The 122,352-nt window shown below is 46.2% G+C and overlaps 1 protein-coding gene and 1 pseudogene across 1 annotated transcript; one reads left to right on the forward strand and one right to left on the reverse strand.

Moving 5' to 3' along the window:
* Positions 1-22,943: 22,943 nt before the first annotated feature.
* COMMD1 (copper metabolism domain containing 1) lies at positions 22,944-113,138 on the reverse strand. The gene is made up of 3 exons (XM_056856437.1): positions 112,947-113,138; positions 85,650-85,931; positions 22,944-23,197 (listed from the first exon to the last, which is right to left on the reverse strand). Exons 1-3 carry the CDS (start codon positions 113,136-113,138, stop codon positions 23,090-23,092), a joined length of 582 nt encoding a protein of 193 aa, XP_056712415.1. The 3' UTR covers positions 22,944-23,089.
* Positions 48,110-48,492, forward strand: LOC130483626 (prefoldin subunit 6-like; annotated as a pseudogene).
* Positions 113,139-122,352: the final 9,214 nt, after the last annotated feature.

Here is a 122,352-nt window from a genome sequence, read left to right on the forward strand (position 1 = left end):
TCAGGCAGGGGTCTTTCACATCACCTACCTGCCTAGTCCCTTTTAACTGGAGATGCTGGGGATTGAACCTGGGACCTTCTGCATGCCAAGCAGATGCTCTACCACTGAGCCACAGCCCCTCCCCTTTGCATTTTACAAGAGAGAAAAAAACAACCCTGCCATTTGGTTGAGCCTGTGAAAAGATGCCAAGATAGACGTTTGTACACAAGCCTCAGTTTTTGGCTGAGCAGATTTACATTAAATTTAACTGTCCATCATTAACCTACATTTCTTTCATAGGCATTGGCTGAGTGGCAGATTAAATTGACCCGTGCTTTGAAAACCTCTTACGTACAGTTTTCCAAGTGCATTAGTACTCTACTTTGACAAGCAGGATCATCCTGGGTTCACTTTCTCTTTAATAAATGTGTTACCCTTTCACATCTAGGCTATAGTGTGGGTGTTGTTGAGACCGGAGTAAGTCTTGAATGAGCTAGAAGCAAAAGAATCTATATTTTAGGCTTGTTTGTACTTCATACTGAAGACTAAGGAGCAAATCCTAGGATCTGGATCTCGCCGCAAAAACCACCACATCACCAGCTTTTCTGACAGCCAAGAGAAATCTAGTAATCTCTGCAAGCAGGCGTTGCGTGCATGAAACAGAGCATCTCTCGGTTCAGTTCTTACAGTGGAAATCCTCATTGGGTACACTGAGGAAGTCATGTGGATGCGTTTGGGGACATGTTGACTGTTTGAAGTTAGTGATATACCCAAAAGCTTTCAGCTGCATTCTGGCTCAAAAAAACAAACTGAGACATAATAGTTCCTTGCGGGAAGGGGAGGGTGCCAACACCTACTGATTTGAGTTCCCTCTTTTGGTGGGGAGGAGCTGTGGCTCAGTGGTAGAGCATCTGCTTGGCATGCAGAAGGTCCCAGGTTCAATCCCCAGCCTATCCAGTTAAAGGGACTAGGCAAATAGGTGATGTGAAAGACCCCTGTCTGAGACCCTGGAGAGCCACTGCCGGCCTGAGTAGACAGTACTGACATTGATAGACCAAGAGTCTGATTCAGTATAAAGCAACTTCATATGTACACTTGAACTTCCTCTGGCTGTGTGGTTGGCTCCACCTCCCGTGGCAACCATTTTGGGGTTGGCTCCACCTCCTGTGGTGACCATTTTGTGGCTGCGCCACCACCCTTTGTCAGAATTCCAAAGGTGCCGATAGTATATGGCAGCTTTATGTGTTTATGTGTTCAGCGATCAATGACATTTGGATGCAGAGTGCGGAAATTAGCACAGACATACAACCAGAGTAACCAGTGGCTCTTGGCTTAGTATGATAATTCTGGGCAGGGTCGGCCTTGCTTCCAGCTGCAAAAAAATACATAGTCAGCACATGGTGTGGCTAGTACTGATTTGTGGTGCACACACTATAAAGATGATAGCGTGGGGGCACTGCCATGTACCAGGGATTCTGTATCTGTAGATGGGGAGAAGGGAAGCTAGTAACATCCTGCAATGACCTGATGAATATCATCCCCATGTCCATGCATGAGAGCATCCCTCCCCATGAGAGCCAGAGTGGTTTAGTGGTTAAGAGCGGTGGACTCTAATCTGGAGAACTGGGTTGGATTCCCCACTCCTCCACATGAGCTGTGGACTCTAATCTGGAGAACCGGGTTTGATTCCCCACTCCTCCACATGAAGCCTTGTGGGTGACCTTGGGCTAGTCACAGTTCTCTCTGAACTCTCAGACCCACCTACCTCACAAGGTGTCTGTTGTGGGGAGGGGAAGGGAAGGCGATTGTGAGACTCCTTAATGGTAGAGAAAAGGGGGATATAAAAACCAATTCTTCTCCTCCAGCAGTCCTGTGTATGAAAGAAGCAGATCATAACCAAATTAGCAGCCTAAGAGAACATATAATAGGCATGCTTGTTGGTATGTTTACTTTTGAATGATTAATAGGAAGTCTTGGACTTCTGTTTTCCTGATATTGTCAAGCACCAGAACTGAATTATACCACAACATGGAAGGATCTTTGGATTACTAAAAAAAGGTTTTTATACTGCAAAAAAAGGGGAAGAAAACACAGCTTCTAACAGTGACGTGGATGGCCTAGACGAGTCTGATCTTGTCATATCTCAGAAGCTACGCAGGGTCGGCCCTGGTCAGTACTTGGATGGGAGACCACTGAGGAAGTTCAGGGTTGCTACACAGAGGCAGGCAACGGCACACCTCCTCTGTTAATCTCTTGCCTTGAAAACCCTGGCCATTTATGCTTGGTAATTAGCAGCGCGTTCCAGGCTGAAGTGCTATGGATATTTTTTCTTCTTCACGCTGAACCGTCATTCCAGACGTCACTATGAAGCCGGCGCATACCTGCTTCGCATTTCTTAAGAGCCCCTTTAACGCATCCTTTTGTATTTGCTCCGCCCCCGCATTGAAGCATTCACTGAAGGAAGCATGCAGAATCCCAGCTGAGGCTTAGCTATGCAAACGACTATTGCTAATGACTATGCAAATGAAGGAACGAAGGAGCAGGGTGGTGGTGGAATTTGTTTGACTTTCTCCTCTTGCATCGGGACCGTGAATAGTCATTTTAAAGGGCGGGTTTTAAAAAGCAGCTTTGAGTGAGCATTAAAATTGACCTTGCATAAATGGCCCCTACTGGGTTGCCATAAGTTGGCTGCTACTTGATGGCACTTTACACACACAAACAGCTTTTGACCCGCTTGCCAATAACCTTTGAGCAATGATCTTTTATAAAGATTGGGTTATTTCCGTAAATTTGAGAGGCACAGGAGATCTTATGCTTTGTGGGTGTGATATGTACCGTCAAGTCCCTTTCAACTTATTTTTTATTTCTTATTTTATTCCATTTATATCCCGCCCTTCCCCAGCAGTCGCCAGGTGACTATGAAATTAATGACCTCCAAAATGTCCTATCGTTAACAGCCTTGCTCAGGTCTTGCAAGCTAAGGGATGTGGCTTCCTTTACTGAATCAATCAAACTCTTGTTGGTCTTCCTCTTTTCCTTCTGCCTTCGAATCCCTAGCATTATTGCACTGTAAATGCCAAGGTCGTTTTTGAAAAGGAATCCCATATCATTTAGAGTCTAGATAAAGGTTCTGTTGGTTCCTGGGAGACATGACATTGAAATTAGCTCTTCCCTCAACAGGGGTGAAGTTAGATGGCAGCCAGGTGACAGTTACCTTCTTCTGTAGCAAATAGGGTTCCCAACCCCCAGGTACTAACTGGAGATCTCCTGCTATTACAACTGATCTCCAGCCGATAGAGATCAGTTCACCTGGAGAAAGTGGCCGCTTTGGCAACTGGATATGGCACTGAAGTCCCTCCTCTCCCCAAATCCCGCCCTCCTCAGGCTCTGCCCCCAAAACCTGCCAAAGCGGCCATTGTGATCTCTATCGGCTGGAGATCAGTTGTAATAGCAGGAGATCTCCAGCTAGTACCTGGAGGTTGGCAACCCTATGCAATCGTCTTGTTTGTGTGCTTCCTGGAGGCACCTGGTTGGCCGCTGTGTGAACAGACTACGGGACTTGATGGGCCTTGGTATGATCCAGCAGGGCTTTTCTTATGTTCTTATTAGTAACCCGCTGATGTGTTTTTTTTGTGGCAGTCCACGGGATCCGTAACCCTCTCCTCCAACACCACATTTCAAAGGAATCTACTTTCTTCCTATCAGCTTTCTTCATTGTCCAGCTTTCACACCCATACCTAATAAAAACTCGGCATTACTGCTAGCATTTCTAAAAGGGTGGCTGAGCTGAGGCTGGAAAGGAATTGAATTTACTCCCCCCGCCCGCCCGCCGCCTGTTCTCAGCCAAGAGGAAAAACTTTTCTCAACGCCAGCTGCGGCTTTTGCTCAGTTCAAACCTCCAAAGGAAAATGCATTTCTCCACAGCCCGTTATAGCTATTAGCCATTAGTCCCCTCCCCGGTGAATTACAACATGGTGTCTACCTGTCTCCATTTTACAAGTAGAGACAGAAGAGAGAGATTATTTCTCTTAAGGCTATGGAGAGAAGGGATGGGCAGATAAGCAGCAGCAGTTCCTTAGACGACACCTCCATAATGTCTGTGCTCTCCCTCTCATTAGTGTGGGAGAAAACACTACACAGAAGCCATAGAAACTGGTTGGACAACAAAGCACCAGCAGTTGCTATCTGGCTATGCTTTAGATAGGGTTGCCACTAGCGGGAGGTTTTTGGGGTGGAGCCTGAGGAGGGCGGGGGTTGGGGAGGGGGGACTTCAATGCCATAGAATCCAATGGCAAAAGCAGCCATTTTCTCCAGGTGAGCTGATCTGTATCGGCTGGAGACCAGTTGTAATAGCAGGAGATCTCCAGCTAGTACCTGGAGGTTGACAACCCTAGAGGTCCATCTGACCTTATATTGAAACATATTTATTGACCTGAACACATCAATTTTTAAGATTGTTGTAGATAGATAATTTGTTAAGTTTCCTTTTTTACACTTACTGCACTTTCACTATTGTAATTGTCCAATATACGTGTTGCATTTGATTGCTTGAGCCTTGTACTATTGTTTCCTCAGCCAGACTTTTGTTAGTACCAGTGCATATTTATCTCAGCAGTACCTGGAAGTTGGCAACCCTAGCCTTGGAACCTGGATGATTTCCTCAGGGGCCACAGTCTCTGAATTCAGAGGGCCGAATTATCTGGGCCAGATTAACTTGTAACATTCCCTCCCCCACTATGGTCCCATCCTATACATACAGGGGCAGAGTGTGTAGGGGTTTCTTTGTAGATGGGAAGATCCCTTCCAAGGAGAGCGTCCAGCCCCACATATCCCTTCTTGTCCAGTGTATTATAGTGGTTAAGAGCAGTGGACTCTAATCTGGAGAACCGGGTTGGATTCCCCACTCCTCCACATGAAGCCTGCTGGGTGACCTTGTGCTAGTCACAGTTCTCTCTGAACTCTCTCAGCCCTACCTACCTCACAGGGTGTCTGTTGCGGGGAGGGGAAGGGAAGGAGATCATAAGACGGTTTGATTCTCCTTTAAAAAGGTTGAGAAAGTCGGCATATAAAAACCAACTCTTCTTCTTTTCTTCAGTCCTGGAGCAGACACTGGTCTTGGCTGGCTGCCCTCATTTTGGTTTGGTTAAAGACTGATTGGGGAGGGCCGAGAGTTGGTTTCTATATGTCGACTTTCTCTACCACTTACGGAAGAATCAAACTGGCTTACAATCTCCTTCCCTTCCCCTCCCCACAATGGACAACATTTCAAGCCAGGCAATAGATCCAAGCGACCTGGCAACCCTAACCATATAAAATGGCTGATGGAAGAATGTTAAGCCTCTCAAGCATAAATGCTCTGCGCATGTTGGGTGATTCTGAGTGAAGTAAGTAGGCAGCTACAGTGCCATAGTCTGGGACAACACCATGAAACATGGTAGAAAAAATGTTTTTCCGGTAAAGAAAATAAAGCTTGCCTTTCAGATCAGATGTAGGAGAAACCTGTACACAGCCAGTGCTCCCAAGCACAGTTAAAATGGAAAGAAATTTTCCAAGCTTCTGACACCTCCCTCTTCTGAGCATTTTCACTCTCCCAGTCTCCATGGAGAACTCTGGTCCATCAGACTCTCACACCACATAGTGCCAGGTACAGAGAAGTCTGTTTTTGTATAAATCACCTGGCTGTGAATTATTGCAAGACATTTATATGCTTGCAGGTGCGCCCAGCCTGCTCTCCAGGGCTGCGCGATTCATCAACCCCAGAGCCGCCGTGTGGAGCGAATATGGATAAATGAGCCCATGCTTTCGGAGAGGGATTTGCACAAGGGACCTACCTATTCCCATCTTTGCCCTTCTCTGCCCCAATGTTGGGGCCAGAGGCAACGCCACTGCCTTTGGACCAGAACTGTGGCGTTAGTGCGCAAATGCTGAAATGCAACAATTCTACTATTGCTCAGGCAAGCCCTGTGTGGTAAACAATATGATGTTCTGCACTGAAGGGCCCAGCCACAGATGCTTGGGGCCCACAATGCTGTACAATTGCCTACTCCAGGTCAGGAAATTCCTGGAGATTTGGGGGCAAAGCCTAGGGCGGGCAGAGTTTGCAGAGGGGAGAAACCTCTGGAGGGTATAATTAGGGTTGCCAACCTCCAGGTACTAGCTGGAGATCTCCTGCTATTTCAACTGATCTCCAGCCGATAGAGATCACTTCTCCTGGAGAAAATGGCCACTTTGGCAATTGGAGTCTGTGGCATTGAAGCCCCGCCCCAAACCCTGCCGTCTTCAGGCTCCACCCCCAAAACCTCCCGCCGGTGGCGAAGAGGGACCTGGCAACCCTAGGTATAATGCCATGTACTCCACCCTCCAAAGCAGCCATTTCCTCCAGGGGAACTGATCTCTGAGATCAGTTGCAGTTCCAGGAGATCTACAGGCCCCACCTGGAGGTTGGCAACCCTACATTGCTGTCAGTCTTATGGGGAAACAGACCCATCCTGGTTTTTTTTTTGCTGTGTGCGCCTCTTGGTCTCTCATGTTCAAAGGGCGAAGAGCTTTCGCTTGCAATTGGCGTTCAGTGATCAGGCCTTCTGCACTTTGAGCTGTTACTGCTGATATCACAGGAGGTTAGTTTCACTAGGAGGGAAAACAACCCCATCCTTCAGGCACGAGACCCTCTGCTTTGCAATTCAGCAAATCCTGTGATTCTCACGTGGCAAACCTTGAACTAGTTCATTTGCAAACCTTCCTTTGCCTGCAGCTAAACACTAACAGGATCTCTGCATCCCCCCTCCCCTCCTTTAAAAAATGACAAACACACTCGGCAGGTATTCATTAGTTAATAGCCTAACTTGCTGGTAGACATTGTTTTCCTCTCATGTATGAAGAAACCACAGCCGAAGGTCATCTGGGACTTTTGGCAGGGCAGGGACAAAAATAGATTCAGCTCTCCTGACTTTGCCCTTTGAAAAATGACAGCCTATTCCTCACAGAGAACTACAGCAAGGAACGACAGCCCCGATCCTCTCAGTTACTATAGGGATCAGTAACCCTTAAGAGGGGAGGGGACATGTCCATGGAGGAGAGGGCTATCCATGGCTACTAGTCCAAATGGATACTAGTCATGATGCATACCTATCCTCTCCAGTAGCAGAGGAGTGTGCCTATTACATTAGGTGCTGTGGAACACGGGCAGGATGGTGCTGATGCAACCATCTTGTTTGGGGGCTTCCTAGAGGCACCTGGTTGGCCTCTGTGTGAACAGACTGCTGGACTTGATGGACCACGGTCTGATCCAGCAGGGCTTTCTTTATGTTCTTATGTTCTAAGAATGGCAGCCAACTTTTTTCCAGAGTTGCACAGGTGTGAATAAGAATGATTGCTGTTTGTCTCACTCTTCTTGGGATTTTCCACTGGATCTCCTGGATCTCCTGGTGTTGCCAGCCTCCAGGTGGGGCCTGGAGATTGCATGGAATCTCCGGATGACAGAGAGTTCCCTGGGGGAAAAGAATTGGCTGCTTTGGAGGGTGGACTCTATGGTGTTAAACCCTGCTGAGGTCCCTCCCCTCCTCAAACCACACCGTGGTGTAGTGGTGTAGTGGTTAAGGGCAGTGGTTTGGAGTGGTGGACTCTAATCTGGAGAACGGGGTTTGATTCCCCACTCTTCCATATGAGCAGCGGATGCTAATCTGGTGAACTGGGTTGGTTTCCCCATTCTTCCATGTGAAGCAAGTTGGGTGACCTTGGGCTAGTCACAGCTCTCTTAGAGCTTTCTCAGCCGCACCTACCTCACAGGGTGACTGTTGTGGGGAAGGGAAGGCGATTGTAAGCTGGTTTGATTCTTCCTTAAGTAGTAGAGAATGTCGGCATATAAAAACCAACTCTTCTTCTTCTTCGGCTCCACTCACAAATCTCCAGGTATTTCCCAACCTGGAGTTGGCAACACTAGTGGGAAGACCTAATGCATTGCCATCATAATGGAATGCAAACCCCTTTACAGTGGTCATTCAAGTTTTCTTGGTAAGGCAGAGTCCTGTCTGCTGCCCCCTCCTCATCAACAGTCGTTACAGCCACTGTGAGCAAGCTGATCTTCAACCAGGAGGAGTACAAAAATCGCCAAGCCCATAATACATGAAACGTGCGCTGCCACTTTCAGTCCGTGCTGCCATTTTTCACATTGGTGGTGGTGGAAAGTGCCATCAAGTTGCAGCCGAGTTATGGGGACCCAGTAGGGTTCTTCAAGGCAAGAGACGAAAAGAGATGGTTTGCCATTGCCTGCTTCTGCATCCCAATCCTGCACTTCCTTGGTGGTCTCCCATCCAAGTGCCAACCAAGGCTGAGCCTACTTAGCTTCTGAGATCAGATGAGATCAGGCTAGCCTGGGCCATCCAGGTCAGGATTTTTTTCATGTTAGCAGATGTTTGTAAAGAAGTGCTACTGAAGAAGGTGATTTTGGGATAGAGTTGTCAACCATACTTTGGGAAATTGCTGGAGATTTTGGTATGGTGCCCGGGGAGAGAAGAGTTTGGGGCCAGGAGGGAGTTCACTGAGATGTGATGCCATTCCAGGACTTCTGTTTTTCTCGGACTCTATGGTACACCATAAAGTTGGCCATTTGAAGCAGACATTGCCTCTAGAAGAACTGATCTCTAACTGATCGCTAGTCTGGAGATCCGCTTTAATTCTAGAAGAACTCCAGGCCCCAACTGGAGATTGGTCACCCTATTTTAAGAGTAATCCTAAACAGGTCTACTCAGAATCTTAGTTGGATTTACTCAGCAGGGCTTACTCCCAGGAAAGCATTCTTAGGATTTCACTGTTTAGCTTTTTTTTTTTTTTAAAGGAATCATTCTGAGTTATGAAATTCTAAACGATAATTAATTTAAAAGGACTCCTCTCTTCAAGCTGCCATACTATGCCTTTGCTCAACAGAACTGCGTCTGTCTCCATTGGCACTTATGACAGCTCTTCTGCCAAGAGTTTCTACTAATTTATTTTCATTTATTTATTAACCACTTTCCCACCAAACGGGTGCTCAAGGCAGTACACAAATATAAACCCCCATTGTGTATAAACTAATACTAGAACACGGGGTCATCTGCTGAAGCTGGAGGGTGAGAGATTCAAAACCGATAAAAGGAAATATTTCTTTACACAACGCATAGTTAAATTGTGGAACTCCCTGCCCAGGATGTGGTGATGGCTGCCAACTTGGAAGGGTTTAAGAGGGGAGTGGACATGTTCATGGAGGAGAGGGCTATTCATGGCTACTACGTAGTTAAAATGGATACTAGTCATGATGCATGCCTATTCTCTCCATGATCAGAGGAGCATGCCGAATATATTAGGTGCTGTGAAACACAGGCAGGATGGTGCTGCTGCAGTCGTCTTGACTGTGGGCTTCCTAGAGGCACCTGGCTGACCACTGTGTGAACAGACTGCTGGACTTGATGGGCCTTGGTCTGATCCATCATGGCCTTTCTTATGTTCTTATGACCTATAGGCCCCAACTGTACACACAACATTCCTAAAACCACAACCCTTAGAAAAGGTTTCTCTTTGTGCTGGACTTGATCTTGATCAACAACGCAGAAAATTGGTTTCCCTTTTTGACCTGTGTGTGAAAAACGTCATCAAGTTGCATCCGACTTATGGCAACAGTGTGATGTGGTAGCTAAAAAGGCAAATGCAATCTTGGGCTGTATCCACAGCAGCAAAGTGTCCAGATCATGTGTAGTGATGGTATCGCTTTACTCCGGCTCTGGATAGACCTCACCTAGAGTATTGTGTTCAGTTTGGGGCACTGCAATTTAAGAAGATGTAGACAAGCTGGAACGTGTCCAGAGGACGACAAAGATGGTGAGGGGTCTGGAGACCAAGTCCTAGGAGGAAAGGTTGAAGGAGCTGGGTATGTTTAGCCTGAAGAGGAGAAGACTGAGAGGGGATATGATAACCATCTTCAAGTACTTGAAGGGCTGTCATAGAGAGGAGGGTGCTGAGTTGATTTCTGTTGCCCCAGAAGGTCGGACCAGAACCAACGGGTTGAAATTAAATCAAAAGAGTTTTGTCTAGATATTAGGAAGAATTTTCTAACAGCGATTCCTCAGTAGAACCGGCTTCCTCAGGAGGTGGTGAGCTCTCCTTCCTTGGAGATTTTTAAGCAGAGGCTAAATGGCCATCTGTCAGCAAGGCTGATTCTGTGACAGGCAGATCATGAGAGGGAGGGTACCTTGGCCATCTTCTGGGCATGGATAAGGTGTCATTGGGGGTGTGGGGGGGAGATAGTTGTGAATTTCCTGCATTGTACAGGGGGTTGGACTAGATGACCCTGGTGGTACCTTCCAACTCTATGATTCTATGAACCCTATAGGGTTTTCAAGGCAAGAGACATTCAGAGGTGGTTTGCCATTATCTGCCTCTGCATAGTGACCCCAGTCTTCCTTGGTGGTCTCCCATCCAAATACTAACCAGGGCCAACCCTACTTAGCTTTTGAGATCTGACGAGATCAGGCTAGCCTGTGCCATCCAGGCCAGGTTCCTTTTTGACCTACTTCAGAAGAAAAGAGCAAGAGTCCAGTAGCATCTTAAAGACTAACAAAAATATTTTCTGGCAGGGTATGAGCTGTGGCTCACGAAAGCTCATACCCTGCCAGAAAATATTTTGTTAGTCTTTAAGGTGCTATTGGACTCTTGCTCTTTTCTACTACTGCAGACAGACTAACACAGCTACCCACTGTGAATTATCTTCAGAAGAAAAGACCCACAAAGAAACAAAGAGAGCAAAGGGGGCTCGGAGACAAGAAGAGGTTTAGCTTTACACACACAAAACCCCCCGAAGATAGATCCAGCAACCAAATCTTGACCGCCAGCATCTTCGCGCCAGAAAAAAAAAACGTTTAAAAGTTCTCAAAAAGACAAAACACATGATAGAAAATCAGGACTGCTGAGCCGAACGCACATCCTGTTCATGCAGTCTTAATTACGTTAATGCTATTTGATTATTCAATTAGGATTGCAAGATGTCCTGTGTCTCGAGGGCGGTCGTAATACGGAGCTCTCTGGCTTGATCCATCAAACAGAACAGGCCAGTTCCGGACAACATCTCAGGGCAGCTGTGGCTGCTAATAGATCACTAATATATTTACATTTTACCCCTCCTCCATTCTACCCTCGCGATAGGCTGAGGGAGTGGGAGTGAACCAATCCTACCCGGCCTAATGGTACGCTCTAACCACTACATCACATATGGACCAAACTAGACAAGACGGCATCCTTGAGTTTGCCCCATGGGTGCACCGCCATTTTGCAGTGTGACTTCCCACCGAGAAACTCCTTTGCCCACCACGAGAGCCAGCGTGGTGCAGTGGTTAAGAGTGGTGGTTTGGAGCGGTGGACTCTGATCTGGAGAACCGGGTTTGAGTCCGCACTCCTCCACATAAGCGGCAGAGGATAATCTGGTGAACTGGATTTGTTTCCCCACTCCTACACATGAAGCCAGCTGGGTGACCTTGGGCTACTCACAGCTCTCTCAGCCCCACCTACCTCACAGGTTGTCTGTTGTGGGGAAGGGAAGGTGATTGTAAGCCAGTTTGATTGTCCCTTAAGTGGTAGAGAAAGTCGGCATATAAAAAACAACTCCTACTCCTCCTCTTCTCCTTCTCCTTTGTTTTGTGTAGCCAGTTCTTCAGCCCCAGCTGTAAATGGTGTAGATTTCAGGAGCACAGGTGTCCGCATTTGCAAATTAGCAGGACCAGCCTGCTGATCAACATTTAACTCCTTATGGCCAGAAGCCAATGGTCTGGTTGTAAAAACAGACCTTTCCAAACACTTCTGCATGAAAGATTCAAAGTCTCTCCTTTATTCACAGATAATCTAACCCCCTTTAAAAGATAACAACTCTCCTTTATTATCGTAAATTCCTGTTACTGTTTTAGCTGATGATAAACAAGCTTCGCCATAAAATCTGTAACAGTTCCTGTATTTGATCCTCATTTTCATTTAACAGACTCTTCAGTTCATCCTTAGAAAACCCCTGGCTAGTAAAAAAAAAATTTTTTTTTTCTCCCAGTAAAAGACTATTAGCCGAGGAGGGAAATTCTTCTTTGGTCTCTTGTGCTACATATGTATTATTTGTGTTATTTATTTATATTAATTTAATTTATATATATTTATAAATAGCCTTCAAGTCTCTAGTGTTCAGCTTTAAGGGATAAATTCCATCTATCTTAAGTTGTTTGGCAGATTTTAACTGAGAGGGAGATCCAGAGTACGTACGGGTGCGTTTTAAATTCCCCATATTGATAGGATAGAAAATAACCCTCACCAATTCTACCGCATGTAAAATTTCCAGTAAGGTGTACAGACCAGCCCTATTTAGCACTGAGACCTTGAGACCAGCCCTATTTAGCACTGAGACCTTGATGTTCCTGGAGGATTACAGCTTCTTATCCATGGTTTTGCTTCCCAAAATTACTAAATAACCTCCCTTGCTTGCACCAAACAACATAAGGCAGAAGAAGAAGAAGAATCAGCTACCTACGGAATCAGCTACCTAGGAAAGTGGTGAGCTCCCCCTCACTGGAAGTCTTTAAGCAGAGGCTGGACATGCATTTGTCAGGGATGCTAGACTGATCCTGCATTAAGCAGGGGGTTGGACTAGATGGCCTCTATGGCTCCTTCCAACTCTATGTTTCTATGATTCTAGGAAGAAAGGGAGTTTTGACTCTCGAAAGCTAATACCCGGAAATGGGGAGGGGCTGTGGCTCAGTGGTAGAGCTTGGCATGCAGAAGGTCCCCGGTTCAATCCCCGGTATCTCCAGTTAAAGCAGCGGTTCCCAACCTTTTTTTGACCAGGGACCACTAGGACTTTTTTGTTCGGTGCCGGGACCCCAAGGTTCAAAATAAAAATTCAGAGAATTTGAAAATAAACTTTAATCATAACTGTTAGTTAAACATTAAACTTAGAATAATATTTGAATATATATATTTTATAATAGAGAACTTTTAATTGAAAATATTAATTTATTATGGGTTTATAACTTTGTTTCGCGGACCTTAATTTAGTTATTGCGGACCCCTGGGGGTCCGCGGACCCCCGGTTGGGAACCAGTGAGTTAAAGGGACTAGGCAAGTAGGTGATGTGAAAGACCTCTGCCTGAGACCCTGGAGAGCCTCTGTCAGTATGAGTAGACAATACTTATTTGATAGACTAAGGGTCTGATTCAGTACAAGGCAGCTTCATGTGTTCAAGAGTTGGTTTTTAATACCCCGATTGTCTCTACCAAAAGGAGCCTCAAACCAGCTTACAATCACCTTCCATTCCCCTCCCCTGGCTTCATGTGGAGGAGTGGGGAAACCAACCTGGTTCACCGGATTAGAGTCCCGCCACTCATGTGGAGAAGTGGGGGACTGAACCCAGGTCACCAGACTAGAGTCTCGCCACTCTTAACCACAACGCCACGCTGACTCTCATTGCTTGTCCGATATTAAGCCTGTTCCTTATAGCAGAAGTTCTTGGAGATTAAGGCTGGCTCAAGCTGCAGCTCAGCCTTGCTGTGATCTCATTGATTCTGGCAGTTTTGTTTGGAAAAGCTCTTCTCCTCTTAAATTCAAGAATGAGACGTTTAGGAGCCAGCATCCAATGGATGACCGTGGGAAAAACCATGCCAATAATTCCTGAGCACCAGTAGCAAACTTCTAGCTGAGTGAGCCATTTGAAGTCGGGGCCAAGCTATAAATTCCCGTCAACGCTGCTGCCCTCCGCAACTTCCAGCAAAAGTGACAAGCAGATGGGTATCAGCCCCGTTGTCAGCATTTCCAAGCCCCTGCTCCATTCAACTGTCTGCCAGTTACAGGGGAGAACAAAGATGGCTGCGTCGGATATTTTAATGACGTCTCGTTGGAAGGTGCGGGTTTGTGGTGGGAAGAGATTCGGGCAAGTCCATGAAGCCGTTGGTGGACCAGCAAGCAAAAAGAGGGGAGGGATGAGGGTGTTGGCTGGCCAGACACAATTGAGCAGGGATCCCCAACCTTGCTGAACCTGGGGGCTCATTTGAAATTTTGAAGAGCCGGTAGGGGCACCACAACAAAATGGCTGCCACAGGGTGGGTGGGGCCCATCACAAAATGGCCACCATGGGGGCTGTGCCCAGTATCAAAATGTTGTGAGGTTCCACAGAACATCAGGAGCTTGTAACCCAAGCATCTTGGGAGCCAGCATGGTGTAGTGGTTCAGAGCAGTGAACCGGGTTATCTGGTGAAGTTAATCTGGTGAACTGGATTTGTTTCCCCACTCCTACACATGAAGCCAGCGGGGTGACCTTGGGCTAATCACACTCTCTCAGCCCCACCTACCTCACAGGGTGTCTATTGTGGGGAGGGGAAGGGAAGGTGATTGTAAGCCAGTTTGATTCTTCCTTAAGTGGTAGAGAAAGCTGGCATATAAAAACCAACTCTTCTTCTTCCTCCTCCTCCTCCTCTTCCTCCTATCATGGAGGCAGCGGTCTCTGAAAGGCTGATCTCTGCAGACGGAAAGGTGGTACCTTCCGGGCTCTTCTGAAGCACCTTCCGAAGCTCCACTGAGGCAGAGGAAAGACAGGCTGGGCACTTTGTTTGGATGAGAAACGTTGGGCAAGGGGCACCAAGAAACATACCGGTGGCCACCATGTTGGGGATCACTGCCACAGAAACCAGCCAAGTTCCAAGGGTGCTTCCTGGGCCTCAGTGCCTCATCTCGATCTCTTGGCTGTAGAACCAGCCATGCATGCCACTGTTTGGCACGTGTGCCAGGGCTTGCCTCCCCTGGATGCAGAAAACTCAAGCGGCTCAGCTGAATTCACAGAAGATACCTTTACATACAAATTATATTTGCAATCAGAGTCCCTGTCAGAGAAAAGATAACCGGAACATCCAAGTCACGGAAAAGAAGCAGCGAGGGAGCGGTGGACTCTGATCTGGAGAACGGGGTTTGATTCCCCACTCCTCCATATGAAGCCAGCTGGGTGACCTTGGGCTAGTCACAGCTCTCTCAGTCCCACCTACCTCACAGGGTGTCTGTTGTGGGGAGGGGAAGGGAAGGGGATTGCAAGGCGGTTTGATTCTCTCTTAAGTGGGAGGGAAAGTTGGTGTATAAAAACCAACTCTTCTTCTTCAAGGGAGGGAAAAAATTACCCACTCTTGGACTGGGAGGAATTCGTAATGAATTCATTTCCTTTCGTGTGTGTTTCACCATCCATCCTATGCTTATGTCACTTTATCCTTCCCAGGTCTGCCAAAACACAAAAGCTTCCCAGTGAGCAGCAGTGCGCTATTGTGTCTTTGTTGATACATTAACCTTTGGATGAGAGCAGCGCAGACAATTAGCGACGAGAGAAGTCAGACATGCGAGAAAGACGATCATGTAAAAAAAACAAAAACAAAGCAGCTCCCAGATCAGCCTCGGTCATACCTTCAGAGGGTAGCCGTATCGGTCTGCAGCCGAACAGCTACATCCAAGGCAAGGAGCACCCAAGAGACCAACGAGATTTTTGGGCTGTGAGCTTTCGAGAGTCAAAACCCATCCGAAGAAGGGAGCTTTGACTCTCGAAAGCTTATACCCCGAACATCTTGTTGGTCTGTAAGAAGAAGAGTTGGTTTTTAAATGCCAACTTTCTCCACCACTTAAGGAAGAATCAAAGCGGCTTACAATCACCTTCCCTTCCCCTCAACAGACACCCTGTGACGTAGGTGAGGCTGAAAGAGTGTGACTAGCCCAAGGTCACCCAGGTGGCTTCATGTGGAGGAGTGGGGAAACCAGCCCAGTTCACCAGATTAGAGTCCACCACTAATGTGGAGGAGTGGGGAATCAAACCCGATTCTCCAGATCAGACTCCACCGCTCCAAACCACCGCTCTTAACCACTACACCACACTGGCTCTCAGCGTAAGGTACTATTAGACTCAAATCTAGTTGGTCATAGCTGTTAAGTCTTTATGCAGCCCCTGGAGTAAACGTGACATGCATGTTGTTTGGGGGATTTCCCTGTTCCCAGGCAAGCCCTATCCCCCAAAAGGAGAGATGGGATCTTGTGAAAGGCTTTCTCATGGGGTGTAGGGTGACTGCTTAAGTTGACAGTGCACCAGAAGGCCTTCTGCTGTGTTATGGCTTTATTAACTGACTGGGATGGGGTGGTTCACATTTCTCCAAGGAACCAATAAGAAACCAAAGGACCAGGTAAGCAGGATGCCAAAACAGTGCCTCAATTTGCAGGGCTGCATGCCAGTTCTAAGCCAGGCTGCCCTTCCTTCCTTCCTTCCTTCCTCTCAACACATGAACACATGAAGCTGCCTTATACTGAATCAGACCCTTGGTCCATCAAAGTCAGTATTGTCTACTCAGACCGGCAGCGGTTCTCCAGGGTCTCAGGCAGAGGTCTTTCACATCACCTACTTGCCTAGTCCCTGTAACTGGAGATGCTGGGGATTGAACCTGGAACCTTCTGCATGCCAAGCAGATGCTCTACCACTGAGCCACGGCCCCTCCCCATTGCTGCATGTGGGGATCAGAGCATCTTAATCAGGTTTCATTTCCTGATCTCTCTCTAGCCCTTTTCACAAGTTACGGGGAATGTATGCAGAATCCACAAACAGCATATACTTGATTTTTCTTTATGTTGAGTAGTACTTATTACACTGGACATATGTACAGCTGAGCATGTAATTTAAACCCCAAATTCATCTCTGGTCCTCACTTTCATTTACACAGTGAACATCTGTTGGTTCTTACAAACAGGTGTAACACAAAGAAGAAGATTTTTATACCCCGCTTTTCTCTACCTTTAAGAAGTCTCACACTGGCTTAGTGTCGCCTTCCCTTCCTCTTCCAACAAAAGACGCCCTGTGAGGTAGGCGGGGCTGGGAGAGTTTGGAGAGAACTGTGATTGGCCCAAGGTCACCCAGCAGGCTTCATGTGAAGGAGTGGGGAATCGAACTGGGTTCTTCAAATAAGAGTCTGCAGCTCTGAACCACTTCACCACGCTGGCTTCTCTTTAGCACAGGGTCCCCAACACGCGCCTCTGGGCATCATGGTGCCTGTCAAGTGTTTTTAGAAAGTGTCTTGGGCCAGGTGGGTCTCCCACACAGGAGGGCTTCTGATTGGCTATTGGAAATCTGATTGGCTATGCCAATTAAAATAACATTGTTTCAGTGGCAGCTGCCCCTGCAGTGTTGGCTTTATTCTCTCTCTCACTCCTTTTCCAGTGTACTTTTTAAAACGACTCCTCACCTACACTTCCTCTGGCTGTGGTTGGTTCCACCTCCCATGTAGGGTTGCCAGGTCCCTCTTTGCCACCAGTGGGAGGTTTTTGGGGAGCAACCTGAGGAGGATGGGTTTGGAGGTGGAGGGACTTCAATGCCATAGAGTCCAATGGCCAAAATGGCCATTTTCTCCAGGTGAACTGATCTCTATCGGCTGAAGATCATTTGCAATAGCAGGAGATCTCCAGCTTGTACCTGGAGGTTGGCAACCCTACTCCCGTGGCAGCCATTTTGTGGTTGCAGCCACGTCAGAATTCCAGAGGTGCTGATAGGCTCAAAAAAGTTTGGGGGGCCTTTGCTTGAGCCCCTTCCCTTGTGGCTCTTGCCTCAGCTTCCTTCAAAGGCACCTTTCCGTGTCTCTGTCTAAGGAGATTTGTTGCTTGTTTGCAGTACCCTTGCTGCCGCTTCCGTGGTGAAGCAAGGCAATCCAACGCGTGACATTCCTACTGGCTTTCAGCCACTATTTCAGGTGGGTTGGTGTTGTGGAGCAATAACGGCAATGGTAACTCACCGCAACCTTGGCTTAAAGCCACACAGAAAGCTTCAAAGAAGAATGGGAAATGAAAGCCAGATTTCTGAAGATTCACACGCTGTACCACGCCATCTCTGAACTCATATTTGGAATTCTGAACTGACCTACAGACACACATCCAGTGGAAGGCAGAAAATTCTGTAAGGTATGGCAAAGGGGTTAAAAGAAATTAAGGAGCAGCATATTTGTGTCAAGTGATTTAATATACCCTGGAAGTGTTGGATTTTGAAAGAGGGTTTGGTAGTGGAGAATTATTCCTGCAAACAGGGCTAGAGTTTTTCCTTTTCCGCTTTGTTTTTTCACACTTAAATTACCTCCCTTTGTTTTGCGTCCTTTTGGAGACAGTGAACTTCTTAAAATATTTACCTTGGTGTAATACAGCAGTTGCCATGCTGGCCTTGAAAAACACAAGTTTCATACGACTCGTCATCGGGGCAAAACTAAATCACAGCTACGCCACACATTTTCTTTTGAGACAAACTCTCTCCTTATCTTGCGGCCCAGGCCCACAAACAGCAATGAATTGGAAACGAGAGAGACAGTGTGTTATAGTGGTCACAGTGGGTGAGATTAGGAGACCAGGTCCTAATCCCCACTCAATGCTGAAGCCCACCAGGGGACCTGGGACCAGTCATTCTCTCTCAGTCTCACCTTTGTAGGGTTGTTTCCGAGGATATAACAGAGGAGCAACATATGCTGCCCTGAACTCCTTGGAAGATGAGCAGGATAAACATCTAACTGATAAACAGATATGAATAACTTGGGATTCTTCCAAGCTTCCATGTCAAGCAGTTGGCTGAGGTGCTTGCTTAAATCAACACATGTGAGAGTACCCCAGCTTGCCATCCTAAGGAGCTCTTGGAGTGGCTCCCCACAAGCCGAGAGAGATAAGCACCCCGGCAAGCCACTTCAAGCACCAACTTGCGAAAGACAACTGTCTCATTCGACTACCGTGGGGAAGAGAGATGTCTTTCATAAGGCCCGATGTGCTCCCTGGCCCAGGATGTGGTGATGGCTGCCAACTTGGAAGGCTTGAAGAGGGGAGTGGACATGTTCATGGAGGAGAGGGCTATCCATGGCTACTAGTCAACATGGCTACTAGTCATGATGGATACCTATTCTCTCCAGGATCAGAGGAGTGTGCCTATTATATGAGATGCTGTGGAACACAGGCAGGATAATGCTGCTGCAGTTGTTTGTGGGCTTCCTAGAGGCACCTGGTTGGCCCCTGTGTGAACAGACTGCTGGACTTGATGGCCCTTGGTCTGATCCAGCATAGCCTTTCTTATGTTCTTATGTGCTCCAGTAAAACCTTCTCTCAGGATCCCCATACATGATTAAGGGCCTTGTTGGTTCACAAGGCCCATCTAGTCCACGGGTGTTGAACTACATAGTTACAAGGGCTGGATATGACATGAACATCACTTGGTTGGGCCGGGCCATGCCTTGCAAGCTCAGATCGAGATAAGTGGGGGTGGCTGCCTTAGCTGGCTCGCAGGCCGGATAAGAGCTCTCAAGGGGCCGGATTCGGCCCATGGGCCTTATGTTTGACATCCCTGATGTAGCCCAAGCATTCTGACATCAGCCAGCCGGACGGTTTCAGAAATTCAGAACAAGACTTGGCCATGATGTTGTTTGTGCCCAACGTCTTCTCTTTAGAAGAATGTGTGTGTGTGTGTAAAGTGCCGTCAAGTTGCAGCTGGCTTATGGCAACCCAATAGGGTTTTCAAGGCAAGAGACTAACAGAGGTGGTTTGCCGTTGCCTTCCTCTGAGTAGGAACCCTGGACTTCCTTGGTGGTCTCCCATCCAAGTACTAGCCAGGACCAACCCTGCTTAGCTCTGGAGCTCTGACGAGATCACGCTAGCCTGGGCCATCCAGGTCAGGTGATTTTAGTTGTAGAATCTGATTTTTGCCTGGGCTAACCAGGTCATGTTCCTTTTAGAAGAATAGGTCTTCTCATTTATGGAAAAACAGCCATGGAATGCACCTTGGATTTCTGTTTAAGCCAGTTGTTTAGAGCTATGTTTGTGTTATCTTCTCAACCATTTAATCTAAAATTGGATGTTCAGAACCGGCAAGAAGGAACCATTCATTCTGAACCTTGTGAAAGGGAATCTGTTCCAAGTTGCCACTGGAAAGGATCACTGAGCTATTCAGAACTTTGTGATTGCGACATGAAATCATCTCCTTAAAAGGCTCTCTGTTTAAACAGCCATAACTCTCCTCAGCTAAACTAAGCTATCCTCTTCTAAATATTTAACACACGCTAACACAAAAAATGCCTGGAAACAGCAGCAAAAAAAAAAGGGGGGGGGAGTTCAAGAAAGAAACTAGTGTGAACATGCATCAGAATCATCAGTCAAGTTGAAACGCTTTCACGTTTCCAGTAGTCGATCCAAAAGACAATTAGGACTTTAGGGGAAAAAATACAAGCAATAAATATCCCACTCTAAACTGCACATTGAAGCAGGGCCATGGTAATGGCTTCAGGAACTTTGTAAATATATCCTTTCCATAATCATCCACAAGTTTAAAGGGGCCCAGTCCACTAGCAGAAACAGAAGTGAAAAAATAACCCCTGCTAAAATAAAAATGCATTAGGCAAGCCAGCTGAAGTCAGAAGGATTGTCTTGCAGGCAGAGTCAAACATGCTTGGAGATTAAGATTGCATTCCTAAAACGTTTCCAGGAATTAAGCCTGACTGAATAAAACAGGAACTAGTTCTGAGTGGGCCTGTTTAGGATTGCTTCTTAAAGAGTAGGCAGAGCTTTGCCTGGTAATTTTCTACCCTGCTGGAAAAATTACCTCTACGATCGACTTAGCCCGCTGAAATGAAAGTTGGCGGGTATGTTTCCACTTGCCCGATCCGGCCACAGAATAGCACGAGCCGAAATGGTTCCTGAGTTTTTGTCATGGGTAATCTGTTAGGAAGAAGAAGAGGTAAGGTAACAGTCGCTTGGAAGCAACCCAGGAACACGAGCAAGTGGATGCATAAATCACGAGGTGGGTTCAGCCAGGGAAAAGCTGGCATATTTGAGAAAGCGCAAAGCTGAATTTTATAATAAGGCTCCGGAGGCAGCATCTAATCTTCAGACAAACCCGGGGTTGGGTGGGTTTAAAGTCTTTTAGCGCACTTAGAACTCTGCAGCAAAAAGGGAGTAAAACATTCCAGCTAATGGTCCATTTTGTCCCTGGCTGTGTTAATTTGATGCAATCGCCGGCTCCTGTGTTATCTCCTTGTAGATTTTATATTAAAGGACACTTGGATAAGCTGTTTTGGCTGAGAAAAAACTGGTCTCTGAGCCGAAGGCTCTTAAAATTTTATTGGTCAGGGTTGAGCATGGTGTAAGCAGCTAAGTTGCTGCCCTCTGCTATGAAAATACCAGCTGAGATAACATATACAGCCTTCTCTGATAACCTCTAAACCTTCCGATGTCTGATGTGGTAGGATGCATTATATATGTAGAGATATAACTTTAGGTAATGAATTAATTAATGACGTTTGTCCTGCTTCCGTATGGCTTGAGGGATGTAACATTTGACTGCCCGCCTGACAAGTAACTGGCATTAGTCAAAGAAAACAGATTAAGGGCTTGACAATGCAATTCTAAGTACAGTTACACCCTTATAAATCCATTTAAGTCAATGAATTTAGAAGGGGGTAACCCTTCTGAGGATTGCACTGTAAGTAAAATCGCCACGAAGGAAGGGGGGGTGAAGTCCATAGTCTTGTACCTGGGCTGTTTATTAGATTGCAAAAACATCACATCCAAGATGTGCGTATGAAATCAAAGTCTTGTTTTGTTTGTTTGAAAGCGACCGTGGTTTTCTGTCAAACGGCACTGCGAGGTTTTTGGACTCGATCGTGCCCTTCATAGTTTCTGATGGAACTCAGAGGCCTTAGCAGATCAACTGCTGTAAGAACAGCAGGGTTGGAAGCGGAACCTCTGGCTCCTTACAGGTTTCCTCTCGCTGCCAGGATTGCCAACTTTCTGGAAGGAGGGGCCGCCCCTCCTATTCAAATGGCAACAATGCCTATTAGCAAACGACAACTGAGTTCTTTCATTTGCACGGACTTAATGGATACCAGAAGCAGATTCATGCAGCATCAAGACACTCATTTTTATACTCAGTAGGGCTGCTGCATAAATATAAGAACATAAGAAAGGCCACACTGGATCAGACCAAGGCCCATCAAGTCCAGCAGTCTGTTCACACAGTGGCCAACCAGGTGCCTCTAGGAAACCCACAAACAAGACGACTGCAGCAGCATTGTCCTGCCTGTGTTCCAAAGCACCTAATATAATATGGCATGCTCCTCTGATCCTGGAGAGAATAGGTGCGCATCCTGACTAGTATCCATTTTTACTAGTAGCCATGGATACCCCTCTCCTCCATGAACATCCCCACTCCCCTCTTAAAGCCTTCCAAGTTGGCAGCCGTCACCACATCCTGGGGCAGGGAGTTCCACTATTTCACCATGCGTTAAAACTTTTGTGTGTGAGGGAAGTAGGGAGAGAGGGAGTGCGTAAGCCCAAAATCAAATTGTTTGTACCCATCACCAACGGAGCTATGTCATTGTCTAAATGTGGCCTTTATGCCCCAAAAAAGAAAGCTGGGACTAACTGGGAGCAACCATGCAATATGCTTACTTATGAGAAATTTTTCACTCTGATTGAGTTGGCAGAAGTACCTCTTTAGAATCTGATTACTCCAAACACTTTCCAAACACAACGGCCCTTCCTAACCGTGAATACACCCGTCCTATGGATTCCTACTGATTAAGGCACAGCGGTATTGTAGGCTCCTGTCGATATCTCCTTTGAAGCACTTTAACATCATTTTACTTCAGCTGCAGAGTTCACAGAGCTCAACCAAACAGGAAGAATCGGGCCACTTCCCCCTTGCTCAAGGGTACTCGAGGATGGCCAGGCATTTTCAGTCAAGCAAGGCGCTTTTCTGCCCCTCTCCTAGAAGAGTCCTAGCACACAGGAAAATATTCTCACGGAAAGCTGCCCCCGAGGGCAATTTTATTTTAGTTGCAATACTTCCTGCAGGCCCTTGCCTATTTATTTTAATCAAGCCCAACTGGACTGTAATGGACAGAATTAACTTTGAATATTTAAACGCATATTTTTTGCTGGGTTATCGTTAGATTTTCATTGGCTTTATTCCAATATTAGACAGATGAGGCTGTAAAGTACTTTTATAACAACCACATTGGCTGTAAAAAAAATTAATAGTCATTACTGAAGTCAACGTTGTTCCAAAATGCACAATGTTTTAGTCCAAAGGCTAGGTTGCTTGGGTCAGGGAAGTAATGCTGCCTTCAATCTCTGAAAGTTTCTTCAGCATTTGATTTAGTTTGAGCTCATCGAACTCCAGAGTCAAAAATTCAGATTCCTGGAACACAAAAAGGGAAGGAGGATGTGTTAGCTTCGGAGCATTTCTTCCCCCAGCATTAAACAAAGCAAAAGAAAAGAACAACAACTGCATAGATCAGCGGACCCCGATGTGGTGCCCGTGAGTGCCATCGCGCCCGCTGACACCTTTTCTGGTGCCCACCAAGTCTTTTTACTTTTGCCCAGCAAGGCTTCTGATCGACCACTGGAGATCTGATTGGCTGTGGAGGTGTTTTAAAGTGTTGCTTTGGCATCAGCTGCTGCCACATCACAAGGAACTGCGCTACGTTACTGAAGTCAAGCTGTGGCAATCATTTTGTGGCTGGCTCCTCCTCCTGAGGCAGCCATTTTGTTGCTGCTCCCACCATGCCGTGTCAGAATTTCACATGTGCCCGCAGGCTCAAGAAGGTAGGGGACCCCTGGCATAGATAATAAAATCTCGGGGCTGGATCCAATTAACTCTCTTCCTTCGCAAAAATGCTTTGGACTACCGTAATCTCTGGGAATAGTACAATGGGGAAATTCTATGTTGGAAGGAGGAAAAAATCCAAGTTATTTTTTTATGTTAAAGTGGAGTCATGTTAGTTAAAAAAAAAAGTAATGTGGAAACTTGAAGACTGACTGTGGGGCCATTTAGGCATGGGAGGTTTTGCCTTGGATTTGCTGCTCTCTAGGTGCACGTTTTCCCCATCCAAATTCTCAAAATTCAAAAATAAGCCCCCATGCAGAGTTTTGAGAATTTGGATGGGAAAAATGTGCAACTAGAAAGCAGCAAATCCAAGGCAAAACCTCCCATGCATAAATGGCCTGGGACACCCTTTTATAGGCTAAAGTCCTTCAACAAATGCAGGAAATAAGCCAAGCTGCTACATGTACACACTTATACGATCAGGAAAAAGATTTCGAGCTCACAGCAAATAGTTCAGTGAACGTTTTTACTCAGTGTACTGAAGCAATGGCAAAAGCAAATTCTGCATTTCTCCGACAGAACATCTCGAGAGCCTGCCTCAGATTCGGGCATGAAGCAGCAGTGCGGACTGGGGAAGCAACTATGAGCATGGGCCGCACCCATCCCCTCCCATGGCGAGTCAGTGCTCTCTTCCAATTGTGGAGCCTTGAGCTGATGCTTGAGTGGTGAGCTGATCCCGTCCATGTCAGCAAAACACAGATCCAAGAGGCAGGGAGCACCATTTACCGGTTTCTCTGCTCATCTCCCAGTTTTACTTCTGACCAGGAAGCCTTCGTAGTTTTGTGGAGTTCCTAATCATGACCCTTGAGGGCCTGGTGTGCCGACTGATTTCAATCTCTGGTTCATAGGACTGTGAGATGAAGGTGCCCGTTTTGAAGACATTTTTATTCTGGTGCTATTTTAGGAGACTCTTTCTTAATAAAGTATGTGTGTTCATGCACAGCATTTACATTTTTTTAAAAGATACGCAAAGATTTCAACTGCAGAATGGTTCAAATATATTCCTAAGTGGAGAAGACTTTCAAAGGTGCTGCAATTTTATGTTTTTGAATTACTTAGTATTTCATGCAGGGATAGAATTTATTAAAATAATGTATGGATATGGTAAGTGGACTGGGGAGGAGAATTAGGGAGCACTGCTGATTCTGGGAAATATTTGCCTAGTTTGTATACAGAAAACATTATACTTATTTAAAACATTTATTAGCTGCCTTTCTACCTTGCAGATGTCAAGGTGGCGCACCATGTAAATAAAACAACGATTATAAAAATACCCGAAGATCACAATTTAAAATCTCCAATTAGGACTGCCGATACATAAAAACTAAATTAGTAAAATGCAGTCCTAAACAAAGAGTTGGTTTTTATATGCGGACTTTCTCTACCACTTAAGGAAGAATCAAACCGGCTTACAATCACCTTCTCTTCCCCTCTCCACAACAAGTAGGTGAGGCTGAGAGAGCTCTAAGAGAGCTGTGACTAGCCCAAAGTCACCCAGCTGGCTTCATATGGACGAGTGGGGAATCAAACCCTGTTCTCCAGATCAGAGTCCACCTCTCCAAACCACCAGAGGCGGATCTACTGTGAAACTAATGAAGCTTAAGCTTCAGAGCCCCCAATCCTGGAGGGGCCCCCGAAGCAACTTTTTTTAACGAGTGAATTTCTTTACAAAATCAATGGAATTTTTTAGTGATAGAATCATAAGCCAATGGGTTGAAGTATTTAATATTGACTTTAGAACATGTTCTAATACTAGGCTGACCATACGTACCATTTTGAATGGGACAGTCCCATTTTTGTCATATTTCCTAGCCATCCCATCTTTTTAATTAAAATGTCTATTTTGTCCCATTTTGAATACACCAAGCCAGTTTTGTTGCCTCGCCCTTACCACGCAGCTTTATTTTACACTCAGAAGGAAAAGGGACAACTTTCCAGTTATGGGTGGAAGCAAAACGTGGCTGTCAAACAACACATTCCCACCCGCTGTGCTGAAGCCGCATGCCAAAAAATGCGCAAGGCTTGCCTTCCCCTCCCTTCTGGCCACCTCAGGATCATTGTGGCTAGTTTCTGAGAGTGGGTGAAAGCAAGGAGGTGAAGCCGGGTTGCAATAAAACGAATGACAGGCTAGCCGATTAGAAACAAAGGGAGAGGCTGCACAGCCCATTGAAGATAATGGGAGCCTGGATTGCCAATTGGCTTGCATGAGCTCCATTGAAATACATTACAGCACAAAAAGAGTTGCAAAGAAAATGTGGAATGGATTTTCCAGTAAGGTCCTTAAACCCAGGTACACTAATCTGGGACTGGGATGACAGCCCATGGGACTAGCACAAGTGTTCTAGGACCAGAATGACAGCCCCCAGAGTGGAATGACAGCCCCTGGGATGAGCAGAAGTGTTCTTGAACTGGATTGACAGCCCCAGGGGTGGAATGACAGCCCCTGGGACAAACAGAAGTGTTCTGGGACTGGAATGACAGCCCCCCCCCCCCCGAGTTGAATGACAGCCCCTGGGACTAGCAGAAGTGTTCTGGGACTGGATTGACAGCCCCAGGGGTGGAATACGTGGGTCACAAAATGCCTCGGCTACACCAGCAGTTTTAGTTGTGGTTTTCCACGTTAAGGTGCCTAATTCCGCTGTTACTTGAACATTCAGAATACTGTCGAAGGCTTTCACAGTCAGAGTTCATACCAAGACCATGGTCACATAGCCCGGATAACCTACACGAACCAATTCAGAATACTGTTGATCATGTTCCATGTTCTGCTTCAAATTCCTTATTGGACATAAGAAGAACATTAGAAAAGTCATGCTGGATCAGACCAAGGCCCATCAAGTCCAGCAGTCTGTTCACACAGTGGCCAACTGGGTGCCTCTAGGAAACCCAGAAACAAAATGATGCAGCAGCATTCTCCTGCCTGTGTTCCACTGCACCTAATATAATAGGCATGCTCATCTGATCCTGGAGAGAATAGGTATGCATCATGACCAGTATCCATTTTAACTAATAGCCTTGAATACCCCTTTCCTCCATGAACATGTCCACTGCCCTCTTAAAGCCTTCCAAGTTGGCAGCCATCACCACATCCTGGGGCAGGAAGTTCCACAATTTAACTGGGCATTGTGTGAAGAAATACTTCCTTTTATCAGTTTTGAAGCTCTCACCCTCCAGCTTCAGCAGATGACCCCACGACCTAGTATTATGAGAGAGGGAGAAAAGCTTCTCCCTGTCCACTCTCCCTGTACCATGCATAATTTTATAGACCTCTATCCTGTCTCCCCCTTAACTGTGTTCTTTCCAAGCCAAACAGCCCTAAATGTTTAAACTGCTTCTCATAGGGCAGTTGCTCTAGTCCCCTGATCATTTCGGTTGCTCTTTTCTGCACTTTCTCAAGCTCTGCAATATCCTTTCTTAGGTGTGGAGACCAGAACTGTACACAGGATTCCAAGTGTGGTCTCACCACAGATTTGTACAAGGGCAGCATGATATCAGCAGTGCATTAATATTTATCTTGTTGCTTTAAATTATATAAAATTATTACAATTAAATATAGGATATTTCCTATATTTTCCTAATTGCACATTATTTTTCTGAATATGGCATCCATGTACTCGTGTTCCTATTGCTGTATAGTTGGGACATATTGAGAAAACATGGTCCCAGGAGCATAAAAAATATTTTCATTTAAGCTCTTGGTTTGAGAAATATGATTAGCTAAAACAACTAAAATATAGTGAAATGTTGTATGTAGTATAAAATAACAGTATTATTTTTAAATTTCTCAATTTGATTTTACCCAGTCCCCCTCTATATCTACCTAAATTTTTGTATGGGTTCTGTCACGGAAGAAACTCAATAAGTTTGGGTAATAAAACTTTTTTTTTTATCATCTTGCTTTTTCATGATTACAGAATATTACATAACCCCTGTCCCGTTTTTGCCATCCCAATGTCCCGTTTTTGTCTCAAGGAAATATGGTCAGCCTGTCTAATACCCATTTCACATGGCCTCAAAATGTCCCTGTAATTGGTCAAATTTCAAAATTTTCTTGGGGCTTGCAGTGCTCGAACCCCCAGCTGTAAGTGCTCACTGAGCTCACCAGAATCTATTCATAGCCTACATTTTGGCAGCTGGATCCTCAAATCCTTCATTGGTGCATGGCTTAAAAATTCTATAGCTCAGCCCTTAGGCTAGAGCCAATCAGAACCATAAAAAGACATCTGAATTCTCAATTCAGGCTGCATTTGTCTAGCTTGTGCATTTTAACACCAAAAGATCAGATTTTCACCTCTTTATCCCTCTGATGACCCCCTCCCTATTATTATTATTTATTAGTTAAATTTGTAGCCCGCCCTCATTCCTGGTCAAAGCCAGGCTCAGGGTGGGTGTCATGATCCTAGGCCTCAAGTGCAGCCTACAGGCCCTAGGGAGGCCTATTTTAAAGTAGTTACCAGGCTTACATCTCCCAGGCACCCTCTGGGCCTCTTGATTGGTGGAAGAGGATTTGGAGGGAAGGCTAGGGCCAATCAGGGGTAAGGGAGTGGTGCCTAGGGAGAAGGAATAAAATGCTTTGCCTTTAAAGGGAGGGGGTTCACTCCTAGGGAGCAGGGCTGGGAAGGGGCTGCTGCAGATGGAGGGATCCCTCCTCCAGGAAGGGGTGAGATAGCCTGAGGCCTAGTGCCAGGAGAAGGCTAGGGACAGTAAAGATAGATGTGTTAGGGTTTTTATTTGTTTGATTCCCTGCCTTTACTGGTTTTGTCGTCCTATTGTGGCTTGAGTTATCATTATTATTAGACCTTTTAAATAAACTGTTTGTTACTCTGCCCTGGGTCCTCATGCCTCATTTGGTCACCTAGAAAGTATACCCTGTTGGGAGAAAAAGCAACCATGGGCAGGCAGAGTGCTCTGGGCCTTCCTGAGTTAGGCTCACACCAGAGTGGTGGCAGCTACTGAAGATCCCCATTCCTCTCTCTTACTGACAGCAGGTAACAACAATCTTAATAAAAACATATATATCTAAAATTCATAACTAATCAATAAAATTCATACAACCATTCAATACAGTTAACAAGATGGTACTCATATAATTACAGGGCCATTGGAGGTCCGGCCAAGCAGCCCAATCCTCATATCAGAAGCTCCTAGGAAAAGGAGAGGGAGGCCAGTAACGATGACCACCTGTGGTTGCCCTCAATTGTAGGCCTGGTGGAATAGCGGTTTTACAGGCCCTGCAGAACTTCTGAAGGTCCCATAGGGCCCTGATGTTACTTGGAAGAACATTCCATCAGGCTGGGGCCACGGCCTTGTTGAATGTTGCCCTATTGTTGCTGGTTGCGAAGGGGCCCCCATAACAGTTTAAGCTTCAAGGCCCCAAAAATGTAGATCCGCCACTGCAAACCACCACACCACGCTGGCTCTCTAAGACCCTCTTCCATCAGAGATAAGGTCCTGGGGACAGAGGAACGGCGTGGTCAGGCTCGCTGGTCATTCTCAGCGGCCTGTTTGATACATTTTAGAAACCGGTGGACACGGCAGCAGGCTGAGATGACAAAAGAGAGTGAAGAAGAGACCCCAGTTGCAGGGGAACACCCAGTCCTGACATTTACAAAGGATGAGAGCAGAAAAAAATAGTGTGACGGGGGGGGGGGGAATGGGACACCGGGTCATCATTGCTACCAGGATGAAGGCTGACAGATGTTTGCATCAGAAGAACACCTGCAACTGCAGACACTGCCTTTTTGGGGAAATGCCTGTTGTCAGTAAAACCCGTGATTCACAGTCTAGCCTCTGGTGGGGGGGGAACTGAAAAGGCTATTTTAGGCAGGCTTGTCAGTTCTGCTTTTCTACATTGATAAGCTCCGTCTGCTTTGGCACCGTCAAATCTGTTTCTTATCAAAACCTTCAAAAGGGATCTTTGCTGATCCGTCGAGCCGCCTGCGTTTTCCCCAGCGACTTCTGATATTACTTTGGGAAGGCAGCAGACTCCCTTGACTAAACTGTATTTTTTGGAGACCTGCTTTTTTCTGACCCGCAACTTCACCCTATTCCTTGATCCATAAAGTTGGGCAGTCAAGACTCTGCGATATGTTTTCCCCAGAATGGTCAATCTAACTGGGGATACCTGCGTACCATCTGAATTCTTTCTTTTATGTAGCTCAGTGGTCACCGATGCTGCCACCTTTCCTGGCGCCCAGCCACTGTTTTTAAAAAGTGGGTGGGGCCAGGTGGGGCTCATGCCCAGCAGGGCTTCTGATTGGTCCCTGAAGATCTGCTTGACTGTGCTTAGGGCTGAAGTTGGTTAAGGGGAGGCATGACAGAGGTCTATAAAATGATGCATGGTATGGAGAGAGTGGACAGGGAGAAGCTTTTCTCCCTCTCTCGTAATACTAGAATGCGGGGTCATCTGCTGAAGCTGGAGGGTGAGAGATTCAGAACTGATAAAAGGAAGTATTTCTTCACATAGTTAAATTTTGGGACGCCCTGCCCCAGGATGTGGTGATGGCTGCCAACTTGGAAGGCTTTAAGAGGGGAGTGGACATGTTCATGGAGGAGAGGGCTATCCATGGTTATTAGTCAAAATGGATACTAGTGAATGATGCACAGCTATTATCTCCAGGATCAGAGGAGCACGCCAAGTATATTAGGTGCTTTGGAACACAGGCAGGATAAAGCTGCTGCAGCCGTCTTGTTTGTGGGCTTCCTGGAGGCACCTGGTTGGCCACTGTGTGAACAGACTGCTGGACCTTGGTCTGATCCAGAAGGGCTTCTGTTCTTATACAGATTGAAAAAATCTGTTTCGGCTGCAGCTGCCACCACAGTGCTGGTTTTATTCTCTCTCACTCCTCCTTCCCAGTGTATTTTTTTAATTGATATTTTCAGGATACAGGAAAAGAAAAATAGGGAAATGGGGAAAGAAAAATAGGATAACATTCATTACTTTTTACAAGCGCACGGACTCTCTTTGCCATCATCATCATAAATACAATTAGAACCTAAATTTCTTTTTTATTATTTGTTTTCATTCCTGCATCAGTTCTTTAGTTCTATTTTTTGTACTTCAATTCATATTCCCCTTCGTTGTACCTGTTGCCTGATTTTATTTGTTTTCCTTTTTTACTAATCCCCCCTTTCATTATTTAACAAAATAAAACTAATCTTAATTTCCAGTGTATTATTTAAATTACCCCTCTTCTCCCCTGCCCTTGGGCTTCCTCTGTGCTTATGGTCCCGCCTCCTGTGGCAGCCATTTTATAGTTACGTCCACCACCGTGTGAGAATTTCAAAGGTACCCACAGGCTCAAAAAGGTTGGAGACCCGATACAGCTTTTCTTCCCACTCATATGCACAAAGCTTTCAATCTAAACCCAAGAACTGTGAAGAAACAACAACATCCCAGTGCGTTTTGCTTTTCTACGCAACCGGTCCAAAGCAGCTGGAGCAATCTGTTTTGCTCAGCTTGGCGAATTATGATTTAATCTTGTCACTGGAAATGTAAGAGTGCTCCAGTGTGGCGCTGATGACATTTAGAACGCTTTGATGTACTGACGATAAAATCTGTGATTGAGAGCTCGGGAAATAAAATACAAGGCACAAACATTCTGCTCCGAGCTGGGAACCCAATGTGGTCCTGAAAGGCTATTCAAGATTGAGATCAGGTTAGATTTCATAGAATAGAATAGAATCATAGAGTTGGAAGGGACCACCAGGGTCATCTAGACCAACCCCCTGCACAATGCAGGAAATTCACAACTACCTCCCCTCGTACACCCCCAGCGACCCCTACTCCATGCCAAGATGTTGGCCAAAGTGCTCTCCCTCTCATCATCTGCCTAAGGTCATAGAATCAGCATTGCTGACAGATGGCCATCTAGCCTCTGCTTAAAAACCTCCAGAGGAGGAGCGCTCACCACCTCCTGAGGAAGCGTTACACTGAGCAACCGCTCTGTTAAAAAGTTCTTCCTAATGTCTAGATGGAAACTCTTTTGATTTAATTTCAACCCGTTGGTTCTGGTCCAACCTTCTGGGGCAACAGAAAACAACTTGGCACTCTCCTCTATATGACGGCCCTTCAAGTATTTAAGGACTTCAATAACAGACAAAAGCTTTCCCCATGACAGATTGGGATTCTGTACAGACACAGTTGAGGACTGTGACTTTCTTGCGGATAACACTCGACCTAGCAGTGATCAGCACAGAGACTCATATGGTTCAAGGGTTTCAAGGCTGCTGATTTAACACACCTAACACGTAGCCGGTTTGCCATAGCCTTCTTTTGTAGGGCCTTCCTTGGAGGTCTCCTGTACACATACCAACTTAATGGAGTCCCCAGCAAGGGGCTTTCAAGGCAAGTGAGAAGCAGAAGCGGTTTGCCACTGCCTTCCTCTGCAGTCTTCCTCGGTGGTCTCCCGTCCAAGTACTGACCCTGCTTTCCCCCCCAAATCTGATGATATCAGGCTATACTATGCTGCCTCCCCCCCCCCCCAATCAGTAGGGGCAAAAGCGTGGACTCATCTGTTGAGGATCTGCTCGCCAGTTTAGTAAAAATTATGTCATAAAGTTAGGGTTACCAACCTCAAGGTACTAGCTGGAGATCTCCTGCTATTACAACTGATCTCCAACCGATAGAAATCAGTTCCCCTGGAGAAAATGGCTGCTTTGGCCATTGGACTCTATGGCATTGAAATCCCTCCCCTCTCTAAATCCCACCCTCCTCAGGCTCTGCCCCAAAAACCTCCTGCCAGTGTCAAAGAGGGATCTGGCAACCCTACGTAAAGTAGAAACATATATGGCTGACTTCTTCCCTGCAAAGTGTCTACTTTTATGACATATTTTTTACTGAACTGGAGAGGAAATACCTCAACAGATGAGAACACACTTCTTCCTGGAGATACAGAAGAAGAAAAGTTGGTTTTTATATGCCAACTTTCTTTACCACTTAAGGGAGACTCAAACCGGCTTACAATCACCTTCCCTTCCCCTCCCCACAACAGACACCCTGTAAGGTAGGTGGGGCTGAGAGAGTGAGACTAGCCCAAGGTCACCCAGCTGGCTTCATGTGTAGGAGTGGGGAAACAAATCCAGTTCACCAGATTAGCCTCCGCCGCTCATGGGGAGGAGTGGGGAATCAAACCCTGTTCTCCAGATCAGAGTCCACCGCTCCAAACCACCGCTCTTAACCACTACGCCACGCTGGCTCAGATTCTTCTCAGGGCTAGTCATCCAAATTACCGTAATGGCTTTGCCACATGAGGAGGCTGGCAATTTGTAGCTACTTTTCCCGGTGCTGCACCTGGGCTGTTGCCAGACGAGAAGTGCCAAGGATTACATTTCATTATCTATGAATGTGGAAGTTGAAAGCTGCTTTCTCTTGACCCCACCCCCCCAGCTCCCACTGGTTACTCATTACCATCCCACTTCCTCCGGCTCCCAGGACTTGAAAAAAGCGGAACTCATCTTGCTCCCTGACTGTGAAAACTGTAGTTTCTGGGTTAAAAAAAAGGCATCCCACTCTCAACGCTGGATGGTGGGAACAGAAGCTTCCGCACACTGCCAGACAATTAGGGTTGCCCGCCTCCAGGTGGTGGCTGGAGATCTCCTGCTCTAACAACTGACCTCCAGGCGATAGGGATCAGTTCCCCTGGAGAAAGTGGGCCGCTTTGAAAATTAGACTCTACGGCATTGAAGTCCCTCCCCTCCCCAAACCCCGCCCTCCTCAGGCTCCACCCCCCAAATCTCCAGGCATTTTCCAACTCGGAGCCGGTCACCCTACAGACGATCCAGAACTTCTTTTTAAAAAGAGCACACCGAAATATTGAGAGAGGAATATAAAGAGACAGTGCACAGTCATCCTTAGTTCACTAGGCAGCAAAGAGTTTCGACTTAATATTTATTTGGACATAGCCAAACCAGACTGCGGCATATGGCTTAGAAATATTTACAGGTTTCCTGGAAAGACTACTCCCCAAAAGGGGGGGGGAAATGAACTCCACCCCAAAAAAAGTACAGGGAACCTAAGGGTTGAGCTGAGAACTGGAAGAAGAGTCGGTCATTATATGCTGACTTTCTCTACCACGTAAGACAGAATCAAACCGGCTTACAATCCTCTTCCCTTCCCCTCCCCACAACAGACACCCTGTGAGGTAGGTGGGGCTGAGAGAGTGTGACTAGCCCAAGGTCACCCAGCTGGCTTCGTGTGTAGGAGTGGGGAAACAAATCCAGTTCACCAGGTTAGCCTCCGCCGCTCATGGGGAGGAGTGGGGAATCAAACCCGGTTCTCCAGATCAGAGTCCACCGCTCCAAACCACCACTCTTAACCAGTACACCACGCTGGCTCTCTAAAATTAACTAAAATTCTTAAAAAGTAATATATTCATATATTTATTAGGTCTTCCTAATAACATAGGTATGTATGTTTACCATAATGTTGGGTATCATTTTAATTTTCTGTGAGATGCCATCTCTGCAGGCAGATCTCTCAGTATGGTGGACCATTATAAATGGAATGTACCAAGGGCAGCCAGTTCCATCTATCTCAAACACACCCTCTGGGCTGACCAATATTCCAGTGGTAATTTTTTACCAAGTGGGTGTGCCTTGGTAGTGGTGTAGTGGTTAAGAGTGGTGGACTCTAATCTGCAGAACCGGGTTCGATTCCCCACCCCTCCACATGAACAGCGGACTCTAACGAGGTGAACTGGGTTTGATCCCCCACTCCTCCACATGCAGCCTGCTGGGTGACCCTGGGCTAGTCACAGTTCTCTCTGTTGTGGGGAGGGGAAGGGAAGGTGATTGTAAGCTGGTTTGATTCTCCTTAAAGGTAGAGAAAATCGGGATATAAAAACCAACTCTCCTTCTTCTCCTTGAGCTGCATTGAGAAAGAGAACTGTGTGACAGTGGATGTCATGCATTTCTGGGCCCTGTGGCAATGGGATATACAAAAGGAAAATCTGTATGCGTGGTACTGTGGAAAGATGGCAGCCCACGAAGATGCTTGGAAGCGTGGGAGCGGGACATAGGCATCAAACAAAATTATTTCCTGAACAGCACCCTCGTCCAAAGTGCCTGGAAACGACAGATGGAGATGACCTTCCCTGCCTCACCTTTTTGTGCAGGTGTATTGTGCGCTCCAGTTCTGTTTCGGATGCTGCACTCTTCCCGTCTCTGGAGAACACTGGCGGCTGTACGCATCGCTAGGCAGCAGGTGCTTTGGAATTAATCTGGCTTTTCTCTGCACTCGGAAGACAGTGTCTTGTGTTGGGAGTGAAAAGCGGCCCAGCCCTTGATATGTGTGCCTCTGGAGATTTGTTAGTTGCTTTTCAGCCAAGATTTTCCTCCCCTCTCCTTGCTGGCTTGCCTAGATATGTCGTTACAAAGCCACCTCCGCTAATATAAATGGATGGCAAAAGCAAATGCGGACTTGGACAGTGCCCTGTCCCACCCCCCCAATAAAAGACCGTGTGTGATACACAGAAGACCAAGGCAACACAGATCCATTCACAACAAGCAGTATCTTTCTGGCAAGTGTTTGATTTTGCAAATCAGTTCGGGCTGCAGAGACCCCAAGATTTCAGCGACCAAGCCAAACAAACCCTGTTGACTGCCCAGGCTGTTACTTTCAGATGAATTCTTAGAAAAGGCAGCAGTGTTATGTATCACAGGGATAATGTATTCAATGATTTACCATAAACAGATGCCTAAAATAGTACTAAACTGAGAGCCAGCATGGTGTAGCGGTTAAGAGCGGTGGTTTGGAGCAGTGGACTCTGATTTGGAGAACCGGGTTTGATTCCCCACTCCTCTGCATGAACAACAGATGCTAATCTAATGAACAAGGTTGGTTTCCCCACTCCTACACGTGAAGCCAGCTAGGTGACCTTGGGCTGGTCACAGCTCTCTTCAAGTTCTCTCAGCCCCACCTACCTCACAGGGTGTCTGTTGTGGGGAGGGGAAGGGAAGGTGATTGTAAGCCGGTTTGATTCTTAAGTGGTAGAGAAAGTCAGCATATAAAAAACAACCTTCTTCTAAAAAAATATTTTCTTTTATTTATCTAATACCCTGCTGGTCTCTCCAATGGGAGGTACCCAAAGCAGTTTAGAAGAAGAAGTTTACAACATCGTTCTCCTTTCCTCTGTTTTATTCTAACAACCACAACCCTGTGAGGTAGGTGAGCCTTAGCGAGTGACTGGCCTGAGAGCACCAAGCAAGGGTCCCTGAAGGAATGGGGATTTCAGCCCAGGGATCCCAGATCCCAGTCAGACACTCCAACCACTAAACGACTCTGCTTCTCTTGTTTGAGCTATGTGCCATGTGTGGTACCACATAAAGTCCAGATAATCTCAAATTATGAGATGGTGTGCCAAACTTCCCCCAGTCTTGTTGTTTTCATATGCACCATGGAGGAGACCATCCAATGTGGAGTTAGATTTTCCACAACTATTATACTGAAATAACAATACAAAGTGAAGGTTGTATCTCGGATTCCTCATCCAACAAAAGCAAAACAGGGGTAAAAGAATTTGATATGCAGAGTGACTTTCCTCAGTTATTTTGGAATGACTTGATTTGGGAAGGACACTCAATCTCTGAGTAATGACACAGCTGGAAGAAAGCTAGCCTTCTTTCAAGACAACTTTTTCTTTTATTCTTCTAATGTATGCTCTATCATTAAGTGTAAGGATGCATCACTGGCAACCAAGATCAAGTTAATTCATGCCATCGTATTCCCTATTACTATGTACAGGTCTGAAAGTTGGACAATGAAGAAAGCTGATAGGAAGAAAGTAGATTCCTTTGAAATGCGGTGTTGGAGGAGAGTGTTATGGGTCCTGGGGGGCGATCCCGGGGACTGCCGAAACAACAAATCAGAGGGTTATTGATAAAATCAAGCCTGAACTGACCCTAGAAGCTAAAAGGATTCAACTGAGGCGGTCGTACTTTGGTCACATCATGAGAAAGACAAGAGTCCCTGGAAAAGAACATCATGCTAGGAAAAGTTGAAGGAAGCAGGAAAAGAGGAAGATCCAACAAGAGATGGATTGACTCTATAAAGGAAGCCACAGCCCTCAATTTGCAAGACCTGAGCAAGGCTGTTAAAGATAGGATGTTTGCAGGGCACTGATTCATAGGGTCACCATGAGTCGGAAGTGACTTGAGGGCGCTTAGCACACACATACACAAGCTCTATCCTTATCATCATCATCATGTGCTGTCAAGTCGTGACCGACTTATGGTGACCCCTTGGGGGGCTTTTCAAGGCAAGAAATCAGCAGAGGTGATTTGCCGATGCCTTCCTCTGCTGCGTAGCAACCCCAGGACTTCCTTGGGTGGGTGGGGGGTCTGCCATCCAAATACTACCCAGAGCTGACCCTGCTTAGCTTCTGAGCGCTGACAAGCTTGGGGTAGTCAGAGGTATTCAGGCTGCCCAATCCTATCTTACTGGAGATTAAACAGAAAGGATTGGAGGGATTGGAGCGTGTCCAAGACCAAGGGGAAAAATATTTCCGTTTCATACAGCCCAGAAAATTTCATTTCACTGCTTTTACGATATTAACTTTCTGAAATCATTATGACCATAATTTTAGCCTTTAAATCAAAGGAGGATTATTTGCTCGCCCTCGAAAGGAAGTTAACCATCTCAGCCCCACTGTGTTTGCCGAAAGCACGGGATAAAATGAGCCTGAAGTATGTGCCTATCAAAGCAAAGATTGTAGGACAGTTTTCCTGTATGAGCCCCCTGGGAATGAATGGCAAATGGAAGAAGAGTGCAGCTGCAACCCTGAACAACTCCCATACCTTTCAAGTAATTTCACCATCACAAAAGCCACGCTGGGCCCCAAGAATGAGAGGCAAACAGCAAACGAGGCAGCTAAACAGTTCACACTCATCTGCAAACTGCTTTCTTCCTTCAGCGTTGAGGTTCTGATCAAGAAAAAAACCAAGTTCAGTGTAGACACAGATGTTATCAGAAGAAGAAGAGGAGGAGGAGGAGGAGAAGCAGCAGCAACAGCAGCAGCTATGGCTCAGTGGTAGAGAATCTGCCTGGCATGCAGAAGGTCCCTGGTTCAATCCCCGGCATCTCCAGTTAAAGGGACTAGGCAAGTAGGTGATGTGAAATTTCCTCTGTCTGAGACCCTGGGGAGCCGCTGCTGGTCTGAGTAGACAGTACTGACTTTGATGGACCGAGGGTCTGATTCAGTATAAGGCAGCTTCATGTGTTCATGAGTTGGTTTTTATATGCTGACTCTCTCTTCCACTTAAGGAAGAATCAACCCGGCTTACAATCTCCTTCCCTTCCCCTCCCCACAACAGACACCCTGTGAGGTAGGTGGGGCTGAGAGAGCTCTAAGAGAACTGTGACTAGCCCAAGGTCACCCAGCTGGCTTCATGTGTAGGAGTGGGGAAACCAACCCGGTTCACCAGATTGGCACCTGCCGCTCATGGGGAGGAGTGGGGAATCAAACCTGGTTCTCTAGATCAGAGTCCACCGCTCTAAACCACCGCTCTTAACCACTACACCACGCTGGCTCTCTTAGAACAAAGACAGCAGCAGCTCAGAGCAACCAACGCTGATTAGCCGACAAACCAGTTCTCGGGCTGCCATGCCCTGATGCAGAGTGAAAGTCCTGAAGAATCTCTTAATTGGCGAAGGGACACATAAAGGAAAGCATCACATAAACCGGAGGTGAGTTCTGTAAAACAAGCTGAGCATGCCCACGGTTCTGTTCGGTTCAGGGGTTATGTTTCCTTCAGCCCTGCAGCAGGCCTGGACTGGCTGCCGCCGCTGAATGTGGGGCTTGGCTGGGGTGGGCCCAGAGCATCCCTCCCGGCCCCCATCCAGGCAACGCCCGTTTTAATCGGGGCGTGCCCTGCTGTGTGGCCGAGCTCGGGGTGTGAAGGAGCCTGGAGGCGCAAGGACAAAGGGCTATTTACCATATATTGCAAGAATTGAGTTTATAGTATAGTATGGTAATATTATAGTGTTACAAGAAGAGCTATTGAAATACAGAAGAACTAATGCTACAAACACACAGGGCAAAACTTCCAAGGAAAGAAGCCAGGTGGAACACAATAAAGTTCCCTAACTTGACTGACTAGATTCCTTTGTGTGTGTGTGTGTGTGTGTGTGTGTGTGTGTGTGTGTAAAGTGCCATCAAGTCGCAGCAGACTTACGGTGACCCCGTAGGGTTTTCAAGGCAAGAGACGTTCAGATGTGGTTTGCCTTTGCCTGCCTCTGTGTAGCAACCCTGGACTTCCTTGGTGGTCTCCCATCCAAGTACCAACCAGGGCCAACCCTGCTTAGCTTTCGAGATTGTTCTAGGGCACGGTTTCTTAAACTTTTTCCACTTGCGACCCCTTTTCACCTGAGAAATTTTTACACAACCCCGGGTATATAGGTATATAAAATAGGTATACAAATCAAACATTTACTGATAATAAATCATAAAGAAACCTTTTACTATTGCCAAATTTTTCACTACCCCCACATTCAGTTACCTACAGTTTAAGAAGCTTTGGTCTAGACTCTAGAGAAAACTCCCCCCTTTTTTCCTCGAGTTTTAATTGTGGACTCAAATGTAAATATAAATGTTATCAAAAGATTGTTATATGAACTTATAGCATTTTTAGCCTAATTTTTGCAATGGCCTTTGGCTGTTTCCAACAAACTTGAACCTTGAACTTCTGAGCTCAGGTTAGCTTGGGCCATCCAGGCCAGGGCAGAGGTGGTTTGCCATTGCCTGCCTCTGGAGCGACCCTGGACTTCCTTGGTGGTCTCCCATCCGAGTATTAACCAGGGCCGACCCTGTTTAACTTCCGAGATCTGGCTAGCCTGGGCCATCCAGGTCAGGGCATCAAAGTACTTGTCACCGGCAGAAGGAGACAGTCCCGGAAAGCAAAGGGACCTTCGAGAGGTTTCAAGTGCCCTCTGCCCAGACTATCCTATGGGAGGGAGGCTTATGAAACTGATATTGCAAAGGTTGCTATGTACCTAGCCCTTCATGCTGCTGTTGTAAATGTGATTGTGAGAGCTTTGCAATTTCATAATAAGATATGCTACCTTCTTGGCAGAGGCTGAGGTTGTTTTCTGGGAGCAAATATGCAGCTTGACTGGCATTGAACGCAAGCAAAGCTGACATTCAGAGAAGGACGCTGTCATCTCTTTGGCTTAAAAGACACACAAACAGTTTTTCCACTTGGGAAAGTTTCAGAAGAAGAGGTCAAATTCAAGTTGCCAGGGTTTCGCCGGGTTACGGTGTCCCTTTTCCTCGTACGATCTAAACTTTAAATGGGAGCACGCCTCAAGTAGAACGTTACACAACAAGGTGTTGAAAGGAGAGGTTATCTGATCGCCTGCTGGGGCTTTATGGTTTACAGGAAACGCTACAGTGAGCACGCCCGCTACACAAAGACCAGGGCCCACTTAATGATCTTGCATTTGTGATTTTTCCATCTCATGTTTCCCTGCATTATTGAAAAAGGACGTTTTGTCATAACCACTGTGAATGGGTCCCTCTCCACGTTGCTAAGACACTATTTCATTCATAATTAATTGGCATTAGCTCGTTTTCTTAAAAGCGAGATGTTTTGATGTGGATTTTTTTTTAATTGCTAAAATATCCTTGTCCGGGGGTGGCGGCCCCATCCCTGTACTCACCTGCTCCAGAGGAGACCTCACCAGGGGGTAGTCTGGCTCGGGCACTGCTGAGGGAAAGAGTCCAAACAGTGGCGGATCTACTATGAAACGAATGAAGCTTAAGCTTCAGGGCCCTCAGTCCTAGAGGGCCCTGATGCAACTTCTGTCTTGCTGGCCTCCCTTCCCTTCCCTTCAATCATTTGCTCCTGGATTATATTGTTCACTTTCCCTCTGTATGGCTTCCCATCGTTGTTACTTATTTATGCTGCTTATAGTTGAGGGTGCCTGGTTTTTAAAGTTTAACTTATGAAATCAACTTTAATTGTAGATTATGTCTATTTTAATTGTATTTGAAGTGTTGTGAGCCGCTCAGAGCCTGACCGAGTCAGGAATGGACGGCATATAAATCCAACAAACACACAAACAAGTAATGAAATTGCTGTTGGTTGTTGGTCCCCTGTAACTGTTTTTTGGTTAACCACAGCCTTTACAACCGAGAGCCAGCATGGTATAGTACCTCCATGTGGTGTAGATTTCCCACTTCAGTACATGAAGCCAGCTGGGTGACCTTGGGCTAGTCACAGCTCTCTCAGAACTCTCTCAGCCTCACCTACCTCTGTTGTGTCTGTTGTGGGGAGGGGAAGGTGATTGTAAGCCACTTTGATTCATCCTTAAGTGGTAGGGAAAGTCAACATATAAAAAGCAACTCCTCCTCCTCTTCTTCATCATCTTTTCTCCCTACCACTTTTTCTACCACTTAAGGATTTCAGGGGTGTAGAGCTCATTTGTTACGAGAGCCAGATATGACATAAATGTCACTTGGTCGGGCTGGGCCATGCCTCACCAGTCCAGATCTGGAGTGGGGGTGGGGGTGCCTGCCTCAGCTGGCTTGCGGGCCGGATAAGAGCTCTCAAGAGGCTGAATCCGGCCCATGGGCCTTATGTTTGACACCTCTGCCCTAAAGAATAACAACATAGTTAAGGTGCCATCTATAGTATTAGTTTAGGTTGTATGGTTTTAATTATGTTTTTAAAATTTGTCTGTCTGTCTGTCTGTCTGTCTGTCTGTCTGTCTGTCTGTCTGTCTATCTATCTATCTATCTATCTATCTATCTATCTATCTATCTATCTATCTATCTATCTATCTTGTTATCAGCTGCCCTGAGCCCGACTGCGTCAGGAAGGGTGGGGACAAATCAAATGAAATAATAATAAATAATGAAAATATAACATTGACTGTGGGGAGGGCATGAGCACAACGAAGCATGCATTCCCACCAAACTGGGGCAGCTGCCATTGTGCCAGGAGGAACCAAAACGGTCGCACATTTAGAAGAGGGGCTCATCTCCGTTGCGCTACGAGGAACGGTCAAAAGCCGAAAGGAAAAGGAGACGCACACTCAGTCTCTACACCTAGCGATGCAGGTGGTTAATCCAGGATTTCAGGTCATGCGGCTTATATGACCGTGAGACGTCGCCTGTGATTCTCAAAAGCGCAGCACAGGTCAATGACTAGTTAAATCAATTTCAGCTTGGCCGGGTTTTAAACTTCAGCAGAGAGAGAGAAATCCTCAGTCTCTCGCGGGAATTATATGAAAGCGATCTGAACTGCTGACCCAAAAGAAGGAGGCAAGTGAGAGTTCAGATTGTTCTTCCTCCACTCCCATCTGTATAAATATACAACATAAACAGATTTTTAAAATGTAAAACCACTGAAATGAAAGGTGTACTCTTACCATTACATTTCATTTCCTGGTATCTGTTATGTGGGAGACAATGGTTTTCTTTTCAAGATGCAGCAGCTGGGGCTACTTTTTTTTGGGGGGGGGGGAAAGGGGATCTTTAACCCTTTCATTTCCTGTCTCTTTCCTGCTTCCCCCCACACCGTTTCTTAGACAACCAGTGGGGAAAAACAATACTTGTAATCCTTAACCTGGATGGCCCAGACTAGACTGATCTTATCAGATCTCAGAAGCTAAGCAGGGCCAACCCTAGCTAATATTTGGATGGGAAACCATCAAAGAAGTCAGAGGTTGCTATGCAGAGGCAGGCAATGGCAAACCACCTCTGATTGTCTCTTGGCTTGAAAACACTACGGGGTTGCATTAAGGCAGCTGTGCTTTGGTGGTACTTTCCTCCACCACCACCAAGCAGGGTCAGTCCGAATTAGTATTTGGATGAGAGACCACCAAGGAAGTCCAAGGTTGCTATGCAGTAGCAGGTATTGGCAAACCACCTCTGATTGTCTCTTGCCTTGAAAACCCTACGGGGTCGCCATTAGTTGGCTGCGACTTGACAGCACTTCCCACCACCACACCGGCAGTGGTAAAAGTGGCCTGGGAGTGGGAAAATGACCCTGTTTTTGGCACTTCCTCAAAGAAGTGGTAGGGTCTTGGAAGAGAACATCATGTGCTGCTTTGCCTACAGATGGCCATTTGTCACAAGGTAGTCACATGTGCAACAGACTGGGTTATTTCTGGATCAAGATCTGCTAATAATAACAATACCACCCAGGGCTCGACAGGGAGCTGGTATCTAGACAAGACTTGATGGCAATATGTATGTGTGTGTGTGAGAGAGAGAGCTCATTATGAGAAACTGCCAGAATGTTGTCTGCAGTGTCCAGCAGGAAGCACATTTCATCAGGTAAGCACATGGGAATTATAAGGGCATGATAAATTCTCCTCTCCACCAGACACTACAGAGTACTGTTCCCAAGATGCCCATGAGACTAAATGCTGCTCATGGTGAAGAAGAAAAAGAATATGCCGACCTTCTCTACCACTTAAGAGAGAATCAAACTGGCTTACAATCACCTTCCCCTCCCCACAACAGACACCCTGTGAGGTAGGTGAGGCTGAGAGAGCTGTGACTAGCCCAAGGCCACCCAACTGGCCTTATGTGTAAGAGTGGGGAAACCAATCTGGTTCACCAGATTAGCACCCGTTGCTCATGTGGAGGAGTGGGGAATCAAACCTGGTTCTCCAGATTAGAGTCCACCACTCCAAACCACCGCTCTTAACCATTATACCATGCTGCCTCACAAATATGGCCATATAGAGAGCATTGCAATAATCTAAGCAGGAGTGGGTGCTTAGTAGTAATGACTAGTATAAAGAGATCAAAAAATGGAAAACAACTGGATCCAGTCTCCCAGGAATGGAGTGATCTTTCCCAATCTCACTCCCCTTACCCAGCCGGCTCACTACAACCCATGAGACCCAAGCACTAAGGCAACCTTTCCTGCCCTTCCTCTCATTACTTGTCTAAGTTTACAGAATCAGCATTGCTGACAGATGGCCATCTAGCCTCTGCTTAAAAACCTCCAAGGAAGGAGAACCCACCATCTCCCAAGGAAGCCTGTTCCACTGAGGAACCTCTCTGTCAGGAAGTTCTTCCTAATGATTGGCCGGAAACTCTTGATTTAATTTCAACCTGTTGGTTCTGGTCCGACTCTCTGGAGCAACAGAAAACAACTCTGCACCATCCTCTATATGAAAGCCCTTCAAGCACTTGAAGATGGTTATCATATCACCCCTCAGCCTTCTCTCCAGGCTAAACACACCCAGCTCCTTCAACCTTTCCTCATAGGACTTGGTCTCCAGACCTCTCACCATCTTTGTTGTCCTCTTCTGGACATGTTTAAGCTTGTCTACATCCTTCTGAAAGTGTGGTGCCCAAAACTGAAAACAATACTCTAGGTGACATCTAACCAGAGCCAGAGTGAAGCGATACTATCACTTCACGTGATCTGGACACTATACTGCTGTTGATACAGCCCAAAATTGCATTTGCCTTTTTAGCTACCGCATTGCACTGCTGACTCATGTTCAGCGTATGGTCTACTAAGACCCGAGATCCATTTTTTGCACATAGTACTGCCAGGACAAGTCTCCCCTTTGATTTTTCCTACCTAAATGCGGAACTTCACATTTATATTTGTTAAAATTCATTTAATTTGTTTTAGCCCAATTATCCAGCCTGTCATGATCATCCTGTATCCTGGCTCTGTCTTCTACCATTATTTGCTACCCCTCCCAATTTAGTATTGTCTGCAAATTTATTAAGCATTCACTCTGTTCCTTCATCCAAATCATTTATAAAGATGCTGAATAAGAATTTAACTTTATGAGAGTTGAGTATTTTGCAGAGTACATTTTGAAGCAAAACGAAGACTAATGATGCAATTACGGCCTTCTCGGCTTTGATGGCCTCCTCTGGCACACAGGCCTTAAACTCAATTATGCTTTACACTTAATTGCCCGTGGCTTCCTTTGGCCATTTCAAAATTCATTACCTACCAATATTCCCGACTTGTGTCTTCCTGTTGTTTTGTACTGGCAACTGGGATCACCCAATTTCACCCCGTTTCGTAAGACTCGTGATGGAATCATTTCCGTGTAATGGCAAAAAGTCACCACTTATACCAACAGCTGGAGTAAGTCCAGTAGCATCCTAGAGATCAACAAGATTTTCAAGGTGTAAGCTTTTGAGAGTCAAAGCTCCCTTCATCAGACTCTCAAAAACTTAACACTCCAAAAATCGTGTAGGTCCCTAAGGTACTACTGGACTCAGATCTAGCTGTTCTACTACAGACTAACATGGTTATCCTCTGAAACACTGTACTAATAAACATAGGCTGCTCTCCGTGTCCCACTGTTCTTCCAAAAAGGGCCTGGATCCAGTAAAAGAGTTCATGGAAAGAGGTGGTGGAATGGACCTTTCCCTACCTTCCCTCCAGCAGCCTGTCGTTTTTCCCAGCATCCACTCTGAGGATTGGCAGGGCCCCACAAGCAAAATGCTCCATGGGTACATACATAATAAAAACACTTCTTAAAAACCATTAATCTCAAAAGAACTGCTTCACCAAGATCATGGAGGATAGGTCTATCAGTAGCCTCCATGTTCAGAGGCAGTCATCCTCTGAATAACAGTGCCAGGAGGCAACTTCAGGAGAAGGCCTTGGCCTCTCTGCCGTTGTTGGCCCTCCAGAGGAATTGGTTGGCCACTGTGTGAGACAGGATGTTGGACTAGATGGACTGCTGGTCTGATCCAGCAGGACTCTTCTAATGTTCTTACGAAGGCCTCGGCCTCTTTGCCCTGTTGCTGGACCTCCAGAGGGACTGGTTGGCCATCGGGTGAGATAGGATGCTGGACTAGATGGACCACTGGTCTGATCCAGCAGGGCTCTTCTTGTGTTTTTATGAAGGCCTTGGCCTCTCTGCCCTGTTGCTGGACCTCCAGGGGAATTGTTTGGCCACTGTGTGAGACAGGATGCTGGGCTGGATGGACCATTGGTCTGATCCAGCAGGACTCTAATGACACTTCTGTGACCTCCTCCGCTGGACTTAACCCCGGGGTAGCGTAGGCATTTCCTCTCTCCTTCATTTTATCCTCACAACACACCTGGGAGGAAGGTCAGTCTGACTGGCCCAAGGTCACCCAGTGAGCAGGGGTGAGAACCTCGGTCTCCGCAGGCCTAGACCGACTCTCCAGCCATTATATAATGCCATCTGCCACTCCATCTATTCCATCTGCTCGTTTCCTGCACTGGCTGTCCTGGGATGCCCCCAAGGTTCCACAAGCAAGGCGAAAAGCTTTTAGTCCGACGCTAAAAGCATAATCCTTTCTGGCGCAGAGAGGCAGAATGAATAAAACGCCAAAATCTTCCATCCGATGCCGTAAGTGCAAAGAATGCCCCCGATGCCCTCTTGGACTGGATGGGCCAGATAAAGGCTATAAAGCGTGTTGCAGAGTACAGCTATGCATTCATGACCACTTGTGTGAAAGACTTGCCCCTTAAGCATTTCCCCCCACCCTGGCTGTGGGCACAAGTTCAAAGGTGCTGCATTTCTCATCCCCCACCCCAAATATGAAGAAGAAGAAGAGTTGGTTTTTATATGCCGACTTTCTCTATCACTTAAGGGAGACTCAAACCTGCTTACAATCACCTTCCCTTCCCCACAACAGACACCCTTTGAGGTAGGTAGGGCTGAGAGCTGTGACTAGCCCAAGGTCACCCAGCTGGCTTCATGTGGAGGAGCGGGGAAACAAATCCAGGTCCCCAGATTAGCCTCAGCCGCTCTTGTGGAGGAGTGGGGAATCAAACCCGGTTCTCCAAATCAGAGCCCACCACTCCAAACCACTGCTCTTAACCACTACACCACCCTGGGGTGTGATGTGATATTACCCAGGACTGCTGAAAGCCATCACAGCTCCAGTTGGGTACCCCACCCCTCAGTGCCTCGGGGCCCCAGAGTAACCAGAGCTTGTGGAATTTCGCTTCCCCCTCATGACTGGTAGCTGGTAGCTATTCCAGAACAATTCACTTTGGAGTGCCAAATTGTGATTTTATACATGCAAAGGAAACAATACTATCCTAGGAGGAATGCCTGCTGGTTCATGTTTTATGCTACTTTCACCTGCCTGAGGTAGAAGAAAAAGAAAAATGATAACTGAGGAGTCAACAGTTCACCTCTCAGCTACAAACAAACTGTGTGCTTGCGGGGAAATGGCCTTTGCCAATCTCTGCATGGTGTGTGTCACTTTTAAATTATTTCGCACAGCATTATAGCATCATACCAGAGAAAACAGTCTGATCACCTGCTTTTTCTAATAACCGCCATTTGACAACATATTAGTAACTGTTGTTGTTTACCAAAAAACCTCGTAAGAACATTAAAAAAGCCCTGCTGGATCAGACCAAGGACCATCAAGTCCAGCAGTCTGTTCACACAGTGGGCAAACAGGGGCCTCCAGGAAGCCCACAAACAAGATGACTGCAGCAGCACCATCCTGCCTGTGTTTCACAGCACCTGATATAATGGGCATGCTCCTCTGATCCTGGAGAGAATAGGTATGCATCATGACTAGCATCCATTTTGACTATTAGCCATGGATAGCCCTCTCCTCCATGAACATGTCCAGTCCCCTCTTAAAGCTTTCCAAGTTGGTAGCCATCACCACATCCTGGGGCGGGGAGCTCCACAATTTAACTATGTGTTGTGTGAGACTTCCTTTTATCAGTTTTGAATCTCTCACCCTCCAGCATGCTCATCTGATCCTGGAGAGAATAGGTATGCACCATGACTAGCACCCAGTGAAAGTTTGGATCTCGTCCAGAAAAAACACACTTTTTTCTTTGTGACCTAAATAATCTGACTTTTCTAATGATCGTCATTTTACAACACATTAGTAACTGTTGTTACTTACTAAAAAAGCTCACCCCAAATTTCATCCCAGTTTGGATCTCCTCCAGAAAGGGGGGGGGGAACCTTTTGTTTATGACATAAATGTATAAAAATTTTATATTCCTTTTTGATATTTTACACAAGGTGGGACATAATGTTACTCTGTCCAACGGCAGGTTCCTTTTGCTATTGTTGGCAATATTTACTGATTTCTCTCCAGACGCCAAAAATAGGCGTTGGAGTTAGACAAGGATATCTTTTGTTTAGGGAATGTTGTCAGTAGTCATCTGTGTCTTTAAAGCCAGCAGCATAAGTTCAACATTGTGCGTAGGAATGCAAATACGCCACTGCCAATCAAATGAGTCTTCATAAGCAGGCAAGCCCTGTTGGCAACAGACAAAAGGCAAGCGCTTTTAAGGATCTGGAGAGCCGACTCCTCTTTAGATAACAAACAGTTCATTAAACGGATACAACTGTTTCTTCTGGCAGAGCAGTGATTCCTTGACCTGTCTCTTAATTACGTCTCTCAAGGTTGTCTTGGCTTTTGTTCTTGCTTGGCAAGTTTTTTAAAATTGAAAATATACATGGAGGGACGGTGCTCGCTTGTGGAGGAGGTGGGGGGGGGGCGATGGCGGAGGCGGTGCAGAAGAAGCTCCAGGGGGAGCTGGAGAAGTACCAGCAGCTGCAGAAAGACCTCAGTAAAAATGCATGACCTCCCGGCAGAAACTGGAGGCTCAGTTGACTGAGAACAACATTGTGAAGGAGGAATTGGACCTCCTGGACTCGCCTAACTCCGTCTACAAGCTGACTGGGCCTGTGCTGGTGAAGCAGGACATGGAAGAGGCGAAGGCCACTGTGGGGAAATGGCTGGACTACATCACGGGGGAGATCGAGCGGTACGACGTGCAGGATGCAGGAAGACGAGAATAAGTCGGAGCAGCAGCAGGAGGGGCTGGCGCGGCTGCAGCAGAAGTTCCAGAAGGCCCAGGGGGCCGTCAAGGCCTGAGTGCTTGTCCAGACCACCCACCCCCCAACCAGGACTGTGCCAAGTGGAGGGGGGGGAGGTGGAGCTCTATGTTACGCTGTAGATGTTAGTATGCTGTCTGTCTGAAATAAAAGTCAGGTCCAGTCTCAAAAAAAAAAAAAAAGAAACAAAAAAATAAAAAAATACATGGAGATGCTGAAAAATAAAGGGGCCCACCGTTCACAGGGCCTCTACCGCCAGATAGGCAAGACAAGAGTTATATAAACGTGTGCACTTTGAGACTCGTCAATACAGGGTAAAAAAATGATCATAGCAAGGAAGCAAACGGGAGAACTCCTTTTAACCATTACTACAAGGTTTAGTGGCCCTGACCTGGAAGAGGAGTTGGATTTATATGCCGACTCTCTACCTTTTAAGGAGAACCAACCCATTTTACAATCTCCTTCCCTTCCTCTCCCCACAACAGACACCTTGTGAGGTAGGTGGGGCTGAGAGAGTTCAGACCGAACTGTGACTAGCCCAAGGTCACCCAGCTGGCTTCAAGTGGAGGAGTGGGGAAACCAACCCAATTCACCAGATTAGAGTCCGCCGCTGATGTGGAGGAGTGGAGAAACAAACCCAGTTCTCCAGATTAGTGTCCGCCGCTCTTAACCACTACACCATGCTGGCTCTCTGGATGGGCTAGGCTAGCCCGATCTCGTCAGATCTCAAAAGCTAAGCATGGTTGACCCTATTCAGTACTTAGATGGGATACTACCAAGGAAGTCCAGGGTTGCTACATAGAGGCGGGTGATGGCAAACCACTTCTGAACATCTCTTGCCTTGAACAACCTTCAGGGTTGCCATAAGGCAGCTGCAACTGGACGGCACTTTCCATCACCACAAGGTTTGGTAGGAGGGAAGGAGGCATGGTATAGCCTGATCTCGTCAGTTCTCAGAAGCTAAGAAGGGTTGGTGCTTGGATGGGAGACCACCAAGGAAGGCTCTGAAGGGAAGTCACTGGCAAACCACCTCTGCTTCTCACTTGCCTCGAAAGCCCTTGCTGGGTCGTCATAAGGCAGTTGTGATTTGATGACATTTACATATGTATATATATATAATCTAAGGGAGGGAAGGCAACATGGTTTAGCCCAATCTCGACCGATCTTGGAAGCAAAGCAGGGTCGGTACACCAACAGGAAAGACAGTGCAGATGAAGACAACGGCAAACCACCTCTGCTTCTCACTTGCCTTGAAAGCCCCTTGCTGGAGTTGCTGTAAATCTGTTGCAACTTGGTGGCACATAAAAGGTTTAGTCCAGCACTGGTAACTGGGTAACCAGAGAAATATGATGGAGAATATGGGAAGTCCCTCTGCACTGGAGGAAAAAAAGTGTGTTCAGTTTTCTCAATTAGAACCCCAAAGTCTCATACCAACAGAGTAAAGTAGGACCCTCACCATTCACCAGGGCTTTGTTAAATTGTGGAACTCCCTGCCCCAGGATGTGGTGATGGCTGCCAACTTGGAAGGCTTGAAGAGGGAGTGGATATGTTCATGGAGGAGAGGGCTATCCATGGCTACTAGTACAAATGGATACTAGTCATGATGCATACCTATCCTCTCCAGGATCAGAGAAGCGTGCCTATATTAGGTGCTGTGGAACACAGGCAGGATAAATGCTGCTGCCGACGTCTTGTTTGGGGGCTTCCTAGAGGCACCTGGTTGGCCACTGTGTGAACCGACTGCTGGACTTAATGGGCCTTGGGTGTGATCCAGCAGGGCATTTCTTATGTATGTTCTTAAACTGGAATGGCCCCTGCCCAGGCTAGCCCGATCTCATCAGATGTATAAAGATTACGATGGCAATGTGGTGGGAATAAAAATAGTCAGGAACTTGCAAAGGGTTGTGAAATTGCCTAGATTAGAGGGGAAGTTGATTCTGATCTGGTTAATTTTGGATGTTGTATTTATGAAGAAATACCGTATATACCCATGTATAAGCCGACCCGCGTATAAGCCGAGGTGCCTAATTTCTCCCCAAAAATGGGGAAAAATTAGGCACCCGCGTATAAGCCGAGGTCGGCTTATAACCCCCCCCCCCCCCCGCAGGCTTAACTGACAGGGTTCTCCAGTGGTGAGGGTCCGGCGGCGGCGCGGCCCGGGGGGCCTGGGCAGCCTTCCTGCGGCTGCAGGAGGCTGCCCCAGGCCGCTCCCGGCAGGAGGAAGTGGCAGCGAGGCCCAGGGGGACCCGGAGCAGCCTTCCTGCGGCTGCAGGAGGCTGCCCAAGGCCCCTCCCGGCCAGGAAAAATGGCGGCGGGGGCCGGGGCAGCCTTCCTGCGGCTGCAGGAGGCTGCCCAAGGCCCCTCCCGGCCGGGAAAAATGGCGGCGGGGGCCGGGGCAGCCTTCCTGCGGCTGCAGGAGGCTGCCCAAGGCCCCTCCCGGCGGCAGGAAGCGGCACGGGCTGGCGACGGCGGCGGCAAGTTTCCCCCCTCCCTCCTCCCTCCCTCCCCCCGTATTGACCCGCGTATAAGCCGAGGCCGGCTTTTTCAGCCCATTTTTGGGGCAGAAAAACTCGGCTTATACGCGAGTATGTACGGTATGTCCTGGGTAATAACTCAGGATGGGCACTTTCAAATGTGCCTCCAACAGTCGCACCAAAACCAACCCTGGCCTTTGTTCTGGTTGCAGTGCTAGGAATTAGTTTTGACCCTTCCCAAAGCAACCTACAAAAACAAGACTAATCCTAATCTATGGCAGAATTTTTTTTGGGGGGAGTAATATGCAATCTATGGGCAACGACAACTATCACCTGATTACAGAACAAAGGGTTGCTGTTTTCTTGTACCCCCCCCCCCCCGTTTGCTTTCCTGGCCATCTGCCATCTCTGCATTGGCTTGGTTTCTTTCCCGTCAACATCTAACGGCATTAGAGTGAATAAGATTATCAACTGTAGACACTGATATCTTTATACAGCAAATACCAGATACAGTTCTGTTTTTGGACTGTGTGTGTGTGTGTGTGTGTGTGTGTTAAGTGCCGTCAAGTTGCTTCCGACTCAATGTCCTCCAAAACATCCTATCTTTAACAGCCTTGCTCAGGTCTTGCAAATCGAGGGTCGTGGCTTCCTTTATAGAGTCAGCCCATCTCTTTTTTTTTTTTAACAATTTTTTATTATTTTTATAATAAAACATAAACACAAAGAAAACAAAAAACAAAAAAACAAAAAAAATAATACATATAAAAAGAAAAGAAAAATACATGTTCAGCGCACTACTTATCCACTAATACAATATTCAATTCACTAAATTCCATCGTGCCCTGAATCCAAATCCCCCCCCACCACAGTGCCCTTCACCATTGGACTTCCGATGGAGTGTTATGACATTACAAAATAAAATATCTATAATTATATCATATTTAAAATCATATTATACTATAGTTCGTTAACTATACTTTTAAAATCCGTTTTTGCCACTTTATCCCAATATGCGGTGGCCTTTGACCATGTAGATTTAAATTCCTCCATATCTTTACCATGTAAAGAAGCTGTGATTTTGGCCATCCGCATATACATCCATAATTTTTCTCTCCACTCTTTAATTGAAGGTTTATTTGTTTGCTTCCATTTTTTTGCAATTATAATTCTTGCTGCAGCAAAACTATATTGACATATGACTCTATCACCTTTATCTAAATCTTTTTTTGAAATACCCAATAAGCAAAAGGCGGGATCTCTCTTGATTATTAATTTAATCAGATTATTAGTTTCATTCAAAACTAATCTCCAAAACCTCCTTATTTTTTTACAAAACCACCAAACATGCATAAATGTACCTATTTCCATACCACATTTCCAACATAAAGCTTCATCTTCTTTCTTCATTTTACTTAACAATACTGGGGTTATATGCCATCTATAAAACATTTTATACAAATTCTCTCTTATTTCATTTGAAATGGTAAACTTAAATTCCTTTTTCCATAAGTTTTCCCATATTTCCAAATCTATATTATAACCTAAATCTCTCATCCATTTCAACATCACCGGCTTAATCCTTTCTTGTTCTAAATTTATTTCTATAAGTAATTTATATACCCTCCCTATCAATCCTTTATTGCCCTTAGATAGTATAATCTCAAATTTCGATTTGGTTTGATTAAAACCCAACTTGTTATCTTTATTAAAAACATCTCTTAATTTATAATACATAAACCAGTCTTTAATCTGAAGTTCTTCTTTTAATTTCAATACCCATGTACCATCTTTATATTCTATCATTTCTCTATAATTATTACCATCCAAATTTAAATGTATACCCCTTCTCAAAAATGCTTCTACAGGATTAATCCAGCCGGGGACAGTCAGCCCATCTCTTGTTGGGTCTTCCTCTTTTCCTGCTGCCTTCGACTTCTCCTAGCATGACTGTCTTTTCCAGGGACTCTTGTCTCCTCATAATGTGACCAAAGTACGACAGCCTCAGTTTTGGGCTGTCTTTTGGACTGCCCCTCCAAAAGGCAGAGGTTTTATCTTCACACTATGACAAACCAAAAGTCAGGAACACATTTTTTCTCTCGTTGCCCGAAATGACAACATATAGATCTTGCTTCTGCTATCTGTGCTGGAGTTACAGATGTAAAGCTGTCGTCCACAAGTTACCAAACTAAGGGACAATCCCCCGAGTTAAATACCCTAGATTTTCATGAGAGATTTAATGACAAGCTTAACTGTCCCATTGAAGTGAAAAGACTTAGAGCGTTCTGCTTTGGCTGCACTGTGTCCAAGTGCATATTTTTATCTATTTCTTTATTTACTTCATTTATACACTGCCTTTCTCTCTAGCGGGGACGCAAAGAGGCTGACATGGGGAACCAAAGACCCAGTTGGGGACCTAAAGAGGCTGACATGGTTCTCTAATCCTTAATTTTATATTCTAATCCTTGATTTTATATTCACAGCAACCCTGTGAGTAGGTTGGCCAAGTCCCTCTTGGCAACCGGTGGGAGGTTTTAGGGGTGCAGCCTGAGGAGGGTGGGGTTTGGGGAGGGGAGGGACTTCAATGCCATAGAGTCCAATGGCCAAAGTGGCCATTTTCACCAGGTGAACTGATCTCTATCAGCAAGAGATCAGTTATAACAGCAGGAGATCTCCAGCTAGTACGTGGAGGCTGGCAACCCTACCTGTGAGTTAGGTTAGGCTGAGAGCGGATGACTGGCCCATGATCACCCAGCAAGCCTTCATGGCAGAGAGGGAATTCAAACCTGGGTTAAGTACTTATCTACACAGTCATGTAAGGTATGGAGCAGCCATCTTGAAATCTTCCTTCATAGCATTGTGCCTACCCCCAGTCATTTGGATCCATCTGAAAGCTGCACATTTTTTTGAGTTAATGGGGGTTACCGCACTTGTATTCCCAGCGATGTATTAAGAGTTTGAAAACGTTATAAAAAATACTGTTCGCACTTGGTTTGGCCCCTTTAGCTGTGAAGACGTCTTCCAACCATTTATAAGCCGTGGTATCCAAAAACCCTTTTAAAGCAATGTTTTTTATAACATTTTCAAACTCTTAATACATTGCTGGGAATACAAACTGCGGTGACCCCCAATGACAAGTACCGGTAATAAGCCTCAGAAAGCATAACTGGAGAACCCTTTGGGCAGACACAGCTTACGTACCTAGTATCGTGTGACATTAGTTTGCCATTTATTAAGAAAGGATATTCAAGGAGACCGTTTCAAACATGAATAACAAGAGTTACTAGCTTCTTGGGGGTCAGACTGTTTTAAAGCTCTTTTAATGTTATTTTAATGTTTTGTATGATAGATTGTGATGGCCACAAACAATAAACTTTAACCGTATCAGAATAACGAGAGCTAATGCATCGAATGTACTATGAAGTCACTGGATATTGCTGGCTGATTGGGGCTCTTAAACTAATTTGGATGTCCAAAACGATGGAGGCTTTTTGAGGCTGACAGAGAAATGCTGCAAAGCCCACACAGAAAATGGCTCGCTGGTTTCCCGCTGGGAGAAACTAGCTTCACAGCATCATGCAGGGCTGGCTGCCTTCATGAACATTTGTGCATATCTCACAATGCCCAGAGGCTCGCAGCAAGCCTGAGTAACCACAGCGGGCATGGAGGATTGTTCGTCTTTTTCTCCTGCATGGAAGAAAATGGTGCTGCAGCCCCCTACAAATAAAGTTTCCTACCCAGGTACTTTGAAAAATAGGCATGTTTTTGTTTTTAAAGGTGGGATGATGAGAGCTCCAGTGCAAGAAACAGGAAGGGTCTGAAAAGCCTACAAAGAGTAGAGTTGAGCTGGATCTTAAAAGAAGATTAAGACATTAGGAAGAACTTTCTAACAGATCGGTTCCTCAGTGGAACAGGCTTCCTCAGGAGGTGGTGAGCTCTCCTTCCCTAGAGGTTTTTAAACAGAGGCTAGATGACCATCTGTCAGCAATGCTGATTCTATGACCTTAGGCAGATGATGAGAGGGAGGGCACCTTGGCCATCTTCTGGGCATGGAGTAGGGGTCACTGGGGGTGTGGGGGGCAGGTAGTTGTGAATTTCCTGCATTGTGCAGGGGGTTGATGGCACTTGACACACACTGCTAAAACCTGACCTGGATGGCCCAGGCTAGTCAGATCTCAGAAGGTAAGCGGGGATCGACCCTGGTTACTACTTGGATGGGAGACCATCAAGGAAGTCCAGGGTTGCTATGCAGAGGCTGGCAATGGCAAACCACCTCTGAACGTCTTTTGCCTTGAAAACCCCAAAAGGTTGCCATAAGTCCACTGCAACTTGACAGTACTTTTCACCACCAGCGATTTATATAAATATGTTTGCAAGATGTCTTCCAAAGGGGGAGATCTGTACGGATATAAGGCAAAAGACGCACTATGTCTGGATGGCCAAGTGCTAGCCCCAACTTCCCTTCCTCAATGGGGATGGGCTGTGGCTCAGTGGTAGAGCATCTGCTTGGCATGTAGAAGGTCCCTGGTTCAATCCCCGGCATCTCCAGTTCAAGGGACTGGGCAAGTAGGTGATGTGAAAGACTTCTACCTGAGACCCTGGAGAGCTGCTGCCGGTCTGAGTAGACAATACTGACTTTGGTGGACCAAGGGTCTGATTCAGTATAAGGCAGCTTCATGTGTGTTCAATGGGCTTTTACCTCACCTTTTTCCCTGGCTCCGCCCCACCTTCCCAAGTCCTACAACAGTTCTCAGCCATGTCTCCTGGTGATAGCCATGTTGTTTGTTGCTCGCCCCTCTTTATGCTCATAATTATTTTTGATACTACGTTTCCAGGTCTGCTCTGCGTGGCAAACGAGACCCTTTCCTTAGGGTTAAATATAGTTGGTCGCTAAGCATTCAAATAGGTCTGGAGATGGTGTGGGCCGGGTAATGACCACCACTGTCAGAAAGACACCGATACCTCCCTAAAGAAGAAGACAGGACTCTTCATCTTTGAGGTCCTTGGGGGAACGGACAGTTTGGGAAGGAGCTCTCTTTCAGAGAGACATTTGCAGCCTCTCCATTACATTACCCTTCCCTCCCGCTCGACTTTCCGGAGATACTGCCTGTCCTCTCCAGCAAAACAGGTTTCAAAGCGAAGGCAGATCGACAGACACTTGGGACATTATTGTTGAAGGAAGTGACACTTTTAGCATTTATAGAGAGTGGTTAGACCATTCCAAGTGCTTTCACATTAATTGGTCCCAAAGGAGGAATAAGGCTAACAGACAATGGCTTACCTATGGAGGCCCAGTGAATTCACAGCCAACGGGAGATTTGAGCTGACAGGCTTTGGAAAAGGAGCAATCAGCTGTACAACAAAAAAAAAAGAGCATCCCAACTGCACTTAGAATTGGGACAGTGAAAAAAAGGTGGCTGGGTGTTCCATTAAAACTGCATTAAAGGCACTGGGAATTTATTGACGTACAGGCCCATGTAAACGCTTGGGGTGGGTCCTACTTCCCCCTCATCCTGTGTGTGTTAAGGGCTGTCAAGTTGCTTCCGACTCATGACGACCCTATGAATCAATGTCCTCCAAAACGTCCTATCCTTAACAGCCTTGTTCAGGTCTTGCAGACTAAGGGCTGTGGCTTCCTTTATAGAGTCCATCCATCTCTAGTTGGGTCTTCCTCTTTTCCTGCTGCCTTCAACTTTTCCTAGCATAATTGTCTTTTCCAGTGATTCTTGTCTTCTCATAATGTGACCAAAGTACAATAGCCTCAGTTTAATCAACAACAAATCATTTATTGCAATCAAAAGACCAGTTCAACACAGACTTTAAAATTCTACAACATTCAGTTTTCCCCACTTAAAATGTACAAATACACTATTATTTAAAATTCACGCCCATCATAACAAACAGATATTAATTCTAAAAAGACTGCCTAACAAGATCATAAGTCCCTATCCTGTTCTGAAGTAAAAGTATGACTCAATTGGCCTTTCTGATGATACACCCATCTGCAAGACCTGGCCACCTGTTTTGTCATCTCTGGTGGGGCATCGAAAAAGAAATTTGCTCTGTTTCAATAAAACCTGTACTATCCTCTAAAAGGGGGCACCTCAGTTTAGTCATTTTAGCTTCTAGGGTCAGTTCAGGCTTGATTTGATCTATAATCCTCTGATTTTTTTTAGCAGTCCATGGCATCCATAACATTCACCTCCAACACCACATTTCAAAGGACCCCCCTATCCTACCACTCCACTAAGCAAAGTTTGTTCGTTTATTAATTAAAATATTTATACACCTTTTCTTTCCAATCTAAGGAGCCTTCTTCCAAATTGACTGGCTCTTCTGTCGGAGGAACGGCCACTTAAGATGGAGGAAGGCTACCTAGAAGATGGTTGGATCCACCTGGGTATTTAGTATCTTTTTAAGATCACAGATGTACTAAAAAAAATTAATTGTCTTGATGGAAGATGGCTATGGAAAAACCCAGAAACACTTTAGTGAAGACAGTTCTGTCTGACGTATTCCTGACCGTGCTATTTCCTAGCTCTCTTTAGAAAGAACAAACCTGCTTCAATCCTGCGGAGACACGTGAGTGGGCAGATTCCTCAGTCACACTTGTGCCGAGTATCACAGCAGACAGAAGGCCTTGGGGGTCCACCCACACGGATCCTGTTGTGTTTTGCTCACGGCCCTCGCTTTGTTTTTATTAAACACCTAATTCATAATTTGTTGCAGGAATTAAACTGGGGCTACACATACAATGCTTACATTACGATATCGCTCTGCTCAGGCTTCAAACAGAATCTGTCCAAACAACACCCTGAAGCACCAAGTCAAAAAGGGAACCTTCCCACAGCGAGCTGTCATGCAAAATACAGTACTGTAGACAGCACACAGAGGTGAGATTAGACAATGCTTTCCTACATATTCACGCAACCCCAATAAACGCCTTTTTCTCCACACTGCAGGCATTCGTCCCCCAGCCACATGTACACTAAGCCACATATAAATGACAAACAGGCTCAAGAAAGCTACGGCTTGGCATGATGCCTGAACTGGCAAACCTGAGTCAGAATTAGGGTGGGCGGCCTGGGTACTGCAAACGGCGGGAGCTTTCAGGGAGTGGAACACTTGCAAAACAGTGTCATGACGTCACGGCTACAAAGCAATGCTCAGGAATTCCTCAAATCGACTTGCGGAATTCCTAGAGCATCACGGTGTGGCCATGTCATCACTTCTGGTGAAGATGGTGCGACTCATGCGACACTGTCCCACCCCCATTTCCCCCTGGATAGGGTTGCCAGCTCCGGGTTGGGAAATACCTGGATATTTTGGGGGCAGAGCCTGAGGAGGGCGGGGTTTGGGGAGGGGAGGGACTTCAATGCCATAGAGTCCAATTGCCAAAGCGGACATTTTCTCCAGGGGAACAGATCTCTATTGGCTGGAGATCAGTTGTAATAGCGGGAGCTCTCCAGCCACCACCTGGAGGTTGGCGACCCTATATCTGGGTAAGATGCATGAAGTGTTACATTCGGTAGAGACATATTTATTTATTCATGCATTTACTTTATTTATATCCTGCCTTTCTCCCCAATGGGGACCCAAAGCATCGTTCTCCTCTCCTCCATTTTATCCTCACAACAACCCTGCGATGTAGGCGAGGCTGAGAGTGTGGGGCTGGCCCAAGGACCCCCAGGAAGCTTCCATGGCAGTGGGGATTCGAACCTGGGTCTCCCAGATCCTAGTCTGAGACTTTAACTACTACACCATGCTGGCTCATAAAACAAACCTGTGTGTCTGAGCAGGGGCGTGAACCCTGAATCCTCAGGTTAAAAGTCTAATGCTCTACTGACTAAGCTACCCAGGCCCACACAGATATGTATATAGCCCCCCCCACTCTTCAAACAATACAAGGAAGAAGAAGAGCTGGTTTTTATATGCCAGCTTTCTCTACCACTTAAGGGAGACTCAAACCGGCTTACTATCACCTTCCCTTCCCCTCCCCACAACAGACACCCTGTGAGATAGGTGGGGCTGAGAGAGCTCTAAGAGAACTGTGACTAGCCCAAGGTCACCTAGCTGGCTTCGTGTGGAGGAGTGGGGAAACAAATCCAGTTCACCAGATTAGCCTCCGCCGCTCATGTGGAGGAGTGGGGAATCAAACCCGGTTCTCCAGATCAGGGGAAATACTGCAAAGAGAGATCAAAAAGCCCCATTTCCCAGGAGAAAGTGTGTGATATTAGTAGTGGTTAGGAGCAATGGACTCTAATCTGGAGAACCGGGTTTGTTTCCCTACTCCTCCACATGAAGCCAGCTGGGTGAGCTTGGGTCAGTCACAGTTGTCTCAGATTATTTAGGGATAAAAAGCATATCGAGCATACCAATGAATTAGGTTCCTATTATGGCTGAATGCTTTAGAGGAAACTGCAACAAATGATCGGAATTATAGTATTGTTTTCAAATTTAAAGGGGGGGGAGTGTCTACCCACGAAGTCCCGGCAAAGTAACAATGGACATTTTCCTAAAAGGAAATTATTTTAAAAGCAAAAATCCTGCTACGCTTTTTTCCATCGACTAACTGAAATCATGAAATCAATGCACTAAATATGTTGTTTTGCATGCTCTGCCCTTCAAATGGACTTTGACCATTGCACCTCTTCCTTGCGTTATGAAAAAGTAGAATTTCCAATCCTTTTTTACTACGTTATCCAAAATTTTGCACAGTTCTTTTTATTATCAAGCAGCATACCAAAAACTGTAGCCAGCTTATCTTACATCAGATAAAACCAATTTGAATGTTTTCATCTGTAAGCTTTTTCCTTGAAATCATAAAATCAGTAAGGGCAGATCTTTTTCTACCATCTCTGCAATGTATACAACTGAGTCAGTGTTGCCATTTCAACCATTTCCCATATTGCGGCAATCTATTTTCCATATTGTGGTAATCATCCTAACCAGACGCATACAAATAGCTCGCCTAATGATCAGTTCCCCGCTTGTGACCAGACCTTAATTTTGTATACAGTTTAAATCGGCAAAAGGAATGGCTGAAAGCAAATGAAAGAATGCGTTGCATACATACAAATGATCAGAAACAGGAGATTCATGCTTCAAACAATGATGTTTAAACTGATAAAACTCAGCCATTCTTCATGGTATCCTCTGAAATTTGGCCCTGTTGTTCCACTCTCTACATCAAATTTCATAAATAGGAATAATCATCTTGAGTTCCTGTGATGCCTCCCTGGCTAGGGGCCCAATCTCCCTATGGATGTACCATGGTGTATCCACATGGTAACACATGAACACACATGAAGCTGCCTTATACTGAATCAGACCCTTGGTCCATCAAAGTCAGTATTGTCTACCCAGACCGGCAGCAGCTCTCCAGGGTCTCAGGCAAAGGTCTTTCACATCACCTACTTGCCTAGTCCCTTGAACTGGAGATGCCGGGGATTGAACCTGGGACCTTCTGCATGCCAAGCAGATGCTCTACTACTGAGCCACACGGTAACAGACAAGTCACGGCTCAACAGATGCTGGGGTCGCCTGTTTTTATCGATTAACTCAGTTCCAAGGTTGAAAGCTGCCCTGCAGCCTGGCTGGTTTGCCTCTGATTACTCCCGCCTGCTTTCACCAATCTTCTTAGGCCCACTTCCCCCGCTGATGCTCTTGGTAGCTCCTAGCTCAGGCCACCTCATCTTCTGGTAGAGTTAATGCTGGCAGTTGCTAGGCCATCTGAGCCTGGCCCGCTGCTAGTTGTAGCCTCTTGGCCAGGAATGCCACTTTCCCTGTCCAGGGGAGTCTGGAGTCTCTACCCACTGCAGAGAACACAGGCCAGGCCGGCTAGGGATGAAATCCTACTGATCCTGGAGAAGGAAATGTAAATAAGGGGAGCGCGGTGGAGAGGTCCATGATGAGTTTGTTAAATGCCGTGGGAGGGGCCGTGGCTCGAGCCGTGGCTCAGTGGTAGAGCATCTGCTTGGCATGCAGAAGGTCCCAGGTTCAATCCCCGGCCTCTCCGGTTAAAGGGACCAGGCAAGTAGGTGATGTGAAAGACCTCAGCCTGAGACCCTGGAGAGCAGCTGTCAGTCTGAGTAGACAATACTGACTTTGATGGACCAAGGGTCTGATTCAGTATAAGGCAGTGTTCATGTGTACTCTCCTTCCCAGTTCCAAGCAGGTCCTGTCCAGGTACTCTACATCCACCTCCTTCAGCTGGGCCCTTTTTATCCTTCTCCTGAACCTGCCCAGTTCCTGCTGCCCTGCACCTACTCTTGAGTGAGTCTTTTCTCAGGAGGAGGAGGAGGAGAAGGAGGAAGAAGAAGAAAAGGAGGAGTTGGTTTTTATATGCTGACTATCTCTACCACTTAAGGAAGAATCAAACCGGCTTACAATCACCTTCCCTTCCCCTCCCCACAACAGACACCCTGTGAGGTAGGTGGGACTGAGAGAGCTGTGACTAGCCCAAGGTCCCCCCAGCAGGCTTCATGTGGAGGAGTGGGAAACCACCCCGGTTCACCGGATTCAAGTTCGCCGCTCTTAACCACTACACCACACTGGCTCTCCGTTCACTCCCTACGCAAACTTTTTAATCTGTTTGTTTATTTATCTGCCTGTTCTTCTTGTTAGCCTCTTTTCTCCTTAGAATATTTAAATTGATGTACAAAATGAAAAGCACCATAAATAAACACGAATTAGAAAAAAGGGTTCTAAGCCACAAAAGCCAGAAACTGAGGTTAAATCTCAGCGCAAACAACAGCAACATTCTCTACAATGTCTTTTGTATGTATACCCTGCCGTTCTCTGCTGTGGGGATCAAAGCAGCTTGCGTCATTCTCCTGACCTCCTTTTTATCCTCACAACAACCCTGTTATCACATTGCCCAGTGGTTGCTGCCACGCCTGGCCCCAATGAGTCCTACCTCAAAAGTCAAAACAGCCCTGCACTGCAGCAGCCTTCTGCATACCATGTCTCCTAATATAGCACCAATTCCTACAGAAAGTCAAATGTCAGGCCGAGAAAGTAAGAATGCCGAATAAGCAAGTATATTTTTCAAAATGAAATATTCCTGTATTTATTGAATTGCTGCAGGTCAAAATTCATGCTGCTAGTTTAGAAACACTCAAGCGAGTCTCTGCAGAGATAGGGTACAGAGATGGGGAGGGGCTGTGGCTCAGTGGTAGAGCATCTGCTTGGCATGCAGAAGGTCCCAGGTTCAATCCCCGGCCTCTCCAGTTCAAGGGACTAGGCAAGTAGGTGATGTGAAAGACATTTGCCTGAGACCCTGGAGAGCTGCTGCCGGTCTGGGTAGACAATACTGACTTTGATGGACCAAGGGTCTGATTCGGTATAAGGCAGCTTCATGTGTGTTCATGTGTGGTCCTAAGGCTAAAGGGGACTTCTGCACAGAGGGGGGGGGGGGAGAGATAAGACACACTTTGCTGCTGTTGTTTACCATGAGCACAAACTCAGTAGAGCATTTTGATGCTTACTATCCTGTATCTGGTCTCTCACAAACAAGTCTGCACCCCAGGGTCTCAGTAACTTAACAACTTCTTTATTCAGTCATTTTACATTCCTTCTGCAGAGAGATGAAGACTCTTATCACCCCCCTTGGTATACTAAGAAATTAGTCTTAAGGGGTTACCGCACTTGTATTCCCAGCGATGTTTTAAGAGTTTGAAAATGTTATAAAAAATACTGTTTGCACTTTCTATGTATTCCCACCGATGTATTAAGAGTTTGAAAACGTTATAAAAAATACTGTTCACACTTTGTTTGGCCCCTTTAGCTGTGAAGATGTCTTCCAACCATTTATAAGCCGTGGTATCCAAAAACCCTTTTAAACGATGTTTTTTACAACATTTTCAAACTCTTAATACATCACTGGGAATACAAAGTGCGGTAGCTCCCTCAGTGAGAATGGTGTGCAGGGTTCAGCTCTCTATGGCCTGTATATGTGCTATATGAGAGGACAAGACAGACATGGCACTCATTGTACTGAGATTGTCAGGGGGAACTTTGTATTGGCTGCTGTCCGTAGGAACCAACCTGGGCTCCTGCTAATGGGAAAATGAGAGCTTGTATGGATGATCGAGGTCTTCACGCCTCCTGTGTATGGGAAATGTGTGCAACACCTCCAGTTCATCTTATTTATGCAAATTCCCCAAGAAGGGAATATCCATTTCTTTAGTGTTAATTAATAAGTGTTTGCTATTTTTGGTATAGGGATAGATTTGTATTGGGTGCTTCATTTTTTTAAAAATTTTTTTTGTCTTTTTGCAGACTCCAAGATGGAGACAACTCTGTGTTTTCTTACTTCTCCAGATAAAGCCAAATTTGAAGAACTTGATCTTTCCTGCCTACACTGGTTAGATTTAGAAAATCTGGAAATGGAGCTAATAGAATTTCAAGAAAGCTCTATCTGGAAAAATAAATTCTGCGTGAAACACTTGAGAAGATCGAAGGGATGACAAAGGACAGCACAGTTAGTTCTGAAAATGAAATCCTTAAAGTGTGGAATTCTCTGCCAAATAATTTTAAGTCAATGAAAGCACTTGGGATTGCTTTCCTGACTTTGTTTGGATCATCTTATGCTTGTGAGCAGCTGTTTTCAGCTTTGAATTACCGTATATACCTGTGTATAAGCCGACCCGCGTATAAGCTGAGGTGCCTAATTTCTCCCCCAAAATGGGGAAAAATTAGGCACCCGCGTATAAGCCGAGGGTCGGCTTATAACCCCTCCCCCCCCAAGACTTACCTTCTGGGCTCCTGGCGGCGGGAAGCGTCGGATCCGGCGGGGGCGGCGGAGCGCCCTCCCCGCGGCCGCAGAGGGCCTCTAGAGGCCTCTCCCGGCCGGGAGAAGGCGGCGGGGGCGGCGGAGCGCCCTCCCCGCGGCCGCAGAGGGCCTCTAGAGGCCTCTCCCGGCCAGGAGAAGGTGGCGGGGGCGGCGGAGCGCCCTCCCCGCGGCCGCAGAGGGCCTCTAGAGGCCTCTCCCGGCCGGGAGAAGGCGGCGGGGGCGGCGGAGCGCCCTCCCCGCGGCCGCAGCAGGCCTCTAGAGGCCTCTCCCGGCCGGGAGAAGGCGGCGGGGGGCGGCGGAGCGCCCTCCCCACGGCCGCAGCAGGCCTCTAGAGGCCTCTCCCGGCCGGGAGAAGGCGGCGGGGGCGGCGGAGCGCCCTCCCCGCGGCCGCAGCGGGCCTCTAGAGGCCTCTCCCGGCCGGGAGAAGGCGGCGGGGGCGGCGGAGCGCCCTCCCCGCGGCCGTAGAGGGCCTCTAGAGGCCTCTCCCGGCCGGGAGAAGGTGGCGGGGGCTGCGGAGCGCCCTCCCCGCGCCCGCAGCAGGCCTCTAGAGGCCTCTCCCGGCCGGGAGCGCCCTCCCCGCGGCCGCAGAGGGCCTCTAGAGGCCTCTCCCGGCCGGGAGAAGGCGGCGGGGGCGGCGGAGCGCCCTCCCCGCGGCCGCAGCGGGCCTCTAGAGGCCTCTCCCGGCCGGGAGAAGGCGGCGGGGGCGGCGGAGCGCCCTCCCCGCGGCCGCAGAGGGCCTCTAGAGGCCTCTCCCGGCCGGGAGAAGGTGGCGGGGGCGGCGGAGCGCCCTCCCCGCGCCCGCAGCAGGCCTCTAGAGGCCTCTCCCGGCCGGGAGCGCCCTCCCCGCGGCCGCAGAGGGCCTCTAGAGGCCTCTCCCGGCCGGGAGAAGGTGGCGGGGGCGGCGGAGCGCCCTCCCTGCGGCCGCAGGGGGGCTCTGGAGGCCGCTCCCGGCCTGGAAAAGATGGCGGTGGTAAGTTCCCCCCTCCCTCCTCCTTCCCCCCTCTACCGTATTGACCCGCGTATAAGCCGATGCCGGCTTTTTCAGCCCTTTTTTTGGGCTGAAAAACTCGGCTTATACGCGAGTATATACGGTATATCAAATCTGACACCAGAAACAGACTAACAGATGACCTGAGTGCTGCATGTGTTGCTCTCAAACTTACAAAGTATGAGCCAAGGGTAGAAAAATTATCAGAATGCACACAACAGCAAAAATCACATTAATTGTTCAAAAGCATGCCAAATGCAAACTTTTACCTTTCAATAAAAAGTTGTTTGTATCATTGAAAGCTCTGTTATTGTGTTTGTCTTTTAAGGCATAAGATGTTAATGTATGAGTTTTTTTTCTAAACTAAAACCTCAGTATTCAGGTTAAATTGCCATGTTGGCACTTTGTGATAAATAAGTGGGTTTGGGGTTGCAGTTTGGGCACTCGGTCTCTAAAAGGTTCGCCATCACTGCCCTACAGGGTCACCATAAGTCACCTGTGACTTGACAGCAAATTTTTTTTAAAAGGCAAGAAATCGGAAGATTTCTTCCAGGAACAACAAAGGAAGCCAGTGCTGGAAACAGTCCTGAACATATGCTGCCCTCCCAGTTGGTGGGTTTCCTGGAGGAATCTGCTGCAAGCAGAACACTGAACAGGCTCTCCTTTAGGATCTGAATATTCTCCTACTGACTGCAGCTGGCATATTTTTAATGAGTTCATAAGGAGTCTATGAAAGCAAGAGAGGGTGTTCCTTCAAATATTTGTACAGATTTATTTCCAAGCATTTTCCAAACGAGAACTCCCCACCCATCAGTTCCTCAATTGCTTGACATCTTGCATCATTAATGCCGACACTCCCCAAGATATGAAGCACCAGGCACGGAGCCCCATCCTTGTGATGGGGCTTTTCAGCTCTCGTAAGAACATAAGAAAAGCCATGCTGGATCAGACCAAGGTCTGTCAAGGCCAGCAGTCTGTTCACACCGTATTTGTTGGACTTCACGTAGTCCCAAGAAGAACTGAATGACACTGGAATTGGCTCCGTGGCTTCTTACTTGATTGGGATGGGGTCAAACATTAACATCTTCTTAATCAGCTCTACTTGTGGTGGTGTTGTCCAGGACTTTTTTAAACTCGAGCGAAGCAACTAAAGGCGTAGAAGTGGATCCTTAAAGGGGGGGGGAGTTTGTGTGAGCTGATGTGTGTGTGTGTGTGTGTTTCCCCTTTGGCGCGTCCCACAATCCAAGCCTGGGATCAGGGCAAGGAGCTCTTGGGCCGCCTCCCTCGTGCACCGAATTCTGTCAGGCGCCTCATATCTCTCTCTCTCCAGAACTTGTATGCAGTCATGTGAAGGATCTTGTGCTTAAGTATCCCAAGATAACGGCATTTCTCTGTCACTTTTCTCCTTTTTTCTCCCATGACCACACGGGCACTCACAACAGCTACAGGAGTCTTTTGAGATTGATCCAAAATTACATTAGTGGAGGAGTGACCCAAACTCTGAAGCCAAGCAACTAGCATTTCGCCCTGGGAAGGGCGATTTATTGATCCCATTTAGTAAGACCTTTTCTTGAGGTGCGCAAGCATTTGTTCTTATCAGCAGGCTTTACAAGTACCATTTATTAAAGCTCTCCAATTGCAATACGTGCGTCAGCGGTTCAATAATTTATCCTACAATACAGGCGATTTATTTATACATTCGTTCCATTTGTATCCTGTCTTCCATGCCTAGTACTAACTCATGGGAACTTGCAGTATGAAACACAATGATAACATTAGATTAAAAACTCTTTTTTTTTTAAAGGTCCTGTTAGGATCTGGCTTGCCCAGTTCCTGTGTTTCTTAGGACCTGCTGTAACCATTAGAAAACAGAAACAATGCCATCAAGAGGACATCCCTCCTCTCATCCTTCATGCACTGATCAAAGCCTTAGGAACCAAGATGGCCTTGGATGGAACCGCTTCCATCCAGTGAAAGAGACTCTGCTTGGCATGCAGAAGGTCACTGGCTCAATAACTGGTACGGGTAGAGTATCCGTTATCCGGACATCCCATATCCGGACTGATCCGAAAACCGGACCTGTCAAGCCGGCACACAGGCAGATCCGTGCTTCCAATGTTTCCTCTGACCTAAAAAAATAAAATACAGTGTATGCTGCATCGTAGGTGGAGACTGAAAGCCTGCCGTTGTTAGTTTGTTTGTTGTTGCTCTTGTTTAACAGTTGATACATGTATTCTGGTGAGATAGTTACACAATTGCTTTCTGAGAGCCAGCATGGTGTAGTGGCTAAGAGCAGTGGTTTGGAGTGGTGGACTCTAATCTGGAGAACCGAGCTTGATTCCCCACTCCTCCACATGAGCGGAGGAGGCTAATCTGGTGAACCGGGTTTGTTTCCCCACTCCTCCACATGAAGCCAGAACTGCACACATTACTCCAGGAGTGGCCTGACTGAAGCTATAGGGGACTGTCTGGGACCTTAATGCATGCCAAGCAGATGCACTACCACTGAGCCATAGCCCCTCCCTTACCTGAGATCATCACCTGAACTTTGACAGTCTTAGGTGATTTGGGACTGTTGGAGGGTATGATTAGTTTAACATGGGGATGTCTGACTGTTGCGCTGTGACATTGTTACAACCAATGGGTTAAAATTAAATCAAAAGACATTCCATCTAGACATTAGGAAGAACTTTCTAACAGTTAGAGCGGTTCCTCAGTGGAACAGGCTTCCTTGGGAGGTGGTAAGTGATCCTTCTCTGGATGTTTTTAAGAAGAGGCTAGATGGCCAACTGTCAGCAATGCTCATTCTGACCTTAGGCAGATGATGAGAGGGAGGGCATCTTGGCCACCTTCTGGGCATGGAGTAGGGGTCACGGGGTGTGTGGGGGAGGTAGTTGTGAAATTCCTGCATTGTGCAGGAGGTTGGACTAGATGACCCTGGTGGTCCCTTCCAACTCTATGATTCTATGACTGTCCTGTATAAAGGTTATGTGAGTACATGTGGAATGTTACAAGTACTGTGATTCTTAGTAGAGAACTCCACTTCCAATAAGTTTCCTGTAATGTTTATTCTGCCTGTTAGTGCTCAGATGTGGCCCAACCAAAGACGGCCAGTAGTGAGTCACGAGTTCCTAATATCAGCGGTCTCTGATTTCTAGTTAGATTTGCACTTGAGACGCCAGAATAAACAGCTGCTGGTGGAACTTGCAACTAAAGATTTCCTGTAGCTGGAACGTTGTTTGGAACGGTGAGGGGATTAGTCGTCGAATTCCACTGAAATTAACTGCGCGACCGAAAATCCCATCCTACCGTGTTTGAAACGCTTTCTTTCCGAATGTTTCTTGCTATACAAGTTTCACGGTTGTCGCTTGGAAAGGATCAACTCCAGAGAAAGGAGGAAAGACAACTACCAGCAAAAATCAGCTACTTTTATATACAAAAGAATTGACACAAACAAAAAGTCGTACTCACAATAGCTCAGTTCTTTAGATTTTTCCTCAAAAGGCATCCAATTTAAGTCAAAATGAAACAAAACCAGCCATTTGTCAAGGCAGATCAAAACATTATGCCTCATCTTGTCATAAACATGTTTGTCTTCCAGAATGATATTAAATAAGCAAAACGTTAACAAGGGCAAATACGATGAATACGCTCAGTAGTCTGTTGATCGTAAAACATATCAATGGGGTAGCCCATGTCAGTATGATCTTTAAGCAAGCGTGGGTACACAAGGTTGGGTGGAAAAGATAAAATAATGTAAGAGAATTTTTTTTAATTTTAAGGCGCTAAATCAGAATTAAAAACATTAAAAATGATAAAACATGGCACAATGGCATCTCATAAGGTTGATAGAATTGAACCACACGCCATAAGCGTTTCGGCCCACAGGCCTTCCTCAGTGGTCAAATAAAACCCATATAATGCACACACTAGTATTTACAAATATATCAAAATATACAGACAACTATATACTAGCCCAGGCATGTATATGTGTTGGGTGTATCATAAATTTCAAATTACAAAACCCTCTAGTTGGAGTGCCTGCAATTTGTTCTACACTGGGCTGTATTGGACTTCCATTCAGAATGTTTGTGCAAGTTTGTGAAAGCAGTACATTTACCAGTTATTCTTCAGGATGCCACAAAACTACCTTTTTGTACTCCCTGCCCTGTCTACTAACTGCCTCCTCCTCCAACAGTTTAACACTGTTGTCTTATCAGACTGTCAAACCAGTTTAACACTGTTGTCTTATCAGACTGTCAAATGGCAAATCCATCTTTTCACATCAGCTGCTAAAATTCAGAGATAGGTCATTTTAGTTCCCAACTTGGGGAAAGAGAGTTTCATCACCCATCTATTCCCAGGCTTACTGTAGGATCCTGACTAAATCTTCTGTATTTTACCACAGAGCATCTTTGGTACCACCAGCCACCACAGTCCATTGCCCACCCACCCATACTTCTAAGGCAGGGACTCAGTCAGAGAAATTACTTTGGAGGGTAGATTTTGGGAGAAAGAGTATTAATCCGACTCCCTTATGCAAGATCACACATGAGGCTGCCTTAAACTGAATCAGATCCTAGGTCCATCAAGGTCAGTATTGTCTACTAAGACTGGTAGCAGCTCTCTGGGAGCCAGCGTGGTATAGTGGTGACGAGCAGTGGTTAGAAGCAGTGGACTCTGATCTGGAGAACCGGGTTTGATTCCCCACTCCGACACATGAGCGGCGGACGCTAATCTGGCGAACTGGATTTGTTTCCCCACTCCGACACATGAAGCCAGCTGGGTGACCTTGGGCTAGTCACAGCTCTCTTAGAGCTCTCTCAGCCTCACCTACCTCACAGGGTGTTTTAAAATAAAGGTATAGATTATCACAGAACTAATATAATAGAAAACATCATTCTATAAAGCGTGGGTAATTTTCAGTAGAACTATATATTAATTTCAAAGCCAAGCATAAGTAGTCAATTTCATTATTTCACTGCTAGAGGATGTAGTGATGGCCACAAGCAGAGACAGCTTCAAAAGCTGGCTTCATGTGTAGGAGTGGGGAAAACCAACCCCATTCACCAGATTAGAGTCTGCCGTTCATGTGGAGGAGTGGGGAATCAAACCCGGTTTTTTCAGATTAGAGTCCACCGCTCTTAACCAGACAGATTCATGGAGGACAGGTCTAGCCGTGGCTACTAGCCACGGTGCCTAAAAGAAACCTCCACATACAGAGACAGTAAAGTCCTGAATACCAGTGCCAGGATACAACATCAGAGGAAGGCCTCAGGATCTATGCCCTGTTGTTGGATCTTCAGAGGAACTGGTTGGCCACCGTGTGAGACAGGATGCTCTCCACTGGTCTGATCCAGCAGGGCTCTTCTGATGTTCTTATGAAGGCCTCGGCCTCTATGCCCTGTTGTTGGCCCTCCAGAGGAACTGGTTGGCCACTGTGTGAGGCAGGATGCCTCTGGTCTGATCTAGCAGGGCTCTTTTTATGTTCTTAGCATTTGCCAGATACTTTCCTATCAGAGTGGGATGCTGGTACTCCTTCAGTTTAGAATGACCACAAAATGACTTTGTAGCAAGTTCCTGATTATGCTTTTCCACTTTATGCAGCAACACAATGATATAAGAGGCTTTAGTAAAGACCACTTGCTTCAATGCATGTACGGTAAGTTTTTTATTTGGCAAAGGGAATACAAATCTGTACTTAACCAAATTATAGGGTACAAAGGCTTACAAATTACAAACTGTCTATTAAAACAGTATCTTTTTGAGACAGAGAATGACAGGAAAATCTGACTAAGAATGAGGCCAGAATCTTAACCTATAATTAAAACCTCTTCTAGGAACACTGGTCATAAGCTCAAAACCACCTCGTCACATTAAGCAACATCCTCACAGAAAATTCCCCCAAATCCTTAAAGCCAAAGGATCATTGTGTTTAAAGAATGCATACCTTGCCCATCCACTTAAAATATCACATGCTACCTTGGAGACTTTTTATATTTAAAAATCACGACCACTAAAATGACATGTATGGAACCAACAACAGCCAACAAAAACACAGAACGAGTTGCAGGAGCTGCAAGAAGAACGGGAAAAAAATTGTCAAAAGTTTGATCTAGCCTATCACTAAATCAAGGGAGGGCAGAATTTATGTTCTTGGGCACTACTTAATTTAGCTTAATGTATGTTCTTGGGCACTACTTGGGTACCAGCATGGTGCTGTGGTTAAAAGCGGTGGTTTGGAGTGGTGGAGTCTGATCTGGAGAACGGGGTTTGATTTCCCACTCCTCCACGTGAGCGGCTGAGGCAAATCTGGTGAACCGGGTTGGTTTCCCCACTCCCCCACATGAAGCCAGCTGGGTGATCTTGGGTTAGTCACACTCTCTCAGCCCCACCTACCTCACAGGGTGCCTGTTGTGGGAAGGGGAAGGGAAGGTAATTGTAAGCTGGTTTGATTCTCCCTTAAGTGGTAGAGAAAGTCAGAATATAAAAAACAACTCTTCTTCTCCTTTTTCCCAAGGGTCCTGGGAAGCTACCAGTCACAAAAAGGTGGCTTGTTGGCTGGAGGCAGCCACAGGATAGTGGACTGGTGGGTGGATCCACTCACAAAATGGCACCTTGTACAAAAGTTACAGAATTTCAGAGCAGTTCCGCGGGGAACGAGAGTGCTGGTTGTGGGGTCAGCAGGGGAGCCGAAAGGACCCCCGAGATGGGACGCTCGAGAGGTAGGAGCCTCCTCCCTTTCTGCAGAGAAGGCAAAAAAGGATTCCAGCAAAGTACTTGGGATGCCCAGCAACGGGATGCTCCAGTGTGGGAAGAACACCCCCAAGGGGAGAGATCTGAGGGAATTCTTCCCCCTATGACCCCCCCAGGAACAGTTTTTTCAGGAGAAATAGGTAGAGATTTCCACTCACGGTTCTTTGGATCCAACCCAGAACACCTATCCAAGGGATGTCACATTCAGAAGATTCTAATAATGGAAGTCATCCCTTCAGACAAACCCCTCTGAGTTTACCTCAGTGAGGCCGGCACCATTATACACTTAAGGACCACTGTTTCAACACTGCTTTCTATCAATGTGCTCGGGACAGTAATTAGGCAGACAGATCAACAATTTCCTGGACCGTTTCCCCCCCTGCCCAATTCTTAAACTGGTGCTACGCTGGTCATTTTCAGGTCCTCTAAAAATTGGAGGCTGATGGTTCATAGTTCAGGAATTTCAAGAGAACAATATTTGGCACTGATGACACCTTATTTTTGAATTTGTCCAAAAATTTAATTTGATTCATCACCGTGGAAGGCTCTCACCCACTCTTATTCCAAATATTATTTGGGATTGCCTGGCAATAAGGCAACCAAACTCTTCAGTCAGTTATAAAAATTGTTCTGCTTTCAATTGCCTCTTTGTGTGTGTGTGTGGCGGTACTCACTTGTACTGAGTTACCATTTTTGAGGGCCCTCTTGAGGGTGGAATTGGTGGAAATCAGTGCAACCTGACAAAAAAAATCTGGGCTGCAGAACAGGAGAGCCAATGTGGTGTAGTGGTTAAGGTGCCAAACTAGGACCTGGGGAATCTAGGTTCAAATCCTCACTCACACCACGGAAGCTTGCTGGGTGACCTTGGCCAGTCACACACTCTCAGCCTTGAACATGGCTAGTTTTTGGATGGGAGACTTCCAAGGAACACGAGGGTCGTGACGCCGAGGCAGGCAATGGCAAACCACCTCTGTACGTCTCTCGGCTTGAAAATCCTACGGGGTCGCCATAAGTCAGCTGTGACTTGACAGCAAAAAAACAACAACAAAACAAAACCATATGCAAGTTCCCGTCCCCTGAAATCATGTAGGGAAGAACAATTTGGTAATCTAATGCCTAACAAAATCTTCCTGCTCAAGCTCTTGGCGAATTGGGCATCTCAGTTTCTTCACCCTTTTATTTTCCTTAAATGATGAACGTCAGTGGTTCTCAATATTTCCTCCCTCTCCCCCTCCCAAAGCATACAAAATCCTCATCAGGCTGTTTGGGGAGGAGGTAGGCATATATTTTTGTTTGGGTTATTTTGCAGTCATATACTTTCTGTGCACTTTGGGAAAGAACCCCCTAGTATTTGGGGTGGGGGTTAGCCCCGATCTTGCCGCTCCAATCAGAGCTGCTCTGAAATAAAAGCAAAGGTGAATCCTTTGCCTGGAGAAGACTTCCGTGTTGATGAAGAAAGTATGGACACAGAGCGATAGGTCGAGCAATATTGTTATTTTGATTAGCAATATTGTTATTTTGATTCATTTAAAATATTTATTAGCCGCCTTTCTTCCCTATGGAGCTCAAGGCAGCTTATAACATAGGAAACACACATAAAATCCACTAAAAAACCAAATTTAAAATCACAGTTTAGGATTGCGAGAAAATTAATCAAATGGTGTGCTAAATAAAACTGTCTTCAACTGCCTCCTAAAGATAGAAAGCGAGGAGGCCAGGCACACCTCAATGGGGAGGCTGTTCTATCATTGTGGGGCTGCCATAGAAAAGGCCGTCCCTTGCGTACCCATCAAACGAGCATCTTTGGTTGATGGGACCGTCAGAAGAGCCTTTCCCTGTGAGCTTAATTCCGGGGCAGGAACATACGGGAGAAGACGGTCCTTCAGATGCTCTGGTCCCAAGCCATCTACGGCTTTAAACACTGGTAAGTAATTGCATTTCTGGGAGATGCCTCAATTGGGCTCGGGAGCGGACAGGTAGCTTTGTTGCAAGCTCTGTTTCAGATTTCTGCTTGGTTTCCAATTTCTGCAATCCAAACCCTCTTGCCCTGTTTGCTGGATGTCTCAACTTGTTGACTGTATTGACTTACACTGTGTAATCTGCATCTAGTCTCAGTGACAGAGGTGGACTATAATTAAGTAAATAAACAGCAACAGATTTCTGGTTATTTCCTCACTCAACTGTGCTGTTAAGGAAGTACAGAGAGGCGGCAGCGGGCTTCGATGTTTTCAGCGGTGACGAGGAGGAAAACCTGACAAATATGACGGACAGAAAAGAATTCTCTTCCACTCCTCTTGACTTTGCCCACTAAAGCAGTGTTTCCCAACCTGTGAGCCGGGACCCAAACGTTGGTCACGAACTAGGGATGCCAACCTCCAGGTACTAGCAGGCGATCTCCTGCTATTACAACTGATCTCCAGCAGATAGAGATCAGTTCCCCTGGAAAAAATGGCCGCTTTGCCCATTGGACTCCGTGACATTGAAGTCCCTCCCCTCTCCAAACCCCACCCTCCTCAGGCTTCGCCCCCCAAAACTCCCACCGGTGGCAAAGAGGGACCTGGCAACCCTATCACGAACTTTGAAAGTGGGTCGCCGGCTGGCCTTCCCTAATGGCCACCCTGCCCTTTTCATTGCTCTCTTTTGCATTTTGGAAACAAGAACTGACCCTGGAAACAGTACCTTCCATGTTATACATTAGCTGGTACTTTTTTTCTTCATTGCATAAATATATTGATCAAGTAAAACGTGTCCTGATGGTTACTAGAGTGAGTTTCTTAGAATCTTAGGGGGGGATTAGAGGGAGTGATGGAGAAGGAGAGGGTGGGCAAAGGCTGGGTATGTTGGAATGCCATTTGCTTGGGGTTCATAATAGGGGCAGCAGAGCCCTTTGAACGATGTGCATTGGTTTCTTCAAAACACCTGGTTAGCCACTGCAGAAAATGATAATCTAGAAAAGCTTTGGAATTCTTCCTCATTGCGTAACTTAAATAAATATGGAAACGGCTTGCAAAAAGACTGGCAGATCTATCTAATGACTCAGTAAAGGAACAAAAGGTAGAGCACTCTGAGAAGATCTTAACCGGCATACAGGAGAGACAGTGCTTCAAATATATAGGTCCTCGGTTGGATAAGGCTTTATAGATAATCATGCAGCATCTTGGACCCTGATCTGGAGAAGCGGGTTTGATTCCCCGCTCCTCCACATGAGCGGCGGAGGCTAATCTGGTGAACTGGATTGGTTTCCCCACTCCTCCACGTGAAGCCAGCTGGGTGACCTTGGGCTACTCACACTCTCTTAGCCCCACCTACCTCATAGGGTGTCTGTTGTAGGGGGGGGAGGGAAGGTGAGTGTAAGCCGGTCTGATTCTCCCTTAAGTGGTAGAGAAAGTTGGCATATAAAAACCAACTCTTCTTCTTCTTCTTGAACTGAACCCAGAAATATATGAGTAATAAGTTAATTTAAAAAAAAAAAAAAAACAAGGGTGATTCAGTCGCACCACAGGCTCTGGTCAGGGACAAGAAGCTGCGTTCTGTACCAACGGAAGGTTCTGGACCATCGTTAAGATGCGTGGGAGTCACCTGCAGGTTTCATTGCAGTGTTGGAGTGGCGACTTTCTGAAGCAGCAGCACACTGAAGTGGTGGTGAAGCTGCTGAACTGAGATGGAGATCCAGTGCAGGTGTGGTGCATGTATATGGAGGGCAAGAGAGGCATCCAATGGGACACAAGTGGGAACAGGCATGAGAAAGCAGGAGGGAGGGAACAAATGAAGAACAGACCTTAAGTAGTTGTGAGAACCATTAACTGGCTCTAGATAGTTATCGTATCACTGAGAGGTGATATGATAACCATCTTCAAGTACTTGAAGGGCTGTCATATAGAGGAGGGTGCTGAGTTGTTTTCTGTTGCCCCAGAAGCTCGGACCAGAACCAACAGGTTGAAATTAAATCAAAAGAGTTTAGGAAGAACTTTTTAACAGTTACAGCAATTCCTCAGTGGAACAGTCTTCCTTGGGCGGTGGTGAGCTCTCCTTTCCTGGATGGCCATCTGTCAGCAATCCTTAGGCAGATCATGAGAGGGAGGGCCTCTTGGCCATCTTCTGGGCATGGAGTAGGGGTCACTGGGTGTGTGTGTGTGGGAGGTAGTTATGAATTTCCTGCATTGTTCAGGGGGTTAGACTAGATGACCCTGGTGGTCCCTTCCAACTCTATGATTCTATGTACATGGGCAGCAGACGTCACTACATACGTACCACATGCCTTTGTACCCAAGTGGTATGGAATGCTTTTTGGCATGCTTCTTTTTGAGCACTTGACTAGTTGACATTTGAAAAAAGGGACAGACTTAACTGACCTTTCTTGAAGGATCCATTCATCAGCATCATCAGCATCCTGAGTTAGGTATCTATGTGTGATCCTCATTTTCAGGCACAGGAATGTCTCACAGGAGCATCTCCATCTCTCTAATTTTAGAAAGTAGTAAATATATACTGCCCTGACCTGGATAGTCCCAGGCTAGCCTGATCTCTTCAGATCTCAGAAGCTAAGCAGGGTCAGCCCTGGCTAATATTTGGTTGGGAGACCTCCAGGAATACCAGGGTCGTGACGTGGAGGTAGGCAATGGCAAACCACCTCCGAATGTCTCTTGCCTTGAAACCCCTATGGGGTCGCCATAAGTCAGTTGCGACTTGACGGCAAATACACACACACTGCCCTGACCTGGGTGGCCCAGACTATCCTGATCTCGTCAGATATAGAAGCTAAGCAGGGTCTGCCCTGGTTGGCACTTGTATGGGAGACCACCAAGGAAATCCAGGGGTGCGATGCAGAGGTTGGCAATGGTAAACCACCTCTGCTTGTCTCTTGCCTTGAAAACCATGTGGGTTGCCATAAGTCAGTTACAACTTGACGGCACTTTCCACCATCACCCAATTTATACTTTCTTGCCACTGGGGGGGAGGTAGTTGTAAATTTCCTGCATTGTGCAGGGGGTTGGACTAGATGACCCTGGTGGTCCCTTCCAACTCTATGATTCTATTATTCTATCTGAAGTAAAATCTACTTAATATATAAAGAGATGCTTCCTAGAGGCTGCTCCACAAATATGGAATTTCCTTCCTTGTAAAGTCTCCTTAACTAGTGGGCTGAAAGTCCAGATGTGGCAGTTATGAACACAGCTGTTCATAACCATTTAGGCTGTAATAAATCACTATGGAATAACAAGGTCCCAGGGTGTAAGGTTTAGCCTCTCAGATAACACTTCTCGTTGTTTTTGAAATGAAATGGGCAGAGCAATCCTGATTGGGGGGGGGGGAGGCAAATGGCCTTTGGAGCTGGCATGACCCCAGCGCCAACATTAGTGCCACTTGCGCTGGCCAAGTGGACACTAACGCCAGCGCAGAGCAACTTACGCCGGCTCTGGGGAGAACCACGGCAGCGTGAGGCTCAGACACCAGCACTGCCTCCCTGCCAGCATTTCCCTAGTATGAGGGCTTGTGCCGGTGCTGAAGGAGGCATTTCTGGGGTGTTCCCTAAGTCCTTTTGCTCCAGGAATGCCCCCTTTTGCAGGTGCGTACTTGCATCTGCAAAACTTGTGGCGTGGCTCTATGAAGCCCAATGGAGGAGTTAACAGGGCTGGCGCGGCTATGCTGTCCCTGGGGCGCTCCCTAACTACTCCCCCTTCAGGATTGCTCAGTGATTCTTATCTATTATTGGCAGTCTTGCCAGAGGACTAAACTAATCACCTGGCAACAGAGAATAATTGTGTAATCTGTGTCAATAATTGTGTAAATTGTGTAAATAATTGTGTTGAAGAGCTGCACCCATGGGGCAGATGGAGGAGAATCACAACCACTGGAAAAGAGGATCAGAAATCCTCCTAGAACAGTAACTCCTCATCCCTTCTAGTGCCTCAGAAAACATTTTTTTAAAAAAATTCCATAGATTCTTAGTTCCCCTAAAAAAAGTTATCGCTCAGCAAGGAAGAAAACAACAAAATATGTTCTTCTAAATTAACACACACATGACATTTGTAACATCGCTTTGGTATCCCACCTAATCTTGGAATGTCGGCAATTAACATTCACCGAAGTTATTTGACAAGTGCATACTAGCTCTGCCACAGTGGAATTTCACTGGAATGCGTTTGTTTGGTGACAAACCCCAGCAACATGTAGGTACTTCAAGTACAGCTCTCAAACTTCTTCCTTTTTTTGCTGTCAAGTTACAGCTGACCTATGGCGACCCTGTAGGGTTTTCAAGGCAAGAGAGGTTGGAAATGGTCTGCTATTGCCTGCATTTGCATCACGCTCCTGGTATTCCTCGGAGGTCTCCCATCCAAATACTTGCCAGGGTTGAGGCTGAGAGTATGTGACTGGCCCAAGGTCACCCAGCAAGTTTCCATGGCAGGGTGGAGAATCGAACCTGGGCTTCCCACACTTTAACCACTGCACCACATTGGCTCTCTAACTACCAGAAAGAAAAACAAATACTCATTCCAGTACAGGAAGGATGAACAATAATAAAAAAATTCTTTTTATTCTTGATCTTTTCAGGAATATTAGGACAATGGATTTTATAAGGATCCTTTAATAAGGATACAGCATGCACTCAACTCCACAGAGCTGTATTCATATGTCACAAGCTCCAACCAAAAGTGAAATTGGTGCCCAAATGCATGTCTCACTCTTCCTGCCTAACCCCCCTCCCCACATGGCATGTGACCAAGAATTCCGGGGTTAGCCTGGGCCATCGGCTGGCCTGGGTCACCCACGTCAGGGCAGAGATGGTTTGCCATTGCCTGCCTCTGCGAAGCAACCATGGACTTCCTTGGTGGTCTCCCAGCCAAGTACTAATCAGGGCTGACCCTGCTTAGCTTCCAAGATTTAATGACACCAAGCTAGCCTTGACTATCCAGGACTTTCTTGGTGGTCTCCCATCCAAGTACTAAATAGGGCCGACCCTGATTAGCTTCCAAGATCTAATGATCTTGGGCCACCTACGTCAGGGCAGAGGTGGTTTGCCATTGCCTGCCTCTGCGTAGCAACCCTGGATTTCCTTGGTGGTCTCCCATCCCAGTACTAATCAAGGCTGACCCTGCTTAGCTTGAGATCTGATGGGATCAGGCTAGCCTGATGTATCTAGGGTAAGGTAGAGATGAGCAGAGGTGGTTGACATTGCCTGCCTCTCTGTAATAAACCCTATACTTCCTTGGAGGTCCCCCATCCAAGTCCTAATCAGGGCTGGCCCTGCTTAGCTTCCGAGATCTGACAAGATCAGGTGAGTCAGGGCCATGAATTCAGGGGCCCAAAATGGGGAGGGAGAAGAACAAAAAAGATGTTTCGGACATATGACCGTTAAGGCCTTTTGAAAGCTTTCTGTGTTGAGCTTGTCTGCAAAAAGAAAGTGGTGCTGGGGTCAGGTTGCACCCTCAGTCTTTTGGGAAGCAGCAACAAAAAACAGAAGCATCTAACTGAAAATGAAGAAGCCAGAAGTTGATCAAATGTCTCTAGAACCAAAATGAACAGCCAGGGCCTTTAAAAGGCTGGCGTGGGGGATGGGGGGAAGAATGGTAGTACCGGAGAGTATGTGGCATTTACAGGAACAGGAAATACTGTTTAAGAGTAGCAGGACTCCAATAATAAAAATAACACAATTCCAAGTGTTTCTCTTAAGTACCAGAACATACTTGGTTCACGGTTACAGATTTCCAAGTAGCACTGGAAGATGTAGAAGAATTCAACCTTGAATGAAACGCTAAGCCCTATTTAAGCACTTAAGCTTCTTAAAGGAGCAACTATTTTCTCTTCAGGGAACACCTCTTTTTGATGAGATGCTGCCAAAGGCCTTTTATGCGCGGCTGTTTCCCTTGAGATCACCCCCACGACTACTTTCAGGGCTCTGTTTTGATTATGCATGCATTTTCTGACCTCCAGAGGTCGCCTCGCTCTCCCAATGTGTTTCCACGCATTTCCCCTGTGTTTTCTGGATGTGTTTAGCCAGTATCCAGAAAATGCAGGGGAAATGCGCAGGGAGATGCACGTGCAATCAAAACAAAGCCCCAAAGTAGTCAGGGGGTTGACCAATGTTTTAACTTGGAATAAGGTAGCTTCGAATTTTTCAGGCCAAGCCCACGAACAGTCGAGGCACTTCATAAGCAAGTGACCGCTGGCCTAATTCATTTGAATGTATTTTGTAGTTCCTCCCATCCCTGCTATTCCAATAAGAGACAACCAATTTAAAAATTAAAACACAGCTCAATATTTCTGGTTTGAGCTGCGTAAGAGCATTTTCAGGGGTTACTGGATATGAACATGATGTATTGCAATGATGATCTGTCTAGCTTTATTATTTTACTTAAGGCCAGATTTGTCAAGCTACTGCAGCTTCTATCAAATCTAACATGACAGAGAAGTCAGCTTGGTAGGAATCTTCTGAGACAAATGTACTTGAAAAAAATAAAGAAAATAAAGAAAGAAGCAAAAAGCGCACAGCAAAGAAGACTATGTCTGTTTAATTCAAATATTTCCTCACAGGGTTTTTTTTTCACTCTCTTGAAAGGGACTCTCCTTTTTCCTAATTGATAGCTAAATGGAATCTCAACACCAATCATTCATCCCTCACACTGTTGATCTTTGACTGACTCCACAAGTTGCTCATACAACAATCACCAGCCAGTCTTAAAGGGGGTTGACTTGAATGACAATTGAGCCCATGGCAAAGACAGACAGACAGACAGACGGATGGATGTGGACGGACGGGCAGGCAGGCAGGACGATATAGATACAGATATAGATAAATACATCTCGATCTGCTTGTGGTGAAGCAACCAAACCACTGTCAAGTCAGGATCCATTCACCCTATTCAAAGGCAAACTTTGGAAGAACTACATTAGAAATACCGAGCAACCAGCCTTCCCCAACCTGCTGAGATGTTTGAAAAAGGATAAAAGGTGGAAGGGATGGGGAATTACAGGAGGGTAAAGAGGATGGAGATGAGAAGAACTGAGAAGCTGACATGGTGGGAAGAAATTAGGACTGACTAAGAAATTAAGAAACAGCGAGGAGAAGAAGCAACTGGAGTGGCTGTTTATTCTAGGACAAAGGTCTTCAGCCTGTAGGTCACAGAGCCCCACCCGTTGGGTCAGAAGCCCCTATAGAGCTGCATTCTTCTGCTACATTTTGGAAAGACCTGTTGCTAGGTGCACCAAGGGGCTAGCCATGACTCCGGGCTCTCTTTGCAAGCACACTAAGAGAAGCAGAGAGTCACTCAGAGGCAGGTTTCTTTTCCACACAGGTGAGTTCAGAGATCCTTGTAAATAAATCGGGGGGGGGGGGAGAGAAACCCATGGATGTATTTGTGTATATAATTGTAAACAGAAAAGTATACGTATTAGAACAAATTTAAGGTTTTTATATGTATTAGAAAGCTGAACAATCATGCAAATTCAGGGTTTGTAAAGCTAACCAATTAGAGAAGAAAGGGGGGGAAACAGAGGTGTCGTATCGGTCCCTTAGCCTGGTTAGAGAAGAACCAGCCAGACAGCAGGGAGAAGAAAGGATTCCCAGGTTACTCAGGGTCGGGTAGCGTAGTTAGGCCTTAGGTGCTTGCTTCCCAAGTAAAAGAACAACTTGTTTCTCCTCAAAACCAAACCACTGGTATTCTTTAATATTTAACACCAACTTGATAAGAACAATAGAAAAATGCAGATCTGAGTATGGGAGAACTGTCTTTGTTCTTATTCTGAATTCACCTGGACTTCCAGCCTTCTGAGGCCTTTTCTGCCAGCATTCTGAGAGGGGGGATTTTTTCTTTCCCAGAGGTTTCGATGTAGCGGCTCCTTCCGTGGACTGCCTTGAGACTGGCTGTTGCCTAGCTCTCTCCACAGCTATTCAGCTCTCCCTGGTCTACAGCTAGGGTTGCCAGCACCAGGTTGGGAAATAGCTGGAGATTTTGGGGGTGGAGCCTGAGGAGGACGGGGTTTGGGGAAAGGAGGCACTTCAGTGGGGTATAGAGCCATAGAGTCCACCTTCCAAAGCAGCCATTTTCTCCAGGGGAACTGACTGCTGTTGCCTGGAGATCAGTTGTAATAGTGGGAGATCACTAGCTATCATAGGATTGCCAGCGCCAGGTTGGGAAATACCTGGAGATTTTGGGGTGGAGCCTGTGGAGGGTGGGGTTTGGAGAGGGCAGGGACTTCATTGCCATAGAATCCAATGGCCAAAGTGGTCCAGTGGCCAAAGCACAGGAGGCGGAGCAAGCCACAAAATGATTCCCACAGCTTAACTTCCGTAACATAGTGCAGGTCAAAATATTGTCGAAGGCTTTCACGGTCAGAGTTCATTGGTTCTTGTAGGTTATCCGGGTTGTGTAACCGTGGAAAGAAAATACCAAGACCACGGTTACACAGCCCGGATAACCTACAAGAACCAATAGTGCAGGTCCTTGTGCTGTGGTGGCACCTGCTGCCAAACCAGAGTTTTTAAATATCTGCACAGCCAGTCAAACCTCCAGTAGTCAATCAGAAGCAATTCTGGGTAAAAGCCCTACCTGGCCCCACCGACTTCCTAAAAATATTTGGTGGGTGCCAGAAAAGGTTTTGGTGGGTGCCATGGTACCCACAGGCACCATGTTGGGGACCCCTGCCCCAGACACTTTTCTCTTGTCTGGAAGTGACCAGCTAGGAGAAAAATGCCAGGATACGGGACCAGACATAAAGGTAAAAGGTAAAAGTAGTCCCCTGTGCAAGCACCGAGTCATTACTGACCCATGGGGTGATGTCACATCCTGACATTTACTAGGCAGACTATGTTTGCCATTGCCTTCCACAGTCATCTACCCTTTATCCCCAGCAAGCTGGGCCTTCATTTCACCGACCTCGGAAGGATGGAAGGCTGAGTCAACCTTGAGCCGGCTACCCGAAACCGACTTCCGTCGGGATCAAACTCGGGTCGTGAGCAGAGCTTTGGACTGCAGTACAGCAGCTTACCACTCTGTGCCATGGGGCTCCTATGGGACCAGACATAGGAAATATTAAAGGTGATCCTACTTCCCACCATGGACTGCTGTAATTTTTCACATTGTTCTTTTGGACAGTTTGAGAATATTTTGGCTACTGAAAGGATAGAGTGAAAAATAACTGCTGGTTCCACGCACGGTGCTCAAACTCTGTTCGGTGTAATAAATCAGATTTGTTCCACTGCTCCCCGAGCTATGTGAACCTTGACCTTCCATTCCTCCCCCCCATCCCCGTTTCATTTTTATCCAGTTACATAACTGTTCCCTCTAATACATATATTTTTCAAGGTGAACAAAGCTCAAGTGATTACATTTGTCCCGGTCACTAAGGTGACCAGCTTCTATCAACTTCTACTTGGGGAAAATTGCATACTTTCAATCAATTGCTGTGGCTAGTCATCTGAGTAGGCTTTAAATGGATCTATTCTCTATACAAAAGTAAAATTTCTGTAAAGTAAAAAAAAAGTGGATTTAGGGAGGACTGAAGTTGGAGGCAGTGGGGAAATTTTGTGTGTAGTTCTGGAGGCCTCACTTCAAAAAGGATGTGGAACAGAATGGAGCGGGTGCAGAGGAGAGCGACGAGGATGATCAGGGGCCTGGAGACCAAGCCCTACGAGGAAAGGCTGAGGGAGGTGGGAATGTTCAGTCTGGAGAAGAGGAGGCTGAGGGGGGACAGGATTGCTCACTTTAAATATCTGAAGGGCTGTCACTTAGAGGAGGGCAGGGAGCTGTTCCTGTTGGCAGCAGAGGATAGGACTTGCAATAATGGGTTTACATTGCGGGCGGAAAGGTACCGGCCGGATATTAGGGGGGAAAAATTCTACAGTAAGAGTTGTTCGACAGTGGAATCAGCTAACTAGGGAGGTGGGTGATCAGCTAACTAGGGAGGTGGGTGAGCTCCCCCTCACTGGCAGTCTTTCTGCAGAGGTTGGATAAGCCCTTGTCAGTGATGCTCTAGGCCAGTGGTTCCCAAAGTGGGCAGTACCAACCCCTGGGGGGGTGGGATTACCTAGGGGGGCACTAAGAGGCAAGGGGGCAGCAGGGGGCACTAGAGGTAGGCCCCTTCAAATGTGTTGCTGGATAGGGTAGGGGGCACTGGGGTTGAGTTTGTGGAACCAGGGGGGCGGTGGTCCGAAAGGTTTGGGAACCACTGCTCTAGGCTGATCCTGCATTAAGCAGGGGTTTGGACTACATGGCCTGTATGGCCCCTTCCAACTCTATGATTCTAAATGCTTTTTTACTCTCCCACTTGTGTGTTAAATATTTCCTCAAGTATTACAATGATATTCTTAGTGCTTCCCCTTACTAGCTAAGCCCCCATTCTGTGCAAACCTTGCTGTTTTACCACATACTCTTTTCCCTTGAAGTTTGTACTGTTTGGTTTTCTGAGAGCTCACCAGAGAAAGAGGGAAAAAAAACCCACGTGCACGGCCTCACATGAAAATAAAAAAGTCGAAATATACGTAACCGCCACAAAACAGATTCATGGGATTCTCAGGATATCGTCTCGTCCAACATAGAAAGTGTCCATGTGTAATAAAGAACATCATGTGTGAAGTAGCTTTTTAATTCTAGATCTGAATGCCATTAGAACGGCAGATTCACATGCACAAACCCAAATGGAGGAGGGAAGAGCAGGATGGGACAAAAAGATAATGTGACAGATTTAAATCTTCACTTATCTCTGAAGCGCACTGTGCGGTTCACTTTTTTGGTAGTTCAGTCTCTATCACAGCATTGCTGCAAGACTGAAATGTTGTTCTGAGCTCCTGGGAGGATACTGTTACATTGCAGTAGTTGCATAAATGTTAAACAGCAGCACTGCACAGATATATGTTGCGGCAGCATCTGCTTTTAGATTTATTTCATTGTGGAAATATAAGGGGAAAGGTGCATCCCTCTGCAACAAAAAGGGATAGAGACTTACTTTAAAAAAATGAAAACTAGCAGTTCAGAGGAACAAGTACATTGCTGCTAAACATCATTATAACACTGCAGCAGTACTGCTATTACAATTTTTTTAAGCCTGAAAAGAGACCAAACAGAGAAAAGACTACTGGAGTATGAGTAGATATCCTGTGGATGCTCTTTAAGAGCCAGCGTGGTGTAGTGGTTAAGAGTGGTGGACTCTGATCTGCAGAATCGGGTTTGATTCCCCACTCCTCCAAATGAGCGGTGGAGGCTAATCTGGTGAACTGGATTTGTTTCCCCACTTCTACACATGAAGCCAGCTGGGTGACCTTGGGCAAGTCACAGCTCTCTTCGAGCTCTCTCAGCCTCACCTACCTCACAGGGTGTCTGTTGTGGGGAGGGGAAGGGAAGGTGATTGTAAGCTGGTTTGATTCTTCCTTAAGTGGTAGAGAAAGTTGGCATATAAAAACCAACTCCTACTCCTCCTCTTCTTCTTCTAGAAAGTGGGTAGGACTGGCTGTGCAGATTAAAAGACATCCTATTAGACCTGGATGGCCCAGGCTAGCCTGATCTCGTCAGATCTCAGAAGCTAAGCAGGGTCAGCCCTGGTTAGTATTTGGATGGGAGACCACCAAGGAAGTCCAGGGTTGCTGTGCAGAGGAAGGCACTGGCAAACCACCTCTGTTAGTCTCTTGCCTTGAAAACCCCATAAGGGGTCGCCATAAGTCAGTTGTGACTTGACGGCGCTTTACACACATTAAACAGAGATTCTGTCTGAAATGTTGAACAGATGTGTGTGTGTGTGCCGTAGAGTCAGTTGACTTGTGGCAACCCAGTAGGGTTTTCAAGGCAAGAGACGTTCAAAGGTGGTTTGCTACTGCTTGCCTCTGCATGGGCTGAGAGTTTTGAGAGAACTATGACTGGCCCAAGGTCACCCAGCAGGGTTCATGTGGAGGAGTGGGGAAATGAACCTGGTTCTCCACCTCTCTTAACCACTGAACCACACAGGCTCTGTGTTGAAGTGGAACTATTAGTTACATGTGACCTTGCTCCCTGACATTCAGTGGTTGGCTCCGCCTCCTGCAGCAGCCATTTTGAGACTGCTCCACCTCCTGTGGCAGCCATTTTGTGGTTGTGCCCAGCGCTCTGTGTCAGAGTTCCAGATGTGCCCACAGGCTCGAAAAGGTTGGGCAACCCTGGATTAGACAAACCCCATCTTTTGGATTTTCACTCTAATACAACAAAATAAAAACTGCTTACCTGTCCATTCTTCCCAAGTTCCATTTTGACTATTGCCACAGGACTGCTTAACTGGTCCGTGTGTCTTGACTGTGATTTTACATCCACTCTCCAATTTAGGTTCTTCAAGGTGTTTTCCCACCTGCTTTGATTTATCAGGCTGTCTCGAATTTTCATTCTGTGGTTCTTCCAAAATTTTGCGATGACTGCAGCTTGCTCGCTCGTGATGCCGCCTGGTTTCTTGGTCTGAGCAGTCAAAAAAGCTTCCAACTGGTTGGAATCCATATCAGCTGATGCTATTGACTGTAACAGCAAAAAGAAAAAGTGTAACTCGCACTACTTGATAATCAAAGGTTAGTGTACACAACTCTGTGTGTGTGTGTGTGTGTGTGTGTGCGTGTGTGAATGAAGTGCCGTCAAGTCACAGCCGACTTATGGTGACCCCTTTTGGGGTTTTCATGGCAAGAGACTAACAGAGGTGGTTTGCCAGTGCCTTCCTCTGCACAGCAACCCTGGTATTCCTTGGTGGTCTCCCATCCAAATACTAACCAGGGCCGACCCTGCTTAGCTTCTGAGATCTGACGAGATCAGGCTAGCCTGGGCCATCCAGGTCACACACAACTCTACTATTACTTAATACATTGGCCGTCATACATACAACACTGACCGTTTTGGAAATCTGGAGTGGATTTAATTTCAGCTGTTAAAATACAGCACAAAATCATCCTGCCAGGAAAGTGCAGACAGTTGGCTGATAGTGAAGGAATAAATGCCCCCTTGAAGTACACACACACATCTTAGAATCGGGAAAAGTGTAATGTGATCTCCGCCTTGAGCTTCACCTTGGTTGGGAAAGGCAAAGCAGAAGTATAATAATAATGATAATAATGTGACAGCAGGTAGACTTCCCCTGACTATGGAAGATCCACTGATTTAGCAATTTGTAATAATCTCTTTTCCTTTCTGTAAAATGTATTAGGACAGCCAGGGAATAGCTTGTTGCTGGGCAGAATATCCCTGTATGTCTGTGTGCTAAGGAAGTGGGTTAAGAGTCATGGAGAGTCAGAGTGAACTATAAACATTGATAGGAGAAACTGGATAGAACTGAACTGTACTGCGCCACCTCTATGTCTGGAGTGCTATCAGCCTACCCTGAATGTTGATGGGTTGTCATATCTTGAATTTGGATAAATATCCCTTCCTCAGTATGATCGGGGCTCAGAGATTTCTGCCCATTAGGGCCTCTGAGTCAGCAGCTGCAAATAAACTGTTTTCTTGAAATATTGATCTCAGGTCTCTCTCTCCCCCCACGAACCCTTGTTTGCCATATCAATAATATATGCCATCAGACTTATTGTGCTGACCTACGGAGCTGGAGGGAGGCTGACGTGGCAATTTTAGGACATTTTCTACATTGGGGTATCAGGATAGATCCTACTCATATCATAAGAACACAAGGAAAGCCATGCTAGATCTAACCAAGGCCCATCAAGTCCGGCAGTCTGATGACAGTGGCCAACCAGGTGCCTCTAGGAAGCCCACAAACAAGACAACAGCAGCAGCATTATCCTGACTGTGCTCCATAACACCTAATATAACAGGCATGCCCCTCTGGTCCTGGAGAGAATAGGTATGCATCATGACTAGTATTCATAAAAACAGCCATGCTGGATCAGACCAAGGCCCATCAAGTCCAGCAGTCTGTTCACACAGTGGCCAACAAGGTGTCTCTAGGAAGCCCACCAACAAGACGACTGCAGCAGCATTCTCCTGCCTGTGTTCCACAGCACCCAATATATTAGGCATGCTCCTATCCCCCCCACCCCATTCCACTGAGAAGCCTTCCTCCAGCATAAGAAGCCTTTCTTCAACTTAGGTGGCTGTTCGAGCCACTTGAATTGGAGGAAGGCTCCTAGGAGGGTGGTTGGAGCCACCCCATCTTTTCTCCCCTCCCCAGATACACCAAAGACACACCCCGCCTTCCATTGTTGTTCTAAAGCAGGCACATCGCCGAATGCTGCCATCTGGGTGGTAAACTGAACCACCCTAAAATGTTTCAGCTGGCTTGTGGGCGACCCGGTAGGGCTTTCAAGGCAAGAGACGTTCGGAGATGGTTCGCCACTGCTTGCCTCCGCATCACGTCCCTAGTATTCCCTGGAAGGTCTCCTATCCAAATATTTGTCAGGATCAAGGCTGAGAGCGTGTGACTGGCCCAAGGTCACCTAGCACGTTTCCATGGCAGAATGGGGATTCGAACCTGGGTCTCCCGGATACTAGTCAGACACCTTAAACACTACATCACGCCGGCTTTTAATTAATTATCCCTTAATACCATTCTTATGATGTGCTCTGCGCCTGAAAACTGTTACATTGATTTTAAGCGGTTCCGTGGTTTGTTTTGATGCTCTGGCTGGGTTTTTAATGCCGGGTTTTAATTAGCGCTTTGCGTTTTTAAGTTTGTGTTATGTTTTATTTTGTAACCTGTTTTGACAGCTGTGACCTGGCACGGAGTAAGCCTGTTACAGAGAATCTGGGATCTTCAGCACTTCATTTGATCGGTGGCTTCATGCAAGAAAGAAAGAAGTGCATTTCCTACTTGAAGAAAAGAATAATATTTATTTATCTGAAGAAGATAATTCAAAATGTCTTGCTAGCAGCCATAACATATGTTAATCATTAGGCTTCCAGCTTTTTTATTTGTGGTTGAATTTTCAATGCCATTCAGTTCTTCCTTTATAATTTTCTCATTCATATTTTCTTAACAGTAGCTACTGGAATTTCTTGTTCTTGATGCATATTTCTTCTATGTAACCATACCTTCCCCCCGCCCCCCAAAATAGGCTTACTACATTGAAAAAAAAATTGTAACTGTTTTCCAAAACAGACTCTGCATAGATCAGATCAGATTTATTATTAATACAGCATAAGCCAGTAAAACACATGTGTCATTTATACAAATGGTAAAAAAAATATAGCAGTTCAGCCCAAAATATTCCTAATTAAAATTTCTAAATAATTTACAATAGACTAAAATTGACCAAATTATGATTTAATCTAATTGTAATCGCCCAACATTAGGGGTCGAAGTGAGGAACCGCTCTAACTGTTAGAAAATTCTTCCTAACGTCTTGACGGAAACTCTTTTGGTTTAATTTCAACCCATTGGTTCCGTTCCGACCTTCCGGGGCAACAGAAAACAACTCGGCACCCTCCTCTATGTGACAGCCCTTCAAGTACTTGAAGATGGTTATCATATAGGGTTGCCAGGTCCCTCTTCGCTATCGGCAGGATATTTTTGGGGCAGAGCCTAAGGAGGGCGGGGTTTGGGAGGGGAGGGACTTAAATGCCATAGAGTCCAATGGCGAAAGCGGCCATTTTCTCCAGATGAACTGATCTCTATCGGCTGGAGATCAGTTGTAATAGCAGGAGATCTTCTGCTATTACCTGGAAGTTAGGAAATTAGTACAGGAAACAGCTGACATAACCATAGCATAACAAAATTGTATTGACTAACTACAAGCAACAAGTGAAAGATATATACAGTGCCTATGAAATAAAGTATGGACAATATTTATGAAGAAGTCCATATAAATGGTATCCAATATCAATCTGTCCAAAAATGGTATCTTCAAACTGAAGAGTAAAAAGGGATACGATCGTTTCACAGTCTTCCTCAGTCCCACTTATATCAACAGCAGTGCATACACTTGTTCCAAATTCAACTTATGCATATTTTCACAATTTTCCATAAAGTCCCCATAGGGATACTTAGTATAACTGCATATATAACTCTCCAATATTCCCAATTTGGGATATTAAATCATTTAATCCTAGCAGTTATTCAGCAATTGTTCAGCCAGCTTTTCACAGCATCTACTACAGAGTCAACAGGTAACTATCTGTATCCCAGCTGGGAACCTGTTGACACTGTATCAGCTGTTTCCTGTACTAATTTCCTAACCTTGGTATGAGTACAGAGGTGTTCTATTTGTTGATTACCTGGAGGTTGGCAACCCTATTATCATATCACCACTCAGTCTTCTCCTCTTCAGGCTAAACATCCCCAGCTCCTTCAACCTTTCCTCATAGGACTCAAAAAGGCTGGGGACCCCTAACGTAGGGGGAATGATGAACCAGTAGAGGTAGGGGAGAAACCAGTGGAAATTGCCACCGGCGCGTCTGCTAACTGAAAGGCCTTCCTTTGGAGGAACTGTGTGGTTGGATAAAGGCCATTTTCTCAGATATTCAGCAGCCTTCTAGTGAAATAATATCTTGCATACGAGCAGAAAATATGTAAAAGGAAAAATCACTTTTAAAGCTTTAAGGCTTGTTTAGCACCCTGGCAAGAACAACTCAGTCACAGTTTCCTTTACTCAAACCAACCGGCTTCTCAAATCATCCAGTAAAACAATCCTAAACGCCACTAGTGTAAGGGAAGAATAATCGATCAGAAGATTGGTTTTGTCGGGTCTAATTTTTTTATTAGTCCAGAAGGGAAACAACCATAGAACACACAGCAGGAAATACAAAATATAAATTCATTATGCTTTCAGAGAAACAGGGCCTAACACGCATGTAGTACTAGCCGGAAAAAGCAATTGGTAAAAATCCAGGGGGGGAAATGCTCTTTGTTTCCAGAAACAGAACTTTACTTGTCAACAGCTGTGGCTGGAGTCCAAGAATTTGCCATGCCGGGCCATGTGGGCATTTTCTTTAGCCAACCCTCTAAATTGCAGATTGCTGCCAGTCTGAAGTACAATGAAATCAAAGGTTAACAGAAACAAACAAAATAACCCAATTCAGCCTCATGTACCGTATCAGTTGCTTGGCTGTCTCACAGGTAAGGTAAAGGTAAAGGTCCCCTGTGCAAGCACTGTCTCACAGACAGGGAGACATTTAAGGAAAAACAAGATGATGTCACTTTATCAAGAAGGATTACATTCTAGAACGGTGATGACGAAACTTCTAGAGACTGAGTGCCCAAACTGCAACCCAAAACCCACTTATTTATCATCAAGTGCCAATACGGCAATTTAACCTGAATACTGAGGTTTTAGTTTAGAAAAAACAACTCATACGTTCACATATTTTGCGTTAAAAGACAAACACAATAACAGAGCTTTCAATGATACAAACAACTTTTTATTGAACGGTAAAAGTTTGCATTTGGCATGCATCTCTCCAGGACTCGTCCTCTGCTCAGCCACCGGACATTATTGTACATAAGTAAACAATTATACTCTGCCTGAACCTCCTCAAGAAGTGCTTGAAACTGTCGACAATTCAGAGCACGAGCCATGATGTAATTCACCATTTTTGTGACATCTTTGAGGACATCGTCAATTTTTTTGAACAATTAATGTGATTTTTGCTGTTGTGTGCATGCTGATAATTTGTCAACCCTTGGCTCATACATTGAAAGTTTGAGAGCAACACATGCAGCACTCAGGTCATCTGTTAGCCTGTTTCTGGTGTCAGATTTTATATAATTCAAAGCTGAAAACAGCTGCTCACAAGCATAAGATGATCCAAACAAAGTCAGGAAAGCAATCCCAAGTGCTTTCATTGACTTAAAATTATTTGGCAGAGAATTCCACACTTTAAGGATTTCATTTTCAGAACTAACTGTGCTGTCCTTTGGCATCCCTTCTATCTTCTCAAGTGTTTCACGCAGGTCATAGAATTTATTTTTCCAGATAGAGCTTTCTTGAAATTCTATTAGCTCCATGTTGTAGAATTTTCTAAATGCTTTTTTAGATGGGCGGGGCCCCAGACAAACTGAAGACGGGCGGGGCCCCCGCAGCTCAGCTGAGGGAGGGCGTGGCAAGGTGCTCGGCCACAGCCTCAGGGTCCAAACTGAAGCGGGGCCCCCCGCAGCTCAGCTGAGGGGGGCGTGGCAAGGTGCTCGGCCACAGCCTCCGGGTCCAAACTGAAGACGGGCGGGGCCCGACAAACAGCTGAGCTGCAGCCGCAGCTCAGCTGAGAGAGAGAGAGGGGCCAGAGCAGGCTTGGGGAGCATGGGCTTGGGGAGAAGAAGCACCGCCCTCAGCGCCCTCACCACGGCAACACGGCACAGCCCTAGGCAGATGCGATGGGTCCGCATGTGCCCACAGAGAGGGCTCGGCATGCTGGCTGCGGCACGCGTGCCATAGGTTCGCCAACACAGTTCTAGAAGAATTCACAGTGGGTAGCCGTGTTAGTCTGTCTGCAGTAGTAGAAAAGAGCAAGAGTCCAGTAGCAACTTAAAGACTAACAAAAATATTTTCTGGCAGGGTATGAGCTTTCGTGAGCCACAGCTCACTTCTTCAGATACCAATCTTTAAGTCTTTAAGGTGCTACTGGACTCTTGCTCTTTTATTCTAGAAGAGGAGGAGGAAAAAGAGGACGAAGACAAGTAGGAGGACGAAGAGGAGGAGGAGAAGAGGAGGTAGAAGAAGAGGAAGAGGAGGGGGAAGAAGAAGAAGAAGAGGAAGTGATTTTTATATGACGACTTTCTCTCCCACTTAAGGAAGAATCAAACCGGCTTACAATCCACCTTCCCTTCTCCTCCCCACAACAGACACCCTGTGAAGTAGGTGGGGCTGAGAGAGCTCTAAGAGAGTTGTGACTAGCCCAAGGTCACCCAGCTGGCTTCATGTGTAGGAGTAGGGAAGCCAACCCGGTTCAACAGATAAGTCTCCGCCACTCATGTGGAGGAGTGGGGAATCAAACCCTACAACACATTGTTGTGCCTTTTACTGGTAACAGACCCCAGCATGGGTAGATGAAAGGAAGTGTGACACAGAAATGTTTGGTTTTGCAAAAAAGAATTGCTCCAGATATGCTGGGCCAGATCCTATCAGCTTTGCTGCTCAATCTCTTCCGAGTCCTCTCCTCACTGTACTCCGCTGTCCCACGGGGCTCTTGTCCACATGGGTCCCATGATCCCTGGCATGGCCTTTTCACTGGTCAGAAGGCTCCCCTGCTTCCATCTTTCATCGGTGGAAAAGCTGGTTGGATACAGGGCACTGGTGGGGAGGATCCTACCCCTACTCTACCCTTCTGCTGAGCAAAGTCTCAAGCCTTAAGGAGCCTTCGTCCCGCAGAAGAGCCACTTTGACTGGACAAAGGCTCCTTGGAGGTTGACTAGATCTATCCCACTGGAATGCGGTGTTGTCTGTAGTATGTTAATGTTTTCACATAAAGCTACATCTTGACTTTGTACACCTGACGCTGACTTCTACTGAATCAGACCCTTGCTCCATAAAAGTCAGTATTGTCTACTCAGACTGGCAGCGGCTCTCCAGGGTCTCAGGTAGAGGTCTTTCGCATCACCTACTTGCTTAGTCCCTTTAACTGGAGATGCTGGGGATTAAACCTGGGACCTTCTGCATGCCAAGTAGATGCTCTACCACTGAGCCACAGCCCCTCCCCACTTTGCTTATGCTCTGATAACAGTCCTAGGTATTTTTTTTAAAAAATCTGTGTCTTTAACAAATGTGCTTTTAAGTTATATGCATGATGTATCTTGATATTGCACTTTGCTTATACTCTAAAAACAGCCTCAGGTAATTAAAAGAAGAAGAGTTGGTTTTTATATGCCGACTTTCTCTACCACTTAAGGGAGAATCAAACTGGCTTACAATCACCTTCCCTTCCCCTCCCCACAACAGACACCCTGTGAGGTAGGTGGGGCTGAGAGAGCTCTAAGAGAGCTGTGACTAACCCAAGATCACCCAGCTGGCTTCATGTGGAGGAGTGGGGAAACAAATCCAGTTCACCAGATTAGCGTCCGCCCGCTCATGTGGAGGAGTGGGGAATCAAACCCGGTTCTCCAGATCAGACTCCACCGCTCCAAACCACCGCTCTTAACCACTACAGCACACTGTAGTCTTATTTTTATTCACCATATCCCCCTGAGGAAGCTTGTGCGAATTGCACAGGGGCGCTTTATTAATTAATTTTTTATTCCCTTGCGCCAATCGTTGCTTCTTGTCTCCGCTCTGTCACTGTAAACCATGATCCAAAGCTGTGGTTGCGCTCCAGCATGAAGCAGATATCCTTCCCTCGCATTCTGTTGCAGCGCAAAGTGTGGGCACAGCCTTCAGACTCGCCTAGGATAATTGTCAGTGGCTCTGGTTTAATTACAAACATGGCTGCAAAGACCTTTCAAGTTCGATGGGCGACGGTGGGGCTCCACAACCCTCTTTTCCTACTTGAGCTGCCCATGCAGAGTACCGAAATCTCTCTGCGGCCCTTGATCCATCTGCTGCGAGAAGCAGAATGAAGGCCGGGAGGCCGGGGTGTACGCGCGAGAGGAGCTCTTCATCCGGTTTTTCCACACGTCGCTGAAGCTGTTGTCAAGGAAACAGCAAGGGGCAGACCAGGTCTGTTTTCCCCGGATTTGCCCCTGTCCATCACTTCCCTAAACCAGCCGGGACCTCCGTGAACTGAGCGGGTGGTGAGCAATGCTTTCCTCACCTCCCAGTTCAGGAGCCGTCTTCCCACCAGCCTCCTGTTCCTGAACCCCGGCTAATTAGAGAACGAGGGCCAACGTACGCAAAACAAAGCCATTTTAAACTGCTCTCTGTGGCATTCACACGACAAGTCATGATACTTACCCGTTCTCTCCAGGATCAGAGGAGCATGCCTTTTATATTTGGTGCTGTGGAACACAGGCGGGACAGTGCTGCTGCAGTCATCTTGTTTGTGGGCTGCCTAGAGGCTCCTGGTTGGCCACTGTGTGAACAGACTGCTGGACTTGATGGGCCTTGGTATGATGGAGCAGGGCTTTCCTTATGTTCTTATGGAGGAGAGGGCTATCCATGGCTACTAGTCAAAATGGACACTAGTCATGATGCAAAACTATTCTCTCCAGGATCAGAGGAGCATGCCGAATATATTATTAAGTGCTGTGGAACACAGGCAGGATGCTGCTGCTGCTACAGTCGTTTGAGGGCTTCCTAAAGGCACCTGGCTGGCCACTGTGTGAACAGAATGCTGGACATGGTGGGCCTTGGTCTGATCCAGCAGGGTCTTTCTTACATTCTAAGCTGTTAGTCTACAGGAGGGATTCTTAACAGGATCTGGATGCCTTCCCCGTGGGGTGACCCTCAAGTGTTGGAGAACATTCTGAACTTTGGGTGGCCTCTGGGATTTCAGGCAAACCCCGGTGCAACGGCTTCTAACAACAAGCAAAGGAGAGTTGTTTCATGCAGCTCACCCACCCTGAGAATCCCTCCCTCCGATTCTAGATTCTTGCCCAGGCCCTTGAACACATGAAGCTGCCTTATACTGAATCATCAGACCCTTGGTCTATCAAAGTCAGTATTGTCCACTCGGACCGGCAGGGGCTCTCCAGGGTCTCAGGTAGAGGTCTTTCACATCACCTACTTGCCTAGTCCCTTGAACTGGAGATGCCAGGGCTTGAACCTGGGACCTTCTGCATGCCAACTAGATGCTCTACCTCTGATCCACGGCCCCTCCTTTAAAAAAGCAGCACACATCTGAAAGGAACAAACTTTGCAGAGCGGGCTGATGGACATCAGGCACAAGGGTCATATAGGGTCGCCTGCTCTGGGTTAAGAAATACCAGGAGATTTTGGGGGTGGTGCCTAGAGAAGAAAGGATTTGGGGAGGGGGGGGTACAATGTACCTCAACATGGTACAATGCCATACAGTCCACCCTCCAAAGAAGCCGTTTTCTTTAGCGGAACTGATCGTTGTAGTCTGGAGATCCGTTGTAACACTAGGAGATCCCCCGGGCCCCACCTAGAGGTTGGCAACCCTACTCATCACACATGCTCTCTATTATGGAAATGTAGGCCTCCAGGAAAATTGGCAGCCATGCCTGAGGCCTGGGCATGAAGAAAAGGCTGTCTTGAGGCCTACAGGTCACAGCTCCACTCCCTAGCCTCAGGCCTGGGATCATGGCAGCGTTCTTAGGGGTGCTGATTCCCACAGTGGAATATACAATATGGCTTCACCTGGACTGTATTGCTGTCATTGCCTGTCTTCTTGGCATTGTAGTGAGTGGCTACGTGCCAGGAAAGAGTTTTTTGCAGGGAAGTTTTTAAGCAAGCAATATTCAAAAGCAGTTTGTAGTGGTTAAGGAAAAGCTCTCTCGTGGGATTACAGCGGATCGGTTACAGTTTTGCCACCTGGGACGAAACAACATGTGTATGCTTGCTAAGGGCTGGATGGTTCGGCTGGTATAACATCGCAATTTCCTCTTGCGCTTACAATGGTGCCTTCATAGTTCTCACACACCTCCAGTCTCCATGCAAAAATGCCTCCTGCAATCACTTACTAGAGACACTACTTTAAGAAGGGCAAAGGTGGCTGCCGATCACAAGCAGAAATGGCAACCATTATACCATAAATATGGGAGCTCTTGAATAATTTGTTTTGTATCAGGCAGAGATTCTTAATGTCTCATACTAAAAGTTTTTACTACAAACACGATCTTAAACAGCTACTGACAGTCTAATCAGAACAGAGGTTTTACCGTTAGTATACTTAATCCTGGCTCTAACTAAATATGTAAAGGATAAAATGGGTAATGCTTAAAAAAGATAATCAAATCAAGCATAGTAGTAATAGTAAACTGCACCAAATATTTGACTTTCATAGTTGATGTTTCTTCTTATATCGCATAGTTAATATAAAGCCTAGAGGACTAGGGAAGGAGGGGGTAGGACAACAATGATAATGAATAGCTTTTTGGGCGCACACATGTTGTAATGTTTTCTCTTCCCTCCCCAATGTGTTATTCCTTTTTCTTTTTTCTGTACCCCCATATATTAAAAACAATTAAAAATATTTTAAAAAAGAAAGAAGTGCAAAGGCAACTGCGGCAGGAAGAATGGTCCTGGTAACAAAATCCGCAAAACAGAACACAGTCAACATAATTCCTGGTGTTTTGTTTTTTTGCCATCGAGTCGCAGCCGACTTATGGTAACCCCCTCATGGGGTTTTCAGGGCAAGAGCCCTTCAGAGGTGGTTTGCCACTGCCTGCCTCCACGTAGCAACCCCAGACTTTCTTGGTGGTCTCCCATCCAAATCCTGACCTGGGCCGACCCTGCTTAGCGTCTGACATCTGACGAGATCAAGCTAGCCTGGGCTATCCAGGGTAGGGCATACCTGTTCCTGTGTGTGCAAAGTGCTGTCAGCTCATAGGTCGTGCAGTACAGCAGCTTACCACTCTGCACTCTTAGGATTAAACTACAAGAGCTAAAAAAACACTTCATAAAAACACCTATCCAGAATCTGAAAGGCAGCCATATCAGATGGGCAGAAGAAAACACTAAACTAAAAAGGTGGGTGGGGGGGAAACTATGGGAAATGAACACACAGGAAGTCAGGGAGTTTTTATTTGACCTTTCTGCCCTTCAAAGGTCATGAGAATTTACTTCCTTTAGCTCGCCTTTGCGGGGGGTGGGGTGGGGAAGAGACTAGTACATTTTTGTGAGCATTCTGGGAAAACTGCTTGCTGCGCCAGAGCGTTCCACAATGTCTCATCTTGTTTCCCTTAGAACAGCTAAAAATAAAAGACAGGTCGGCTCATGTTTGGAAGGCACGAGGGACAGAAAGTTGCTGCTCTCTTCTGCTAAATTTAGTACCGCTGCGATCTCTCGAGGTTACTGCTGGTGATTACTGAATATTTTACCAGTGGTGTTTTTTTTAAAGCACAGTGTGCAGTAAGGAACAACTAATGTCGAACGCTTCAGCGTGGATGGGGGAAATACTGGTACTATTTCAAAGGCAGGTATAGAATTATAGAGTTGGAAGGCACCACCAGGGTCATCTAGTCCAACCCCCTGACAATGCAGGAAATTCACAACTACCTCCCACCCCCACACACCCACAGTGACCCCCTACTCCATGGGGTCCATGATGATGGGGACAACATTTGCCCATCTCCAGTCTTTTGGCACCTCTCCTGTTCTCCAAAAATTCTCAAAAATAATGGTAAGAGACTCAGAAATTACTTCTGCAAGTTCTTTAAGTGCCCTTGGATGCAATTCTTCTGGCCCTGAGGACTTCATTTCATTTAAACAAACTAGGTGTTTGCGCACTACCGCAATGCCAATCCTAGGTAAACGGATCTCTCTTTGCTCTTGATGGTTCCCATTGGGAAGTCAGATATTTATACCTACATGTAATCAGAATTCATCTCAAAGCCTATATGTGCATCACTCAAGAACAGTGTTTCCCAAAAGGATTCCTGCGAGTGCCATGGTACCCACCTATCTGTTTCCAGGCTCACAGCTGCTTCACCCCAAAGCAAAGAGCCAATCCTGGCTTTCCTCCACCTCACCGAGAGCCAGCATGGTGTAGTGGTTAAGAGCGGTGGTTTGGAGAGGTGGAGTCTGATCTGGAGAACCGGGTTTGATTCCCCACTCCTCCACATGAGCAGAGGAGGCTAATCCGGTGAACTGAATTTGTTTCCCCACTCCTATGCATGAAGTCAGCTGGGTGACCTTTAGCTAGTCACAGTTCTGTTAGAGCTCTCTCAGCCCCACCTACCTCACAGGGTGTCTATTGTGAGGAGGGGAAGGGAAGGTGATTGTAAGCCAGTTTGAGTCTCCCTTAAGTGGTAGAGAAAGTCGGCATATAAAAACCAACTCTTATTATTATTCACTTCAGAAAACCCTAGGAAACATTTGGGTTTGCAGGGTTCGTCCATTTGGAAGAAGTTGCCCTTCATCATAGAATCATAGTGTTGCAAGGGACCACCAGAGTCTAGTCCAACCCCCTGCACAGTGCAGGAAATTCAAAACTACCTCCCCCTACACACTCCCAGTGACCCCTACTCCATACCCAGACGATGGGCGGGAAACCCTCCAGGATCCCTGGCCAATCTGGCCTGGAGGAAAAACTGGAATACCCTTATGCTACAATGCAACCTAAATAAGAATAGACAGCATAAGAAGGTGCAATATATATATATATAGTACCTAAATCATAAAATATATGACAATTACATGTATTCTCAGTCACAGTAATGAACAACCATACAACATATTCCACGCAAGTCTTTAGACTAACACATACTATTTTCTTTATCTCTTGCAGGAGATGTGAGAAACGAATGCATCACAGGAAAAGGTGAGTAGAAGTACAGTTGACCATATGTCTTGAAGCTTGTGTTTCTTTCCTTATCTTTGCAGCTAACTTAGACAGAAGACAACGTCTTTCCAAAGAAGAAAATACTATGTGTTAGTCTAAAGACTGTGGAGGGGCTGTTTGTAGAGCATCTGTTTGGCATGCAGAAGGTCCCAGGTTCAATCCCCGGCATCTCCAGTTAAAGGGACTAGGCAAGTAGGTGATGGGAAAGACCCCTGCCTGAGACCCTGGAGAGCCGCTGCCGGTCTGAGTAGACAATACTGACTTTGATGGACCAAGGGTCTGATTCAGTATAAGGCAGCTTCATGTGTGACTTCTATGGGATATGTTGTATGGTTGTTCATTACTCTGTTTATGTATGGTTGTTCATTACTGTGTCTGAGAATACATGTAATTGTCATATATTTTATGATTTAGGTACTATTTGATAGATATATATTGCACCTTCTTGACTTATGTTGTCTATTCTTATTTAAGTACCTTTTGCAGCCAAAGTTGTGCAATGTCACCATGGGAATTAGGGTTTGAGAGACTCCAGCTGTGCTCTAAGACGAATATGGACACAAACTGCACTTTTGTTTCTTCAGGTGCCATTTTGGGTACAGCTTTGTCAATGTCAAAAAATTTACCTAATCAGAGAGCTGAAATACTGGATTTATTAAAAGCAGCTTGAATTTTGCTATTGCATTTGCTGAGAAAATGCACTAGAGACTTACTATGGTTCAACATAGTGTTGAAAGTGATTTGCCAGGTCTCAGGCTACAAAAAGCTAATGGGGGGGGGGACACCAAAATTAGGGCTCATCAGAAGATGTTTTACATGACTTTGAAATGAAGAAAATGTTTCGAATGAAACATTTAAAACAGCTTGGGGGGGGGGGAAGGTGTGAAGATGGAAATACAAACTGCCTACTCATTCTTTGCCTTGTTCCTGCCATATTTCCTTAGTCATACCTTAAGCAGCTGTGCCCATTTTCACTGCACAAAGGTATAAACTGCATTGTTTTGGGCAAGATGGAAATGCAAGACTATTTGACATTTCATTTTTAAATCGACATTTTATGAGAGGCCCTATGTCGTGTTTTTATCTTTACTACAGGTTGAGTATCCCTTATCTGAACATCTGATATCCAGACTGATCCAAAAACCGGACCTTTTGAGCCCGCATATAAGCATTACTCACAGGCCCTCTGCAGTGCCACTGATGGCTCAGTGTACACAAAATTATTAAAAATACTGTTTAAAATTAAATTCAGGCTATGTGTAATAAAGTACATATAAAACATAAATGAATTTTTTGTTTAGACTTGGGTCCCATCTCCAAGATATCTCATTACGTATATGCAAAAAATTCCAAAATATCCCCCCCACCAAAAAATACGGAAAGATCCGAAATATGGACCACTTCTGGTCCCAAGGAGTCCTGATAAGGGATACTCAACCTGGATGCGGATTTTGTCCTTTTGCTTTCATTATCATTGGGAGAGGGGCAGCAGGGCAAGAAAGTCATACCAACAAAACCTTTTGGCAATGGATCTCTCTGCTGAGCAAACACAGGGGTTATCTATAACCAAGCAGTAACTGTAGGGTGGGGGGGGGGCGAGATACACAATCAATAAGACATTATCAATCAGGAGCCAACCCAAGGAATCCCCTTAAAGTTAGACTGGGTTTCAAGTCAAACCCATGAAGTCCTATTACCTCATTTTTTCTGTCCCAAAGATCCTTCTTCAACTTCTCATTAGGAAAACAACAAAGATCTAAAAAGGAGAATCTCACCCTCAGTATTGCTTTGCCATAGAACCGAACATACTAGCAGAATCGCCGGCTGTAATCCAACCCCTTCCCAAGGACCATTCTCAGATTCTTTGGATTAGACCCATTAATTCCTTTCAAAAGCAGGTTCGTCCCACAATCCCTAGAATCTTTGTCTGCAAATTATATTTTCAAGTACCAGTGATGAGTAAATCTCAGACAGCTCATCAGAAGAAACCAATTTATAATGGCAGAACTTACAATCAAGGGTTCTGGGAAGAAATCGGGGTGTTGGTTTTTTTTTAAAGAAGGGAACGAGTGAGCTTTTTAACCTGGCTAGTTACTCTCAAAGCCCCAGGTCTCTTCAAAGAGAAGATGGGATCTATATCAGCTCAGCAGAGAAGAATGAGTTTCTTTGTGGCTTAGCTTTAAAAAAAAGAGAGAAATAACAAAACCTTCTTGCCTCTAAATGGAAAAGTGCGTGGAGAAATGTATCCAGCGAGAGCTTCCAAATAGCAAACAGCTAAGTCCTTATCTTTGCGTGGGGTGGGGGAATAGAGCTGTAACGCTTTGTACTTTAGAGGTCAAGAGAAAGAAGATCTTAAGCCGAACAATCTGGGATGAGCGAAATGCAATGCGCTTCCAATCAATGTCACACAGAAGAGGGCAGAGACTGTTTTCTGGCAGTTCCAGAGGGCAAAACTAGACCTAATAGGCTTAGGTCACAGAAGGGTAGACTTCAGTTGAACATTAGGAGAAACTTCCTAAGACCTTGAGCATTTTGACAATCCCACTAATTAACCAGGGAGATCATGGCCTTTCATCAGTTGAAGTCTTTGAACAGATGCTGGACAGCCATCTTTGGGGAATGCTATATAGGTTTACTTTGCTTGCATTGACTAGATGGCCTATAAAATCCTCTTCCAACTCTAAAGCTATATGAGATGGTGTTTTTAGAATTGAGATGGTGTTTTTAGAATTAAGTAGGATTATCAAGATTCTGTGCATTCCCGTAACCTCATTCAAAAACAGAAAAAAGAAGGTGGAACATATGAGGACTGCTTCATAAGCAGTTGTTGTGAGGAGGGGAAGGGACGGTGATTGTAAGCTGGTCTGATTCTTCCTTAAGTGGCAGAGAAAGTCAGCATATAAAAATCAACTCTTTTTAATGAACAAAGGAAGATTTTAACCTATTTTCGCTGACGTTTTGGCGTGTTATATCATGTTATGATGCCAATAAAGGTATTGTATTATTTTAATATAAAAACCAACTCTTCTTCTTCTTAGGTTAGGGCTATAGGTTAATTTTTTGTTGTGCTAAGAACCACAGGATCTCCTCTATATTTATGTATATAGAGTATAACACTTTTTTCTCTCATAGTGTAAATACAATTATGAAAAACTGTGAAGAGGCTAGAATTAGGTTTTGTGGTATCAATAATCAGACAATAGGGACATTAAACTACAAAACCCTGAGGGCTGGGGTGGGGGGAGAGTCTGGTTCCTAAATGTGCACCTCAATCCAAAGAAAATCTGTCAAAGCCAGTCATAAAGTATGCCTGTTTTATGTGACAGGACTCTGGAAAGAAAAAAGAACACATTTATAAATGTCAAATTAATTTGTTTTTAAATATGATCGTTGCCTGGCTACATCTTGTTCTATTCAAAGCATACATGCTTTTATCTTTGCCCTTTATTCTAAGGCCATATTTAATCACTCCAACAACAAAAAATTAATGGAGGCTGCCTATCCCGAAGAAAAGTACTCAACAAACTGAAGGAAGAATTCTTCTGGCAGAGACCTGCAAACATCTTCCATGGAAAAAATGAAAATGCAGACCCTACTTGGAAACTGTAGGAGCTTATATTTATTTAGTACCTAAATAGTCCATAATTGCTCACAGAAGAGACAAAAGCTTGAAGAAAATCAAGCATTAGGATAGTTTAAAGATTCAACGAGACATGACGTGTAATTTAATTATTTTTTCAAAAATGTGCAGTCGTTAGCTCTGTGGTTTGTAGGGCAAAATCCTCTCTCCCCGAACTCCCCTGCCGCTAAATATTGTTCCAGTCAAGCAGCTTTTACCCGCATCGGGAAAAAGTTATGTGAGGAGAAAGGATTAAAAGTGCATGAGAGGAAAGGGTCCCAAATTGGGTTGCCAGGTCCCTCTTTGCAACCAGCAGAAGGTTTTGGGGGAGCAGCCAAAGGAGGATGGGGTTTGGGGACAGACATCGATGCCACAGAGTCCCAATTGCCAAAGTGGCCATTTTCTCCAGGTGAAGTGATCTCTATCGGCTGCATATCAGTTGTAATAGCAGGAGATCTCCAGCTAGCACCTGGAAGTTGGCAACCCTAGTCCCAAAACACCACCTTTTCTCTTCCTCCCTCTCTCTCTTCAAATTTCAGCCCTGACAGCTGTAGGTTGTTTTGAAGAGGAGTCCTTAAAAAGAGTCAACCCCGAGAACTCTCTAGCCCAAGAGTGTCGAACTGAATTGTTACGAGGGCCGGATATGACATAAATGTCACTTGGCCGGGCCATGCCAGACCGGGGGTGTGTGTGTCTCCCTCAGCTGGCTTGTGGGCCGGATAAGAGCTCTTAAGGGGCTGTGGCTCAGTGGTAGAACATCCGCTTGGCATGCAGAAGGTCCCAGGTTCAATCCCCGGCATCATTAAATCTTAAAAACATCCATCTTCAGAGGTAACAAACTTTAGGACTGGCGGATGAGGAAGAAAAAGGGAATGGCTAATCCCAGTAGGTCCTTCTTGGGATCTTCCCCTGGGAGGAGGACCTCTTCATCTGACCCAGCAAGGAAATTCTTCTGTGGAACACTCATCTCTCTCTTTGGCACAGGCATCAATAAATTAGATCATTAAATGATATGCTGCATATTACAGAAGATGACAAATGACACAAGGAGCTGACAACGGCAGAAACAAAAGCATTTTCAGTTAAACCCTAGTGGCACAGAACCCTGACAAGAGAGGCGAAGGCTACATCCCCTGTGTACAGAGGATTCCATCGTCACCAGCAGCGTGCAAGAAGAAGAAGAGTTTGTTTTTATATGCTGACTTTTTCTACCACTTAAGGAAGAATCAAACCAGTTTACAATCGCCTTCCCCTCCCTACAACAGCCACCCTGTGAGGGAGGTAGGGCTGAGAGAGCTGTGACTAGACCAAGGCCACCCAGCTGGCTTCGTGTGTAGGAGAGGGGAAACAAATCCAGTTCACCAGATTAGCCTTCGCCGCTCATGTGGAGGAGTGGGGAATCAAACCTGGTTCTCCAGATCATACTCCACCACTTCAAACCACCGCTCTTAACCACTACACCATGCTGGCTGTCAGCAAATTATTTAAGAACACCCAAATGCTATAATGAGACTAACGCAAACAAAATAACAGCATGTGGCTCAATATTGTTATCAGAAACAACGTATATTGTATGGAAACAACATCCAAAATTGCAATACAACCTATCTATCTAATTTAATGCGTGCAAACACAAAAATCGGCGCTGAACAAAACAAACAATATATACACATATATACAAAGGTAGGTCTCCACCAAAAAAGCTACTGTGTAGCAAATGGCTACAGAAATGAAAATCCACAGCTAGCAAATGCCAAAGATACAGCAGCGGAAAGTGCCATCAAGTCTCAACTGACTTATGGGGAACCCCACTGAGTTTTCCAGGCAAAAGAAGTTCAGAGGTGGTTTGCCACTGTATGCTTCTGAGCAGCGACCCTGGACTTCCTTGGTGGTCTCCCACCTAAGAACTAACTGTGGCCAACCCTGCTTAGCTTCTGAGATCTGACGAGATGCAGCTAGTCTGGGCTATCCAGGGCAGGGCAGAGACGAGCAGATGTGGTTTGCCGTTGCCTGTCTCTGCGTAGTAACCCTGGACTTCCTTGGCAGTCTCCCATCCAAGCGCTGACCAGGGCTGATCGTGCTTAGCATCCGAGATCTGATGAGATCAGACTAGCCTGGCCCAGGTCAGGGCAACTGACAAAATACCAGATCCGAAATGCCAAATTCCTCAGAATGGGGGGGGGGGGAGAGAGAGAGACAAGATACTTGGCAGATTTTGCACATCTCAGTGCTTTTCAACCAGAATATTCTTATCAACTCTGCCTGCCACTTCCCACCTCCGACAGTGTCGTCCATCTCTCTTTTTGCCCATGCTCATGGTCTCTAGAGGTGCCAACTCTTCACCTAACCTACATTACAAGGTTGTGGAGAGGTCAAAATGAAAGGGGGGGGAAAGAACCACGTAAGCCACCCTTGTGCTCCTTAGCATCACCTGCAGGGCCTTTGCTTTACTTTATTATTTCATTTAATTATAGTCTGCCTTTCTCAATGAGACTCAGTGGAGGGACTGTGGCTCAGTGGTAGAGCCTCTGCTTGGCATGCAGAAGGCCCCAGGTTCAATCCCCAGCATCTCCAGCTAAAGGGACTAGGCAAGTAGGTGCTGTGAAAGACCTCTGCCTGAGACCCGGGAGAGCCACAGCCAATCTGAGTAGACAATACTGACTCTGATGGACCAAGGGTCTGATTCAGTAGAAGGCAGCTTCATGTGCTCATGAGTTCACCCTAGGCTGGCGCTCTAATCACTATACCATACCGGCTCATGTTAAGCAACCGCAGGCTAAATGCTAAGAAAAGAGTTATAGTGCAGAGGAACTTACAAAACAAAACAAAAAACCTACCCTGAAAAAGATTACAGTCGAAAATTTATCACAGAAAGTAAGGCTCAGAGCACCTGGAGGCCTTATCCCAAGATGGAAGGTGTACATAGCTCAAGTTTCAATTGACACATTGGCCTCTGCAGTTGCAATGCAACAGGTATTACATTTTCCCCTAATTCTTGTGCCTTCTCTGCCAAGAAGCAGCCACATTCTAGTAACCGCTACTCAACAACTGGAAGAGGTTCATTGTCAGCAATCTCCGCCCTCCAGGATGAATAGTGCACAGCTATGAAAATAAGCCCTTATTGGGATGTATTGCTTCATTAGATCTGAAGCAACTTCCGTACCGAATATTGCTAAACACGTTAGGGCAGGTGGAAGTAAGCACATTACTGTTGTCCATTTGCTTCCGACTGAATCTGCTACAGTTTCTTTCAGCAAACAAAACAAAAAAATATATTGGCAGCCAGAGCGTTCTAGGAAGAGAGCACTGAGAAAGTAATCATGGAGAGAGGGCGGACAGATGCAAAACCTCCCTTTGGGCACTGCAAAATCCCCAAAATGGCAGGTGAATATTGCCCGTCTAACTGAACAGCTAATATTGCCACTTGAGGGAAGAGCCCTCGGAGAACCATCACAGAATAGGCTCCCTCCCTAAGACAAGGAGAAGTGCAAACTCCTTTGGAAAGGGAAGAAGGAGGAGGAGAAAAAGAAGAGTTGGTTTTATATGTGGACTTTCTCTACCACTTAAGGAGAATCAAACCGTCTTACAATCTCCTTCCCTTCCTCTCTCCACAGCAGACACCCTGTGAGGTAGGTGGGGCTAAGAGAGCACTGACAGAACTGTGCCTTAGCAAAGTCACCCAGCTGGCTTCATGTGGAGGAGTGGGGAAACCAACCTGGTTCACCAGATTAGCCTCTGCCACTCATGTGGAGGAATGGGGAATCAAGCCCAGTCCACCACTCCAAACCACTGTTCTTAACCACTACACCAAGCTGGCTCTCACTGGGATCTCTGGCAGAAGGGTGTTGCAGTTTTCTTAATGTATCTGGGGAATATTAGCTGCATTGTCCATCGGATTATTTGAAATTAAAAATATTTGTGGATTAGGGCAGCCCATCCCTCAAGGGGGGCAGATCCGCGGCAGCTGGGAGGGGCACAGCTGCGTCGCCTCCTCAGAGGCTTCTCGACCCCCCAAAAAGAATTTTAAAAAATAAAAAAGGTGGAAATACCCCATTGCACAAAGTGAGGCCACACCACCAAAAAAGGTGGCACAGCCACGCTGCAGCTCGGGGGGCGTTTCTGAGGTGAACGGGGTGAGGAAGCTGCCCAAAGGCAGCTCTGCCCCCGGGAATGCCCCCCACCACGCCGGCGCGGGCTTTCCCCTCCAGGAAACCCCTGCGGGCATGGCTGTGCTGGTTCTCCAGATCAAAGTCCACTGCTCCAAACTACCGCTCTTAACCACTACACCATGTGGGGTCATGCCAGCTCCTAAGGAGTCATCCTCCCCCCCCCCCCGCAGGACTGGGCTGAGAAGGCAGATTTTTCAGCTGCCTTGAGAGGAGACTGTTGCTCATTCCAGACAATGAAAACTCCCTTTAAAAAAAGAAAAAAGTGTTGATAGTTCCTTTTAAAACTCCTTTTCCCCTACAATGTTCCAAACTAGCAGAAAATAAAGGGAAATTTAGGAAGTCTAGGTTGCAGCTTATTGCTCCATCTCTAGGCAAATTTGCTATTAGTATTTGAATAAAATGAATACTTTATATTAAAATGGTATAGGTTAACTACATAAGTCAGGCATTACATACTGTTAAAGGAACAAAGATTAAATCTGGTTTTTAAAATGCCGCATACATTTCAAATTTCTGTTTCTTTAAAGGGACACCTCTTCTCCCCAGGATTTAAAATTTCCATAATTTTTACATCTCGGTATGCATTACATAAAATTTACAAGGCTCCACATTTCTTTCGCCTCAAGGATTAACTTGTAAATTGCAAAGAGTCATCGTAAGTAGAGCTTCACCCTTCTTAGAAGGGAATAATTCTGCTCAGGATTCCACTGGAAATCTGTTAAATAGTTCTGCTAGAACAACAAGATGCTTACAAAAGTACATTGGATCCACTGAATAAATAATAGACGCTGCATGTACTAACAGACAATACCAATTTTAGTGTCAATGAATTCCTAATACTGGATTTTTCAAAAAAAATGTTTCAATACTGATATCGTATTGCCACCTAGAGGCAGAAAACAAAAATTGGTTCCTAACCAAAACTCGTTTCAGCAACAGGAGAACTAATCTGCACTGGAAAAGGTTATTTCATCTTATTTATTTATAGTCTGCTTTTCTCACTGTGGCTCAAGGCAGATTACACAGTGTAAATCAATGCATTCAACAGGACGACAAGTCTAATAAACAATGTAATAGAACTAGGATTTGCAGAAATTGGAAACGGAGCTGTCATTTGAAGAAAGCAGAAGTATGAAAGACGACGTGTTAAATAATGCAGAACGCAGTATTATATTGGTAGAAACAGCACACAGTGCTGGATCACTTTTGCTATGATGTAGAGTTGGCATCTGGAGAGCAGGTTAAGAGCTTAGTGGCATCCTTGGTTTGAAAAGCAGGGTGGTGCAGCGGCCAAGAGCTCCTTCTACCAGCTTCGTGTGGCTCACCAGTTCTCCATTCTTAAACTCAACGAGTCTTGCCACGCTGGCTCCTGCAGCCTCCTGGCCAGATTACTGTAATGCACGCTGTGTTGGGCTACCCTTGAAGACAGACAACCCAGAAGATGCAGCTGATTCAGAATACAGCAGCCCAATTCTTGCCAGCATGGTGTGGTGGTTAAGAGTGGTGGTTTGGAGCGGTGGACTCTGATCTGGGGAACCAGGTTTGAGTCCCCACTCCTCCTCATGAGCGGTGGAAGCTAATCTGGTGAACTGGATATGTTTCCCCACTCCTACACATGAAGCCTGCTGGGAGACCTTGGGCAAGTTACAGCTCTGTTAGAGAGTTCGGAGAGAAATGTGACTGGCCCAAGGTCACCCAACTGGCTTCATGTGGAGGAGTGGGGAATCAAACCTGGTTCTCCAGATTAGAGTCCATCACTCTTAACCACTACACCACACAGGCTGGAGGGGAGCACAGTCTTCTAGAAATTTTCAAAAGGAGTTGCAAAAGCCCTTTTATTTGGAAGGAACCAGGGGCATCTTTTTTTGGGGGGGGAGATGGCTATCAGGGGGTTTATCGTGTTGGCTTTAAATTGTGATACTCTTAACTATGATTTGTAAGTTGCAATGAGGAAAGGTGGAATATAAATATTTTAATAAACAAACTGAAAGCTAATGGGCAATGTTCTGAGCCATATCTGGGTTTTACAGGAGTCAGTATTCGCATCCCAGCATAGGAACTGATGCCTCTGCAGGATTTCAAATGATCAGTACTGGCCAAATTGCCCCTTTACAAGAGTGTCCAAACTTTCAAGGCCACGGAAAAATCTACAGACACTTTTATTAAGAGAGAGAAGTTAATCCCACTGTCTCAGCACCAGTAAACCAGCAGCAACTACATCCTGCCAATTTAAACCCAACCCTTCTGCTTCAGAGAATAAAACATCTCTCTTAACCTCGCAGAATGGGATTCGTGAACCATATTTTAGGGGGTGGATGAGATTTTTATTCCCTGCCCTCCCCTGTACAAAAGAGACAGTGTGCCAAATGCCCTAGGGTCTCCCCCACCATGAAGGTACCACTCCAAAGTACAAGCCATTATATTTTATCAATTTCCTGTCACTCATGTCTGCGGACAAATACCCTTTTTCTCACTAACTGCTATAGCTCGGAGAAAGATAAAAAGGAAATGAATCAAAGAAGGCGTACACAAAGAAAGGCTGTGAGAAAGGGATAAATGACACAAAAACTGATAACGGGGAGAGGGGGTAGAAAAATCAGGCCCCAGAGAGATTGTTTCGAGTTTAGTGTCTGGCATTCAGAAGCAGAGAGATAAAGACGCAGCATGCAAGAGATAAAGAATCAAACAGGTTAAAAAGGGAGTAAAACATTTGCGCACAAAACAATCCCAGGCACATACACGGACGTGAGCTTAAGAAATTATACAATGGGACAAAAGACAGTGTGCATTCGGGAGTGTTAGAAGAACAAGCTAAATCACAAGAGACAAAGTTAGGACAAATAACACTATTTTTTTTTCTAACCTTCCATCCAAATTAGAACTAAACCCTGACAGTTGCTACTTCCATGCAGTGGACTTAGCCTTTAAATCACAAGCACCCTTAAATTCAACTGAAACAGCAACTGAACTGTCTTCCAAATGAATGCAGTTTAGGATAAGGAGGATGTTGTAACAGGAAAGGCTTCAATCTGGATAACTCAACGTAAGGAAGTACTTCTTCACACAGTGCATAGTCAAAATGTGGAACTCGCTGCCACAGGATATGGTGAGGGCGGCCAACTTGGAAGGACTTCAAAAGGGGTGCAGACAATTTCACGGAGGACGGGGATATCAATGGCTACCGGGCACGATGGGTACCCCCTCCAGTACCAGAGGCAGTATGCCACTTGAAATCTGTTGCTGGGGCGCATAGGCGGGAGGATGCTGTTGCAGTCATCCTGTTGTGGGGTTCCTAGAGGCAGTGGGTCACCCCCCATGTGAACAGATAGCTGGATGGGCCTGATCCAACAGGGATCTACTTGGGTTCTTATGTAACGACACATGAAGCTGCCTTATACTGAACCAAACCATTAGTCCATCGAGGTCAGTATTGTTTACTCAGACTGGCAGCGGCTCTCCAGGATCTCAAGCAGAGGTCTTTCAGATCACCTACAACCTGATTCTTTCTAACTGGAGTTCCCAGAGACTAAACCTGTGACCTTCTGCATCCCAAGCGGATGCTCTACCACTGAGCCATGGCCCCTCTGCTAAAGACGGAACACTTGCAAAATGAAATGGTCTCCAGGATAAGATTTCCTTCTTTAAGAACATAAGAAAGTCCATCAAGTCGAGCAGTCTGTTCACACAGTGGCCAACCACTGTGTAGAAAGCCCACAAACAAGACGGCTGCAGCAGCAGCATCCTGCCTGTGTTCCACAGCACCTCATATAACAGGCATGCTCCTCTGATCCTGGAGAGAATAGGTATGCATCATGACTAGTAACCATTTTAATTAGTAGCCATGGATAGCCCTCTCCTCCATGAACATGTCCGCTCCCCTCTTAAAGCCTTCCAAGTTGGCAGCCATCACCACATCCTGGGGCAGGGAGTCCCACAATTTAACAATGAGTTGTGTGAAGAAATACTTCTTTTTATCAGTTTTGAATCTCTCATCCTCCAGCCTCAGCAGATGACCCCGCGTTCTGGTATTACGAAAGAGGGAGAAAAGCTTCTCCCTGCCCACTCTCTCCAAACCATGCATAATTTTATAGACCTCTATCATGTCTCCCCTCAGTCGCCTTCTTTCCAAGCTAAACAGCCCCAAGCGTTTCAGCTGCTCCTCATAGGGCAGTTGCTCTTAGGCCCCTGATCGTTTCGGGTTGCTCCTTTCTGCACCTTCTCAAGTGAGGAAAGTGCATTCAAGTGCCTTATGGAATCACAGAGTTGGAAGGGCCCAGCAGGGTCATCAAGTCCAACCCCCTGTACAATGCAGGAAATTCACATCGACGCCTTCTCCCCTGTGCAGCTATAAAGTTACATGCATAACAGTTTTTGAAAAGGGCAAGAGTCGGCTCACGAAAGCTCATACCCTACCAGAAAATATTTTTGTTAGTCTTTAAGGTGCTACTGTAATGCCTATAATCATCATTACTATTGGAAATGTATGCTTTTATATTCAGTCCGCATACTCACACTTATAAAGATGCTAAGCCCAGGGTATAAGGGTTAGCATCTAGCACAATACCATATCCTGCACACATATATAATGGCAATACCCCATGTATAAGGGGTCAAGTATTGTTCTTTGGTTCCTATTCATTCCTGTGTGATCACTAAGTTAGCATGAGTCTGGCAGACACCATAATGAGCTGCCAGAATAGAAGATTCTAGTCGTGCCCGGTACAGATCGCCTCAGGAAGGGGCCCACTAGTGATTGAAGCTACCAAGGGCGTAGTTTCAATCCTACCGGAGGCTCAAGTTTTAACGCCTACGGTTCTCTAATTGGATATGCTAATCCAAACGTATCCGTTACTGGATCCTTGTGTCTCTACGCACCATGTAACTCCCCTAACCAGAGGTTATAAACGTTGTTGCAATCTATTGTCGAAGGCTTTCACGGTCAGAGTTCATTGGTTCTTGTAGGTTATCCGGGCTGTGTGACCGTGGTCTTGGTATTTTCTTTCCTGACGTTTCGCCAGCAGCTGTGGCAGGCATCTTTAGAGGAGTAACCCTGAAGGACAGTGTCTCTCAGTGTCAAGTATGTAGGAAGAGTAATATATAGTCAGAAAGGGGTTGGTTTTGAGCTGAATCATTGTCCTGCAAAAAGTATCAAAGGTAATGTGCTAATCATTGTCCTGTAAGGACAATGATTAGCACATGATTACAGGACAATGATTAGCACAATGATTAGCACATGATTACAGGACAATGATTAGCACATTACCTTTGACAATGATTAGCACATTACCTTTACAGGATAATGATTAGCACAATGATTAGCACATGATTACAGGACAATGATTAGCACATTACCTTTGACAATGATTAGCACATTACCTTTACAGGACAACGATTAGCACATGATTACAGGACAATGATTAGCACATTACCTTTGATACTTTTTGCAGGACAATGATTCAGCTCAAACCCAACCCCTTTCTGACTATATATTACTCTTCCTACACACTTGACACTGAGAGACACTGTCCTTCAGTGTTACTCCTCTGAAGATGCCTGCCACAGCTGCGGGCGAAACGTCAGGAAAGAAAAAACCAAGACCACGGTCACACAGCCCAGATAACCTACAAGAACCAGTTGTTGCAATCCTTTGTTCCGTGTGTGAATTGTCCTGCGCATTGGGGCAATTCTCATCCGGCGTGTATATTGGGCCTAACAAACAAACCGCTTTAAACTATCCACCTCCGGCTGTGTTATTGTCATTGGGAATGTGACAGCAGGTACACTTCCCCTGACTATGGAAGATCCACTGATTTAGCAATTTGTAATAATCTCTTTACCTTTCTGTAAATGTATTAGGACAGCAAGGGAATAGCTTGTTGCTGGGCAGGATATCTCTGTGTGTGTATGCCTGTGTGCTAAGGAATTGGGGCAAGAGTCATAGAGGGTTACAGTAAACCATAACAAGAACTGGGTGAAACTATTACTCCACCGCCGCCTCGATGTCTGGAGTGTTATCAGCGCTACCCTGAATGTTGATGGGTTGTCCTATCTTGAATCTGGATAAATATCCCTTCCTCAGTATGATCGGGGCTCAGAGATTTCTGCCCATTAGGGCCTCTGAGTCAGCAGCTGCAAATAAACTGTTTTCTTGAAATAACGATCTCAGGTCTCTCTCTCCCCCCACGAACCCTTGTTTACCCTATCAGGAATTAATACAATAATACAGGCACTTCGCTGCTGGACTCTTTTTCTACTAATTTTTGAAAAGGCGTCGGTTGCACACGGGCGCATGCGCAGACGGAGGACCGAGCCCTCAGAAGAGGGCACCCCTCCCCCCCCCAGCGCCGGGGGTCGGGGAACGGCTCCTCCTCCCGCCCAGGGAACGCGCCAGGTGAGGCGAGGCCGGCCCCGCCCCGTTACCTTGACGACGCCCGTCATCTTGGCCTGCAGAGCCCGGAACTCCTGCGGCGCCAGGTCCGGGTAGAGCTGCTCCCGCAGCAGCCCCTCCGTGATCTCCGCGTTGCCGTAGTAGGAGGCCCGGGCGATGCCGTTCAGGAGGCCCAGCAAGGGCTTGGCGGCCTCGGCCGGAGGACGCTCCGAGGCAGCCGCCATCTTGGGCAGCGGAGACTAGGCCGCAACCTAGGAAGACTACAAGGACGGCAGCCGGGCAGGGACAAACTTGCCGGGGGGGGGGGAAGAACGGAGACTTTTCGCTAGACTCAGCAGCGCCCCTGTTGGCGGGAAGGGGGAGTGGTTGCCAAGAGAGGCTGGAAGACTCATAACATGCTCATAACGTGGGAATGATTGGCGCTAAAGAGATGCTCGCTTCATAATTGATGCGTCCTGTAACTATTCTCGTTAAATGTTCCTCTTTCACAGCCCCTGACTCTGCCATTTCATTGGTCTTTACCCCCACTTGCTAGGGTTGCCAACCTCCAGGTGCTAGACGGAGGCCTCCCGCTATTACAACTGATCTCCAGCCGATAAGAGATCAGTTCACCTGGAGAAAATGGCTGCTTTGGCCATTGGACTCTATGGCATTGAAGTCCCTGCCCAAACCCTGCCCTTCTCAGGCTCCGCCCCAGAAAAACTTTCCGCCGGTGGTGAAGAGGGGCCTGGCAACCCTAAGGAGAGGGCTATCCATGGCTACTAGTCCAAATGGATACTAGTCATGATGCATGCCTATTCTCTCCTGTATATTAGGTGCTGTGGAACGCAGGCAGGATAATGCTGCTGCAGTCGTCTTGTTTGGGGGCTTCCTAGAGGCACCTGGTTGGCCACTGTGTGAACAGACCGCTGGGCTTGGTGGGCCTTGGTCTGATCCAGCAAGGCTTTCCTTATGTTGTTATGGAGGATAGGGCTATCCATGGCTACTAGTCAAAATGGATACTTGTCGAGATGCATGCCTATTCTCTCCAGTACCAGAGGAACATGCCTATTATATTAGGTGCTTTGGAAAACAGGCAGGGCAATGCTGCTGCAGTCGTCTTGTTTGTGGGCTTCTTAGAGGCACCTGGTTGGCCACTGTGTGAACAGACTGCTGGACTTGATGGGCCTTGGTCTCATCCAGCAGGGCTTTTCTTATGAATGACATGAGTGGGTTGCAGAGGGAAGGGGGAGTCAGTGGAAACTGCCAGTTTAGTCTGGATCCAACCCATTAACTGTTGCACATTCCTGTTCTGTGTTACACTTATGTGTTTGGTTATATAATTGTTGTGTAGTTCTGTATGTTGGCAAATTTGGACTTCAGCGGTGTGTATCTTGCACGTTCTGTTCTTGATTTAGCCCTGCAGAACCCACACTGGAAGTCATATTTAGCACTTTGATATTTTGTTACAAATAAAGCTAATGTGCTTGTGGACAATGGACTGGACTACAGGTTTGCCAGATTTTATTTTAAAGTGGTTTTGAAATTGCATCAGAAGGAAAGCATATGGTATATCTTGGGCATGCGGAGAAAGATAGCGGGGATACCATCATTTTCACTCAGTGTAAACAGAGATGGAGGAATAATGTTAGCACTTCCTGCTCATGCAAGGACTAATGCACCTGAGCAAATCCATGAGACGCAGCTCGTGGCTTCCAGAAATTAAAACTCATGGTAAAACAACAAGTAACAAATCCTTACTGCAAGTAATAACACACTACGCCCTCAACGACCAGTGCGAATGCGCACAGACACACAAATCAACAGATGTGGTCAGCCTGAGTCCCTCCTAGGTTTCTTTTGCAGCTGAGACCCCATTCACAGCTTGGCTTCCAGGTTCCTCACAAGGGTGGCGCCCCTTTCGTTTGTCTTATGTTACAAACCAAGTTTTCTTTAAATAGCTTCCAGCAGTCATCTTCCAGAAAAATACGGCAGAGCTCACCATCACTAGGAAAAACAAAGGGGTGACAATATTGGTGATCATGAGGATAAAGCAAACCTTAGGGCTGAATGCCATTGACCAATTGAAAAGTCAAAAGCGAGTTCTTATGATTCTCCTTTAACCACATAACAGTTTCATTGAGTCATGGAAGAAGAAGAGGAGGAGGAGGAAGAAGAATTGGGAATCGAACCCGGTTCTCCTGAATAGAGTCCTCTGCTCTTAACCACTACACCATGCTGGCTCTCTTTGAGGGATACCATCTCGTTACCTGGGATATGGTTGAATTTTCTTCTTCATTCTGATTAAAGTTGAGATATCAGCCAGCTCACAAAACATGTTCAGCTTGATACGTATAATCTCCGACCCCAGGCTGCAAATGACCATAGGTCGATCCTCTTGTGCCCTCTGGCTGGGGAGGTTCTGGGGACAAGAAAAACTCAAATGCTTCAGGCATTGGTGCCCATGCCTGGCACCCACTCACCCTCCCCTCTGAACTGGGTGAAGGGCATGGCCTGAACTTAGAGCTGCCAACCTTCAGGTACTAGCTGGAGCTCTCCTGCTATTACAACTGATCTCCAGCCAATAGAGATCAGTTCCCCTGGAGAAAATAACAGCTTTGCAGGGTGGGCCCTATGGCATTATACCCTGCTGAAGTCCCTCCCTAAACCCCAACTTCCCCAGAGAACCAGCGTGGTGTAGTGGTTAGGAGTGGTGGACTCTAATTCGGTGAATTACTCCACATGAAGCCTGTTGGGTGACCTTGGGCTAGTCACAGTTCTCTCCGAACTCTCTCAGCCCCACCTACCTCACAAGTCTAATGTGGGAGAGGAAGGGAAAGCGACTGTAAGCCAGTTTGAGACACGTTAAAGGTAGTGAGAATTGGGGCATAAAAACCAACTCTTCCTCTTCTTCCACCTCCAAATTTTCAGGGATTTCCCAACTCAGAGCTGGCAACCTTAGCATATGGTCCCTCCCCCCAATATTCTTAATAATGATTGTAGCCAGTGGGTACCAAGCGAATTCTAGTAATGGTCAAAACCATGAAAGAAACTAGCTAACTCCATGATCTATCCACTAATTTTTTTAATTGAACAAACATGCTTCCTGGATTTATATTTGTATGTTACTCAAGATATTATCTTACCGAGGACCAGAAACATTCCTGTTGTTGGTGGGCATTATCTTCTTTTTGTAGATGATTTTCAATATAATCCATATCTACACCTTTCTGCAAGATAATACCAAACAATAAAAATATTGATTTAAATTTTGCATAACCATAGGGTTGCCAACCTCCAGGTGGTAGCTGGAGATCTCCCGCTATTACAATTGATCTACAGGCGACAGAGATCAGTTCCCCTAGAGCAGGGGTCTCAAAACTGCGGCTCCAGAGCCGCATGCGGCTCTTTGGCGTGTTGAGTGCGGCTCTCCGAACTTGGTTCGGAGCCCCTGCTCTTGCACCCGCTCGCGTCGGCAGCCGGGCTGCGGAGCCAGCGCGCCTGAGAGCGCGCGTGCTGTCTCTCTCCGCCCCTGCCGTGGAGAATGGTCGGGTCCCCCTTTCCCTTGCCCTCAATGGTTGGGAGGCTAAAGCCTCCCCTCCCCTCTAGCCGCGCGATTGCTGGGCGGGCAGCTCAGCGGTTCCTCCCCCCCTGCCTATCAGCTGTTGGGTGGGGCGGGCTTCCTTTGGTAGACCTGGCCTCCGGCTGAGTCCCATTGGGAGGCCATGTCTACCCACTGGCTTTCTTGGCGGTAGACCTGGACTCCGAGGAGGGGGAAAAGTCCCCCTTCAGAGGCCAGGTCTACCAATTGGCTTCTATGGGCCTCCGGAGGCCAGGTCTACTGCCAAGAAAGCCAATGGGTAGACCTGGCCTCCCAATGGGACTCAGCCGGAGGCCAGGTCTACCAATAGGCTTTTATGGCTGTAGACCAGGCCTCCAGACGAGGACTCCGGACGGGGAAATGGCAGGGACTTACAATTTAATTTTTATCAATAAATAAGATCACTATTAAGTATGATATCAAGTTTTATTCAGTGTACCTATAGTTTAATTAAGACTTAAAACCTTAATTAAAGTTTATTAAGTTAATAAACAGTGTACCTACCTATATAGTTTAAGTTTAAGAAATTTGGCTCTCAAAAGAAATCTCAATCGTTGTACTGTTGATATTTGGCTCTTTTGACTAATGAGTTTGCCGACCCCTGCCCTAGAGAAAACGGCCACTTTCAAAGGTGGACTCTATGGCATTATAACCCATTGAAGTCCCTCCCCTCCCCAAACCCCGCCCTCCAGGTATTTCCCAACCCGGAGCTGGTAATCCTACATAACCATTACTTACCTCCTTTTCACGTAGACCAGCAAAGGTTGCTTTGGAGTTCTAGAGGCCACAAAATCAATGAAACGTTTACATAATAAACCTCAGCTGTCATGAGTTAAGATTCATCATATGGCCTTCAAGTAGGGATACCAGCCTCCTGGTGGGGCCTGGGGATCCCTTGGAATTACAGCTCATCTATAGACTACAGAGATCAGTTCCCCTGGAGAAAATTGATGTTTTGGAGGGTGGACTCTATCGCATTATACCCCACTGAAGTCCCTGTCCTCCCCAGTCTCCACTCCCAAATCTCCAGGAGTTTCCCAACCTGGATCTGGCAACCCTACCTCCATACAATAAGATATTATGTTAGCAGGCTTACAAAATATTCTCCTGGCCAAAGGGAATCAATGCAGAGATATGCTGAAGGCAGAAGACGACGAGACAGTTTTGTGGTCTGGCGTAGCTGTCTTATACTGAGCTGCTCAGTTGCACAGCGAGAAAACCTGAAAGAAGACACGTGTGGAAATAAGACACTGTTGTATATCTCAGCAAGGTATAACACTACAGAGTCCACCCTCCAAAGCAGCAATTTTCTCCAAGGGAACTGATCTTTGTTGTATGGAGATCAGTTATAATTTTGGGTGATCTCCAGGCCCTGCCTAGCCACCCTATACTTATCCCAGATCGGTAACAGCTAAGATTGCCAACCTCCATGTGGGACTTGGAGATCTCCCACTATTACAATCGATCTCCAGATAACCAAGATCAGTTCCCCTGGAGAAAATGGCTGCTTTGGAAGGTGGCATTACACCCTGCTGAGGTCCTTCTCCTCCCCAGGTGCCATCCCCCCAAATCCCCAGGAATTTCCCAACCCAGGGTTGGCAACCCTATTAACAGTGTCTTGTGCTTTCAGGCCCCATTTTCTATCACCTGGAGATTTCGTTTACCTGTTTTTCCCAGTATCCCTTCCTTCACTGCTCTCCTCTGGGGCACTCACTCTTAGTTTTATTTGGGAGGTCTTCATCACAGTGTTGGGTATACCACAAGTACTTGTATGGATAATCTGGGGCTCATTTATATCAGAAGGAAAGGCGTTCAATGCTGGGACACCACTCCTTCTTCCAGAGGCAGGAACTGACTTGCGTGTACTCAACAGCTCGCTCCCATTAACATTGGTGCCTTTGATAAACAAATGGAAACAAAAGGACAAGGATCTTGTGATACCTTAAAGCACAGTTAGGTTGGCGTATGTTTTTGTGGGCTCTGGCTCCACAGAGTATGTCATTGGAAATATGTTGTTATAAAGGTAAAGATCCCCTGTGCAAGCCCCGGGTCATTCCTGACCCATGAGGTGACGTCTTTACTAGGCAGACTTTGTTTACGGGGTGGTTTGCCAGTGCCTTCCCCATTCATCTTCCCTTTACCCCCAGCAGGCTAGGTACTCATTTAACCGACCTCGGAAGGATGGAAGGCTGAGTCAACCTCAAGCCGGCTACCTGCAACCGGCTTCCGTCGGGATCGAACTCAGGTCGTGAGCAGAGCTTGGACTGCAGTACTGCAGCTTACCACTCTGCACCACAGGGCATAATCCAAAACATAGTTATGTCCTTCTAGACCCAGTGACTTCTATTAATTTAGAAGGGTATGCAACTCTGTTAAGGATAAAGAGCTAGATCCAGGGATGCCAACTCTGGGTTGGGAAATACCTGGAAATTTTAAGGGTGGAGTCTGGGGAGGGCGGGGTTAGGAGAGGAATGGGACCTCATTGGTCTATAATGCCATAGAGTCCACCCTCCAAAGCAGCCATTTTCTCCAAAGGAACTGATCTCTGTCATCTGGAGAGCAGCGGTGATTCCTGGAGATCTCCAGGCCCCACCTGGAGGTTGGCTACTCTATCTGTATACATAAATGCACACATCATTTCCTTTTCCATTGGCCACCGTCGTTGTGAACATTATTAATAATCGGTTCTTGTAGGTTATCCAGGTTGTGTGACCGTGGTCTTGGTATTTTCTTTCCTGACGTTTTGCCCACAGCTGTGGCAGGCATCTTCAGAGGAGTAACACTGAAGCTGTCCTTCAGTGTTACTCCTCTGAAGATGCCTGCCACAGCTGTGGGCGAAACATCAGGAAAGAAAATACCAAGACCACGGTCACACAACCTGGATAACCTACAAGAACTGATGAACTCTGACCGTGAAAGCCTTCGACATTATTAATAATGACTGTATTCATGCACTATATCCCTTTGCACCCTGTAAAGCTGGGAAATTGGGGCCTGTTTAGAGTAGCCCCAATCCAAAGGTTTGTTCCTAAACCAATCCTCTGGTTTTGATGGAAGTTAGTAGGCTTCTGGCTGAAATTCTAAAGTTTAACCCATCTAATAAAAGTAAGTACAATTTAAATCAACAGGGCTTGCTTCTGAGTAAACGTGATTAGATAAACATACTTGGGAGTAAGCCCCATCACACCCTGAAGCATATTTCCAAATAAACTAAGGTTACCAGATCCAGATAGGAGAATTCCTGAAGATTTGCGGGGGGGGGGGGGTGAAGCCTGGGGAGGACGGGGTTGCCAATCTCCAGGTGGTGGCTGGAGATCTCCTGGGATTACAATTGATCTCCAGGTGACAGAGATCAGCTCCCCTAGAGAAAATGGATACTTTGGAAGGTGGACTCTAAGGCATAATACCCCATTGAAGTCCCTTCTTTCCCCAAACCCCACCCTTCTCAGGCTCCACTCCCCAAATCTCCAGGTATTTCCCAACCCTGAGCTGGTAACCTTGACAGGGTTTGGGGAGGGGATGGACCTCAGCAGGATATAATGCCATAGAGTCCATTGTCTCCATGGGAACTGAACTCTGTTGTCTGGAGATCGGTTGTAATTCTTTGAGATCTCCAGGCCCCACCTGGAGGTTGGCAACCCTAAAATAAACATGCGTAGGATTGGGGTGTACAACAATTTAGCTGATTTTTTTTTAAAAAAAAACACGTTTTCTTTTAAATTTCTCTTTTTCAGTCATGGCATCACTGCAGTCTTAACAGCGCAATCCCAAGAAGAGGGATGCCCATCAAACTCCATTAAAGTCAAAGGGCTTAGAAGGGTGTAATTCTGTTTAGGATTGCATTGTCAGGCTGCAGTCCTAAAGAATACTTTTCTGGAAGTAAGCCTTATTGAATAACGTGAGGTTTACTTCTCAGTAGACCTGGTCATGATTGCTCCCTAAGAGACCACTTGAAACCAATGGAACAAACTGATTGCAAACAACTTTCACTGGGACTGAAACGGTGATGATCTTAGCTGGATTGAGGCCTTTGTCTCCAAGAGGCTGTCAAAATACCTCATATTCTTGTTATGTTTGTTCTGGGCAGAAGCATGGTAATGAAATAAGGATGAGGCAGAATGCCAAATCTTACCTGCCTGGGTTGCATTTCTGGCTAACACCCCCGGCAACACCTCCTGTTTTTTAATCCGCTTGAGATAGGAAGGACACCGAGTCAGATCCAGAAGTCGCAGGACGTTACACCTGCCCTGAAAGAGATCCAGCCCAAAGAAACATTTTAATTTCTGTTTACTTCATTTCTCCCCTGCCTTTCTCCCCAGTAGAGACCAAAGGCGGCTTACACCATTCTCCTCTCCTCCATTTCATCCTCACAACAACCCGATGAGGTAGGCTAGGCTGGGAGTGTGTAACTGGCCCAAGGACACCCAGCAAGCTTCCATGGCAGAGCGGGGATTCGAACCTGGGTCTCCCAGATCCTAGTCTGACACTCTAACCGCTACACCACACTGGTTCTAAAAAGCCACCTTCCTCTTGTTCTTTAACTGAAGCAAGCCTGGTTGGGACATGTTTGCTGTTTTCCCTTGAAAATGAATGGGGTAGCTCACATCCCAGTCACGGCTCGGCTTCCAGGTTCCTCACAAGGACAGCACCCCTTTCACCAATGGGGGATGAGGGGGTAGGGTTGCCCGATTCAGGCTGGGAAACGCCTGGAGGTTTGGAGATGGAGGCTGGGGAGGACAGGGACCTCAGTGGGGTAAAATGCCACTAAGTCCACCCTCCAAAGCATCCGTTTTCTCCAGGGGAGCTGACCTCTGTAGTCTGGAGATGAGCTATAATTCCAGGGGATCCCCAGGTCCTGCCTGGAGGTTGGCATCCCTAGCACATGGCATTGCTGTTTAATTAACAACCACTGTTGTAATGGCAGGCAACCTGAGAAGAACACAAAGCCTTCGATGGGCCCTTACTTTCACAATAAAGATGATGTTCTTGGACTTGCTGGTGTCACTAACCACCACCTTGCTGTGGTGGAACTGCTCCGCCTTGCAGTGGCTAGCAAGGACCATCAGGGAGTCATCCGATAAGCTAGAAAACACATCCAACGATCTGAAGACAGAAAAACCCAATAAACACACTCACGGAAGGAAGAGATACATCGGCACTGCTCCTCTGAACAAAAAATTGACCTGTGAGCCGTGATTCTGCGAGGTAGATTACTCAGCTGCCATTTTTATAGGATTCATGAGGCCTCCTTCCTCAGTCATACTATTTGTGTTTCTGGTTAAGACCATCTCGGTCAAAGCGACTTCAAATATGTACTTCAGAAAATCTGACTATTCATCGATACATGAGACCCAACTATGGTTCAATGGGGAGGGGCCGTGGCTCAGTGGTAGAGCCTCTGCTTGGCATGCAGAAGGTCCCAGGTTCAACCCCCAGCATCTCCACTTAAAGGAACTAGGCAAGTAGGTGATGTGAAAGACCTCTGCCTGAGACCCTGGAGAGCCGCTGCCAGTCTAAGTAGACAATACCGACTTTGGTGGACTGATTCAGTATAAGGTAGCTTCAAGCGTACTTCCTTACCCTGGAGAGCCACTGCTGGTCTGAGTAGACAATACCAACTTTGATGGACCAAGGGTCTGATTCAGTATAAGGCACCTTCATGTGTTCATGTGTTCAGAGATGGTGAATCTCTATCTCTTGACTTTCAAAATGAAAGTACATGTTCCTATGTGAAATGTATGTGCCGTCTCTAGACTGTGAGTTGGATCACTGCTGATTTTTAAAAAGCTGTCAAAAAGCCCACCAGTGATGGGGAGAAGGAAATTGTGGCCACATAGGTAAGGAGGTTTGGAAATCTG

Source organism: Euleptes europaea, chromosome 10, assembly GCF_029931775.1.
Source record: "Euleptes europaea isolate rEulEur1 chromosome 10, rEulEur1.hap1, whole genome shotgun sequence".
NCBI lineage: Eukaryota > Metazoa > Chordata > Lepidosauria > Squamata > Sphaerodactylidae > Euleptes > Euleptes europaea.

Coding starts and splice junctions, on each gene's coding strand:
- COMMD1 (XM_056856437.1), bottom strand. CDS start 113,138: ATGGCGGCTGCCTCGGAGCGTCCTCCGGCCGAGGCCGCCAAGCCCTTG. Junction 85,932..112,946: donor AGATGACGGGCGTCGTCAAG/GTAACGGGGCGG, acceptor TTGCTGTTACAG/TCAATAGCATCAGCTGATAT. Junction 23,198..85,649: donor AACTTGGGAAGAATGGACAG/GTAAGCAGTTTT, acceptor TTTGTGTTCCAG/GAATCTGAATTTTTGACTCT.